The 121,896-nt window shown below is 33.3% G+C and overlaps 2 protein-coding genes and 1 long non-coding RNA gene across 6 annotated transcripts; 2 read left to right on the plus strand and 1 right to left on the minus strand.

The window, feature by feature from the left end:
* The first annotated feature begins 11,992 nt into the window (after positions 1–11,992).
* On the plus strand, positions 11,993–13,682 carry LOC143226419 (uncharacterized). Its single transcript, XR_013014608.1, has 2 exons — positions 11,993–12,571; positions 12,957–13,682. It is a non-coding gene; the product is annotated as an uncharacterized LOC143226419 (long non-coding RNA).
* Positions 13,683–64,228: 50,546 nt separating this feature from the next.
* LOC143226420 (lysosomal cobalamin transporter ABCD4-like) lies at positions 64,229–86,181 on the plus strand. 4 transcript variants are annotated; one of them, XM_076457358.1, is made up of 4 exons: positions 64,229–65,569; positions 72,629–72,974; positions 81,271–81,626; positions 83,713–86,181. In XM_076457358.1, the coding sequence occupies exons 1-4, from the start codon at positions 64,480–64,482 to the stop codon at positions 83,739–83,741; spliced, it is 1,821 nt and encodes a 606-aa protein (XP_076313473.1). In that variant the 5' UTR covers positions 64,229–64,479; the 3' UTR covers positions 83,742–86,181. The 4 variants fall into 4 exon arrangements, with proteins under 4 accessions (XP_076313473.1, XP_076313471.1, XP_076313470.1 ...); XM_076457356.1 differs by having other exon boundaries at positions 84,625–86,181; XM_076457355.1 differs by having other exon boundaries at positions 84,821–86,181.
* Positions 86,182–88,256: 2,075 nt separating this feature from the next.
* Ns1 (Nucleostemin 1) lies at positions 88,257–118,947 on the minus strand. The gene is given in 15 exon segments (XM_076457359.1): positions 88,257–88,396; positions 92,833–92,980; positions 93,144–93,277; positions 93,650–93,786; positions 97,103–97,245; positions 101,151–101,328; positions 102,143–102,230; positions 102,477–102,621; positions 102,935–103,038; positions 107,828–107,963; positions 109,523–109,600; positions 110,378–110,577; positions 112,223–112,277; positions 114,563–114,615; positions 118,866–118,947. Coding segments are annotated over 15 exon segments (1,698 nt in total). The 5' UTR covers positions 118,885–118,947; the 3' UTR covers positions 88,257–88,316.
* Positions 118,948–121,896: the final 2,949 nt, after the last annotated feature.

The raw sequence follows: 121,896 nt of genomic DNA on the forward strand, positions 1-121,896 counted from the left end.
CACAAAGAAGATAAAACTGTATGTATTAATGAGACACACACAAAGAAGATAAAACTGTATGTATTAATGAGACACACCAGAAAAAATACAGTTACGTGTATTACTAAAATATTCACAAAGGCTATAAAGTTATATATGTTAATAAGACACACGCAAAGAAAATAAAGCTGTATGTATTAATAAGACACACGCAAAGAAAATAAAGCTGTAGGTATTAATAAAACACACGTAAAGAAAATAAAGCTTTTTGTATTAATAAAACACACACAAAAGGGAAAGCTTGTGTTAATAAAACACACATAAAGAAGGGAAAGCTGTGTGTTAATAAAACACACACAAAGAAGGGAAAGCTTGTGTTAATAAAACACACACAAAGAAGGGAAAGCTTGTGTTAATAAAACACACACAAAATGTATAGAACTGTATGTATTAATATAACACATACAGCTGTTTTATTAATAAGTACAGATTTATCCACTTTGCGTGTGTTTTATTAATATACAGCTTTATTCTCTTTGTATATGTTTTATTGATATCTACAGCTTTATCTTCTTTGTGTGTGTTTTATTGATACATACAACTTTATTCTCTCTGTATGTGTTTTATTGATACACACAGCTTTATTCTCTTTGTATGTGTTTTATTAGCACATATTCTTTATACATTTTGCGTGTAGTTTATTAACACACAGCTTTATTCCCTTTTTATATGTTTTATTGATACATACTGTTCTATACATTTTGCGTATATTTTATTAACATACAGCTTTATTCTCTTTGTATGTGTTTTATTGATACTTACAGCTTTATCTTCTTTGTGTGTGTTTTATTGATACATACAGCTTTATCTTTTTTATGTGTTATTAATACATACAGCTTTATTCTCTTTGTGTGTGTTTTATTGATACATACAGCTTTATCTTCTTTTTATGTGTTATTAATACATACAGCTTTATTCTCTTTGTGTGTTATTACTACACCCAGCTTTATTTTCTTTGCGTGTGCTTTATTAATACCTACAGCTATATCCTCTTTGCGTGTGTTTTAATAAAACACAGAAGAAAATAAATAAGAGAATAAAGCTGTGTTAATAAAACACACGCAAAGTATATAGAACTGTATATATTAATAAAAGACATACAAAGAAAATAAAGCTGTGTGTTAATAAAACAGAGATGAAGTTTTACGTGTTAATAAAACTCATATACAGGTTGTACAATAAGTAAGACAAATATATGAAGGATAAAGTTATATCTGTTAATAAAATATAAATAAGGAGGTTAAAATTGTGTGTTACGTGTATGATGTATTAAACTGTCTATTCACCACAATGAGCCTCTATTTATATCGGCTCTGAAGTGTGAGTAACATTGACCCTTGTCTTTTTTCCTGCTGAATTAATCACCAGACAAACGGTTTAATATTAAAAATGAAATCCAGCCTATCATTGGGTTAACTCTTATTACTAAGTTATACAGGTTTAATGGAATTCAACCTCTCATGAGTAACCCTGGGCAATGGAAAATCGATAAAACAAGAGTTGGCTTTAACAAGACACAGAGAGAGAGAAAAAAGCTGTATGTATTAATAAGACACACAAAGAGAGGATAAAGCTGTATGTATTAATAAGACACACAGAGAGAGGATAAAGCTGTATGTAGTAATAAGACACACAGAGAGAGGATAAAGCTGTATGTATTAATAAGACACACAGAGAGAGGATAAAGCTGTATGTAGTAATAAAACACACAGAGAGAGAATAAAGCTGTATGTATTAATAAGACACACACAGAGAGGATAAAGCTGTATGTATTAATAAGACACACACAGAGAGAAAAAAGCTGTATGTATTAATAAGACACACAAAGAGAGGATAAAGCTGTATGTATTAATAAGACACACAGAGAGAGGATAAAGCTGTATGTATTAATAAGACACACAGAGAGAGGATAAAGCTAGCTATATGTTTCAGTAAAAGAAAGTTGCACAAAAAGGGAAATATTTGTAGTCTATAAAAAATAAAAAGAATAAATTTGTTTTTGTCAATGAAACACATGTAGGAAAAATAAATGTTTGTATTAATAAGACATATACAAAAAGTTGTTTGTGTCGATAAAATTATTCCAAAGCTTGACATTAATCATTCATACAAATCTACCTTTTTGTAAGATTTTCCCTTAGTCTTTGCACAATTGAAGAGGTTGTAGCTATCCATATTAGGTATACCTCTCCCCCCAAACAAATAAACACGTCATATTAGTTACTGAGACAAGCTCCCTCTAATGTTACTCAAAATTACACTTATCTTTGCAAAACATATACGTAAGAGAGATACGTCTACTTTATTAAATGTATAGAGCGTCAACTCTTTTGACACTTACTTCCGTTGACATAAAAAAAAAGTGTTTCTGGGCAATTTCTTAACCAATATTCTGACACCTTTACGTGTGAATGTTGTTTAAGTCTCTGTCACTAATTACGTGCAAAGTTGACAAATATTAATATTTCGTAACGACGAAAAGTTCAAGCACGTTTCGTGTGTGCGTGCGTGAGCGCCTCGTTCTTTTGTCGAAAATGATGCCATTAAAAATAGACAACACGTGAGTTCTCCAACACTAAAAATATGTAATTAACAATCTTGAATTGTGACTTAGCTATTTCTATTAGACTTTCAATCCCATCTCAGGGTCCTCTTGTGCTAACAATCAATCGGGGTGAGAAACAGCTACAAAGTTTCGTGCTCAAGAAGAGGTTCCTCCTGACAGGTTATGTTCTAAGAAAGTCACGTACGCTCTGCCCAATTGCTGTTATATTAACAACAGTTCGTACAATTGCAGCATATATGGAGTGAACATCAAGTGTCTCTTCTACAAAGTCGCAGCAGAAATCGATTAAGCAGACTTCTGACTTTTGTATTCTGCTAAAGTTGAATCACAGCAGAAGAGCCTTAAGACATAATGCCACGTGGGCAAAATTTGTTTTTTATCCTTAAAACTTTTGAAATTAAGTTTTACGAAAAACTAAAATCAAGACCTTTTTTTTCTGGCTTGTTTTAACATTTTATGCGGACAAGTAGTTGTTCTTTATCAAGCTATTGTCTCTAGTTTTACTTTTATTGAATAAATGATCACGTGCCTTTCTGGAAGTTTCTTGTACTCAACGCTTTAAATAATAAAGCAACAAGACAAGCTCAGGTTTTCTTTATGCTAATAGAGGGCGCTAATATAATAAAATATAACACTTAAGCAAACCTAGCAACCGTATCCTTGCACTTTTTCAGCGTCAGAGGAACCTTGTAACAAATATTTTCTACAACGTGTTGGAGTTTACCCATATTTCAGAGAAACCAAACTAGCTGTACGTTAATTGCCAGGAGAAATCGTGTGACCAATACATGTTGTCCTACATCAGGATGTATCTAAACATCAGAGAACTCTTACAGTCAACCATAAAGTTAATTGTCAGGAGAAGTCGTATAACCAGTACCTGGTGCTCTACATTAGGGTTTATGTACACTTCTTTTCAACAATGTAAACAACTTTAGCTGTATATTATTCAAACGCTAGAGAAATCTTGAAAACGAAATTCAGTGTGATACATCAGATTTACATGTACTTCAGAGTAACCATGTAGTCAACCAATCTACCACCTTACAACCACCACAAAACCAGTGACATTTCTAGCTTTATTTTACGGCTGTAACGTAACACGTTACATCTAAACTTCGAGAATGAAACTCGGTTACAACACTTCAAGTTGCATCTAATTTTGAGTATTCCGTAGTGTCAAAAAGACTTTTTAAATTTATTTTTATGTTTTTATGTTGTTGTTAAGGATTTTTTATAACATTTTTTTAATGGACGACATTATTATGGTACTTCTATTAGACAAAACATGTTTGATAAATTAATCTTTCAATGTGGAAAAAAATTAAAACATTAAATTAACATGTTTTACACTTTTTATTTTAAAGTTTTATGAAATTAAAAAAAATGTAAAATACACTTCACACTCGCTTCATAATTCAAAGAACGAATTACTTAGTTTATAGCCAATTTCGACTTTTACAATATTTATAATGGGAGAGTTGAAAACGTTTTATTAAAACGATTGTAATTGGCCCTGCATGGCCAAGTGCTAAATTAGTGAAGGAAGGCTAGAGCAGACAGCCTTCGTGTAGCTTTGCGCGAAATTCAAAAAACAAACAAACAAACAAACAATAAAGTCATGTCAAACAGCTTGTACAAACAAACAAACTACATTTATCATTGTTTGGTATTCATACGTAGAATGTTGCCAGAACAAACTGATCGCTTTTTCCGAAGCAAAATATTTATATACCGATCATCTATTTCTGTTTAGATCGGGAAATCATAATTTTCAAGACTGGTTTATGACAACAAAAACAAAAACGTTGACAGAAAAAGTTAATAGGTTTATTATTTTTTAAAAAAAATGTTGTTATATGTTGACATTCGCCTAAAGTAACTCAATGGCTATCCGTGCTAGCGTCTACAGTTTTGAAATAACAGGCCAGAAGGAAGGCACATAACCAACGACATCCATCGCCAAATTGTGGGTTACTCTGATCGAATAGTTCGATTTGACTCTCAGTTTTATAACGTATCCATTGCAGTAAACTATTGAACAATGTTGTAGTTATTTTAAACAGAAATATATATTTAAAATGAACAATTCATATGTGTAGGTACACATATGTATAGGTAGACAATTGACTGAAAAAAAGTTAAATAAATTTTATATTAATTAGAAGATTGCCATTCAAAACATTACTTTCAAATTTAAGATGATTGATAAATATTATAAACACTAAGCAATGAGGAAGAAAAACAAGAGGGAATCCTCAACAGCCGCGGCTGTAATTAGATCTAAAATCGGTCAACAGATATACGTTTGTACTTGAAAAAACACCAAAAACCATACAAGTAGGTACAACTTTCAGTTTGAAATAAGTATAAAGTGTATCTTAACATTCAACACACTACAAACAGCAGTAGGAATTTGCCGTCTATCAGGTTTAACCTCTATTCGTTACTCTCACATTTTACATAAAAAGGCAGATGTGAGTGTTCAAGCACATTATGTACCGCACCATTATCATCTTTCACTATTGCATTGGCCCGGCATGGCCAAGCGTGTTAAGGCGTGCGACTCGTAATCTGAGGGTCGCGGGTTCGCATCCCGTCGCGCCAAACATGCTCGCCCTCTCAGCCGTGGGGGCGTTATAATGTGACGGTTAATCCCACTATTCGTTGGTAAAAAAGAGTAGCCCAAGAGTTGGCGGTGGGTGGTGATGACTAGCTGCCTTCCCTCTAGTCTTACACTGCTAAATTTGGGACGACTAGCACAGATAGCCCTCGAGTAGCTTTGTACGAAATTAAAAAAAACCAAAAAAACCACGATTGCAATCAGCTGTGGGATAGCTTTTGCCCATATGCTTCCATTTAAGTTTCTTCGGTTGTGATTTATTTATACAACTTTGTTTTTTAAATATTTTTTGGGGGAAGCCTTTAAAACGAATTGATATAACATTAGGGTTTATATGTATCACTCACCATCTCATGAGAGAAGTTCCCATGTTTGAAAAGATTAAAGTTTTCAGATTAGCGACAGGAGACAGACTAGCAAGAAAGCTGTACAGTCCTTAGAGAAGAATCCCTATCAGTAAATGGCCTTTACAAAAGTAACTCGTAAGCCACAAATCAAAATGTGTATATAAATTTTGTGATAAAGCTTACCGATTTACTAAGGATTCCTTCAATGTTTTCTAGGTTTTCTCTTCCTCCTTCCAATAATAATAATCCTAGGTAATCTAACATTTACGTTATAATTTGTTACTGAAAGGTTTTCACTTCTGTATGTCCATGCACTTGTAAGATTGAAATCGCTGCTTTGATCGTATACTGGTCATACAATGTATGCGATTATCAGAAAATATGTGTAAGCCTAGATATTTCTGTCTTTTACCATACTCGTTTCCAAGATGTGAAAATCTAATGTTCTTCCACGTCGATGGTTAGAAATGTTTATACAAAACGTTAAAAAACGTTACAATGATTCAGTCAGATTTATTTGTAAGCTTCAGCTTGTCCTTGCAGGCAAGTTATCATACATGTTGAAAAAAATATGTGTTAAAAATAAAATAAATGTTTGATTACGTGTATATGTTTGTGTTTTGAAAAACTTACAGACGTAAGTAAGAGACTGGCATATACATTTTGCCTTTGGAGCATGAAAAACTGAAAATTTTAGATATCAATATAATGGTAGAAAGTGCCAAATTTATAATGCAATTAACCTTTCTTTTCCTTTGTCTTAGAAATATCACACAACACTATTCTTTTCATGTTTTGCCACTTAAAATATTTCGCTTTAAGTTTCGCGTAAAGCTACACGAGGTATATTTGCGCTAGTCGTCCCTAATTTAGCAGTGTAAAACTAGATGGAAGACAGCTAGTCATCACCACCTACCGCCATCTCTTGGTCTACTCTTTTACCAACGAACAGTGGGATTGGTTGAAACATTATAACGCCCCCACGGCTGAAAGGACGAGCATGTTTGGCGCGTCGGGGATGCGAACTCGCGACCCTCAGATTACGAGTCGTACGCATTAACACGCTTGGCCATGCCGGGCCTAACGTTTGTATAAATACACTCTTATCAGTCATTTACGGGATCCGGCATGGCCAGATGGGTTAAGGCGTTCGACTACTAATCTGAGCGTTGCGGGTTCGAATCCTCGTAACACCAAATATTCTCGCCCTTTCAGGCGTGGGAGCGTTATAATGTTACGGTCAATACTACTATTCGTTGGTAAAAGAGTAGCTCAAGAGTTTGCAGTGATGACTAGCTGTTTTCCCTCTAGTCTTCCACTGCTAAATTAGAGATGGGCAGCGCAGATCGCCCTCGTGTCGCTTTGCGCGAAATACAAAACAAAACAAACAAACAAGTTCCTTCGATTAATAAATATACCTGTTTCGAAGAAATTTTGTTCAGACATGCGTGAATCATAGAAATGTCTTCTTTCTTTTTACTCTTAATTTACTGTAATTATATTCTTCTGAAAGCAACTGGTCATTGTGTCTAAAACTAAAATTAAGGTTTATCAGATGTTTGAAGGTATTTTATTAGATGGTACTGCAAAATCATTGGTACAAACAACTTTATCGAAAAAAAACAATCTGCACCTTTCACAATTCACAGGGACTTTCAAACGGAACTAAAACGTAGCAAAATCCCTCAGATTTTCAAATGCTTTTTAGCTCAACACATTAATTTCAATTTAAACGATTAATTAATGTGTGCATATTAATATCCTCGTTCTCACATCTACGTCTTTAAGTCAGCTGTAAATCACTTTTTTTTTTTTTGCGAATACGTGATATTTAACTTTTGGTCGTTCTTAGCAATAAGAAAATATAAACTACTTCTTGAAACAACCTGAATATCAAGTGTTGGCACACGTAAAGAGGTTTTTTAGTACCATATTGAAAGAATGGTAGGTGGTTGATCAGTGTATTGGTCGACTACAACTTTCATGCGATGTGATTTTACGGAAAAGTACTGTCAAAAAAAGGAAGGAGACAAGAGTAATTCTAAATACTAAGCCAAAAGTTGTGTAAATTGTTATAGACGGGAAAATAATACAACCAAAAACATATCTCATTTCCAAAGAAAAATTTCGAAAAAGTTTAGAAAAAAAACAACTCTTTCTTAAATAACTTTAAATATTAATCTGATCCTTTCAATAGTATTACCACAAGAAAAATGTATTTAAACCTGTATTTTTGTTTGTGATTTTCGCGCAAGCTACACGAGGGCTATCCGCGCTAGCCGTCCCTAATTTAGCAGTGTGAGACTAGATGGAAGGCAGCTAGTCATCACCTCCCACTGCCAACTCTTGGGCTACTCTTTTACCAACGAATAGTGGGATTGATTGTTACATTATAACGCCCCCACAGTTGAAAAAGCGAGCATGTTTGGTGCGAGGGGAATTCGAACACGTGACCCTCAGATTACGAGTCGAGCGCCTTAACAGCCTTGACGTGCCGGGCCCAGTATTTTTGTAAAATGGTTCCTTTGTATCTAGCACATGAAATAATGAAAGCCCAAAAGAGTCATATTTATAGTATAAGTGTTTCTAAGCACTTTAAAATGCAATAACTTTTAAATAAGTAAAGTTAAAGTCTTGCGGTTAGGTAAATGTTGGTCTTAAAAATGCTGATGTTTTATTCTATATTTTACGTTTTGGCCTGAATCAAGGTACAGAATTTCGTCAAGATAATGGCAGAATGGCAACTGTTTAGCAAAACATACACATTACTCTACAATACGTGGAAATCTTGCCACTATTTTCTCGTGCAGTGCCAAATCAAAAAATATATCTGACTCATGTTATAAGGATAAAAAATGAAGGAGGATAGAACGATATTTACTTTACTGTTAAACATAAAACGTGACACAATCGATGACGGAAGTAGTGAAAAAAACCAAAAATACTAAGGTAAACTATTTCCATTAATTGTGTTTTTTTTCCAAGTGGATAATTCATTGACAGTGCTTGAAACTACAAAAATGTTTATATGTTTCTACAGAAAACTGTGCATTGTAAAACTAGTTTGAAAATGTAGCTTGTCCCATTTTAATTTATGCGGTGGGCGAAGGATGGTCCAGTGATTAGTGTTACGGTCTGTGAATCCGACGTTTTGTGGTTCGCAACCTTTTAACACCGACAAATCAACAACAACAAAAAAAAAGCGCTCTTTACTCTGTAGTCGTGGATGCGTTAATGGTGTGACCGTCAAATATCACTAATCGATTGGAATATGTAGTATAAATTACAGTTGCGCGGAGTTGACTAGCTATCTTACCTCTAGTTTATCACTAAAAAAGTAGGAACAGCTAGCAGGAGTGGCCATCGAATAGTTTCGTTTGTAATTTAAAAAACAACAGCTACTGTTTTTTATATTTTGCACAATATGAATGAGTCCTCGACCACCAAAAATAAATTATAAAAAAATGACATCAAATCAAAGTCGTAAACTCTTGGGAAATTAGACTTTACAATGAAAAAAAAAAGGTTCTGTAGAAAAAGTTATTTAGCCTGTTGGAGATATAATCGGCTTTGTTTGATTCAATGACAACAGCTACGCCTCACATCATCTGTCGAAATTTCTCCATTCAATAAGTTCTTAAAGCTGCAATAGCCTATTTAGAAAAGATTAGCAGTTATTTTATGGGGTTACGAAGTGCTAGCCTGTGTCTCAGTTCTTAGATAAACTTTTTAAATGATGTTTCAGAATTTTCTATTAAACATGATATTCTTGGAGTGTCAATTTATAAAGAGCTGAAACGTTTGTACTTGTTGAAAATATTACAAAAAAGTTTAAAACTACTTTACAAAGTGCAGGGAAATTATGTTAACAAATGTGTCAACATTTCTCTATGAATGAGCTAAAACTCCTTTGGGGACCATATCGCTTTGCAGTAACAGTCCATGAATACTTCAAAGTGCATCCGTTGATCTACTGAGATTTTAGTGGCCATAATAACAGAGTTTCGAAGCTATAATCCATAAAACCTAAGTAAACAATTTTTGTTATCGGACTTTATGTATATCGCTTCTGTATCAAATCAAATGTAATATTTAAATTTCTTGTGGCTGGAATACCCACAGATAACTTTAATTTAGTAATAGAAAAATGTTTCTAGATTACTGTATAGCGTTTGTGCGGCTGTTTAAAAATAACATTTTATTTTGTTCTATAACAGGTGAAAATGTTCTTTATCACTTTCCCAGTAACATGTATATTTAATTAAAATGTGAAACATAAAACTCACATCAGTTATTATTGTCCATTATACTTCTATCTGTACATATATCTGTACAAAAGATACATACAACACAGTTTTACTTTTTACATGCGTCTTTCAAAATACTATATCTTTTAGTCTACTGTAAAATATATCTTACTTTGCCTTAATACAAAGCACGTCATAAAAAAAGTCATAAACTACACCCATTATGTTCAATATATCGAGCGTACAAAGACGTAAACCATTTCTACTTTGTTGAAATGAAACTAGTTTCTGTATCGCATCAACTTTACTAATGTTTTTAATGTATCCAGTGTTAGGAGTGCAGGAACTCTTCTATTGTCTTTAAAGTAGCCAGCGTAAAGAATATATAAACAGTTCCAACTGTACGTTCCAGGCATCTGATATTACGAGTGCACAAATAACATAACTCTTAGAACATGTTCAAGGTATCTTTTAGTACTAGAGCATAAATTACTATTACTGTTTCCAATGATTTAAAAACTATTAGTGCTTAAACTGATACTTCTTTGTTTGATGTATATAATATTAAGAAAGCATTAAATCCATCTAAAGTTAATAGTAAACTTCATGAAATGTCATAATTACATCCGTTTCAAAATTGCCCAACGTGACAAGTCATCAACATATCACCTGTTGTTATTCACGACTATAAGAAAACATAAAACACTGTATGTTTGACAAGTACTTTCAAAGTTACACATCAGTCTGATAGTTCCTATCACGGGTTGTTCAAGTGCTATGACGGTATTTTGATTTCTATTTGAGGTTATTCAAGTGCTATGACAGTCTGATGGATTCTATCCGAAGTTGTTCAGGTGTCATGTCAATCTCGTGATTTATATCCCATCCCGGTTTGTTCAAGTGCTATGACAGCATGTCGGTTTCTAGTTCAGGTTGTTTAAGCGCTATGCCAGTCTGGTGGATTATATCCGAAGTTGTTCAGGTTCCACGTCGGTCTGATGATTTATATCTTAGGTTGTTCAAGTGACATGTTAATCTCATGGTTTCTATCCCAGGTTGCTCAAATTCCACGCCAATATGGTGGTTTCTATTCCAGGTTGTTTAAGAGTCATGTCAGTTTGATAGTTTGTATTCCAGGTTGTTTAAATGACTAACATATAGTCAAGCATCAAATACCAAATATAAAATTATATCCTATGTTGTTAAACATAAGAGATGAATTAGAAAATTAAAAAAAAAAATGTTTAACAGTTTTCAACTACCAAAGCTGTCAAATAATACATCTTACAATTTTTGAACATTTGACAGAATTCTAAATTGTGAATAATCTAAAATGTTGATTATGAGGAAAAAGCCATATTTTAATTCATAATGTCTTAAAATTAATTGTCCTGGGAGAATTGAAGTTTACCGCTTGCTTATTCAGAATTGTAAGTTTTTGAGAAAGATTGGTAAAGTAGAAGGTGATTCGAAAACTGTCGCATACTGTTCGATTTCTCCGTCAACATATCAAGCCTGTTAGTAAGTAAAGCTACTAGAAACATCACCTGTTCTGGACAGTGTTCACTGATATCCGCATTACTCCGTACACTACACATATTTCATTGAAATTAGCGAGTTCGTAAGATAAATATAAGAAATAAATGCAATGGTAGTTTGCGAAAAAACATTATCTATATAAACAGTGTAAAACATTTTATTTTGAAACACCTAAAATTTTTGCCTAAAACTTTATGGCTATCTTTCTATCTATCACTTGAATCTTGTTCTAAAGAGATTTTTATGGCAAGTAGAAACCACCAACGAAGAGCATTTTATGTAAACGTTACCATAGCAACAACTGTTTTAAACAGCCTACTGCTTCTGGATGATGACGTATATCACCATAGCAACAAAACAACTACTTAGGAGTACCAATTTCTCGTGGATGGTATGTTACCATAACGATGAATTTTTCGAAATACTAACTGTTCCTTAGTTACAAAACATCCTGATTACAAGGAACTTTATTTGAATATCAAATTAAACACAAGGTATATGTTTAAATAAATAAAATGATTCACGTAAACTAACCACAAACATACTAACACCTACTCAACTCTACACTGTAGAAGCTGCAACCTAAAAAATCTATGCTGACGTTGCATAAAGCTAGAGATACCGAATTTAAATTTTTCTATTTAAAAAATTGCATATATTCAATATATCTAAAAAGATACGGCATGTTTAACATGTGGTCAGTGTAATCGTGTCAGACTGTCCTTTTTCTTCATAAAGAGCATGAGAGTTTCAAAATGTGTGACGTCATCATTCCCGGAAGTGATGTCACTTATACTAATCGAATTATTTCTCATCTTATTCTTACAGCGATAATTACATAAAATTCTTATAGAATACTATTTATTATGAACGTTATGGAGTGGCCAGAAGCGATATAACGGTACAATAATTATAAAGAAAAGTTCACTGAATAGAATCTAAAAGATTATATTTCCTTTCCGTGATCCACGTAAAGCTTCGTTCTCTTTTACATTATCAGGCTGTTGACGAGTACTGAGAAATACGCAAAATTCAGCAGGCAGTCCTACTAAACATGTAAGAGCATTCTTTTCTACATAGATGAGCTCTGCTTAAAGTAATCTGCATTTGCACATTTCAACAGTGTTAATTGTTGCTAGGAGCAACGTAAACATGTTGAGCACATAATAAATTCCGAGGGTGGCGATTTACCTTTTCTTCTATGAAAACCGTAAGTGGCTTTTTTTTTATTCTAATATTTAAACGTACTAGCGATTTATTTTTAGTGTCTTAATATCTGGCATATCCTAAAGATTACATTATTTCTTTCTGAGTTGCGTTTATCATTTTATAAGTTTTAAACGTTAATTGCTTTTGGAACATTTGTTTCATTCAATAACATAACCAAAAATATGTATTTTCGGGTGAGTGCATGTTTACAAATTCATGTGTATATTTGTTTTAGAAAATTAAAGAAAACGATTTCAAACCGATGAGAAGAATGAGTTACCTTTTCACCAGAAAAATAAATATTTAAAACCACGATATTTAAAACAATCGCTAACTTTCAAGTTGTTTGGATTTTGTGAATGCAATGGACAATTTTTATGTTATAGACTGATCAACAATGGTGGGAAAAAAACTGCCTACCTGAATTTCCACTCTCCGCAGCTCTTTTCTCTCTTATTCATCGAGCAATACCTGCTGCTAGTAAACGTAATCCTCACCCTGTCACATCTCTGTTTACGTCCCACGAGTCACGTGACTAGCATGCTGACACGGCCACCAAGCAACAAGAAATCGATAGCGTAACGAAAGGCGGATGCGACGCTATGAAGAAATATTCCGATTGGCTCACTGTTTTTCAACAACACCGCGAGAAATGGTAACCCAGGAGGACACTAAAAACAAATTACAGCTATACTCGTAAAACAGAAGGATGAACAACTTAGCATAATCTTGATGTTGTATAAAGCATTTTAATAAATAAAAATCACAGCCAAGATGAACTTTCTGTCGATCAAATGTACTAATAAATTTCTTCATTCATAGACGAGGTTTCATTGTAAACTCATACGAACAGTCTTGATGTAAACCCTCTCACTGCGCTTACGTTAAAGGTTTTATACTGAGCATGAATGTTATACAAAAGACGTTATCTAGATGTATAATTAAAGGGTGTATTTTTAGCCTTAAGATTACTAATGGCCATTGTCTTTTTATTTAATTTTTCTACACTGTTTACATTTTGGGTCCATGACTTTGTTGGTCGAATTGACCCTAATAATACTACAAACACTGCTGTTAATCTTTCTGATTACAAATAAAGAAATTGGCTTTAGTCAACTGGTTTTTCGTCATTTCTTTACAATGAAATCTGTAACAGACGAAAACATAAACAATATGATCAAGAATGTGAACTATGACGATGACGAACAATATGAAAACAAATCAGGAATTTGAGGGTTTAAACATTTTCGTGTTTACAGAGACCTTGAACAGTAAATATTTTTGGCATTGTTTTATATATATTTTGTGTAAAATAATATACAAATTTTGAATTTAATATGCTTATCTGATGATTGTATAAATAAGGATATATATATATAGTTTTTTCACAAAATATCATTGAAACTTATATAATTTAGACCAGTATTCTTTGTAGAAAAGATGTTGAGAAAGAAAAAATATACATATAATGAATTTTGAATCTGTTTTAGAGACGCTTTGGACACTGGCTGGTTGCTGAAGTAGCAGGTTATTTCTAGAATAGTATCTCTAATATTGGCCCGGTATGGCCAGGTGGGTTAAGCCTTTCGACTGGTGATCCCAGGGTCGCGGGTTTGAATCTCCGTCGCACCAAACATGCTCGCCCTTTCAGCCGTGGGGTCGTTATTATGTGATGGTCACTCCCACTATTCGTTGGTAAAAGAGTAGATCAAGAGTTAGCGGTGGGTGGTGATGACTAGCTGTCTTCCCTCTGATCTTACACTACTAAATTAGAGACGACTAGCGCAGATAGCCCTTGTTTAGCTTTGCGCGAAATTCACAAACAAACAAACCTAGTAGCTAGGACAGCGGAGCTTCGCTTTTTAAGTCACAGACTTACAGTACACAAATCCAGGATTTCAATACCCGCGGTGGACACAGCAAATAGCTCACCTTGGCAATGTGTAAATCCGTAGACTTACAGCTGTATCACGGAAGACAACTCTCCAAGAAAGAATCAGTAGAGGCGTCATCTCTACTTATCATTTCATTTCACCTGAATTGTAACAAAAGTATTTTAATGTGTGTAATGAAGAACAATGTGTTAGACATTGCTACCATAAGTCATGCTCAGAATAAGATCAATGCGGATTGTGACCCCTTCCCCACACACCATGATACTGCGTTCTCATAGTAAAAATTAATGTATTTGTTGGGAACTTCACGCGAAGCTACACGAGGACTATCCTCGAGCAGTACACAATTTAAGAGTAAAAGACTAGAGAAAAAGCAGATAGTCATCACCACCCACCGCCTACAGCAAAAATAAAAGAACTATACGAAAAGCTCGAAACCATATTACTGCAGGATTCTATCACATTTCAGAAATTAACGTTACGCTTAGTGTTAAAGAAAAAAACATTTTAGCTACAAGCTTCTCCATAACAAGAGATAATAAGTTCCAATAATAATCATTTTTTCCAAAACCAAATGTAAGATCAGGATGGTAAACAAACAACTTAAAGTATTTATCATTTAATACCAATACTGTCACAATCGATCAGGTAGAATCGTGTTAGGCCCAATCGATTCCTGAATTTGTCACAGCGGCTATCAAAATTCGATTTCTGAATTCCTTACAGCAGGTATCGAAATCCTATTGTATTGATGTTATAAGCATCAAGACATACCGCTGAACCACTGAGGGCTAAAGCCTTTAGTAGTGGTTCATATGTTGAGTAAAAGGAAAACAGAACACCATACTGGTGATTTACTTTCTGTCAAGTCTTTGTTCGTTTGTTTGCTTTGAATTTCGTGCAAAGCTACTCGAGGACTATCTGCGCTAGCCGTCCCTAATTTAGCAGTGTAAGACTAGATGGAAGGCAGCTAATCATAATCATCACCACCCACCACCAAATCTTGGGCTACTCTTTTACCAACGAATAGTGGGATTGACCGTCACATTATAATGCCCCCCATAGTTGAAAAAGCGAGCATGTTTACGAATAGTGGGATTGACCGTCAAGTCTGTCACGTAATAAAAGAGAGGTAGTTGATAAAAAAACGTTTACAACAAAGCTCGGCACGGCCAGGTGGGTTAAGGAGTTCGACTCGTAATCTGGAAGCCGCGGGTTCGAATCCCCGTCGCACCAAACATGCTCGCCCTTTCAGCCGTGGGGCGTTATAATGTGACGGTCAATCCCACTATTCGTTGGTAAAAGAATAGCCCAAGAGTTGGCGGTGGGTGGTTATGATTATGATTAGCTGCCTTCCATCTAGTCTTACACTACTAAATTAGGGACGGCTAGCGCAGATAGCTTTCGTGTAGCTTTGCGCAAAATTCAAAAACCATACCATGTTTAAAACAACTGTTTTTTTCCTCATATACTAAACAGTTTTAGAAATGATGCAAGGAGATGTGGAAAGACGTTACAAATCTTGGCCATTTTAGAGTGTTAAGTTTCGATTTATGGTAAATTTAGAGTAGGTGTAGATTATCACACGTACTTAAACTGCACGTGAAACTTATGACTTACAATTATATCTAACTTTCATTGTAGTTCGACTCTCCCGTTTTTGTTTGATTTATCCAGAGTTTACCATGTAATAACTTTAAAGCATTCTTCACAAAGTGGTAGACTTACCTCTGCTCCACCTAGTACTATGCCCGGCATGGCCAAGTGGGTTAAGGCGTTCGACTCGTAATCTAAGAGTCGCGGGTTCGAATCCCGGTCTCACCAAACGTGCTCGCTCTTTCAGCCGTGGGGCGTTATAATGTGTCGGTCAATCCCACTATTCGTTGGTAAAAGATTAGCCCAAGAGTTGGTGGTGCTGACTAGCTGCTTTCCCTCTAGTCTTACACTGCTAAATTAGGGACGGCTAGCACAGATAGCCATCGAGTAGCTTTGTGCAAAATTCAAAACAAACAAACCTAGTAGCAAGGACAGCGGAGCTTCGCTTTTTCTTATCTTAAAATGGAAAGCTTACCTTTGAGAACAATTTTAGTTTTAAGAAACCACGTAATCAAAGTATTCTACAGTTTCTCAATATAATATATACAGAAATATTATCCATATATAATAGCTTAGCTTAAACAATATTGTTTATGTGAAAAAAGTTAACAAATGAACAGTAAATAAGGAGGAAAAAAGGCGCATATTTTACATTTTGTAAAAGATAGTTTACAAACAACAGAAGTATTTTTAAAGTTTCACCATTATTCTCATGGGAAACCGACGTCTTTTTTTCGTTTTCATAGACGCTCTCAACATTATACGCTAGCGGTTCGGTTATGGTTAAGCCTACTTAGAGAGGCATATCTTGCTTCTTGATGGGATTTGTCAGAACTGTCAAAAACACTTTCACGTTCTAATTACTCTGGAGACAAAAGGGAAAAACTACACTTTTAATATGTTCTTATAGAGCCGTGAGCCCAAAAGCAGTATGTGTAAGAAAAAATGATAATCCCTGTGTTATAAGAATCCCAGATAAGCAAAGTTCATTAAAAGCTTACTTTATTACTAGGATGTTTGTGAAATTGATTTTATAGCAAGATAATAAATTTAAATATAAAAATTCAAGGATTTTCTTTTATTCAATTTGCCTCATCTTCACTAACTGAGGGTCACGGGTTCGAATCCCCGTCACACCAAACATACTCATCCTTTCAGCCGTGGGGGCGTTATAATGTGACGATCAATTCCACTATTCGTTAATAAAAGAGTAGCCCAAGAGTTGGCGGTGGGCGGTGATGACTAGCTCCTTTTTTCTAGTCTTACACTGCAAAATTAGATATGGCTAGCGCAGATAGCTCCTGTGTAGCTTTGTGCGAAATTCAAGAAACAAACAAACTTCAGTAATAAGGACATATTTCAAACCTCCACCATAGAATTTTACGAAATGACCAACAGTGCTAACCACGTGGTCAAACTGATTATTGATGTAAGCTGAGCCCAAAGTGTATCTTATTCGTTTTATTTAAATAAAATAAAAGATAAATAGTTCACACACTATTAAAGGTGTGTTTCTAGTTTAACCAATACGTCATGAAAACATGTTTACCAAATTAAAAATCTGGAAATATTCGTACCGCTATGTAAATTACTTTCAACTGTATTACAGAGTGGGTCTAAAGTGAAAATACAGTTGTTTAACGATAAATCTGAAGGTTTACAACTCTAAAACTATAGTTTCGATACCAATGGTAGGCACAGCACAGCTACCATTGTATACCTTTGTGCTTAACATCAAACACAAAATATTACTTGTGTACAACTGTAACTCAACCTAGTCTTTTTTCAAAGCAATCACGATTCCGAAAAGGTTTACCGTATACAGATGTTATTAACTCAAACCCATTTGTACTCACCAATCGGACACAAAATGAGCCCAGTTACTCAGTTTCTAATGGTAATTACTATTTGGCTGATCTTTATATTAAAAGCTTCCTACTATACAGATCATTGCGATATTGATTCGAACGTCATAAGTTTGGTACATGGTTTTATTATAATCGTACAATAACCAAAAGAAAGGGAACATATACACAATGGAATGTTTTGTATTTGTTAGGAACGTCCCCTGCATCTCATAGAGATTACAGTCGTCATAGAAGACACGAGGTTTCCAACTGTGATTATGCTCAGATTAACTAGTACATTTAGCAGATAAAATTTTAATTACTGCCGAGCTGCTGAACATGGTTGTTTGGTTTACAGTTACTTATGTAATTACTCCCATACTGTGGCCTACAGAGCTCGTGTTAGGCCTAGAGACAACCATCAATGTTTTTGTTACCAGCTAACATTTTTCATACTTTGTTTATTTTAGTGGTGTGAAACGTGGTTTGATCTTTTTAAATATACAACAAAACTGTTTAAGGTCAAATAGACCCACTTTCAACCAGAAGATGTGAATTTATGGAAAGTTTATGTGTCTCAGATGACTACTAATCGTCTATCAGCACGTTGTGCCAGTTAAGAATGTAATCAGTTCTTGCTGCGAATAACGTGTAAAATTTGCCAAAATCTATGCATGCAAAACCTCGAAGTAAATTCTCCAACAGTTCCCAGAATATGTTCATATAATGAGGGGTGTTAAAATTAATATGCTAAGGATGTCTTATTAAAAATTAAATTTCTGAGAGCTTCAAGAAAAGACTAGTGTTTTCATTTTTATTCGTGACACACCGAAGCCTACATGTAAGGTCTATTTTATCTTGGCTCTGAATGGAGTTGTATTAATTTAAATCGTCGCGAAGATTTAATTGTATAAGAATATCTCAGGTTTTTCACTCCTTCTTTCTAGGACAACCATGACTAACTAGCTGAACAAGGGCCTTAAAGCACACACAAAACCACAAAATAATAACAAAACGCCACATCAAAAACATTATTGTCAAATAACCAAAATATAACGAAATGAAAGCCTCTCTTTTATTACAATCATGAATCAGTTCTGAATAAAATTTGCATAAAGTTACACAATAGTCTATTAATGTTATGACTACCACTGGTATTTTAGCGTCGTATGCCTACTGACTTACCGTTGAGTCACAGGTGGACTGGTTCGAAATAATGAAAATATAAATGCGGTCACAATAACTCCAAAAGCTACACACTTTATACATTAAAATACAACCTAAACGTGTAACACGAATAAGTAATGGGCTATTTCTTCGTTATTTGTAATAATACATGGCCAAAATGTAATTAGATGGCATTAAAATAATAAAAATCAATACCAAGTAATCAAAATACAAATATCATATAATGAAGTGAGAAACTTAATACAAATCGTACCAATCATATGTTGTGCAAGAAGCCCCATTTTCAGTCAGGTTTAGAGAGTAGGTGTACGAGGGCTGTTCAAAAAATACACGGACTGACGTCATAAAACAAAATGTACTTTATTTAGAAGTTACAGGTCTGGGACCCTTTCAAGGTACTCTCCTCCCCAACGCACACACTTATCCCAACGGTGTTTCCACTTGTTGAAACAGTCCTGGTACGCTTCTTTTGTAATGTCCTCCAGCTCCTTCGTCGCATTTGCCTTAATCTCGGGAATCGTCTCAAATCTTCTTCCTTTCAAGGGTCTTTTGAGTTTGGGGAACAAGAAAACATCGCAAGGAGCAAGGTCAGGTGAGTAGGGGGGTGGGGAAGAACAGTGATCGAGTGTTTGGCCAAAAACGCACGAGTTCTGAGGCACAAATTTCGCAGCAACGCGGTGCATCTTCAATTTTTCGGTCAAAATCTCGTAACAAGATCCAACTGATATCCCAAACTCTTCAGCAAGCTCCCTAACAGTCAGACGTCGATTTGCCCGCACCAGGATGTTGATTTTATCGACGTGTGGGTCGTCAGTTGACGTGGAAGGACGTTCAGGACGCTCATCATCTTCAATGGACTGTCGACCATCCTTAAAACGTTCATGCCACTTGAAACATGCCGTACGCTTCACAGAAACATCACCGTAAGCCGTGTTAAGCATAGCAAAAGTTTCAGTCGCAGATTTTCCAAGTTTAACACAAAATTTCACAGCAAGTCGTTGCTCCTTCAGGTCATTCATTCTGAAATCCGCTAAACGAAAAAATCGCACTTCACTTAAAACCGCGTAGCTAATACACAAATGAAGATATCTGCAATCGGGAAATGGCGTCGTAATCAGCTGATCTGTGCAAACCTAGCGACACCAAGCGGATTCCACTGGAACCAACTGGAGCCGCGCAATTCAAACAGTCCGCGTATTTTTTGAACAGACCTCGTATAGTGGTGGTGATGATGGCTGCTGGAACTAACATTATTGCTCATGCCATGCGATCCGGAGCTGTTCCAGAGTTTGGAAGAGTAGCCATGACTTTATCACTAACTAAAGGGTGTACTTTTTTCTAAGGATGAATGCTTTCGAATTTAATATGAAACTGTTCATCCCTCCAAGTAGAAATTCCGATGACCACTTGGAAAGCCTGGACGTTTTGACCATCACTATAATGCTGGTCCATGACTTACTAGTTTTGGCGCTTGAAGGTAGTCGAAGATCTGGATGATATATTGTTCAATCCTAAAATGTTTCGTTCGTAAAAATAAGCCATTAGTTAGGGACGGGTGCTTCCAGTTGGTTGCTTTTGTAGTAGCAGTTGAAAACTGGGGACTGTAGCAGAAAGCTTTACTAGATTTTCTATAAACAGACAAACAAGCTCCACCAAACGTATAAAATATATTACAATATCGTCACACTGTATTACCATGTGAAACAATTCCAGAGGAGTGTGAACCTTGATATTGTTATTGTCCAACAGACTGGTAAAAACACAATCCAAAATTGGTGGTATTTATGGAAGTGCGAGGTTAATCACAAAGTACTGTTTTAAACTGACCAGTAGTGAATTTGTACAAATAATCGCAGTCTAAAAATGTATCTGAATTTTGACCATTATAGAAATAAAGCTGAAGAAATACAGACATAATATTATGAATATGACAGTGTCACCTGTCTTACATTTTGATACCACCCACTAATGATGTCCTACGTCTTGTGAGAAATATTCCAGACGAAACGTGATTGAATTGATTCTCTGATGTTATCCCCAGTCTGCAGACATTCCAGGTTGCTATCGAAGTTTACGTATCAGTATTAAACTGATATAGTACTTCTGTGGGTTGAAGAGCGCTCAGGTTAGACAAGAAACCGAATATTTTAGCTTTTTCATAGTAGCTTTTTTTGTCGAGTACCCTTGTAAGACAAAACAAGCCCATCCTCTTGGAGGCTTATCGGTAAAGTTGAAAGAGATAACGTTAAAAACTGGGCTTAGATATCTGCGATGGGCAGATCACAGATATTAAATTGTGTAACTTTATGCTTAAAACAAACAAATAAATGTCAAACTAATACTGTTTTCAAAAGATTTTAATTTTGTGTACACAATTTCATTCCCTGTAGTTTTCCGGTGTATTCTCTCTTGTAATCCTTTCCTTATTTCTTTGTTTTAGAAACCCAGATTGTTCGTTTCTTTTGAACCAAACAATAGTATTTGGTGATTTATTATGAGTTGAAGTTGTAAGTCTCTAATATTTTATCCTCAAAAAAACCTTGGATGTCGGATTTTACTGCTAAATTCCACATCCATAACTTCAAACAAATTCTTCAGTAGCACAGCGGGCATGCCTGTGGACTTAAAATGCTAAAATGTGGGTTTCTATACACTTGGTGGGCAGAGCACAGATAGCCCTTTTTGTAATTTTGCTCTTAACTTCAAACAAAGCCTTCTTTCTTTCCACAATTCCAAAGTGGTATTCAACTAACTCCTGTACTTTACCTGGCTCGGCCTACCCAGGTGGGTTAAAGCGTTCGACTCGTAACCCGAGGATCGCGGGTTCGAATCCCTCTCGCACCAAACATGCTCGGCCTTTCATCCGTTGAAGGGTTATAATGTGACAATCAATCTCACTATTCGTTGGTAAAAGAGTAGCCCAAGAGTTAGCGGTGGATGGTGATGACTATCTGTCTTCCCTCTAGTCTTATACTGCTAAATTAAGGACGGCTAGAGCAGATAGCCTTTGCGTAGCTTTGCACAGAATTAAAAAAAACAACAAATATATACTTTACCTTTCTCTATTGTTTCACATAGTTATTCTGACTCCAACTTTGATGTGTGTTTTATTAGAGTAAAGTCACACGGAGCTATCTGCTGTATCTACAGAGGGAAATTGAGGCCCAGATTCTACCGTTGTAAATCTTAAGACTTACCGGTGTCCCAGTGGGGAACATTTTAATGTGACGCTAACGTATTCCACATTTTGAGCACATAATTTCACTATTTTCCTTAATTCCCTTCGTCGTTTATGTAACTGAAACTTCTTTGAGACTTCGTCATACTGATTTGAAAAGACTCTGACTAGTTTAATTCCATAATTTCTGTTTTATGAGCACTTAGTGCACTTAACTTCACATTAACATCATCAGTCTTACTAACTATTCTTTCACAGTAAGTCACTTGAAAGGTAATATCCATATTGTTCTTGCAGACAGTTCCACTTCACAACGGAAAACGTTTTGTTTTCTTTTACTGCTATACCGCTGAAAAGATGAGCATTTCAATTTGTCATTTAAAACTTTCAAGCTAGTTTCTTTCACTCTTTCTGTCAAACCGTTTTATAAAATTATAACACCAGAAGATTTTTAAATTTTTCTTTCGGAATTTACTCCAGACCCATTTGATAACTATTTTTATAAAATCGTTCCTTAAATTTCTAGGTTTGTAAAAACAAAATGAGGACATTATCACCGTTCTCTGTTATCAGCGCCCTCTTGCATATTTATCAAAGAATACAACTATTAGATTTGAATTAATAAAAAAGAAAATAAATTGTTTTTTTTTGTTCTTTTTGCTTTCTTTTTAACAATTCAATTAAACTGGTTGAATAGAGTCAGACATCCAGTGCTGTAATGCACCACACATGGAGAATACCAACGTCTACATTCAGGGAGATCCTAATTGATTTTAGGCTAAGCAATAGGTATCGGGCCGCAAGAACATTCTTGTCACTAATGAAAGATATAGTAAAAAATAGTCAACTCACAGTCTAGAAAATACACCCACGATCTCCTGAAAACTAGCTTCACGAAAGAAAAAAACTGCTTATAATCAAAATAATAAGAGATCTAAGTATATAGAATATCATTCTTATTTTCGTATAAAAGGTAAACTACCAAAATGCTATTTATTTATCAATTTTTCTTTCTTTTTTGATGAAATTTATATAAAATTCTCGTCTGTCATTCAAATTTAATATGATTCGTTTTTCGTTTGGTGTATTGTATGTTTGTTTCTGTCGGATACTTTAGCAAAACTACACTTAGCTGTAGGTACTAACTCTCAATAAACTTGAGTTGGTAGACCAGAAGGAAGACAGATCGTCAACATCACCCACCGCCAACTTTTCGACCATCTAATTAAAGTACAATATTTACTTCTTCTAAAACGTCCACAGGTCTAAGATAGGAACCCGATTTTGCTTAACGGGTGCACAAATCACGAATCCTCAGTTCGAAACAAACCAAACACTCTGTTCCCGGCATGCGTTCCTAAAAGTACTGAAATAATAGCATTTTTAACCTTTGACCGACATAGATCACTAAAATACTGTCATGACATTTATCGCTTTGTCATCATTGACATATTCATTAAAGTTCAGTGATATTTAACAAAAGGAAAATATTAGAATTTAACACTCCTCTCTTTAACGCAGCATGGATATACATCAATCCTCAATAACTATGTGTAAGATTTTATAATAAACAGTTTTGGTGGATGTACTCCTAATTATCAATAACTTATATTACAGAATTACTAGTAGTCCTGATCTCAAGACACCCGTCGTTTGGAAGATGCTTAAAAACTTGTATCTCCGGGTCATTTCAAACTGTTTATAACTTTGCCGTTTTTAAATATTGTGTTCTAATGTGTCACAGTCTCAGCTTTTATTTTTTATTATTGATTATTATATTTCGAAGTGGATAAAGTGGACCTCTTACGGAACCTTCAATATCTTCTTTTGTTTCACTGCTTTCTTTGTTGCCTCATGCTTTCAACAGCTCGTTCTCCTCGGTTATTTATTGAGTCAGCCGTTTTGCTCGACAAGATAAAAGCTTTAACAACGAGCTGTGCCTTCCGTCACTACCACTAAACTGACGTTGTTTGCCGCTGTACGTAAATCTAATTGACTAGTCGACGGTTGGCACAGATAAGGAAAATTAAATTCAGGGATGGTCTACTGATAAAATGTAAAATTGAATGTATATCAATCTCAGTAACTTTATTGTTAAGTCTACAGAACGTGTAAGTACTTCACTATCATATTCGTAGTTCAGAGCATCATTTGCACAGTTTTAAGCAGAAGACGTTTGTTCATATTATAAGTGCTTCCTGGAGAAGGTAATGAATGTTACGTATTAAGTGAAGTGCGTCTATCCACACGAAAATTATATACAACAGTTTGTACTCATATTTAATTGGCAAAAATTAATGTTTAAGTATTCGATTGTAATCATCTTTATTGCTTTCTGATCGACACAAACATAACACTGTTTTTAGTGTTTCTACAAGAAGCATTTTATAGCCATTACAAGAAACATATAAATGATATTTTCAACCCGAACTGCACCTTACGCGCACACGGAAGAAACTGCTTCCTAGTATAAGGACTTACGTATAGACTCCAAGGACTGCAGCACCTCCGTCGATAACGTGTGTTGTTCGTTTTTGTCTATTTTTATAACGTGGCCAAAGTTGGGAGTGCAGAAGACCTATTCAATGAAATCACGTCTCTAGCCTAAGAACCTGGAAACCGCAGTCCAACACACTAATATGCCAGGCTCGCACGAGACACACCCAACAGTTTACAATGTCACTAAACCCAAATACTGGATGTATAATACTGACAAAAAAGTAATGTTAATATAAGAAGAAAGTTTTATTAAAATATTTATATTTACAGAAAACAACTTATCAATACATTTTATTAAGGGTATCATGAATGTATATTCGATCCTACAATACCAGGGAAGTTGTAAATTATATTCACTGAGTTTTTAGTTCTTTATGTTCACAATACAAATCTTATAGCACAACATTTTGTGGAACGCATTTGGTAAGATACAAGCAAAGCAAGTACAAATTATTTCATACGCTTTTCTTGAAGGTATAATATTTATGTTGCACTTGCATTGAACTCCAAGAGTACCTTCTATTCAAGAGTGTCAAAATTTTAATAGTTTTAGAACAGTGTGATTATGCATGAATTTTACATATAAATTTTTTCTACTTTATTATTCGTGTTTTCTACTTTCAAGAAATGTCACGAAAACATGACAATTTATTATGCGTGTTGCCGTTACTAGATATTTTCTGAAGGAAAAGGAAAACTTTTATTTTTGATATATAAACAAACTAAATTTCTGAGTCATTCAGCTCATCAGACAAGCGTACAAACAACCTAAACGTTTGAGTAATTCAGCTCATCAGACTGGTGTATAAACAAACTAAACTTCTGAGTCACTCAGCACGAGACCTGGCATGGCCTAGCGCGTTAAGGCGTGCGCTTCGTAATCTGCGGGTTCGCGCCTAACATGCTCGCACTCCCAACCGTGGGGGCGTTATAATGTGACGGTCAATCCCACTATTCGTTGGTAAAAGAGTAGCCCAAGAGTTGGCGGTGGGTGGTGATGACTAGCTGCTTTCCCTCTAGTCTTATACTACTAAATTAGGGACGGCTAGCACAGATAGCCCTCGAGTACCTTTGTGCGAAATTCCAAAACAAACAAACACTCAGCACGTCAGACCTGTATACAAATAAACTAAACTTCTGAGCCACTCAGCTCATCAGACTGGTGTACAAACAAACTAAACTTCTGAGCCACTTAGCTCATCGGATTGTTGTATAACCAAACGAAACTTCTGATGTATAAATAGACTAAATTTGAGTCACTCAGCAGGCGATGAAAATGTTTTAACTAAATAAACTTCAGAGTCACTTTGCTGGTGAAAATAATGCCTTAACCTGCGGAGTCAGTCTCAACAGACTTATATTTTGATAAACAAAACCATCGAGTCACTCTACTAGTCAAACTCATGCCTTAACCAACTAGACTGCCTAATATCTGTGCTTGTCAAAATTGATGTCTTAACGTTACATATTATAATTTATAAGTCTCAAATTTATGTTATTACGTACGTTGCGTATTACGATTTCAAATGGCCTGAAATTTTAATTTAGAAGTTCATTGAATGTTGATATATATTAAATACATTTACCGACAAGACTGATACACACAATTTTCTATCTTAACACAAATATATTTTAATATGCAAACAGTAATACCATTTATAATAACGGCTATTACAGATACTTACTGTAAACAATTATTCATATACAAAACTTTTACAAACTCACAAATACTGTTCAGTCTTCCATCTGGTCTGGAACTGAATATTTTATTAACGGTCTAGGTCTACGAGGCACAAATTACTATTATGTTCATACGCAGGTACACTTCACTTGACAGGAACGCCAGCTAGCACTACTCTTGTTCGGCCTAATGCGGCTTACAAACTTACTTTTCATAGAGGAAGATAGATGTCCTGGTAGAAATACAAACTTCCGTAGTTAATTCTCTGAAGTTGAACGATTTGTTAAGCGTTCTTATTCAAATATCTGTAGTTTTCCCATTAATAAGCGTCTACCATAATTATAACTTCCGAGGCTTAAAGTATACAGACTGTAGCAGACCAATAATATTTTTTACTGTCTCTTGGTGCGTCGATTTATAGACTTTTAAGCGAGGTTCAAGAAAGTTCAATTGGCAAAAATACTGACGATCAAATATTTGATTCTTACATTAGAGAATTTAGAGGACAGGCTTGACTTGCGCAATACACATTCAACAATACACGTCACACGCATTAAACCGAAATAAACACAGATATTAAAATAAATATATAACACTAAACCACTACACTTAACCCTCTAGACTTCTGCATCACTATAGTGGACAAACTTATTTACTGTCTTAAGTAACTCGACTATTTAGTAGCCCTGCTGGTAAGACTGTTTATAGTAACTAGAGTACTAAATTAGAATGTTGAATTAACTTAGTATACCAGTAAGAAACCATGCTGGTAAGACTGTTATTTATAGTAACTAAATCACTAGGTTAAATTTTTGTATTAACCTACTATACTAGTCAGCTAGTCTGCTGGTAAGACTGTTATTTAAAGTAACTAAACCACTAAGTTAAATTGTTGTATTAACCTACTATACTAGTCAGCTAGTCTGCTGGTAAGACTGTTATTTAAAGTAACTAGATTACGAAGTTAGAATGTTGTATTAACCTACTATATTAATGAGCCACTTTGCTGGTGAGACAGATGTTTTGAATAAGTGCACTACAAGATAGAATGCTGTATTAATCTACCATACTGATGAGTCATACTTTTCTGGTCATACTACCGTCTTAACCAACTAGTGGCGGCTCGGCATGGCCAGGTAGTTAAGGCACTCGACTCGTAATCCGAGAATCGCGGGTTCGAATTCTCATCACATCAAACATGTTCGTCCTCTTAGCCGTGAGGGCGTTATAATGTGACGGTCAATCCCACTATTTGTTATTAAAAGAGTAGCCCAGGAGTAGGCGGTGGGTGGTGATGTCTAGCTGCCTTTCTTCTAGTGTTACCAGTGTAATTAGGAAGGACCAGCGCAGATAGCACTCATGTAGGTTTGCGCGAAATTCAAACGAAACCAAACCGACTAGGATGCTGACGCATACATTTCTGGCCAGCCTAATGTTTTAACCAAGTAGTATACTCTGTCATACTTTTCTGGTCATACTGATGTCTTAATCAACTAGTATACTGAGTCATACTGTCTTAATCAACTAGTATACTGAGTCATACTGTCTTTATCAGTTAATATACCGAGTCATACTTTGCTGGTCAGATTCATATGTTAACAAATGATACTTCCGTGTCTGAGAAGCCGCAACCTTCCGTTTTTATTTTTTTTTTTTTTTGTTTTAAGGGCATCATTTGGCTTACGTCTTACGTTATGAGTAAATAAGTCACCTTGATCAACTAAGTCTCCATGCCACACGTCCATTGTTTTACCTCATTATCTAGGAAGGTCAACTAGAGGTATAGGATTTACGTCATTGGAGAACCATTAGGTAAATAATAACAATGCGAACATAATATAAAAAATAATAGTTTTAGTAAAAAGTGATTTTATTTAATAGTCAATATTGTAGTTTTTACATACAAAAACTAATGTCAATTTTGTAGCTGTAGTTTGTAATTTTGACAAAGCTATTTTCTTCTACCATATTGATTTTTTAGCGATTATCCGCAGGAAAAGCAGCTGGTAAGATCCTATCTACCATTTATGTTGAGGGAACGACTGTCACTCTTATAATGCACCCTCAGCTTAAAGTGCGAAAATTGTTTATTTTTGTCGTCTGGATTGTAACCAGGCTCGTTAGCTCAGAACCCTACCACCGTCCAATCAAGCACCCATTTCATATACTAAAATTTTTTTGTGCAAATATATATATATATAAAGAAATTTATTTTGAGCATTTTTTATATGAAACTTTAATATTGTAGGATGTAAAACAGTTATTGTATCACTTCACGTTTACTGAAAGCAGTGCATACAATGAAAGTAAGTGGAAGGTAGCTGTTACTCATTGAAGAAGTGAAATGAAAGAGAATTTTTGTGGTTTCAACATCTTCAATGAGAAGCTTGATTATGAGAAAGAAAGAAAATATGGAGAAAAGTAAAAAGAGATCAAAACAAGGGACACACCTGAAAGTGTTCTAACAAGGGACACAACTGAAAGTGTTCTAACAAGGGACACACCTGAAAGTGTTCTAAAACAGCCGAAAGTCAAAATGTGCCGTTAAAGCTTTTCTTATACACTTGTAAAAGTCTTGTTTTGCAATGTTATAGTTTTGCAATGGGTGGTAGACATAACGATTTCTGTCTTTTGCACTGTCTAGCAAGTATATCTTAACATGGTTGAAGTGGGTTCGGCGGAAGAATCCTTTAATGTCTTTCGTAATGTGTCTTTATAAATTTATAGACGTTATTACGGTACATTTGAGTTTTGTGAGCCTGAAGAATGCATATTAGCATGATTCCGTTATATTTTCTCTTGCATGTTTAATTGATTACTAAGAGATTCTTCATCGATACTTTGCAAATAATATAATTCCAGATTTCTTTGACATCTTTTCTACGAAACAAAAACCCTGAAAAACGAGTTGTTTTTTCATATCAATCGGAACAGCTAATATTTACAACTAGTAAACGAAGTTAAGTATTACCATTTTATTTTTATGATTCTCAAATGTTCGACTGCGCAGTTAATAAATAATAAACAGATGACTCCTCGAATACGTTTTTACAACGCTAAAATCAGGGATTCGATTCCCCTCGGTGGGCTCAGCAGATAGCTCGATGTGGCTTTGCTCTAAGAAAAGACACACACACACACACACACTTGAATACGTTTTAGTAATAATATAAAATAAGTGCATGAAACTCTTATGAAGCAGAGAATTACAGTTCTCAAGCTAAATAAACAAACAGTTGAAATAAGCAGTCTGGACAGAAACCAGGTGGAGGGCCAGCAGCAGCAGCCATCGCCACAGGGGCTTGGTCTATTTCTTTGAACCGATCAAAGATACAATATTTAACTTGTTATAACGTGACTGCAGCTGACCGTATTCGACATCATCACGTCTCGAATCTCGGACTTTTTTCATCCGTATTCGCACGTCTGACCCTAATGAAACATAAGAACCTCTTACCACTATGTGCACCTTATTTTAATATCATTAAAATTGTGTTCATATATTACAACCTAAATTTTATTCAGAAAACAAAACAAAGCATTTCGTAATGTTTTCGTACTTTTTTACCAGTTGCGTTTTCAAGCTATAAGAAAATTTAAGGTGTTTGGTAAAAATTTCAGTTTAAGTGCCACCTTATGAACATGAACAAAATCAAGTATCGTTCCTTATAAAATTTGTATAACATCTATACACGTGACGTTATCTCATGAAATAATTTCTTTAAATATAATAAGAATGCAACGTAATATTTTTTTGCTGACGAAAAATCAACTTGAAATAAAAATGTATCTCAGAACGACTGGTGTAGGAAGGTCGAAACGTTGTTCATCTTTATCAATAAAAGTGTTAATACCCGAGATTCAATACTTGTTGCAATGTGCGATACTTATAATTGAATAGATATAAAAACTAGAACACAATGAATCATCTCCACTAACTGTGGTAATTGAAGCAACCTCAAACAAATGAAACATACGTGTGGTAATTAGTGTGTAAAGTAACAAAAAATAACGATTTACAAACCCTAATATGCGTGTTGATGAGAATAGCTCGGCACATAGATAAGGGGATAACGGTTAATTTTAACTAAGGCAGTACCCCCAATTCCACAATGTGGAACATCGCTAAATAGATTGTTCCCATGTTGTTCAGAGTAAGCTTGTTGTTGACTAAATTAAATGTCGTTATATTTATTCAGTGCTACTACTATCCATTACATCGACCGTTATAAAACTGTCTCAACACTGCCTAAATCAGTGGTAAAACTGAAATGTTACAGACAGTTGGAGACATCTAAATCATTTTTAGTGAGTGAACGTAAATTTCGTCAATGGGGCTTAAATCAATATTGCGACAACTGTTATGAATGTTGTGAATACACTGGAGAAACAAAAAAAAACAAACAACAAATGTCAGAATTCAAGATCATAAGACTGTAATACCGATCATTCTGCAATACCCCAATACGTCACAGCAGATTATACAGCAAAACCTAATAACAAAAACGAATGTGATACGAACCATACACACGAGAAAAGCAAAAATTAACGATAGATTCCTAAATAAGTGGATAGCTCATCTACTGTTCTAACAAGAAACACACGATCGAATCTTGGCTCTTTTTTTTTTCGTACAGTTGCCCCCCGCTAATATAGCGGTAAGTCTACGGGTTTACAACGCTAAACTTAAGGGTTCGATTCCCCTCGGTGGGCTCAGCAGATAGCCCGATGTGGCTTTGCTATAAGAAAACACACCCGTACAGTATTTCTCACCACCCCTTCTAAAGAAAATAACTTTAAAGCAACCTAATTGTATGATATAAACTAATTAGAAGTTAGTATCAAGTAATAAAAAATTATGTAACTGGTTAGTCATTAGCCTTGGTTGATCGTACACGCTATAACATTGATACTTATATATGTTAGTCTATTTAATCACTAAAAGAGTAACGGAGATCTCTCAGAAGTTGGTGTCTTATTTCCTTGAAGTAAAGCTAAATTAGATTAGTAGCTTTGGTATAGGCACTAGCAAGACTTGCTTTCTGTGTCTTTAAAAAAATGATCAAACCACAAGAATATATTGTGTTAAGTTGCTTTATAAACATTTTCATTTCATAAGCTGTTGTATAACGACAGTCCGAATCTTTACGTTTTACAAAGAAATCACTGAAATATTTTAAATAATTCCACTGCTTGTTTATCGGTACTAACAGACAAAATCCTTTTTCCAAGTTTTTCCTTCAAGCTGTTAACTATGGAATGTTAACTATGTTAACTAAACAAAACCGATAGATAGCAGTAATCAGTGATAAAATATCAAAAATAATATCAAGATAATTTTTTTTTAATTTCGCGCAAAACTACACGAGGGGTATTTGAGCTAGGCGTCCCTAATTTTGTAGTGTAAAACTATAGGGAAGGCAGCTAGTTATCACCACTCACCGCCAACTCTTGGGCTACTCTTTACTAACGAATAGTGGGATTGACCGTCACATTATAACGCCCCCCGGCTGAAAGGGTAGGCAAATTTGGTGTGACAGGAATTACCAGGAGAAAGCTAAGAGAAATATAGTAATTTTCACCTTTATTTTTTTTTCTTTACAATTACAGCGATAGAAGTGAAATGACAAAATGAATAAACAAATTTAAATATTCTAGTTGTAAGCTCCTGGTAATAATAAGCTGTAAACTGTTTGTTTTTGAATTTCGCACAAAGCTACTCGAGGGCTATCTGTGCTAGCTGTCCCTGATTTAGTAGTGTAAGACTAGAGGAAAGGCATCTAGTCATCTTCACCCACCGACAACTCTTGGGCTACTCTTTTACCAACGAATAGTGGAAGTTACCGTCACATTATAACGCTCCCACGCCTGAAAAGGCGAGCATGTTTGGTGTGACGGGGATTCGAACCCGCGACCCTCAGATTACGAGTCGAACGCCTTACCCCATCTGGTCATGCCGGGCCTTTATAAATAAGACGCGTTAAAACTTTCTTGGGTTCCTATTCTATGTCTCACAGAATTAAGCTTATTTCTAAATCAAAATGTTACACACGGAAGTCATCGTTTCTGTCATTCAAACTTCCGTGTTGCATTACGCTTTAAATGTATTTAAAACTGTCGTTGTTAGAAGAATATGCGATCACTAAAGTTTGATTAATAACTAGAGTTTTACTATTATTATTAAATACCATTTTGTAATTAGTTTTATCTTTCACGTTTTGGCTACTAACTTATCTTCTACTGTCTTCACGGAGGTCCTGAGAATGAATGTGTGAGTTGGTGGTAGTGGCTGTCATTCAAGGTGTGAGTTGGTGGTAGTGGCTGTCATTCAAGGTGTGAGTTGGTGGTAGTGGCTGTCATTCAAGGTCAAATCTTCTTTAAAAGGCTATGTATATTCCCCCGTTTAATATTTGAATGTTATCAGAAGCAATATCCAAGTTTTGCTGACTTCTTCGTTACATTGACTAAAGATGGAATAAACTAAATGGATTTAAAAAGGCTCATTTTATCTGTTTATTCATTTTTATTGTTACTTTAAAATCTGAAATATTGAAGTCCACTTTCACAAAAGATGCTGTAAGTGGCATTATCGCTATTCAATAGGTATTAACTGCGATCATGTTGTGTTGGTTTCTAAACAGTTCTTCTGCCTTTATGCTGTTTACTTATCTCGTTTTTGTTTTTAAATCCATCTTCGGCACAGCAGTGCTGTGTACATTTCTTCCTGCTTATTATAGATATTTATATTTATTTTTGTACTTATCAAGTGTTTTGGATATAATATTGTTTAGGATGGTTGTAGCGAAGTGTTTTCCTTCTTAATATGTCCTGTATTACATACTTTGTTCATTTTGAGGACTGGACAGAGAAAGACTGTCTTTACGTTCCTGTAAGCTCAAGTGCTGTATGAGTTATATGTTTTGGTAACCATCACACCTAGGATTGAGAATTCGTCATCTTCTATTCCCATTGTGAATTGCATTTTGGGAACTTTTCTTTTCAGGTGTTTCATGAATTATGGAATACTGTCTGTAGTATGTACGGTCATATTAGAAATGTAACGTGAAATATCGTAATCAAGTTTTGGATCATAGAGATCCTGTTTCCATGCAGAGGTTACTAAGAATCGATGAGAAAGGATGAACAGTTGATAGCATTTAAATTCATGTTGGAAATAAGCCAATCAGTAAAGAAAATTACGAGTTCTATTAATTTAATGATTTTAAATTAGTATGTTCCTATGAGAGTTTTATCATGTTTTATCATGTAGTGTTTCTTAACTAGAATGTATAGAACACTATCAATGGTAGAAGAAAGAACCTTAAGGACTTACGTTATTCCTTGTATTATATATCTGTATACTTACAGTAAATCACCAATTCTCCTCCTTAGGTGATTGTATATGTTATCTTATACGGAATTTTAATCACACTTTACAAGAACACTGTTTTACGTTCTGTGCTTTCCTTGGAACTATCTTCATCATTGATCATTCTGATTGTACTGGCTATGGTTATGAATTATATCCCACATAACATTCTTCATGGTAACAGTCTTTTGCGAAAGATAGCAAGGTTAATCTCAGGTCATATATCTTGACAAATTTTCTACAGACCGCCATTGTTTGTGGATGTCATCAGAGCAAAAGGAATAAAATTCATTGAACTTCATCACAAATCTGACAAGTATGAGGTCGTATAGTATTGCTGTGATTCAGCATCTTTGGCCATTCTTCTCATAAAGAGAAACATTGATTTCAATATGTAACTGATAACTTGTGAAAATATTGCTTATGATCCTTCAAATTATTGCTTATAGTTTTATTAGTGGTAGCAGAAGATGTAGTTAATCATAACGGACTTCAAGTGGGAAGGTTCTTTTTCGTAATCATAGCTTCCGTTTAGACGTTGTGATTTTGGAGTCTATTCCAACCTAAGCACTCTTCTGTAAGAGTTTCTCTGCTTTTACGGAGAATATTGTGGCCTCTTTTCTTTTGGGTCTGCATAGTTTAACAATTTCCGTATACGAGCATCCATCATTCGAAAGGTCTGTGATAAATTTTTAAACCAAAAGCTTATCCGTGGCGATGAAATTTTGCTGTCGAATGGGAAATATGCCATGAATCAAATATTCAATTGCTAAATATGCCAAACAGGGACAGATATAACGGTCAGATAAAGCTGACAGGGCCCCTCTTTAGGTCGGGCCCCTATTTCCTTTCGCTTGATGTATAATATTGTTATGAATAGAGCTTGTCGACCCTCCCCCCCCTCATTTAGGCTTAGTTCCACCCCTGATGCCACAACTCACATTTGCAGCAATTTGTTACTACCTAAACATATCCAGATCGTTCTGATAAAATGTTGTTTTCACCCTGAATAACTAGTTTTTACACTTCCTTTGAAGGGGCATTAAACTGTAATTATTTGTATTACACTTTATTAGACTCTCACTTAATATAGGTTTAGGTCACTTATTGAGCATGAAAAACACCTGGCATGCCACAGACTCCACAAGATGCTGCTTAATGCCTTATTTGATTGTAACCCATTCATCGAAGAGTGTTGCTTGTGATTGTTTCATAATTGCTAAAATGCCAAATTTAGAGGTTACTTTCATCCTATTGACTTCCAATCGTATTAAGTTCCTGTAGCCAAAGAGGTTGAGTGAAGCTACTGCCACGTTCTTGAAAACAAAGTCCAGTTACATTAATTTCTTAGATTATTTCATTATTGCCCTAGAAAGAGTGTGTCAAGCATTGTGAAAATGAAATATTTTGAAGTTGACACAACTGGCAACAGTTTTCAACAGTTTATTTTGTTTTTCACTTGACGTTGTAAATAAAAAAAAAATATAATCCTAAGTAATAATAGTTACTGCACCTTTGCATCATAGTACTGTTTAATAAATTGGCATGGTAAAGTTCTTCATGTGTTTGATATGTTTATAACTGGTTTACTGATTCATTTCATGGGAAGACAGAGACCCCACCAAGAAGTGACACTTGGGGCCAGATCGAAATGCTACCCTTTGCCACTCCCAGGGTGTCTTCGAAATTTAATAGAAATCAATAGAATAATACAGAACACAGAAGTGCTTGGGGAGTAGGACTGATATAAAGGAACTAGACTTTAAAAATCGTCTATGTCACTCTTTGCATGCAAAATTTGGTTGAAGTCAGTTAAGCCTCTTTATTGCAATCCTTATATGGCCGTTAGAATACATATCAAGCTTGGTTGAGATTGTCAACAACTATAGACATGAAAGGCATACATAACAAAGAGCGGCCTTCTCGGGAGTGAATTAAGATAAAATTGAACTTTGACCCCTCTGTGATACTTCTCATGATTCACTAGGATGCATGCAAAGTTTGGTTGAGATTGTAAACTTCAGACGTGTAAGACAGACTCAAAAACAGATACTGACCTTTGGGGATGCCATTGGAATTGGACAATTCCTAATACCATCCCCTCTCTGAAAATTCCCTTGTGCTCTAAAAGTATATGCCAAGTTTGGTTGAAATCATTCAATAATGTGTAGGCGTGAAAATAAATACACACATATTACACTTCTGATTTGTATTTTTAGGTATTTACTTTACCGTCAGTACAGAACAGGTTGAAGCACAACACATCAGACCATCACATGTTTCTCTTCATTCTTGTACACATTTTGTGCTCTAAGCACCACTGAAGTCATACTTTCCTTTTTTCAAAGTAAATGATTTTGTAGCTAATTATTGGATTCCACATAGCGGTTTTTGTTTTGTTTTTCGTATGATGCATTTGAAGATAGCCAACTCATGGCCAGAGTTGAAAGAATCGTTCCGTTGGGCCAAAGTTTGAAGTCTGTTATATTCTAAAAATCTGTATAATTATCTTCTCTATTGGTCAGTTGCCAAACGTTTGCAACTACGTTTTTCGTTGCTGTTTTTTTTGTAAAGGTAGAAATATTTCATGATGTCTTTACCGAAATACCAAGGTAATAAGTATTCATCTGGATTCCCCTCCCTGAGTTCAGATGAACAATTATTAACTAGCCATGTTTGAAGCTAGAAATAATATTGTTCTTATCCAATGTCTTTCAGACTAAATATGATGTTAATATATCCCTATATTTATAAAGAACAACACCTCTCAGGACAAGCCGTTTTTTATAGACAGAAATAAATAAGTTGGCATTTATAAGTTCATAAGAGGATCTTATGAATAGGTCAGTCAGTAGATTATTTTCCGGAGAATATGATCAGGAATTGTTTGGCATATTATAGTTACAGATCATCTGATTGATCAATATATTGGTCTAATTTATATATAGTGGCTTTACAGGTATTTGAATGAATAATAAGTTGGATGAATTTGATGTGTAATGATATAAAACATAAATATTTTGTGAGAAAGATAGATGTATAGATTGGAGACGGCATGAATTAATGTGTATATCTATAGTACCAGTTATACCACACACGCTTTCAAACATTTCATCATAAAGCAAAGAATGAAGTGAGATCTATCATGTATAGTCTGGATGAATATATGCTTGAAACTGCGTGTGTTATGACGAGACCTTGACGATGAAGAAAGTTTGTTGAAATAAATATTCATGAAAGTTTTATAAATAAACTAAATATCATCTACTTATTACTTAAATGAAGTTTATGTGTACGTCTAAGATATATATGTAAGCAAATTCCATTTTTATTGACCGTTCTAAAACTTATTATATAAGATAGATAGCGAGACTCTCATCTGAATTATTCCATTTAAAAACCGCATCTCACTTTCTTGACTTAACCATGAATATGTAGGTGTGAACACACTGCTACAGCCTTCTGAAGCGTATTTAACTATCCTAACTTAAATGAAAATGGGAAGAATTTATCCTTGTTTTACACTTTGATGTTTGACTGCTGTTAGTGTGTAGAAAGGTATCGTTTCGAGACAGCTGGCTGTTCAGTAGGTTTGAATACGTTATTGTTACATGTCAGTTTCTTTGATAGATAGTTTAGGCAGTGTTTATGTTGAGCTGATTGTGAAACGGATGGCAATTGTCTAGTAGGGAAACACTTGTAGAAATGTACTGGTGGCTATACAATATACTTATGCAGATTAACTGTCTTTCCCCTTTCGTCCTCAGCTCAGTTTGTGCAAGGAGATTGACATTACGATGGTTGGATTTTGTATTTTTATTTGTCTTGTGATATTTTTGAGATCTTTTATTCTTATTTTCCGACTGGTCTTCTCGTTTTTCTAATGTATCCCTTGAAGGTTTCATCAGTGAGTTTCTGTTAAGCTTTGACCAAAATAAATCTTATTGTCTTTTGAGATTTCCACTGGACATCTATTTTGAATTTCTTGGCTATACACTTGAATATTCCACTTAAGTTTTGCACGACAGGGAAATAAGTAGTAGTAGTATTGTCTTCCTTGTTGTGATCTGTTTTAGGGAATTGATTCTGTTTAAAACACTATGTGATGTTTTGGGGTTCTGTTTTGGTAGATGTTCCATCGCAGACGTTCACAGCTCTTTTTGTCAGGCATTGGTTATTCCATGTTTTACCGATAGAACTGATAGTGTAATTATCTGTCGATGTTGATAGGTTTTCTGCATGCAGTAGTAGTATTTTTTTTCCTTTCTGTTTGCAGATGATATATCAAGGAGCACTAGGCTGCTTTGTTTCTCTATTTCCATGATGAAATGGATTATTTTATCTATAGGTTTAAGATATCGTAGGAAGACTGATAAAATTTATTACCTTGGACCCAGATAACAAAGATATCATTAACATATCGCCTATAAAAAAAAACTCGGCTTTATATCTTTTATAGCTTCTTTCAAAGTCTTCCATGAAAATGTTTCCTAAAAACTGGAGAGAGTGGTGATGTCATACCTCGACCGTTCATTTCTTCATAGAAAACTTCGTTGTGCTGTAAGTTGACAAAAGGCAAGTAATTGTTAGTTGCATAATGGTGTCTATTTTCATGTCTGTTCTGGGTGTCAAAGAGTTATCATTGAGCAGTCGTTATTTGGGAATGCGGAGGGCTTCTGATATCGAACGTGGATAAAGAGGTTTCGAAAACGACAAAAACACCATAGGATCTGATATGATACCTTATAAGCTGCTACATGAAATATTTTAAATTGTGAACCTGATGTTCAGTATTATTTCGTGGTGCAGATAGACTAGTTATCATGAAGGCCATTAGCTGATGGCAAGGTGAGTTTATTGCACTGACGATAAGTGTTAAGGGTATACATTGAGCTTTTGTATCTTAGATAGTCCATGAAACTGTTAAAGTGGCTGTCTCTGGTTCTCAAGTTCTTGGTCAAATGCTCGTTAATAAAGTTTCGTTTTTTTTTTAGTTTTTTTTTAGGATGTTATTTCAATCCCTTTCTGGCCGTCACAATACATACCAAGTTACACTGAGATCGTCAAAAGCTATAGGCATGAAAATAATACATAACAAAGAGTGGCCGCCTGTGGAGTGAATGGGGTGAAACTGAATGCTGAACCCTCTATGACACTCCTTGCACAGCCCTAAGGATATTTACAGAGTGTGGGTAAGATTGTAAATGATTATAGGTATCAAAGGTAGACACACAGACAAACAGTGGCTCTCTAGATGTAATGGAGGACAGATTAGACCCCAACAAATCTCTCTATCTTTTCTCTAGGGCCATTGGTGATATTTTTTGTACTGGTGTCCGTCAAGTAACTGCTTGATATTGATATCATAATTGTTAACATCCAGGATGAACGTACTGTTTCTCTTGCCTAATGGTAGAATCTTAATTATATTGACCTGTTTTAGACGATTTAGTGCAATACATTCCTATTTAGTAATGTCTGATTTTGGTTTCTTGGCATTCTTGAGAACGGCGCAAGTTTGATTTGAGAAGTTTTGTGCAGGAGGTTTTAAGGTTGTAGTTGTGTCGGCAGTTGGAAGTGTGCAAGATTGTTTTGCAAAATTTATGAATAGTTTAAGAACTTTACATTCTCTATCGCTTAGAGTTCTCGAAATGAAGTTGAGAACTACACTAGTAGTCGAGGGCTCATCTTTTGTGGTTTGGGTTCATTTCTTCTTATTAATGTTTTCCAATTTGTCTGTAACGTTTGGTGTAAGGGTTTGAGCTGTCCAATGTTCTCGCAATCGTTCAAAATGTGTTTTCGTTGCTTCGTGTAGATTGTGCCTTTTCCATCCATTTTCTTTTGTATGTAATCTTAGAAGATGTATATTGGTCTTGTAGAAGATCTTTTAACCTTTTCTCTCTGCTGTAAAAGGAAGCATCTTTGAGTGTGAGAAAGTTAGGAACAGTATTTAAATCTCTGGGGTAGCAGGAAGGTCAGGTAGTTACTGTACTATATAAGTTTGGACAAGTTTTTTCTTGTGGCTATTGATCTTGTTGATAGAAACTAGCCCATAACAGCTCTTTAGGTATTCTTTGATAGATGTTTTAAGCAAGGTATTCATACCGAGTTGATTGAGATATGGGCTGCAACTGCCTATTACAGAAATACTTGTAGGAATATGTCCGTGACAATATACAATCTACTTATGTAGCTCAACTGTAGGAGACAACGTTTAGCTATTAACCTATAAGTAAACAAGACAGCTCGAGGAACTTATGTGTATATTAGGCTCAAAATTGGGTGTGTTCTTACCTCACTAATCCTCCCTGAAGACGCCTCCGCAAAACGTGTTCGGCGACATTAAGTGGTTTGACCTTTCGATCCAAAGATCAGTACGCTAACCATTAGGCCCCAACAAATTTTATTGAAACAGCAACGCCTATTAAAAACATGGCGTCTCCTGGCAGCTTAGCACCAAGTTTGAGGGCCAAAACGCTAAACATCATGTATCAGTACTCGCAGATGACCATTGCATAGCTGTGCATTGAACAACGAAAAATTCAACCTTCGGTGATTCTAAGGTATAACCAACAGGTGCTGTTTCAATAACTGCTTTGCCGAACAAATTACGATCCCCCCCCAAAAAAAAAAATACAAATTTCTTGATTTTCAGCTAATTTTTGTTTGTTTTTGTTTAATTTTGTGCAGAGCTACTCGAGAGCTATCTGTGCTAACTGATCTTAATTTGGAAGTTATGACTAGAGGGAAGGCGATTAACAAGCACCACCACTCACTAGCAACTGTTCAGTTACTCTTTAAAAACGAACAATGAGATTTGTTGTCATATAACACCCACACGGCTAGAAGGGCAATCATGTTTAATAATAGCAATCAATCCCCAATCTCTAAATTGCAAATTTAGCACCCTAACCACCAGGCTTATATTTCTGTCATTTTTCTACTCAAGAAATTCTAACAAAAAGTAAAATGAACACACATTAACCGATATGTGGACCCGCCAGTAACAAACGATATGTAAATAAATCGATAATTTAAGTGTTAAAAAGATCTGTTATTATTGTATGGTAGATTTGGTTCCGATGTTCTGAGGAAACATTACTATTATGAGTTATCGTTTTTTGGCTGCTGGTAATTTAAATGTTAGTCTACGGTTTATTATTTTTCAGCAACTCTGTAAAAGCTTTAGATAATGATGCATTTGGTGAAACACTTTCTTTTGTTCTTTTCTTAAATTTCATACCAAGCTACTCGAGGGTTATCTGCGCTAACCGTCCCTAATTTTGATAGACAAGTGTAAAGGAAGTTGGTCAACATCATACGCCTCCAACTTGTCAACTACTCTAGTCGAATAACAGTATTTGACCATCACTCTTATAACGCGTGGCCCAGCATGGCCACGTGGTTAAGGTACTCGACTCCTAATCCGAAGGTCGCAAATTCGAATCCCCGTCACACCCAACATGCTCGCCCTTTCAGCCGTGGGGCGTTATAATGTGACGATCAATCCCATTATTCGATGGTAAAAGAGTAGCCGAAGAGTTGGCGGTGGGTGGTGATGACTAGCTGCATTTCCTCTAGTCCAGTGGTTCCCAACCTTTTTTATGCCCCGCACCCCTAAAAAATTTTAATGTGTTCTCGCACCCCTCACAGTAATTATTTATTTAAGGATAAAGGTGAAGGTGGCCAAAACAAATGTTATCTCGCACCCCCTGGAACGCCATCTCGCACCCCTGGTTGGGAACCACTGCTCTAGTCTTATACTGTTAAATTAGGGACGGTTAGGGCAGATAGCTCTCGTGTAGCTTTGCTCGAAATTCAAAACAAACCACAAACCTCTTATGACGCGTCGAAGGCCCCTAAAATTGCAAAACATTCACAGTACTAAGTATGTAATGACAATGTACCAAGTGCAATGTGATGATTCAGAAATGTTCTTAAATATTTACTTAAAGAAATCATTATTCTTTTGCCTACGGCGCCAAACGAATTTGCAGAGATACGAGTGAATTATGTTACGATTGGTTCCACAAATCGCTCATTATGTCTCTTAATTACATACATTCCAAGTACTTTCAAATTTGTTGCAGATTTCACAAATATAAATCAACATTTGGGGAATTGATTTTTAAATGGGAGAAAAGTGGAAAATAGTTTCGTTATTTAAAGAATTTTTAATAACATTTATTTTTTATTTAAATAAAGATGTAATTACTTCCTAATTAATCAAACTTGATCTAGCCTCACTTGAAGTAACGAAATAAAATGTATATATAAACATTTATTTTCATTTCTCCAAATTTTAGTTTATATTTCTGAAATCAGCATTAAAACTATATTCATTTATTTGTTTTGTATTTGAACACGGAGCTTGAAACAGAACCTATTACAATTTGAAAATAATATCTCAATTCTAGAACAATTAAAAACATTGATAAAAATGTATCCTTTTACTTGTTTGTAAGTTTAAACGTTTTAGTCTTTTTATTACGTCAAACGTTAACGTTGTCGTAACATATAACCGTGGCCCAGCATGGCCAGGTGGTTAAGGGATCTGACTGGTAATCTGAGGGTCACGGGTTCGAGTCCCCGTCTCACTAAATATGATCGCCCTTTCAGCCATAAGAGTGTTATAATGTGACGGTTGATAAAAGAGTAGCCCAAGATTTGGCGGTGGGTGGTGATGACTAGCTGCCTTCCCTCTAGTCTTGCACTGCAAAATTAGGAACGGCTAGCGCAGATAGCCCTCATGCAGCTGTGAGCGAAATTCAAAATATATAATCATTAGTAAAGTCAGTTCATGGTTTTGAATGTTCAAGCAAACTGCTTTGTCCTACACGTACGAACCCAGAATCCGTAGTGCAACGAACTAGATACAGTGACGGGAGAGCTCACTATAGCTGTAGGGGTAGATTACTGGTTACGATTGTAGAACTCATAGAAGAATTCTAGGTCAGTGACCAAGTTCAGGATCGGTTTGTTTTGTTGTTGTTTATGTTCAGCTACGCGATTTTGTTTTTAGGTGGGAAGTTCATTTAGAGTTATGATTGTGGGTCATTCTTACAAATTTAGATTATCACGAGTTATCGGTTCCAGGTGTACGTATTATTCCTAAAATGGTATCTCTTGTAATTTAAGTCTTTCACACACTATCTTCTCTTTCATGCCATTGTGACGTCATTGATAAGCCTACGTTATTTGTGTCATTAATCATTACAAAAAACTAAAATCCGTTCTTGCGTTTCGTTTCAAACGTTTAAGCATGTATTTCTTATTTAAATATAATCATCATGTATTTTGTTCAGCTATATATATATATATGCGTGCGTGTGTGCACTTTTCACTTTCAGACATTTCTAATAAATTGCGTTCATACTTTACGATAGCATTGAATATCTTTTTATTGTTGTAAAATCACTACCTGAAACAACCAAGTTAGAAATATCACTTTAAAAAATACGTCCACCGAGGGTAACTCACCAGCTAGCCCGATGTGGTTTAGCTGTAAGAAAACACTCACACCCACACTCATTCAATATAATTCAGAAAATCAAATATGGATAAAGAGTAGTCTGTTTGTATCATAATTTAGAAAAACGCGTTACATTTAAAGTATTCCGAATCTGTCAGTGTGTGTAATCTTTAATTATTCTTTTGAGATGAAAAAACATAGCATAAAGATAAGTGAGTTAAAAAAGTAGTACAGTTCAAAATATCGATCTCGCACGACATTTGCCCTTTACTTCATATAAACGGAATTAACATCTACAAACAGTGACGACGGATACACCCTCACGTCATTCTGTTGTGCTGTGACACTAAGAAGCATTTGTAGAGTTTCAATCACACCTACCGAGAGAACTCTGAAATCAAAACCTAAACCTCATTATAGTTTCGTTTACTTTTCTCTTAGGTAAATAGGAACTGAACATTGGTACGAATCTCACTGCACAGCAAAATCAGAGTGCTTCTATCAAGTAGCAATAAAACCAATTTACTTGTTTTTAACACAGCTTTAGGCTAAAACGAGTAAGCCCTAAAACTTCGTTTTTTTCTAATGGCAAGAGTCCAAATTATAGTCTAATTTGATGTTTGGTGCTATTCGATGCTATCAAAGAAGTTGATTTCTTTCCAGTTACCTAAGTAGGTCTATAAACTGATTCTAAGCTTCAATCAACCCCTCCCTTCTTCTGCTTCCCCACGACGTGATTTGTTGTCCTGTCAGAATCTGTCACGTTTCACCTCTTTCGTTATCAAGACTCAGCCCTCCTAACCAACACTTCCGTGTTTTATCATCTTCATATCTATGCTAGTAGTGTGTTTACGTCATAAAGTGGAGAGGACACAAAATCTATCTCGCTGTTCTTGTCTCTCTCCTTCGTAGCAAATAAGGGCTGTCTCTTCATTGTCATCTCTGCTTGTTAAAGTTTTAACTTAATTTGTAATTTTACTCGTACGTAAAACGCAAGGGATTTTAGTTTGATAAATTATATAGCCGTGATCTTAACTTAATTTTTGAAATGACAATATAAAATTAATATTATTTAGATAGCAAGATAGACACCAACAATAAAATCGACTCGCCTTGTTAATATATATGTTCAATGAAGTTATCTTTATACCTCCTGTGTGTTAATTAACCTGGACGGTTAAAAAGAATGTTTTCAGTATGTTTTAAACGTAACCATAACACGTTAACTTAGTCTTTATTTTCTAAACATCTTCTCATTATTGTAACTCGAGATTAACCAGGTTCTATAAAGTCTGTATTTATATAACCATATAAGCAAGATTTCCATTATAGTATGATGTAATAAGAAGAGTGGTAACTGTTTTACAATATATATAATAAGAAGGGTGGTAGTTGTGTTACAATTTATGTAATAAGAATGGTGGTAGTTGTGTTACAATTTATGTAATAAGAATGGTGGTAGTTGTGTTACAATTTATGTAATAAGAATGGTGGTAGTTGTGTTACAATATATATAATAAGAAGAGTGGTAACTGTGTAACAATTTATGTAATAAGAATGGTGGTAGTTGTGTTACAATTTATGTAATAAGAAGGGTGGTAACTGTGTTACAATTTTTTGTAATAAGGAAGGTGGTAGTCGTGTTACAGTTTACTAGTTGGAGTACCCCTACTCCGGATGAAAGTTACATAAATTAATGATTAATGAAAGGTTAGTTTGAGATATGAAGAGTTGTTTTTTATGTATAATTTTTTTAAAATCCCAAAACACCCATTGAAAACAGCAAAACACAAAATGTAAACCGTAAATTTGCACGTATCTCCGCATGGACCGAACAAACTTTTATACCAAATTTGGTGAAGATCCATCAACAGAGGCGAAGTAATAATTTAAAAAAAAACACTCATAAAATCCGCAAAATGCAAAATTAAAAACTTATATGTATTATATGGCATCAGTACATTAGATCCGCATGTACCGTATTAATGACGTCATATCTATGTCCTGAGAATGGAAAAAATAAAATTCTCCGTGACGGGAAACGGTAGCAAAAGGGGAAAATCGTAACCTCTATTGCATATCTACAAGCACACAGAATAAAAATTTCGTGGAGTTTGGGGTTGCACGTCCCATAATAAAGAAGTGTTTTTAGTATAATATAAGCAACATTTCCATTATAGTATGATGTAATAAGAAGGGTGGTAGCGATGTTACAATGTATATTATAGGAATAGTGGTAGCTGCGTTACATTTTCTCGTACATATTACCAAGAACAAGTTTAAGAAACCAAAGTCTTTGTAAAACTATTTTGATCCTCCATTCCTCTTTAACTAATAGTGATTCTATTACATTTTCATCCATAAAAGGCATACGAATATTAAACTAAACTAACCGTCAATTATGTTTCTAAATATAATTGTTAATGACCCTTTTGAATGAATATATTAACATTAAATTTGTTACGTTTTGGTACAACCACGAACTTTAATTTATCGATTAAAATGTTTACTGTGTTTGTATCATCTAAGTTTCTTTTGTTTCAAGTTACAGTATGCCCGCAATGATGATCGAATAATTTTGTTATTTTTCTAAGCCATCCAGCTTTCGAAATATCATACTTCATCAGAACACGGGATAATTTCTGTAGCAGCTAGAAACATATAAAGATTGAGATCATAAACATATTTGTGTAAGTATTCATGATCAAAATAAACCTTCGTTTTTATTAATCACAAAAAAAAAGATTCATAAGATAGGCCTGGCATGGCCAGGTGGATAAGGCACTCGACTTGTAATTCGCGGGTTCGAATCCCGTCTTACACTGCAAAATTATGAGCGGCTAGCACAGATAGCCCTCGTGTAGCTTTGTGCGAAATTAAAAAAAAATACTTATAAGACGGCAAGCTTGCTCTACCACTAAGGCTGGGTGTGGCCTATTGTCTGGAGTGCCCGTAATGTTAAATCGAGGATTATTGATTTGCGTCCCGTTACAATATTTTAGAATATGATTTATATTATAAAATACTCAGCCATTTTAAAAGTTATAAAATCGTTATAATATTTCGGAAGGTGACTTTACATTATAAATTATTTTATTCGTTTTAACTGTTATAAGAGCTTCATAATTTTAGTTGAGCTACGGATCGTTTCTCTACTTTAACTTTGTGTGAAAAATGAAAACTATGTTGTTAATCATGGAAAGATAAAGATGCGGATCTGTTTGTTTTAGTAATAAGTGTAGAATTGACCGTCACATGATAATGTTCTCGTGGTTGAAAAGGAGAGTATGTTCTATGACAGATTTTAATCCCGAGACCCGCATGTGATACGAGGTTTTAGCTATAAAAGACTTAAATTACTATATAAAAATAAAGCGTGTATTCTTAAATTAGAATGATAACAAATAAAGTATATATCATCCATATAAATTAAACTACTCTGATAACAATGAAACTATGCATTAACCACAATACTTGATAACACTGAAACTACATATCAGTCGTAATAAACTTAAAGTAATATGATAACAATCTATTATGATGTAGCGTGGGTTAGTTCTAGTAGACTTGAGCTAGTGTAAGAATAATTAAAATACGTACACTGCATAAATCAAAGAATATTCAAAACGTGTAACACTACAGCCATTACAATGGAAGAAAATCAGTTTTAAAATAACGTTAAACACTATAGTTCGTGTGAATCTGGAATCTGATGATCAGTCACGATTTCAAACAATTAGTCCTCCATCCACCTGGCACAGCTGTAAGCTTTAAAGCTGGAACGATAAAATTTGGGGTTCGATCCCATGATGGATGCAGCACAGACAAACCATTGTGTAGATGTGCACCTAATAACAAACACACAATAATGTTTCACCTGCCTCTTTTTAGTAAAAATTGCGGAATGTTGTTACTTGTTACAATTTATCTCGGACGAGCCTTCGATTTATAATGTAACGTATTACGATATTAAACATCCGGGTCCCCCGCTGGTACAGTAGTAAGTTTACGGATTTACAACGCTAAAATCAGGAGTTCGATTCCCCTCGGTGAACTTAGCAGATAGTCCGATGTAGCTTTGCTACAAGAAAACACACACACTCAGATATCCGGAAATTTTAATTTCTGCTTAGAAGGTAATTGAACGTAGATATGTATTAAATTTATGATTTCCTTATTGCTAACGATCAAAGTTTTATCACTCAAGTAGCCTGAACAGCAACTGCCAAAAGTATAGGATATGAAAATTAGCACAAGAGATCAAGAAGCAATGTAGCTGAGTGTAACACCACATCAGTTTAACATCAATTTAATACCACGAGGTTACAGCAAATCAATGATTTCAAATACTTTGGATGTATTGTCAAAGGAAAGTAGATAGAAAAACTGATATAAAAATACAAAAAAACGAACTATGTAAACTACCAATTAACACCTCACCTGAAACACCCTAATACTCCGGTAAAAACAACAAGTACAAATTAATAAACACCAACGTTGTACCAACCCTGTTACCAGTGTCAAACCTGGAATCTTATTGAAAATCGAGAATGGAAAATAAACACTTGTGAAATGAGATGCTTAAGGAAAGCTGTTAACAAGATCAGAAAAGACAAGATCAGATGTTCAAGAGAAGTTGCTGGAATATCCCCAGTCAGCGAATACAATGAGCAGTAGAGAATTATGTGGTTTGATCACGTTGTGATAATGCAGCCCAACCTACCAGTGGCGCGAGCATATAATATAAAAATAACAGGATTCAAAGTAAGTGGGCGACCCCGGAAATGATGGATGGATGGCGTGACTGAGACACTGAATAAGCATTGCCTAACGTTGACCCAGGCCTCTCACCTTGCTTTGGAACGGCAATTGTATCTTCCCGTTACGTTTAAAATAGATGTAGAAGGACAGAATAAAGTACAGCTGATACAAAAACGTTTCGTCTAACAGCTGTGAGAAAATAAACACTACAGTGTTTATCTTTGGTAAAGGTCCCTAGAATAAAGTCTACCTACCAAATTACAGTTTAAAAGAGTTTATGATTAGTTGCGTTTTTTAAACTTATACAACCTACCCCCTTTAGTTTTACACTTAACAGCAATAACTGCCAATGTTTCAAGGTTTTGTTTGAAACTGGAACGAAGAATATTCGATTAACCAGTGGCTCAGTGTTTAGAATGAAAGCTTATAATATAAAAATTCATGATTAATACATTGCAGATAGACCATTGTGTAGCTTTGCATTAAAAAATAGTAGACCTTTGTATTAGCGGGCTAGACTCTTCCAACAACTAGTTACCCGCAATTTGAATATAATTTTATAATAACTCAATTTTATGGTTTGTTTGGAAGTTCGCACAAAGCTACATGAGTGCTATCTGCGCTTGCTATCCCTAGTTTAGCAGTGAAAGATAAGAGAGGAGGCAACTTTCATCATCACCCACCGCTATCTCTTGAGCTACTTTTTTACTAACGAATAGTGGGATTGGCCGTCACTTTATAATGTCACCACCGCTGAAAGACGTGCATGTTTGGTGAGACGAATTCTCAAACCCGTGGCCTGCAGACTGCGAGTCGAGCACCCTAATCTCTTAGCCACGTCAGTCCTATAACTCAATCCATCGAATAGAAAAACCACGTACTAACCCACAGAATCTGTGATCAAACATAATTTCTTACAGCATACAAACTCATCTTGTAACAACAACACATTTTACCAGCAGTAGGCTTAGCAACTTTCGCTTTGTGTAAATAATGTAGTGATAAATCGACACAAAGTTATTAAAATACATGTGAATAAAGGCCATTAAACACTTGGTAATGAGAAGCTTAGCATTTTAATGGGACGACAAGCATTTTCTGATCCTCGATTAATGTTCGAAGTTAAGATTAACGCCAGATGTGATGACGTTAATTAACAATAGAAATCTGAGGTAGTACAGTAAATCATTAAAACTGGTACCTTTGTACAATTGCTGATACTGTATATATGTTCAACAGTGATTTCGATTTTGGTAACCCCGAGTTATATGTGTATCAGCCAAAACGGTAGAAATAAATGTTGAACACATTTCCATCTGAATGTTTAATATACTCTTTTAATCATAACAGGAGTTGGTTTACCTTAAAAAACGCCCAAAAGAGAAAAGATTAAGTGGATTTCAAAGTAAACAACAAAAACACAAAGCATTAAAACCTGTCTCTCACACAACATACGCACACACCTTTATTTTAATAAAACAGAAGATATTTCTAATGTTGTCTCTACCCAATAAATAACTTACATTAATGACTTCAACTATTCTTTAAATATAATTACATAAACAGTAAAGGACATATTAATGGCCTGAATTGTTTTTAAAGTCTAGCTGCGTACATTGTAAACGATATATTACTGACCTGAAATATTCTTTAAGTCTAACACCATACACAGTAAAGGATATGTTAACGACCTATAATATTATTTGAATATAACACCATAAATGATGAAGGGTATATTACTGACCTGAAATATTCTTTAAGTCTAACACCATACACAGTAAAGGATATGTTAACGACCTGAAATATTATTTGAATATAACACCATAAATAATGAAGGGTGTATTACTGACCTGAAATATTCTTTAAGTCTAACACCATACACAGTAAAGGATATGTTAACGACCTGAAATATTATTTGAATATAACACCATAAATAATGAAGGGTGTATTACTGACCTGAAATATTCTTTAAGTCTAACACCATACACAGTAAAGGTTATGTTAACGACCTATAATATTATTTGAATATAACACCATAAATAATGAAGGGTATATTACTGACCTGAAATATTCTTTAAGTCTAACACCATACACAGTGAATAATATGTTAACGACCTATAATATTATTTGAATATAACACCATAAATAATGAAGGGTATATTACTGACCTGAAATATTATTTAAGTCTAACACCATACATAGTAAAGGATAAGTTAATGACCTAAAGTATTATTTAAAGCAAACTCCATACGCAGTAACGGGTATATTATTGAAGTGAAATTTTTCCTCCTTAGCCTATTCACAATAAAATAGCTGTTTTAATAATCTGGGAATATACTTCCAACATCCTCTACGTAATAAAGAATGTATATTAGCTATAATATACCCTCAAGCAGGCGCCGCGTTGAGGATAGACATCTTTAGGCATTTGTCTACGGCGTCAAATAATCGGGAGCTCCAATACAACTCGTAGTTGGCTCTGCCTCGAGTCAGCTCATTACACAATTATTTTAATGATCTGAAATATGCCTCAGTCTAGCCACTATATAATAAATAATTTATTTTTATGTCATGGACATATTTGCAACATAATTTGTGCATAGTAAATGTTCTATTTTAATAATCTGAAGTATGCTACAATAGCCTAGTCCTCTTTCGCAGTAAGGGATATATTTTAACAATCTGAAGTATACTATACTCTAGTCCTCCTATGCAGTAAGGATCCATTTTAGTAAGCTGAAATTTACTCACGCTAAATAACTATTTTAATCATCTGAAGTATGCTACAATAGCCTAGTCCTTCTTCGCAGTAAAGGATATATTTTAATAAGCTGAAATATACTTCAGCTTAGTCTTCCTACGCAGTAAAAAATATCTTTTAATTGTCTCCCAGTCGATAAGTGGTAAGTTTACGGGCTAATAACTTTAAAATCCAGAGTTGCTAAATACATAGGGTATACAGCGCATCTGGCCCATTGTGTAGCTTTACGGTAAAAGGAAAATAACTGTTTTAATTGTCTAAAAATTATCACAACCAAGCAACCTACACTATCAGAAATCAATTTTAATTGTTTCTTGTGATCTGCTTACCACGGGTATCGAAACACAGTTTCTAGTGTTGTAAGTCCGCAAATATAGTACTTTGCCACTAGGGGGCAGTACCTTAAATAATTTTGTGAACAGTATTTTATCTTTGAAGACTAAGTTGGTTTTTCCACCAGATTTTTTTTTTGATTTAGATTTACTCTCTATCAGAAGCTTATAGCAATCAGTTAGAAAAAAAAACACATGGTTATAACCCTATTTTAACTGTTCTTGTACATTTGTTTCTTTGTTTTTGACACGTAATTATCTGGCAGATCCCGTATAAATTGTATAAAACAGCCACTCTTTTTCAACTTTAAACATTATACAAATATTTTATAAGCACAATAAAATCATTTATGATAAAACATGAATTATTCAATCTAGCCCCCACCCCACCAGTAAATAAGCACTAAGTCTAAAGGTTTATAGTGCTAAAAACCGAATTTCAATAGTTATAGTGGACACAGCACAAATAGCCCATTGTGTAGTTTTGTGTTTAACAAACAAAAAGAAAAACAAAACAAATCTTTCAATGTACATGTTTCTAAGAGAGCGTTTCCTCATCAGGATTCAACCCAAAAACGACTGTTACCTTCCAAAAACTCACGATTCTATATATGCAACTTGTAATATCAAATGTCACGTTTTACCCGAGTTAGGAGTCTACCCTGGAAAAATTTATATTTGTGTTCCCTAGGGTCGCACCATTCTCAACATTAAGCACACACAAAAAAAATTGTATCAGTACTCTCAATTCACTTAATAATCTTAAACGCCTCAATCAGATCCCCTGTAATTCTTCTTTTCTCAAAAGAAAACAATTTCAGAGTTTTTAACCTGTACTCGCAACACAACCTTTCTCCACCAGGTATCATCCTAGTAACTCAGCTCTGAACCCTTTTCAACAATTCAATGTCCTTTCTGAGGTAAGAGCCTCACATGGCCAGGTGGTTAGAGCTCTTGACTCGTAATCTGAGGGTCGCAGGTACGAATCCCCATCACACCAAACACGCTCGCCCTCTCAACCGTGGGGGCGTTATAATATGACGATCAGTATTCCATTATTTGTTGGTAAAAGCGTAGCCCAAGAGTTTGAGGGGAGGTGATGATGAATAGCTACCTTCTCTCTGTTAAACTAGGGGCGGCTAGAGCAGATAATTCTCATGTAGCTATGCGCGAAGTTCAACAAACAAGTATATTCTGAGGGAAGGGGTGCAGAGCCGAGCACAATACCTCAAATGTAAGCCGAACCAGTGACCTATACAATCGAATTATGATCAAACGTTGTAGCTCAAGGCTGGCTGAGCTAGAGTCCTTATTTAAAACTCGCTTTTGCTGGTTATTTTTTTATTTACATCGTTTCTCTGAAGTTGATTTCGCATTCATTATTTAGTTTTAGAGAGCTTCACTGAATATGTAACCAGTCTACAATCTGAAATGCAAATGTTACGTGTCCGTTCAAAGCAGAGTGAGACTGAACTGTTAGTCTTCAAAAATTATATATCTTCCCATTCTTGAAATCGTTGTATAATTTGTAAGGTTGAAATTAATTTGCACAAGCACCGTTTAGCAACACTGAATGGTGATCAAAATACAAATATTGATATTGTACAGTGAAAGGTTTTGTTCAGAAGATTCTAGTCGTTGTTACACCACAACCGCAGAATTAGCAGTTGATGTAACGTAATAACGTAAATTACTTCCATAGAAGACTAGAATAAAATACATTTTCATTCTTTAGCGAGTCACAACTTGTAAGTGACTATCTTGTTTGCTAACAACTAGAAACGTACACGATCAGATGCAGTTTTTAAATTAAAATAAATTGGTTTAACCAAGTACAGCAGCTAAAAGTATTTTTCGTAGAACTAACTGCAGTAGTTGATTGTGTGTTTTCGCATATGCAATAACAATAATGTAAGACAAGACTTTCTTTGTCACGTTTATAGATTTAGTTAAGAAACAACACTGCTTAAGAGCCACTTTTCAACTATTTGTCACTTTCTATATATACACTCTTAGTATCTACACCAGTGGTTTACAAACTTGTTGAGTCAGGGGCTAGAAACAGACTTCTCGTAACCGTTGGGATCTACAAAAAAGTGTAGATTAAAATCGTCCCATAGTTGTTTCATACAATATGGAGATCACATTTAAGAACACACAAATAATGATTACATCAAAGAGTTTGCACTTTATTCTAATAAATGTTATGGTACGTCAACTGTCACAAAGTCAGTGCGATGGATGGTGCTGCATGTCATCTACGAGCTTAGAAATGTCCGGCTTAATGTTTGACGTTGAAAGACGCAAGACTGCTTCCAGATGAGCATCAGTCAGCTGATTGCGAGTGTTGTTTTTATTCAGTTTCATATGCGACAATGACCGGAGCATCTTCCCTCGACTCAGCCAGTCTACTTCCCAGTGATACACAAGGTCATCATAGTCTGAATCAATTTCTTCAAGAAGGCTTCGAAACTGATGGTGATTGAGCCCTCGTAATTTGATGAAATTAATGGTTTTCGTCACTGATGCCACCAGTGCCTAAAAACCAAGTCCTTTACTGCACAGGTTGTGTTGGTGAATAATACAGTGCAACTTCACCAACTGTTTGTTCTGGTTTTCTCGATGCTTCAACAACAGTGCTACCAGCCCGCTACTCTCTCCGGTCATGAATGGTGCTTCATCAGTTGTCACACTTACCAGTTTCGTGAAATCCAATGAAACACTACTACACAGTCGTACTGTCTCCTCGAATAAAGCAGACCCAGTTGTCTGACCCTTCATGGAACCCATGCCGATTAGTTCCTCTGTAATATCAAACGATGATGACACACCACAAACAAACACTAGTAACTGTGCTGTTGAACTGATGTCAGTCGACTCATCTGCTGCCAAAGAGAAGTAGACAAAGTTGGCTGCTTTATTTGTAAGTTGCCTTGCCACGTCTGCTGAGAGGTGTGAAATTCTTCGTTGAACTGTCATACGATTCAAAGCCACCGTTTGTAGCTTGCGAACTGCTTCCAGATACAACGTTTCTGATGCAGTAATCATATATTGCTTGACAAAATCACCATCAGTGAACGGTCGGCCAGATTTCGCTACTATCAACGAAATATCGTAACTGACCTCACATGCTGCACCTAAATCTACTGACTGCTTTGAGCAAACATTCTGCTGGTGATTCAGCGACCGCCGCAGAGATTCAATTCGAGCTGTTCCTTCATCAACGACAACGTTGTGAAAATCTTTATGCTTTGTCTCATAATGGCGCTTTATATTGGATACCTTCGCCACTGCTACTGTCGAATGACACAGCAGACAAATCACGTTCTTCTGTTGTTGAACAGGCCCGGCATGGCCAAGCGTGTTAAGGCGTTCGACTCGTAATCCGAGGGTCGCGGGTTTGAATTCCGGTCGCACCAAACATGCTCGCCCTTTCAGCCGTGGGGCATTATAATGTGACGGTCAATCCCACTATTCGTTGGTAAAAAGTAGCCTAAGAGTTGGTGGTGGGTGGTGATGACTAGCTGCCTTCCCTCCAGTCTTACACTGCTAAATTAGGGACGGCTAGCACAGATAGCCCTCGAGTAGCTTTGTGCGAAATTCAAAAAAACAAACAAACAACAAACTGTTGTTGAACAAAACAGTATTGCGCAGTCCAATCATCATGAAACTGCCGGTTTTCGTCGTCAACTTTTATTTTACGATTAGCTGCTATTTTCGTTACGAAATAATATCAAAATAGGGCTCGTAAGTAAATCTCAAAGAACAATTGGAACGCGTGAGATTTCGTAATTACGGAAATATTACGTCATTGCGCCAATGATTAAATGCCTATGCATTAACGAGATTTGCTTATGAAATTTTCTTTATTGCTCGACACAAATATGGAACCATCCAGTATCTAATCTAATGCATATTCTTCTATAACACTTAATCTTCGCGCAGGCGCGAACTCTAAGCGCGCAAACTCTCAATGTTTGAATTTCCCGTTGGACATCGCGGACCGAAGTTTGTGCACCACTGATCTACACTAATGATGAAAAATGTGTTATTTGGTTCAGATGTTCGCGCAAAACCATATAATGGTTGTCTGTGTGTAGTCGTCTCTAAATTGGAACTCATAGACTAGATAGAAGAAAGATAGCTAGTCAAAAGTACCCAACGCCAAACTGTGGGCTATTTTATTTAAATAGTGGGATTTGACCTTTAATCTTATAACGCATCCATTGCCTCAACGTATGGAGAGCGATTTTACATCAAAAGGACGCGAACCATAAAGCTTAGAATTCGCAGTTTGACACGCTTGCCTAGGAAAACAAAATATATAAAGTCTCAGCCCAGTTGTTGGCACACTGTTCTATATTGATGCCATTATCTACAAGCATGGAGAAATTATTTAGTAATTGTCGAAAAGTAACAGAGAAAGTAGCGTATGGTCGAATAAACATGCACGAGTTGTTATTCCGGTTTGAATAAGTTATTTTGAGCATTTGTTCGTCAAAACACACGCACACACCTGTTTTGTATAAATGGGTCTGCTTTTGATAAACTCTTTATGGAAACAGATCAACGTTTTATTCAGACAATTTCTCTAAACATGCGGTAGATTCATAACTCGTCACTTGCCAAAAGTTATAAGGCGTCAACTTGTTTGTCTGTCCAGAAATGGTATGAAGCAAACAGACATTGCCAGAACAGTTGAGTGCATTCAGTGTACTGTATCCGGTATTCAAAACAACATCGAGCTACAGAAAACATCGTTGTTTCAAGAAAGTCTTCTGGTAAACGTAAAAAAACCACCAGAGATAACCTTGTTTTCATCAGGTTAACATGTCAAGGTTAAAAGAAGTGTTGCGAAATCTTAAGACTGGAATAGCATGAACAAATTTATTTCAGGGTATTCAGAAATACAACGAAAAGAAGACTGACCAAACAAGGTTATTTTGCAAGAAATGTTATCTGTAAATTGATGTTAACCATAATTCACCACCGTCATCGTGTTACTTGGGCATGACAGTATCTCAACTTACAATTAGAAAACCATCGGCAAGTCATGTTTTCAGATAAGTCCTATTTTGGGCTTGTTAAAGCTAATGGTAGGATTCGTGTTCGTCATTTTTCTGGAGAGAATAAGAGGGAAGACTGCCTTTGCCATAGAGAACACAGAGGAGATGATGCAGTAGATGTTGACAATATTTCTGCCATATGTTAGCGCAATGTTTGGCAATAATTTTGTATTCCGCGATGACAATACCATTTCCAACAGTGTTTGTATTGTACAGGATTATCTCGATCAGAAGTATATTACAAAACTGCTATGACCAGCAAAGTCTCCGGGTTGTAATACCATTGCGAACTGTTAGACAGAACTAAGCTGAGTTTCAGCGTCTTCTGGTGACGCGTTTGGATTATATCACAGTGGATTACATCAATAACGTCACCTTGCGGTAGTTATTGGAGTAAGAGAAGGGCCAACCAAGTGCTGAATATGTAATATGAGTTGATATAATGTAGCAGACGCTACTTATAATAATTTGAGGTTTAACTTTGCCATCATATATCTTTTGGTAAGGTTTTGTTATGATAGGTAAAATGCTTAATTACACATCTATCTACAGGTGTCTCATAAAATTGTTTGTTGCTGTAATAAATTATTCATAATGTACGTAGCACCTGTCTCATTATACAGATTGGGTATGCTGATACTATATTTAATATTACATGCATTTATCAGTTTGACAGAGCTAAATGCAAATGTATACCATCTTAATAATAATTTTATTTGATACAAACATTTTGGAGCCCGGCATGGCCAGGTGGTTAAGGCACTTGACTCGTCATCTGAAGATCGAAGGTTCGAATCCCCGTCACACCAATCATGCTCGCCCTTTTAGCCGTGGGTGCGTCATAATGTGACGGTCTTTCCCATATTCGTTGATAAAAGAGTAGCCAAAGAGTTGGCGGTGTATGATGATGACTAGCTGCCTTCCCGCTAGTCTTACACCGCTTAATTAGGGACGGCTAGCGCAGATAACCCTCGAGTAACTTTGCGCAAAATTCAAAACAAAACAAAAAACAAACACATGTAAAGTTATAATACACCAGTATGTGATTCCATTCAGTTTCAAAAATGAAATTAAAGGCAGGTTAGAAAGCCAAAGCCAGCACATTTTCGCTAAAAATTAATTAGATTTTATCGACAATTTGAAATTGTCGTCCAAGTTTCATTTTGTCGTCTGTTTTTACTTATAAACACTTTATAATATCAAAGTACTCAGAGGTAAAATTACGGTCTCGTTTTTACTTTAATTTGGCAAAAACATTCATATTATGAATCAGACCTAAAAAATAGTAAGAAAATGAATACGCTTCTTTGCACTTCTCACCTAGAGTATAAACTGCAATACTGTAGGATATCTCAAAATCGTCATTAGAAACTTTTCTACTCGTTTGGTTTTACAATGTCAGTTTTTCTAATAATTCAGAATTTAACTCCGCAATTTAGACTTTTTATGATATAATACTTTTTCTAACGAAAAATAAACTGAATTCCATAATATGTAATACATTCGTGGAACAACCAGTATAATATATATTTTGTGATAAAGGTTCATTGCTCGACAGAATATTGTACTTTGCTTCTTATTCTTTTATTAAAAATAAAGCATTAAAAAAATACAGAAGAGATTCGATTCTCGTGTTGTTGGCCGATTAGTTTTCTTTCTTTCTTTTTTTTCATCTTAATCTACAATATGCTGAAAAGAGTTAAACTTAAGAGGATCGGTGTGCCCACGTGCCTGGTCAGAAGGTAGATAGATGTATGTGAAAATGAATGTAATCCAATACAACTGAAACTGACGTACGAACTTCAGTAGTCACCTGCTAGGTTATAGTGTCTATTTCAACGCCGGCTTCACATTCAGGACCATGATCACGTGTATCGACAGAGGAGAGCCTAGAAGTCAATGTATTTCTACGTATTCAAAGGTATAAATGTACAGTTCTAAAGAATAAAAAAATCAAATAAAAACATAGTTTTTGGCTGCAGGGAACTTTGGGAGCTTCCATTCACTTAATGGTTGTGATTATAAAGAGCATCCAACTGTGAAATAACCGACCCTGTGCGAGCGAAGCGCCTTGTGGTGAGGGAACGCTCGCGCAATTCGTTTCAAGCTAACTCACCTTGACGATATAAATATACGTATATACACATATAAATCGTAAGATGTCATAGCAACCAACCACCTAAGGCTTTTTGATAGACACCCACACTCATAAAAACTTGATTTTACATTTCAAGTGAAATTATTATAAGATAACATCATATTTTCCTGTGATGGAGAATCTTTCGCTAGCGATGTGGAAAAAAGAAGATAATTCTAAGCACGTAAAAAAAAGGGTTGATGGTTAACAAAAACCTAATTTGTTTTACGTTTTCCAGCCAATAAAGTCAAAATCGGAAAATTCTAAGTGGTCAAAATTTGTAAGAAAAACAGGCAAATGCATTCCAAGTCTCCAAAATTGAATTATCATAAATAACAGAAATATTTCTCAATCTTCTTGGCATAGAAATTAAACCTTGCGGATTACAAAAAATAGTGTAATCTCTATTCCTAAATTATACCAAACCTACCTGTGAACCAGGCCTGAAGTGAGCCACAAACATCTTCGTATTAGTTCCCCAACAAGAGTTAAACAGTAGTGAAATCGGGCAAGAAAATGTTCTTATAATGTATAAAACTAAAAGATTATTAACTCACAAGTTCTACATCGATCTAACTAATTATATATGCCTTCCAATAAATCTCCAACCGATACAGCGGTAAGCCTATAAATTTATGACGCTAAAATCAGCATTTTATCTTCCCCTCGGTGGACTCAGCAGATAGGCCGATGGGGCTTTGTTGCGAAAAAACACACCTCGTCCAATAATAGTTTACAATAACACTAAAGAGTTAAACACAATTTTCGGAGTTGAAATATCAAAACAACTAAAATTTGAATGAAAATGTTTTACGACAAAACTACAAAAAGTTTTTAACAAAAAATATTGATAACCGACACATTCAACAAAATAAGAAGTTTTTACCGCACTTAATAGCTGGTTTATAAAGAAAACACATAAATCTTTATGAATTACGTGTTTTTAAAAATGTGACTTGAAGACTGTTGGCAATATTAAATAAGTAAATGTACTTGCGCCATCTGTTGAACACAATCAATATTTAACTTGCAAAATGTCGTTTGGCTTTTGATTTTGTTTGTTTGGAAATTTCGCACAAAGCTACTCGAGGGCTATCTGTGCTAGCCGTCCCTAATTTAGCAGTGTAAGACTAGAGGGAAGGCAGCTAGTCATCACCACCCACCGCCAACTCTTGGGCTACTCTTTACCAACGAATAGTAGGATTGACCGTAACATTATACACCCCCACGGCTGGGAGGGCGAGCATGTTTAGCGCGACGCGGGAGCAAACCCGCGACCCTCGGATTACGAGTCGCACGCCTTACGCGCTAGGCCGTGCCGGGCCTCTTGGCTTTTTGATAAGTCAAGCAACAGCCAACAATTCACTTGTTTACAAGGTAGCAGCCAAACTGGTTGCACTATCCATTGTTATCAACTTGAAACTTCAACACTTAAAACATTTTAAAATGTAGCACATGAGGCTTTGTAGAAGAAGCGTGTATAATTAGCCATATAAATAACATTTAATACAACATGCACAATTTAGCCTGAAATGTTTCTTTATGATAATGAAGTTATGTGCATTTGGGCTCTTCGAGCCCCCTACCTGTGATAAAGTGTACCTATTTTCTCCCTTTACTTGGGACCTGATCTGTAACACACAAAAAAACCGTTAAAACGTTGAAGCACTTTTGACCGAAATATTTTGACCTGTTCGTAATAGGTTTTAACGTCTTAACTATTCTTACAATAATTTATCCGATTAAGCTCTTCAACTGCAGAATAAATCGATAGAGTAACTTTTGATGAGTCCTCAAGCTGTTCTAAAATTAAACGACATGTCTTTTTACCGAAGTACCAGTACGATTTTTTTTTCAGAGAGAAATTATTAATATTAACGTTCAGTTTCAGAATTCAAACTGTTAAAAAGTAACTTAAGAAATTTAAATTGATTTTTATTGTGGGAAACATAGAGAATTATATAAGATCAAGTAATCTCATCAAACGTCAAGTTTGAAAATCTAAAAGGCTATGTGAAAGAATGTTCTGCTGAAAATGTAAAAATTAATAGTTGAGGTTTCCTTAAATATATTAAAAGTAAGCAAAATGTTAAAATGGAAGTAGGTAGTTTGAGAAATGACGATTATGAAATAGGAGATTATTTTTTGTTTTCAATTTCGCACTACACGAGAGATCTCTGCGCTAGCCGTCCCTAACTTAACAATGTAAGACTAGAAAGAAAGCGGCTAGTCATCACCACCCACGACCAACTCTTGGGATACTCTTTTACCAACGAATAGTGGGATTGACAGTCACAGCATAACTCTCCCACGGCTGAAAAGGTGAGTATGGTTGGTGTGACGGGGGTTCAAACCCTCAACCATCAAATTACGAGTTGAGTGTCTTAATCACCTGGCCATGCTGGGCCTAAATGAATGTAAACATTCTCAAAAGATTTTGACTTATCAGAAATTGCACAACCTGTTTTTTACCAAATAAACACCTTTAATGTTAGCTTCATTACAAGTAACTAATAGATGCGAAGCCTATTCTAAAATGTCGAATGATTTAACCACTTGGTCATGTCAAACCAGGAAATTAATAGTATAAAATAATTATTCATCACAAACTTACTGAAGGTTGTTTCCGTGTAGGTGAAGAAACACCTAAGAACACAAAGAATGGATAAAAAAGCATCTGAATGTAAATGTGATAATTGAAGTTTATTTACAACACATAACGTGAATTAAGAAAAATAGGATGAACTGTTTCGATTGATATATTGACTGATACTCATATATCAATACTGTCTGAAGTTAGTATAAATTGGCTCGGTATGGCCATGTGTTTGGGATTCTTGACTCGTATTTGAGAGCCATGGTTTCAAATCCCTGTCACACCAAACATGCTCGCCCTTTCAGCTATTATTCGTTGGTAAAAGAGTTGTCCAAGAGTTGGCGGTCGGTGACGATCACTAGTCGCCTTCCCTCTAGTCTTACACTGATAAATTAGGAACAGGGCTAGAGCAAACAGCTCTTGTGTAGCTTTGCGCGAAATATAAAAGAAAGACAAGAAGAAAGGCAGCTAGTCATCACTACCCACCGCCAACTCTTGGGCTATTCTTACCAACGAATAGTGGGATTAACCGTAACTTTATAACGCCCCCACGGCTAAAACAGCGAGCATGTTTAATGTGACGCGGATTCGAACCCGCAACCCTCGGTTAATACATGAATAGTTTTCTGAATAAAAAATTCAAATTCATACTCGTATTTAAAAAACAAACAAACATGTTTTGAATGTTATAAAGGAAGCAAATACCAGTTCATCTTACTTCAAAATACACACAAAATTGGAACTTTTTGACAATATATATTCTGTATATTAAATTATTTAAATCACTAAAAAATTTAGTGAAATAAATAATTTATAAATAAGTTAGCATTTCGTAACTATTATATTATAAATTAAAATGTACAATAAACAAATCAAATGTAATAAGAACAAAAGTAATAATTTATAGTTTATTTTCTTGCAATGTTTGGATATTCTTGTTTTTCATGACCTGCACATCGCGCTCGTAGTTGTTTGTTACTTCTCTGATGTCACGTGAAGTGCAGGTGCTTCGGACATTGTATTAAATTATACTGTTATTTTTTTGTGAAGTGAATTTGGGTTCAAAAGATAATAGGAAAAATTGTAACTGAATTATTGAAAGCTTGTTCGTGAAAAACTTTGGTACAAAGAGTTTTATTGATACAAAAAGCGCCACCAGAAATTGTAGACCGATGCGATCTCTAAGCTTGACTATTTGTTTTTAAATTTCACACAAAGCTACTCGAGGGCTATCTGTGCTAGCCGTCGCTAATTTAGCAGTGTAAGACTAGAGGGAAGGCAGCTAGTCATCACCACCCACCGCCAACTCTTGGGCTACTCTTTTACCAACGAATAGTGGGATTGACCATCACATTATAACGCTTGGCCATGTCGGGCCTAAGCTTGACTACAAGAACAAAGCAGTACGTTCGAAAATTCAATGCAAACCAATATGACAAGATATCTTGGTTAACTGTTTGTTCTAACCTGCAGAAGCTTTTCTGCTGCCCGTGTTTAGGCCCGGCATGGCCAGATGGTTAGGGCACTCGACTCATAATCCGAGAATCGCGGGTTCGAATGCTCGTCACACCAAACATGCTCGCCCTTTCAGCCGTGGGGGCGTTATAAAGTGACGGTCAATTCCACTCTTTGTTAGCAAAAGGGTAACCCAAGAGCTGGTGGTGATGACTAGCTGCCTTCCCTCTAGTCTTACACTGCTAAATTAGGGATGGCTAGCGCAGATAGCCCTCATGTAGCTTTGTATCCAATTCAAAAGAGACCAAACTGCCCGTATTTATTATTTAAAATAACATACAGAAAGTAATTTTATGAAATTCTGAATGCAATTTGCGGCCAAATTGAAACTAGATTTCAAAGCTTAAGAAACATAACATTCCTTGTGCTTCTCGACACTAAAAACAAGAATAGAAAAAAAAAATCCGGAATTTGGATTAAAATCATTGCAAGATAATTATAGAGAATGCTTTGATATTCATCGTTTCAAAAGTGAGCTTTCGGTTTTATATGCTGAAGCTGATTTGAAAGGAAAACTGGTAAATGAATTACTTTACTGCTTGCGAAATATCAAGTTAGATGCAGCTCTGCAACAACTTACAAAGTTGTGTGAGTTAATCTTGAGTCTTCCAGCCACCAATGTTTCAGTTGAGCTTTCTTTCTCTCATTTAAAAATAATACAGAGCTATACCAGAAACGCACAACAAGATAGACTTGCAAATTTAAAATTAATAGCGATTAACAAAAAGCTTCAAAAGGAAATAAAGACTGATAGTTTTTATAAAATGTAATAAATTTATTCAATCAAAAGGAAAAGAGGGTGACATTTACACATGAATAAAATAAGTTAACCGAATACTTCTTGTTTTTACCCTTAATTAGAAGTATCTAATCTTGAATATGGTTAATGACTACAAGCAACTTATTTTTTATTGGCGGTTTTGTACATTTATTTTATTTTATAATCTACCTTTTATGCTCGTGTTTCCCCGTTGGAACAAACCACCGCACGCCCCTAACAAGCTATAATTTCATTAAGCCTTTTTAAAAAGCTGGGCAAAAGATGATTTTAAATTTTATTTGTCATTGCATTGAAAATACTCCTACTAGTCGCAGATAAACTTTATTCAATGTCGAAATAAATGACAATAGTAACAGTGCAAAGTATAAAATAGCGTTTGTATGTCGTTAAAGTACAAAGTTACTGCCAAGTGCGAGTACTGAATCCAGCTTTTTAGCGCTGTAAGCCCTCAGATTTATTATTGAACCACCAGAGAAAATGAAATAATGACATTTTCCCCTAAAATAAATAAAAAAGAATAAGTTACATATTGTATGCTTGTAATTTTCATATTTTCACTCATTTCGTCATCATTAATTTTATGAATTACATAGTTATAAGTGTACTGTTATAATTTGGTTTGAATTTCGCGTAAAGCTACACTAGGGCTATCTGCGTTAGCCGTCCCTAATTCAGCAGTGTAAGACAAGAGGGAAGGCAGCTATTTATCACCACCCACCGCCAACTCTTGAGCTACTCTTTTTACCACGGTTGAAAGAGCCTTAACGAGTCGAGTGCCTTAACCACCTGGCCATGCCGAGCCAATATAGTAAACTTTAAAGCTATATTGAAATTTTAACTGTGTCCAAACAAAAGTCTTGCAGTTTGAGAATAAACACTGACACATAATTAGTGATGAACTGCTAATAAAATTTAAAGGCTTGGGTTTACTTAATTTTGTTTTTCCAATTATAAGATGAAACGTCATCTTTTCCGTCACCTAACTCCTAGCAACAAGAAGGACAAGAACGATATTGAGTGCAAATTGTAAAGCTACGTGATAACACAAATTTGTATTTTGACCTCAGGGCGGTGGGTAATAAATTGTTTATTTGATGTTAAATTGTCAGCATGAGATTGAAGTAGTGGAGAACCGAAGTTAATTAAAGTAAATCTACTGGTATTTGTACTAACTATAATCCCTACATTATAGTAAAAGGAAAAAAAAAAAAGTTAAAATACCAGAAGAACGTTTTATGAGGATGGAGCTTTACAGTTTTGACTACCAGTTTTTGCGGCGTCTCTTTAAACTTGCTACGTATTTGTTTCAAACAAAAGTCGTGCATTATTTGTTTTTGGTTTTGCTATTTTTAGCTCTTATAGAAGAGTTTGTTGTTTACCGCGTAGGACTTATTACTAGTGAGTATTACAAAACGCTTGGTGAAAAAGATTGGACGGGGTTTTGGTTACATACAGTTAAAGCTGTTTCACTTATTTTTGCTATTTCATTTATAAAAAGTAGTAGGGAATATACCGCTTCGGTCCTTTACGTGTCGTGGAGACAGTTGTTGACCCAAGAACTTCAGAAATCGTACTTTGCTGGTTTTAACTACTATAAACTAAATGTTGTGGACTGTCATTTAGATAACCCTGACCAAAGAATAACCCAAGATGTTGAGAAAATGTGCAAAGCATTAAGTACAGCAATTCCAACCATCATTATTTCACCATTTACCATTGCATACTATAGTTATGTCTCATATGAAACATCAGGTATCATTGGACCTGGTGGGATTTTTTTGTTCTTTGCCATTGGAACATTAATTAATAAATTTCTTATGTCTCCTGTTGTGAACAAAGTTTTCTTACAGGAGAAGTATGAAGGCTTTTTTCGTTTCAAACATATGCATCTTCGAACTTATGCAGAATCTATTGCTTTCCAAGATGCTAGTCACACAGAACTGTCTCACACTAGTCACAAATTAGCCAAACTGGTTGAAGTTCAGCAGCAATTATTTATCAAACAATATCCTCTGAGTCTGTCAGTCAATCTTTTCAACTATTTGGGTAGTATAATAAGTTTCATGGTTTTAGCTGTACCACTGTTTGCAGGAAAATATGACGCTCTTTCTGGACCTGATCTTAGTGCTTTGATTAGCAAAAATGTTTTTGTTTCCATTTACCTTATTTCTTGTTTTAGTCAATTGGTTGATCTATCTACAGTATTCACAACAATTGCAGGAACAACCCACCGTATAGGTGAATTACATGAATATTTGACAAAATTAAATAATAAAAGGCAAAATGCAGTTAGCCATCTAAAAGCCAATGGTGACATTGACACTGGTATGTAATAATTTAATAATATGTGTTTTGGAATATATGTTGTAATTACATTTAAATTATTAGAAAGTAATTGTAGATTTTGTTTTTTAGAAATTCCAAATTTGTCTTAATGTTAGCATTTGGGAAATAAATGTTACAAAATTGATTTTAGCATAAAAATAAAAAATTATCCTTTGTTATAACTTGTATTCGTACATTGTTAATATTCTGAATTGTAAAGAAAAATCTGTATTTTCAGGAAAATATTACTTTCTTTAAAAATACTGAGTTGATATTTTAAATGCTGTATTATGAAACCTAGTAACTGTATTATAAAGGAACTGGTATAAAGATGAGGATTTGTTTTTTTTCTACTTCAATCATTTTTGAGAAATGTAGTTCACTTGTTGCTCCATGTGTAGTCACTGTGTTCAATATAAGTTTCAGGAACTGAATATTTGAAGGACATTATCATTAAGAAAGTAAATTGTATACTCTGTAGGACTTCTACTGATATAACTAGCTGATGTGACTGACTTGATTTAAAATATGGACAACAATGGATTATTTGTCCCTTCAATAATGTCTTCACACTATCCTCTTATTGATTCCTGTCATAACGTCCTTCATAGTGTTGGTCTTTACTGCTATTGACAGAGAAAAACAAAATTATCAAGAGAAAAAAAAGTTGAGATGACTGTTTATCTCTAAGCAACTGGTTATGAGTAATGTGAGTTTTAAGCATAGTTTGTTAGGTGAAACAGGAATGGAGTGGACTTTATTTGGGAAGTTAGGGACGACATGCACATTTAAGGAAATTAGTAGTGGAGTTGTATTACTTGCTTACAGAATTTGTAGGTTAGTGGAGAAATAGGAGACATTTTCAATGAGTTAGAGGTCATGGAAAAGGAAAAGAGTGAACTATGGGACATGGCTGCAGGATTTAGAGAATGGTTTTGAGCTTTTGCATTTGTGGAATACAGAGGATTTTGACGACTTTCAGGAGAATGGAAGAAGTAATAACAGTGCTAGTGTTGATGGATTTTACCATAAATGGAGACTGGTAAAGAAAATACTTCAGTTTTTGGTTTGTGTGTATGATGAACTTGAGGAGGGAAGGATATTAAAGGGGACAAACATAGATGACAAAGAAGAACAATATCACTGTAAAAGATTCTTTAATATGGCATGTGTATATGATAGTCTGTAGAGTAAATAGTGAGGAAGTTAAATTATGCTATCTAGGGGCAGAGGTGAAAGATTTATATAGAGACAGAGCAAGTGATATAGTAAAATGTGCTAGTAGTAGAGATATAGTATCTGTAGTGTACACAGAGAATGATGTAAGAATGGTATGTTAGAGTAAGTAACTGTGAAGAACAAGGAATTAGTAAGTTAATTTTGAAATCATAAATTAGTGACTGGGGCTGAATACTGGGCTTAGATTAATATGCAAGGAAGAACAGCTCAGGTGATTGTGTTTATGGGATCCATTCATTGGAAAAAGTGGCCTTTTTTGGAATTAATGGTTTATACTTAAATGGAATAGAGGCTGGATTTGAAGGATATTTTGTTTTATTCAATAATTTTAGTTTATTATTCTAACTTAGAGAGGCCCGGCATGGCCAGGTGGGTTAAGGCATTCAACTCGTAATTTAAGGGTCATGGCTTCGAATTCCCATTGCACCAAACATGCTCGCCCTTTTAACTGTGGGGGCATTATAATATGACAGTCAATCCAACTATTCATTGGTAAAAGAGTAGCCGAAAAGTTGGCAGTGGGTGGTGATGACAAGCTGTATTCCCTCTAGTCTTACACTGCTAAATTAGGGTCAGCTAGCACAGATAGCCCTCGTGCAGCTTTGCTCGAAATTCAAAAAACAAAACAAACTATTCTAACTTAGAACTTATTCAGACAACTGGTAGCTTAAAGAATATGGGTTGGGCAGACAATGATTTCCCAATGGTTTTGAAATAGGTTATGATCAGACATGTAAATCACTTGCTTTTTTCTTGTCAAGTCCTTGAATAGTTAGCAGGTGCTGAAAGATTACAAATATGTTAAATATTACTCTTTTTTTCAAGAGAAAGAAATAATTCAAGAAAAAATTATCTTGGTAATTATAAGTGTACTAGTTTTATATAAATGGTGGGAAAAGTATTTTAAAGTCTTATAAAAGATGCTTTGAAAAGTCATTTAACAAATGTTAACAATTTGTTTGGTAGTCAGCATGGTTTCACATAGGAGAAAATATTGCCCTGTTAACCTTTTGATAAATTTGAAGGGGTTACAATTGATGTAAATAAATAGAACAATTGTGGGTGTGTTTTATCTGGATTTTTCTAAGTCATTTGATAAGGTGCAATGGAAAATGCTTGTTAAAAATTTATCTCTAGATGTGAGGATGGGTTGACCCATTGGATAGAAAACTAGCTAGATAAAAGAAAACAAAGGGTTGTTTTTGATAGTTTAGTCAGACTGAATCAATGTTATGAGTAGAATGTTTCGATGCTTAGTGTCAAGACCTTTGTGTTTTTTTTTATTTACATTTATGACATAGATGAAGTAATAGCCATTAGGTTATTTAAATTAGTTTCAGATGTTTCTGAATGTAAGGAGGATGCTACTTTCTTATAAAAGGATTTGAATTATTTGGTGAGTTGGTTGAACAAATGGCAAATGGGTTTTAAATATAATAAATGCAAAATAATGTATGTGGATTATCAATTTTAATTAACCTTAACAGTGTTATAGAAGATAAAGACCTTATTTTGGTTGATAAGTGTCTTAAGCAATCCAAGCAATGTGCCATTGCTAGTGGCAGGGCAAATAGGATTTTAGGCTTTATCTACAAAAATATTGAACACAAGTCCAAAGAAGTTATAATATCATTCTGTAGGTCATTAGTTAGGCTATATTTGGAGTATTGTGTTCAACCTTGGACTTCTTAATTCATAAGGGACATTCAATTTTTGGATAGGTTTAGATAAGGCTTTCTTTAGCTCTTTGGTCATCTTGTTTCTGTAAAGATCAAAGGGAGGAAGTAGTTTTGACTAGGCTTTGCATTGGTCACAGTATTTTAACTCGCCACTTCCTTTTATCTGGTACTGATGCACCAATGTGTAGTCTGTGTGGCCCTCAGGTCACAATCGTACATATATTATTATCATGTCGTCATTACATCCAAGAATGATGATGCCATTTTAAACATATTTTAAAGTAGGTCTGCCCTTGATATTAGCCAATGTCATGGGTGATATTGGCTGCCTCACTCATGTTTTTACATTAAGAGCCATTAGTCTTTTAAACTTAATTTAAGGTTTTTATTGGACTATACACTGTTTTAGCATGATTTCTTTTACACATTTTAATTTTATTTTGATTTGAACCCAGGACTGGAAAGGCCAACTTCAGGTGACTGACAGTAAGTTTGAATGTAATGTTCAGTCTTCCTGGCAGGTCTTAATTTTACATATTTTCACCTTCATTTCCATATACCATTATAGTATACTACATCTTGTTTGGCATAGATAGCCTAGTAGTTTTGTGCCAATAAACATGAAATACCTACCTACCTCTCTTTCAATACTGGTGTTTATGTTTATGAACATGCACTCAGTTAGTCTTTTACCAATATTGACTCTCAGTCTGCTCCCCTTCACTTTTTTTCTCACTTTTTGTAGAGGGTTGACAGTAACCCACAGGGCAGTGATCATTTTCCTCTCATTTTGAGAAAGACTGGACATGGTCAATGCCACCTAACCCATGTGCCCCGGTGGAGGCTTGACCAAGCCAGCTGACTCTCTTTCACTGCTCTCTCAGAACTTGATCCTGCTGCCATCTGTAAGTCATCGATAGATGACTGCATGCCAGCAGTGACTGACTGCATTATCCAGGTAGCTGTTCAATGTATTCCTAAACCCCAACATGATTTTCATGGTATTCTCGTCCATGATGAAACCCTGTATGCTATGTAGCACAGAAGACTCGAAAACATGCCTGGGATACCTTTCATATGTATCCCACACTATCGAACCACATTGCTTTTGAGCAGGCCCGTGCATGTGCTTGACAGTCAAGACAAGAGAGCCAGAAAGAATCTTGGATTAAATTCATAACTAACATCTCTTCTATCATCAGCTCCAAAATCATATGGGACAAGATTTGGAAGGTCAGTGGGCAGTATACTTCTTTCCTCCCTTTCAATCTCTGATGGACAGGAGGTTGCTGATTCCTAGAACATTGCTGATATCCTCAATGAAAGCTTTTGCTGGTTATATAGCACTTATGATTCATCCTCCACCTTTTTAGCCATCAAGACTTGGGCAGAGTGATTGCCTCTTTTCCTTTCAGGCTGATTGTCTATGACAATAATTCACCTTTTTACACTGATGGAACTCAACTGGACCTTCGTCAGTCTGGCAATACATTGGTTGGACCTGATAATATATACTACGAGATGTTGTGTCATCTTCTCTTGCTATTCTTCTGGTTGTTTTTAATCAGATATGGCAGGACGATTCTTTTCCTGATATGGGGTACCAGGCTATTGTCCTACCTTTTTCTAAGCCTGGGAAGGATCCCAAGATTCCTTCAAACTACTATCAAATTGCTTTGATGAGCTGTCACAGTAAGACCATAAAGAAGATGGTTAATTCTCATCTTGTTTTGTTCCTAGAATCAAATGACCTCCTTTCACCCACCCAGTGTGGGTCCCAACAACAACACTCCACTGTGAACCACATGCCTATTGAAATGTCGATCAGAGAAGCCTTTCTCAGGTGACAATTTTTACCTTGAGTAGGCTTACAGTACTACAAGAGGTGTGGCATTTTGCCAGACCTCTATTCACATGGCTTGCATGTTCATTTGCCCATTTTTATTAAAATTTTTTTAATGAGATGGCAATTTCAAGTTCATGTGGGTTCAACACTTTCCCTTTCTTTACTACAGGAACTTAGAGTTCTTCAAGGCTATGTCTTGAGTGCCACAATTTTCAGTATAAAGATTAATGCCATCATTGGATGACTTCTTCATACCATTGCAAACGGGCTCTTTGAGTCAATGACTTCCATGTCTCATATCATTCATCGAACATGAGGTTTATTGAGCAGTAGCTACAGACTGCCTTCAGTCATTTACTGAAATGGAACACAGCAAACAGTTTTACCTTTTCTCTCTCTTAAACCATTTGCATGCACTTTTACCACCAACTGACTATTCACCCTGATCCTGAACTCTGTGTCGGTGAAGTTGTGCTTCCCATGGTTCTTGGGGCTTATCTTTGAGTGTAAGCTGACCTTTATACCACACATCAAGTAGCTATGAGTCAGGTGTACAAGGGCACTTAACATCCTTCGTGTCCTCTTTTTCACCTCTTAGGGAGGAGATTGATAGTCTATACTGAAGATCCATTATGCTCTCATTCGATCAAAACTAGACTATAGGTCTCTGGTCTGTGGCTCTGCCAGGACCTTGTCCTTGAAGACACTGGACCCCATTTATCATTGGGGACTTCAGCTATGCACGGGAGCTTTCTGCACTTTCCCAGTCCAGAGTTTGTACCTAGAGTCTCATGAACCTCCTCTACACCTCTGCCGTTTGCATCTGTCTTTACTGTATGCTTCAAAACTTCAATCCTTACCACAGCATCCCACCTGGGGTTGTTTTCCTTCCTCAGTGGGCCATGCTTTTTCAGATCAGACAGTTTGCCATTGTTTATTTTGGCTTTTGTATCCAGGTGCAATTGAATGAATTGGGTCTCTCCTTGGATGTTATTGCTGTATCCACTAGTCAGCCCATCCCACCATGGCGTATTACCATCCCCAAGTGTGACCTTTCTTTGAGTCTTCTGAAAAAGGCAGATACTCCCAGTTGGAAGTACCATCTTCTATTTGGCAAACATCTTTTGAACCATCCTTTCATTTCCATTTATACAGATGGTTCAAAATCAGGCGACTCTGTGGGCTCTGCCATATTTGTTGTGGTTGGTAGTTGCACATAGAATTCCCTCTACAGTTTCTGTATTCACTACTGTATTGTACACCACTTCTCTTGCCCTGGATCACATAGAAGCTAAGCAGTACTTGAATTTTACTGTTTATACCAACTATTAGCTTTCTACTGGCCCTGGAATTACTTCATGTTAGTCCTCACCCTGTTCCCACCAATATTCAAAACCATCTGATCCATTTATCTTTAACACCTACTTCTATCCAGTTATTCTGGATGCCAGGCCACGTTGGTATTTGTAGAAAAGAGCTTGCTGACACAGCAGCTAGGTTTGTCTGCTCTGGTGCTATCACTGTTGTGCCTGTTCCATACATAGACTATGGTCCTGTATTCAAGGCTCAGCTCCATGACAGTTGCCAATCAACTTGGAATGAGCAACATGATAACAAGCTTTACCAGACAAAACCCTCTATTGGACTTTGGCCGCCTTGTTTCCATAAGGATTCGAAGGAGGAAGTTGTCCTAACTAGACTACGCATTAGTCACAGTTTTTAACTCATCATTTTCTTTTATCTGGGATTGGTGCACAAACGTGTGGTCTGTGTGACATTCAGGTTACAACATTCCACATTTTACTGTTGTACCGTCTTTAAGACTCTGAATGAGGGCACCATTTTAGGCCTGTTTTGTCCACAGGTTTATCCCTGATGCTGGACAGTGTCATTGATGATGGTGACACTGTCCACATTACAAATGTTTTTTAATTTTTTAGGGGCCAGTGGCCATTTTTTACACTATTTAAGCTTTTAATTCAAAAATTGGACTATTTTTTTAACATGATTTCTTTTTACAAATTTTAATAATTCTACTTTAAGTTACTTTTTACCAGTTGTTTTGCACAGATAGCCTAGTTGCTTTGTGCCATAAAATGCCAGCCAACCAACTTATTTCGTTTTCTACAATTTGTACTTGGCTACATAAAAATCACAATTACCAATCAGTTTTATTATATACTTGTGTTCATGAACCTTCTCTTATCTTGTACTTGTCATTTAATTCTTTTCATAATAACTATTCTTTTAGATTTTTTAAAATAATGAAATTTTTTGCTTCATTTATGATTATAGATGATGGAGAAACATTATTCCAGTTATCCAAAGTGTCATACATGCCACCAAATGGGAACACCCCACTTGTTGAACAGTTGACTTTCTCAGTAGTTAAAGGAACAAATATTGTTGTAATGGGTGCAAGTAGCAGTGGAAAAACTTCCCTGTTAAGGGTGCTAAAGAATCTCTGGCCTATTTCTGATGGCTCATTACAATGCATAGTTACTTTTACTCCATCGCAAGTTCTTTTTCTCCCTCAAAAACCTGTTATGACTGATGGATCATTATACCAACAAATAATTTTTCCAGTGGATGGAATTACTCTTTATCAAAGCTCACTTCAGAGAAAACAAGAAGTTGAAAGGTAATATGCTTATATTGATTAAAAAAACATTAAAATATTTATGAAGTTTTTTTTTAAACTCTTAAACTACCTCATATTTAATGTATCCACCACATCTGACGTCAAACCATTCTGAAGATCAACCACCCTATTAGAAAAATATACCTGTCTTAGCTGAAGATGACTCTTACTCTGCCAAAACATATGTTTGTGTCCCTTTTTTTACCATTCTTACCATTAAGTATTAAAAAAAATGATGCATCAACACTGTCAGTTCCTTGAACAATCTTAAGTGCCTCCATCAGATTTGCTTTAACTTCTTCTAACCAGGGAAACAGTTTCGGAGATCTTAACCTATTTTTATATTAAATGCTTTCAATACTAGTTAGAATGCTAGTAGTCTCTCTTTCAGTGTTTTCCAAAAATTCAGTACCCATATTAAGATAAGGAGCATAAGATTGAACATAATACTCTAAATGAGACCTAACTGTTGATATGCATCCCCAGCAACTCTTATAGAATTCACTACCATCAAAAATAACTTTATGTTCAATGATCAAAACTACCTTCAAATAAATGGCCTACATATGGGAAATCCTGTGCCACCAGTTTTGGCAAACACTTTCATGACACAGATTGAATCTCATGCAGTCAATTCAGCCTAACATCCACCACTATACTGGTACAGGTATGTTGGTGATACAGTTGCTAGTTTCACATCTACAGAATACACAATTAGTTTTTCCAATCACTTTAACTTTATAAATCCCAACATTAAGTTCACCTGTGAACAGGAAAAAAAACAAACTAACCAAATAGCATTTCTCAACCTCATGATAAGAAGAATCAATACACAATTCAAAACAGAAATTCACAGAAAAATCGCCCATAATGAACTATACATTCCTTGGGACTCAGCACATGAAACAAAACAAAAGCTCAACATGTTAAAAAACCAAATAAACATGGGGACAAAGCTGTGCTCACCCCATAAAATTACTGATAAAATCAACAAAATAAAACAACACTTAATCAATGTCAACAAATTTCTTCCAAAACTGTTGAAAAAATTATATGCACACACCTCAATCAACCACAAACAAATGATAATAAATCCCAAGATACAACAAACTACAAAACCTTCAACTACTGCATATCATATGTTCCCAACATAAAACACAACATTCCAGTAAACACCAAATTTATTCAGAAGCAAGGTATAAGACTAAAGTCCATACTATGTAAAAACTACACTGAAAAACACAACACTAACATTATATATATAAAATACAATGCAACAATTGCCACAACTTCTATGTTGGAGAAAGAAGCACAAAAATGAAAACCAAATTTAAAAAAACAAACACAAAACACCTCAACACATTTTTGAACACTGCTGGTTAAATAAACACAACATAACCATAGAAAACACCCAGATACTAAAAGCAGGAAAATAAAATATAAACAAACATAAAATCAAAGAAGCCCTACTTATACAACAACTAAAACCAAAATTAAACCAATATAAAGGAATGCTTTTATACCTTTACCAATTAATAACCTAACATCTAACTATAACTTCCCCCTACAATCTCATACCAGCTTACACTATTGTCCCTAAGACCTGCCTGGCAATGGTTAGTTGCAAACTCTCTCCTTGTTAACCTGAAGATGACCTAAGAAGGTTGAAACATTGTTCTCTACTTTATAAGTAAGTGTTTAGTATTTATACCAGTTATCCTAAGATACATTTTTACTTCAATTGGGTTTCTGGTCATCATGAATAACTTGTTCTGTACAGTGAAAGTATAACCTATCAATATTTCTGTATATATAACCCCAAATCCTATTTGCCTTATTATTATTAGCAATATCACACTGTTTGTATGACTTCAGAAACACCAAGTTCTTTTTCTTCCATAATACTGTTAAGGTTATTCCCATCAAAATTATGCCCACAATTCAAACTGTAACCCATTTGTATTACTTTGCACATGTTATAATTAAAAGCCATATGCTAAATATTTACTAAATTTACCAAATATTCTAAATTATTTTGTAAAGCAACAACATCCAAAAACCTTACCATCATCTGTAAACTTAAATCATTGAAGTAAGTAAAAAAAAAAAAGTAATTTTCTTAATGCTGAGTTCTGAGGTATCTCATTTGTATCATGACCTCAATTTAACCAAAATCTATAAAAACAAAAAACTGTGCTCTCTTCTGTTCAGTCAATTTTCAATTCAGTTAACTAATTTATCCCCCACATCTAGACATATTTTTTTTAGTAAGCTTCTTGTATAGCACTTCATAAAATGCTTTTATAAAATCCAGATACATCTAATCAATATTATTTCTGTTATCCAAATAATGGTAACCTCTAAAAAGTGTTAAAAGAATTGATATAAGTTTTTAATCTAGTGAAACCATTGGGCTATTCAAAAAAAAAATTATATTTTGTTAAAATACTTTGCAAAACATCTTTTATTATGACTTTGAAAAATATTTTCCCACCATTGATGTAGGATTAATAAGCATATAATTATTCAGACAGGTTTTATCTCTCTTAAAAAGTGGAGTACCATTAGCCAACTACCAATCTCTGGCACTTCCCCAACATTCAAGAACTTAGAAAAAAAACATTAGCAAGTGTTTCATATGCCCAGTACTTAATCTCCTGCAAAACCCTTGAAGAAGTACTTTTGTGGTGCATGAATCATATCATTCCTTAAATTTACCACTTTTTTCTTAACAGGCTCATAATTATTATAATAATTTTGCTCAGTCATGTTTCTATCTGACAACTGTTAAGGAAGAAGAATATTCCTTAAATATTCAGTGGCCTGGCATGGTCAGGTGGATAAGGCACTTGACTCGTGATCTGAGAGTCATGGGTTCAAATCCCTGTCAAAAATGCATTTAAAAAAAAGGATCCACATTTGATTAGTATTTCCAATTAATGCAGTTGCAAATTCACAATAGATTATTTTGTTGCAACCCTTAAAACATGTTTATTTACATTTGTAACCAACTTGTTTTCTGCATGTAGTTTACTATGGTCTTCACTCTGTTTAGTCCTAGGTTAAAAATTATCTTACAGCTGAGTTAATAGTCCTTGAAAACAAGCCAGCTGATACCCTACTTAAAGTAAAGCATTCATTAAATAATCTTTTTCCCGTCACTTTAATTTTACAAATATAACCAGCCAATCTGCTTGTCCTTACATATTAACCTAAGCCTAGTATCTCATCTTTACACTTATATCATGTCAGTATACCTGACAGAGTTAAACTGTAGCTATTAACTAGTTCTTTGGTCATTCTACTCTGCATCATAAACCATATGTGCAAAAGAAAGATGGAATCATTGCTAGCATCTCTTTCTATGTCAGTTATTCCATTCACCTCTGGCCCTGGATTGCACAATCTAATTATTTTCTTCCTATTTACCCTACAGACTATTCTTTCCACATATTATACCAAAGAATCACTTCTAACTATAATCTTGAGTTTTTCCCTTCTATCCTTATCCGGCCCCCTTTGTTTTTCTTCATACCCTAGATCTTCAAGGGCACAAGCTAAAGACTGAAATCTGTTACTTAATAGAATCTGCATATTACAGTTAACTTCATTACTACTAGCTTCTCTTTTTCTGTCTAACCTTTTTACTGTATCAGGGTTTTGTTCCTCTTTTACAAAATGTATTTGTGTGTGTTTGTGTTATCCTGCTCTAAATAGCCTTGAAATGTTTACTATTTTAAATTAATTTTAATAAACTTTGTAATTGTTGGGAGTAAACCGATATTTGACTTCAAATGTGAAATATCAAAAACATTTATCATCAAGATCAATAAATATTGACATAAAAATAACTAAAAATAACTTTCTACTCTTGAACCCCTGATTGTAAACCTGTATAGACCGCACCTCTTTGTTATTATTTTTTGTCTATTTAGTCTTACCAAGCTGCATTATATCCCTTATAAACACCTATTTCATCACATCTTTTGAAAAGTCTCTTCAAGTAATTTATAACTTTGAATTTTCAAAACCTTTCTGTCATTATTTGCCAAATCTAACCAAGTTTCAATAATTCCCATTATTTCATAGTCTTCCATTTCATCTAGAACAATGGACTCATCCATTTTGTTTTTAAAACAATTAGCATTTAAATAATAGCAGCTAAGCTGTTTCATGAATCTGCTATGATAAGCTTTAAATTTGACAAATGTATCTTTCAAAGTATTGTTTAATTTGGTATGTTATAAATTACCTGTTTCTAGTCTTCTCTTTGGCTTGACTATCCTATGGATTTATTTATCCCATTTCCTAAGCATCTTTGCCATTCTACAAGTTTAATAAAGCTTGGTGATTATATTGATTACATTACTTAATGTCATGTAAAATTTGGTAAACTTTTAATAAATCCTATAAACCTGTTGTATACAAGAAACCTGATTTTTTGATAAAGTATTTTTATTGAAAAACAAACTGTAAATTTACAAGCCTTCTGAGTCAGTTTGAGTGAAAACTAATATTTGTATTAAGGATAATAATACTTCCTTTCATATTATAGTTTTCATATTTAATTTGTATATCTTATAAGATCTTCTGATCTTCAGATTTGTGTTTGGTAAAAGTTTTTATATTTTATCTCTTATTTATCGTAACACTAACTGATAATCATTGATATTTAAAGTTGGAAAGTATAAAAAAGTCAAAAATGTATTATTTTTCAAGAATGATAACAGACTAACAAAGAATTTCAGTTGTTTATCCTAAACAACCTCAAGCTGGCAAGAATTCCAAATTGGTTTTCTGAAAATTAGGAATAGAGATTTCAGTTATCTGAATCAACAATATTTTTTTATTGCTGTTCCTGCATACCTAGATCTCAAGAGATCATTTAGAACCTCCTTTAAAGTGACTTGTTCATTTAAGTTTTTTTAATCTGGCATAGTAGTTATAAATTTTTACATTTTAGTGATTTTAGTAAAAAATTGTATAACAATGAATAAAAAATATACTTACAAAATCAAGAAATATTGCACTTGCTTTAGCCTTGAGGCCTTTTGAATTGTTGCCTCATTTAATAAGCCTTTTTTTGTCTTAATTAGTTGAACAATCTGAAACCTTTGTAAGAGAAAAGAAAAACAATCTATTATGAAAAGTCACAGTTCCATCAAATTGTGACTTTGAGAGGTACATGTTAAGAATTAATTCAAATATTTTCTTTTGAAATTAAGAAAGTTAACTTGGATAATATAAAAATTTAAAGTATAAACTGTTTTAATGTGATGCCAATTAGCATACAATAATAATAAAGTATTTTATTATTTTTGATTAATTTAAGATTGTTTAACCTAATCTGTTAGTGTCAAAACTTTTGAAAACAATCAATTGATAGAAATTAATTAATCCTATTATCACTTTTTTATTATTATTATTCCAACTATTCAATTCTCCTGTGAGAATAATCTATTAGTTGACTGAAATTGATTAAAGATCCCCACAGTTAACTGATTATGAAACTCCACTAAATGCCCACCTTTATAAAGTTTAAGTTATATTTAGTGAATATCTTTAGAACTTCTACAAACATTGTACTGCCTAACCTGCTTCATTAAAGCCCATCTTTTGTGTATAATTCATTCACACCTTGAAAACCTGTCTCACCAGCTGTAAACACATGTGAAAATCTTTCACATCCTTGGATCCTGCTAAGTAATTCCTGGTTGTAACCAGAGGGAGTTCTCACAAAAGGTTCATTTGTCTATTTCTATCCTTAAATCTCTCAAAAATTTCTTTATACTTTTTAATTAGCTGTTCTGGTTTAGTTTTTTAAACAGCCTTTACACCTCCATGCACAAAAAAAAAAAAATGAATATGCCTAAACTAAACTGTCAACATGCTTTATAATATTCTGTAACTTACTAACTGGCAAGTTAATTCTAGCCTTGTTGTATTTATATTTTCTATTGTAAGTAACTTAATGAAAGAGTTCTCCATGTAAGCCCCTTGATCATTTCATTTCTTAGTGCAACCAGCCAAAGATTCAGAGCTATTAGAAAATGGTGCTTGAATACTATCTGAACTTACCCCTGTAGCAATAACTTATTTATTACTTTACACCCTGCATACTTAGAACTTTCTTTCAAGCCCTCCTTTAAAGCAACTTTCACTCCTTTTCTGTCTTGCTGGTATGAGTTTTTCTCCTTATCTCCTATTTCTCTTCCCTTCCCTCGACACTAATAGAACAATGTTTCTTAAAGTTATCTCTAACTTATCCTTATGTGTATTGTCTTTCCTAGCAACTTGAAAGTTTCATACAAGCCTCCAATTCTCAAACATAATCCAGTTATGGCACCTATAAATTCCACCACATTTATCTCTGAATTTGCCTATACAGTAAGATTAACATAATGTTTGAAAATTTCTGAAAAATATCAACAGTTATTTTGTGACCTTGTTTCAGTATGTTAAGAGCAATGTCCTTTACTGGTTGTATAAACATCATTTAGAGATATGTGGAATGAGAATGACCAGTCAATTGGTAGTAATCAGTAGTAATTACAAAGTTTCATTTTAAGCAGAAATCCTTTCATTTTAGTCAATCTAGTTCTTGTGTCCCTTTATTCCCTTAACTTAAAATAAACAAATATATGTTAAGCACTGTTCTGTAATATCATATCTTGTTTGAAACTCTAACAAAGTGGACTTACCAGGTAAATCTCAAATCTGTATTCAGTTCACCTGGATATTTCACATTACCAGCAAAATAATGTACTTAATATAACACTTTTTTTTTAGTTGCCATTTGTTAATGAAATCCCTAATGTTTTATTTTATAAAAGATATTTAAAACAGCTTTAAAATTTTTTACAAGATTAAGGATATGTAATTTTGGTGGTGTTATTTTCAAGAGGATAATTGCTAACTTTTGCATCTTGTGGTAAGAAGTATGAAAATTAGGCTGTTTTGTCTGAACAGGTAGACAGTGATATAACAATCAAGTTTTAAAATTGGGTAGAAAGTAAAATTTAATAAATGGTAGTTAGTAATAAGGTTTCTTTCAATAACTATATATTTTTGATGTTCAAGGTAACCCCAGTGGTCAATGTAATACATAAACTAATTTTATGTGTATTTATTGCAAAATCTCAGAAAGGTACATAGGCTTTAGGATTAGTTCTTTAAGGTAAAACTGATCTGGATGGTGAATATTTAAGGTGACATTAAGTGCAAAATGTTTCTCTTCACTGCCCCACACTTTAATAAAGAGTAAGTTCCAAACTATAGTATTAACACTGCTAACAAAAAGATCTTAGCATTCATAATGTTTTGGTTGTTTATTGCTATATGACTAGTCTTGAAACCTTATTTTGAATAAATGTCAAGGTTAAGGTTATTCCAAAAGGTCATTGTCATTGGCTTCCTGCAACTATAGTTGCTTCCAATTTTACATTGAAAAATGAGATGCCCTCCCCCCCAAAAAAAAAACAAAGTGATTTGTGGTAGCTATAGATCAAACATGGATTTTAATTTTAAGAGAAATTATCATGTAGCAAGTACATCAAAGCCTGGTGATTAAATACAAAATAAATCATTAAACTACATAGTATTTGTTGAATTGAGTAATTTATAGATTATCAAACTAATTTTATTGAAAAAATCAAAATTATGTCCCCAACTTTGGTGGGAATGGGACATGTGCAGCAATTTTGTTTTTTGTTAAGGAAATTTATTAATTAGGAAACTGTTTCATGCTCATTTTTTTTTAAACAATTAATTCATCAAATTATTTGTGAGACTGTGACTTTTGTGGTCACATGATTCCTAATAACATGCAAGTTACAAAAAATTTTAAGCCATATATGTTATCAAAATGGCAGTCTTACACGTATCTACTGGAATTCTCTATGTATTTTTACTTACAAAACATATTAGCTCAACTATTATTTTTGGTTAGTTCTTTATAGAGTATTTTAACAAACAGATCCATTAAATGGCTTAATGTTATGCAATCCTGAAATCCGTTCTGTATTGAATTGTATATAGAAGGAAAATTTAAATCTGAACTTTAAAACAATACAGTTTAGAACAAGGTCATTTAGGTAACTAGAATATGATCAATTTTATATTTTAGATATTATCCAACCACCTGTAATTTTATTATAATTTCTGTTGTTAAACTGCTTTCAAACTTACTTAGTAGTATGCATGAGGTTTATCAAACTGAAACATTTAATTAATAACATTACATTATGAAAATATTTAGTAAGTTTCTTCTAAAATTGTTTGTTTGTGTGGTTTGTAGATATCTTGCCTTGACTGATCTAAACCACATTTTGGATCGTGCTAAAGGGCTAGACACATCTGTTGATTGGAACTGGGAAGACGTTCTGTCTCCTGGAGAAATGCAGAGACTTTCTTTTGTACGACTGTTTTATCACTGTCCTCAGCTAGCTGTCCTGGATGAAGCTACAAGTGCAGTGGGTCAGGAAATGGAAGAGGTGTTGTACAGACAGTGTAGTAACCTTGGAATTACTCTTCTTAGTGTTGGTCACCGACAAACCTTAACCAAGTATCATGACAAGCTTTTGTGGTTTGATGGAAAAGGAGGATGGAAATTTCAAGATTTGCGATTAAATAAAGAGAGTGATACTGCACCAGGTAAAAGCACATAAGTTTTAGTGTAAGTCGTCTATTTGACTCATGATAAGATATACTCCTAAATTAAGTTACTGCAAAAATACTCAACATTTTTATGTAAGACACATCTGAAGGAAATTTCATTCATGTACATTTTAATCTTTAGATTATTTTTGATATCTTTTTCCTGTTATCAAAGCATTGAAAAACAAATACTTTTTATAAACAAAATTCACCTTTATGGTAAATATATTGATAATAAGTAATGGAGATGTATGAGCGTGATTTAAATCTGGTTTTTTTGAGTATATTCAAGATAAATTATTCAAGATCATATCAGAGATCTTCAGTTGAAAATTCATGAAACATATATGTCACCAAACACTGCTCCTCAACAACATTTGAAATTGTTTCTTATATTTTTATGTTGTTATTTTACATACTGTATTAGCTTAAAAGTGTAGGAAAATGAAAGGTATTAATATTGACAGTAAGTGCATAGTAGCAGAATGAAACTGCCTGTCATAAACCAACTCGATATTTGTGTTAGGATTCTTTACAACCCTATTCAATTGGTTGCAGTTACGAAGTAATTGAAAAAAAACAAAAAAAAACAATTTGGCTCTATAGAAGCATCATTTATGTTGGTGCATTGCTTAAGAGAATTGTGTAAAAATTATGCCTTAATGGTGAGCATTCTAAAGCAAACATAAGTTTGCCTTAGAATTAGCATTTTTCTGTGCCAAATATAAATGTTAACATAAAATGTGTGTATTTTAAAATTACAAATTAATTATCTTGTGAAATAAAAATATATATTTATATAAAAAAACAAAAAACATTACAGCTGTTTACTAGTTATTGCACTGAGTCAAAACAAAATTATTGGCCATTAGAGAGGTGCTTTAAAATGTACCTTAACATCATAATTCTCACAAGTTTGAACTGTACTACCTTACATATTATTACTGTTGTGGAATTTATGTCAACAATAGTCTCACGTTAAACTAATACTTTGACAGGTATAATATTAATCAAGTTCTTAGCATTACATAGATTTATTTGTTCTAATTATTAGTAGTTTCACACTGTTTGCACATAAATTTGAATTTTGTAGTTACTGAGAACAAAATGGATGGTTACCAAATTTTGTAGGTTTGAGTTATTTAACCTGTGGTTCAAAGTACCTGATATATCTAGGAGCATATATAAAACATGCTAAGAAAATGAAACTAATCATTTTTGTATCCATATCTGTACATGTATGTGTTGTGGTAAGTTTTTATTGCATAGTTTGTAAAATCAAATGGCACTGGATTTTGATGTATAAAGTATTTATGCCAAATTTAAACATCTAAATCTTCCAAAGTAATTATTTATATATAAAATTTCAGAAATGTGGGAAACCTTACAGGGCATTGTGTTAATAAATTGGATAAAATTAGGGACACTTCATATTATGGTACCATAAAATGTTCAGTTTGTTGACATGTGAGAATTTGAATCTTTTAGTCAGTGCTAAATTGCTCAATTTTGTAGCTTATTTAATGAATAGGTTAATTAATCATGACATTACTATGTGGACTAATCGTGTTCTGTTTGGATGAGAGTCAATAATCAATATCTATGTATTTTGTAATAAACCATTAGAAACCAGTCAGAAATATTCCATTAATTGTAGTCAGAATACATGTAGGTGTTGTGAAAATAAGTTATGTTGTGAATAGTTGAATTCTGTAATATTAAAGCCAGGATGCTTTGAATAATCACTGTCACATCCAAGCATAATAAGAAAATGTAAATATATACAGATTCTGCTGGATAAAAATTAGTTTTTAACCCCTTTTTGTGATGATTAATAATTTCACTTATAATTTATCTTTATATAAATTAATGGATTTAAATATATTTTACTTTTTCATATTTTGGCAAAAAGGAAGTATGCAGATTTTGTTGTTTCAGTTAGTAATACTTACTGTTCTTGTCAAACAAATTAGTACTACTACCAGATGTTAAATACTTGTTTATTTGAAAACAAATACCTCCAGAATTGGAGTTGGAAATGTCACTCTTTATAAACAGCTCTTATTAAATATTTTATTAGCAGATTTTCCATTCGATTTGTTACTTGGATAAGAATCATAACTTATTCTGTTTGAAATATTGGAGGACTCATTTCTATTATCACAGTTTTATATACAGAGTAGAACTTCTTTCTAAATGTATATGGAACAGGTTAAATGGTTTTAAATGTTAGATTATAAAGTTGGAATGACACAAAGCTGAAAACAAGTCCAACTCATCAAATAATATAGACAAAGTTAGCTAATGTTTCTAGTGTAGGAAGTTTAGAAGGAAAAAATGTACAAGATTACCTTTCTTGAAGTTTTTATTACTTATGTTAGATTGCTGATTCAGACCTTGCATACTTTTTTTTTCTACAGTGAAATTTATAGTTTTATTATTATCGTGGCACTACTAAATAGATAATGTTTGTTATTTCTGAACTATTTGTGTGCAATACTGCCAAAAGAAATAGCTTCTTGAATGAGAAAATCCTTAACAAAATGTTTATTACTTATTTCAAATAACCTGTGCAATTTTATAAGGACAAACAGAAGGTGTGGGAAATCATTGTTACAAATGAAACTAGCTTTTAACCCTCATACACACGGTGGGGGTCAAAAATGGGCCCACTTGTGTTTAAGTTGTTACAGAAATATCAAAGGTGTGACTTTCGGGCCTAAAAATATACCTAATTTAATCTATACTAATAACATACTATACTAATACGTTTAACATGTATTTTTGCAAATGGGGTATTACACCCCTTGTCTAATGTCGAAATTCACGTTTTCCACATTGGGGGTCATTTTTCACCCCCGTTTAAAAAACTCAATTACATTTCTGGTAAACAATCAAATAATATATTGATATGAAATTTTGTGTTCTAGAACATTCTAGAACACTCTATAAATGTTCTCAAGCATTCTAGAATATTCTTATCTACATTGCATAGAGAGCCCCCAATCGATGATGAATCAGGAAAACCTGAAATAATATCATGCTATAACTCCACCAAAGGAGGAGTCAATACACTAGACCAGATAGTTAGATTCTTTTCCACAAAAAGAAAGACCAGAAGGTGGCCAATGGCACTATTTTATAACATTCTTGATGCTGCCGCATACAATGCTTACCTTCTCTATCGCCAGCGCCATCAAGAATTCGCATCAAAGTACCAAAAAAGAGCAAGACGTGAATTTCTGAAGTTGCTTACTGATGAATTACTGCCTGAAGAAGATACAAATGAAGTGATCCCTCCAAAAAGACAAAAAGTTGCTGAAGAGAACGTTAGGAAATGGTGTCAAATATGCGCACATGATTCAAGGAAAAAAACTTCTTCCAAGTAAAATGGCTTGCAATGACCATAAAGTTACCCAGAGTGTATGCATAAATTGTATAGAATAAATATTTTGTCCAAATTTATACTTTGCTTATATGAAAATAAATTTTTTTTTAATATTTTTGGTGGGGGTCAAAAATGACCCCCAGTGTGGGCAACGTAATTTTTTTGAGTGTGTGTACTAGGGTTAAATGTGTTTATGCAAAACTGATAAATTAGCAGATGTACAAATTATAACTGAAACATCTTCTGTGAAGAGGTTTCATAAATATTGTTTTTTGTCATTTTTTGAAACTGCTGTATTGGCTTGATTATAGGATAATCTCAGATAGGCGACCTTTATTTTCAGAAACCATGAGAAAAAGAAAGAAAAATCGAGTGTCATGATGTTAACATCCTTTTTTTTTTTGGTCAGCAAAATCAATACTCTAACTGAACAATCTCAAGGTGGATTAGTTTTAAGAATTAGCAGTGACTTTGAGTCAACATCTAGCTAAGGTAGTTTTTAAATATTATGTAAGTAAATGTATGATTTGTTTGCTTCTGTATTAGACATCACTGACATAGCTAGGCTGTTTTTCTCAGATGGATTTAAGTTTTATAAATAGTTCATACTTTAGTTTGGGCTTTTGAAAAGTGTAGGTCAATAATATAACCAAGGGTTACAGAGAAATATTTGTTTATATGCAATGAAAGAAAGAGTAATTAATATTTGTAACCATCCTACAATTCTGCATTCATAAGATAAACAATTACCATGTTACAAACATTGTAGCTACATCTTCAGTTGGTTTGACAATCGTAAATTTAATATTTTTTATCACTGATAGTTAGACCTGTTGGGAAAAACTGTTCTTTAGAAAGATCTCTAGTTTAACTAATAAATGCTAATGACCTATGTTTCCATGACAGAATATTTTCATGTGTAACAATATTATCAAATAGTATGGAATTTAATTTTTATGTATAAAAAGTGAAAAATATTTAAGTATATTCTGTTCAATAGATAGTTTCACTATTAAATGTGGATCTTGATAATTAAAAAAATATTATTACAAGGCCTTAGAATAAAAATTGTACTCCCTGATGTTTTAAGAACCTAAAAAAGTTATTGGATGTACCAGTCTTTGTTGTTTTTTAATTAAAGCTATTGGAATAAGCCTACAGAAATGTTTAATTTTCTTAGTGACTCCATTCTCCTACCTTTTCCAATGGTTTATTTCAAAACATATTTTACTCACATTAAGTTTTATACAGCTTTGTTGTAAGGTAGCCATACTTAACGTGAAAGCTTTTGTCTATGCAGTTTAAATGTGAATGTTTAGTAAGGAATATTAAAGTTGTTAGGAAAATCATTTTGTTTCCATATATAATACTTGATAATTTCTCGTTATACTTTTGTAGTAGGAGTACTTAGCAAAAATGGTCATTATTTAGATTAAAAAAAATGATGCAAAAATTGTGTGATTTGCACGTCCTAGTATCCTCCATTATCTGCTGGAATCTCTTCGGGCAGGACCCAACAATCCCTCATATCATGCTTATTTTAAATACTGTTTTGACAAAGTTTAAATTAATAAAACTGTTTCAATTCCAAACAAGATATTTTACTGGGTCATACTGAATGGTAATAAGCACAGCTTGTCCAAATGAACAATTATGTTTTAACATCATTTAATACATGATATCTTACTGTACCTTATTTGGAAATTCCTAGTAACAAATGATCCAAACAGTCAAGAATATTCTAGTAAATACATTTATTTATTAACTCTGAAACAGAATTTTATACACTTTAATTTATATAGGTGAATTTTCAGATGTTCAATTAATCATCAACTGCACACCAGGAAAACCCCTGGTTATAAAGAAACTCGTCCAGTTAATATTTATTCAGGCATGTTGTAGAGATTTTAAAAGTCATTTTATGAATACTCTGTTCAGTTTAATCATAAAAGCCTACAGTAAATGAATATACAATGAAGGTTAATTCTATGAAGTTTTTCCAACCACATTATCAGAAATGTGAGTATGTTAGATTGTACTGTGCTAATATGGTCTAGTACCTCACAAACTAGTGTTAGGCTAAATGTTTTCAGATATCAGATATAAACAATAAAAGCAAATAATAAATCATGATGACTATACATCTGTTTATCTTCATAAAAGAGGATTAAATAATGTTTACAGATCTTTTGAAAAATAAGTTTGATTTTTTGTCAATGACAGTTGGGAAAAAATATCCTTAAGCTTCTAGATACGTTTTACCCTTATGTAAAAAAGTCATTGGGCAAAATTTAGTAATTTTAAGTTTTCTTGAGATTTCAGAAGAATCAGTTAACATTCTTTACTAGTAACATGCTATTTTTATATTTGTAAACTTTTCCAAAATGAATGAAACACTTTCTAGCCTATAGTTTAGTAACTTGGAAATATCAGCATTGAATTACCTCTGCACAGAGTCAGTCTACTCCACTGACACTAATATTATGTTCAGAAGCAACACAATACAGTTAAAACCTCTCAAGCCTCACTTCTTTGACACCAAACTGAATAATGCAAGGTATTTTAGTAAATAATGTAGTTAAAACTGAAGAATCTTAGTCTGAAGCCATATAGAATCTCACTACTCAGTATAAATACAAAACAAAAAGCAAAGACAATCTAAGGTGAAAATAAACTTAAATTTAATGTGATTAGATGATCCTATGTGCTTTGAACTGTGAAAAATGATTAATTTATTTACAAGATTTTTCATTAAATACAATAAAAGCTCCAGTTAACTTACAAAATTGTAGAACTAGTATCCAAAATATTGTTTTAAGGTTCAACAACCCCATATAGGAAGTGTGTATATTTACAGTAACACATTTAGATATTAAAATACGAGACCAAGTTAGTAACATTTGTATCAGCTCATATATTAAAAGCTTTTAGTAAAGATGTATTGAACTAGATGCCTAATTGTCATGGTATGCTGAATATTTTAGTATCAAGTATAAAAGCTCAGGACAGTAGGGAAAAAATAAAGCTGCCTATTTTACTGCACCAGGATATAATAAAAAATAAATTATCAATCTTCCACAAATAAGTTATATTTAAATATTTCAAATAAAAGAAGTTAATGTTTTATAACTCGGAGATCTGTAAACAGTTTGTCTGAGGTAAACAATGATATTTTGTAGTAATATGTGAACGCATGTAGAAAGAAGTTGGGTTTGGCAATAAACATGGACAGAAAAGGCTTTACTTCTCAATTTTAATGAGTTCCTTTGAAACATTTATACAAGAAACTTTACGTGAAATCAGTTAAAGTTGTAATCTTCCATACTATTCAAACTCAGAGCATTTTCCATCGACAATGAAAGTTTAGTTGCAACTTTTTCTGAAAAGAAAAAAAGCATAGGAACATGCACACATACACATCAACATGAAAAGTTTTATCTAAAAGCTAAAACTTTCATTAAAACTTTTTTACAGAAAAGAAAATAATTTAGCAGACCACATTTATCAATAGTTTTCAAATTGGCTGATAACAAAACAAAATACATTTATCCTCATCCTAGCCACTTTAGTCATACTGCAAAATTATATTTAGCATTATGTTAGTTTGAGGTGCTAGATATACAGTAATTATATTTAAAGATTAATGCAAACTACATATAAACTGACAAAAATCTAACTTGTACAAGTTATGTTACTTTTAACCTTTAGGACTAATTTGTATTCAATCCACTATTTTTATCATTTAGAAAACAAATAATTTATGTCCAAGTTTAGCTGAAGCACAAACGTAATTCCAACATGAGAACTATGAAAAATTTGTTGACAAGTAATATTTTAAGAATTCAGATTTTCAAAGCTGACTATCAGGTTTGTCTGTTCAAAAGCAAAGTCACATTTGGCTTTCTGCTGTGTGCAATAGGGGGAGCCAAACTGGGATTTTAGTGTTGTAAATTGATAGACTTGCAGCTACACAATAAAGTATTTGTAATCTGTCCACCAAAGAAAAATGAACTCTGAATTTCAGCATATTAAATGTGTAGGCTTTATAAAATTTTAATAAAATGAACATGAACTTTTATTTAGCACACCAATTATGTTTTTCAGTATAGGCTATAAAAAAAAGTGATTGAATGCTACTTCAAAAATTCTTTCTTAACCAAACATGGAAAAATCTGCCAGAATATTATGTTTTTATTACTTGATGCAATCTTCTAAAATTTCAATTTTCACTATATTCCAATATGTTTATTTCATGTAGGCAATGGAACCCACTATAGCAGCACTTGAACTTATCTAACAGTTGCTCTATTCTGAATGTCAAATATTATTGTTTGAATTTCTTAATTTATGAAATGTTAAGTTTAAAATTAATGTTTTATCAACCTGAAAAATGTATATGATAGACACTCACTCTGCTTACAGAATTAGATCTTTCATGAATCTGCCTATAAAATTTCCACATACCACTAGCCTTGAGTTATATTATACCTAAAAATCATGTGCTTAATTAACATGAACTGCACTAATGCATGATGACATCATAATATGATGATCCCCATCCACCAATAGGAGGGTAATACAGGGTGTTTGGAAAGTCACTGTGCACTTATATATTTATTAACAGACAAAACTGCACAGTGATTTTCCTAACACCCTGTATAACCTCCTTGCACTTGAAATAACTTCAGTCTTACAAAATGCACCAGAAAGGGGAAGGCATGTGAAATAATATATTGGAATTACACTTTCAGATAATGAAAATGTCAACTTTCAAAACAATACTTCACCTCCACATATAAAATAGCTACAGTCCTACAATGAAATAGTGGAGGAGGTGGTGCAAACATTAAACCCAGATGAGCTCCCTGAAGGTACCTTATGGCAGGGGCTTCATAGGGACACCTATGGGAGATCACATCTCATCTTGACAAGGATATACTCTTCACCTGGAAGGAAAATAGAGGCATAAATAGCCCCAAGTGTTGCAGGGATGGGCAGAATGTTTGCATGACCAACTAAGCAAGCATCAGCACACAAGTGGTCAGTGAACAAAGTATAGTGTGGTGAGGATGCAATTAGACCATACTGTGTGTGTGTCTCACCTCAACTCAACTGGATAGACTCTTGCAGCAGGAGGGCACACTAGCTGTTCAAGGGGTGACCCACATTAGTTTCATTACCTCCCTACTACCAACTAGTGCTGTGCACAATTAGTGAGGATATCTTCAAAATCCATCACTTGTCACATAGTTTTGCCTAGAAGAGGTGCATGTGTTTGCAAGCCTGAATGAATGAGTGGTTCAAGAGAAGCCAGAGATTTCAAAAGCAAAAGAACTTTATGTGCAGGGTCTGAGAGAGAAGCACAAACCTAAGTGGCAAGACATTCCATTGTTAATAATAAGTGGAGAATGGAAAGGAATAACATGCTCATATGTACTAAATATAGAAAAAATGTAAGAAAAGACTAAGAAAGGCTTGGAAAGCTAGCCCAGCTGAGCACCCCCCCCCCTCCTGCAGTAGAAGCAGGTGCAAGAGAAGGAGTCCACTCAAAAAGGGGTGTAGAGAAGCTAACCATCCATTTAATAATGGAATCTCAGCTCCAATACATGAACAAGATGGGTGAATGCCACCATCACTTGAAAAAAAAAACCATTAGGAACAAACACAAAGCCAAAATGTAAAATACATAACTGGAAGACCTAATTCTGATGGATGAAATAAAGAAATTTGTGGGGAAGGGGTCAAAATGTGTAAAAAGGTGTCCAAAACCCCAAACTTGGCCTTCTACAGTTCAGATAAACAGAACCATCACAGAGAAAAGAAACCCTTTATATGGAAATGAGGAATAATAAAAAACTGGTTGATAGATGACAGGTCAATAACCAGATGCCAGTCTCCAATCTTCTTGGGGACCAGAAGAAAACATACAAGATTAAATGGCATTCGTGGCCATGACTCTCAAGACCACATCTCTGAGACACTTGAAATAATGGGAAAGACAAGGAACAGAAAAGTGAAAGATGAGGAGACAAAGAAACATGGAGAGAGAAACTGTGGGTTTGAACTTAAAGAATTCACCTCTCAGAAAAATGGAGTCCAAAGGCTTGTGAAGAGAGACAAATGGGCCACCATAGGGCCAGACCTGACAGGGTAGTCACTAATGAGACAAATGATGACCCTAACTTTAGGAAGTGGGATGACAGATAGTAAAAGAATATGGGGAATCTGGAAAGGGAAGGTGAGATATGGATTAAGCAGGCCAAGAAAAAGGAACAAAATGAAGAAGTTGAGAAAGATAAGAAACCAATGTAAACACTAAGAACTGAATAAGAAATACAGACCAATATGGCAAAAACAACTCTCCAGAAAATGCCTCCACATCACAACGAAGTGTCTCAAACACAAGATCATGTGACGAGAGATAACATAGGAGGATGGATAAGAAAAAGGTGCAAAAATAGAGCACTAGAAAAAGAAACAAAAGGGATCCACCTTTCAGACAGGTAAGAGAAATTCCAGTAGCTACAGTGGACAAAGGTTTTATGTTAGGAACATTGTCACTATCAAAGGAGAAAATGGAAATTACTATCACTTGAGAATGCTTAATGAGTAAACAATATTTTAAGTATACTAATAAAAGAAATAAGCAAAACTTTAAAGGAAATTTGCAAATCTCACATAAATGATTAATTGTTTGAAAAGCATGTCTGTTTCAGACAATGTAAAGGACAAGAAGGAAGTTATTTTAATCACAAGTGCTTAAAGGAGTTACTGAACAAGAAGGTTCTATCACCTTCCATTTGGTTGAGAGCTATTACTGCATGTTGATTTCATTATTTGCAAATGCAGTTCATGTTAAACATGTGCAAGGGACCTAGCTATTCTGTATGCAGTGGTGAGATAACTTCTTTTAAGTACAAGTTCATCATCATGTATTTTACATAAATGTTAATGTACATGAAAATAATATCTATCACTTACTGTATTTTCTGCCTAATAAGCCAAATTTCTGGCCCTAAATTTTGGACCTGATTTTTGGGGGTCGGCTTATTGGCCGATCACTCCTTTCGGAAATTTTTTCTTCTTAGGAAATGTTTTTCTTTTGAAAATTACCATAGGCGGTAATTTTGTCCCATCAGCAAAGCATGTTAAGACTACAGTGAAACGTTGTTTCTGGAATTTCATTGGTTACCTAATTACAGTGAGTGGAGCCAATAACGAATGACATATCGATTCCATCTCTGTCTCAATACAACACGTTCTGCTTTACTACAGAACGCCAATGATCACACACAACATGCATGCTGACGCTGAAACGAGACTAAGAAATCATTTTGAAGAAACTTGTCACTTCTTAAAATGGCTTTCGCTTATTGGTGGTAATAAGCAAAAACCCTCATTTTCAGACCTGAAAATTGGCCTCGGCTTATTCGGCGATTCGACTTATTAACCGGAAAATACGGTATTTTTTCTGCTACAAACATGAACAGGTATATCAAGAATTTTCCAAGAGCAAAACCAAAAGCAGAAAAGTTTATTTAAATTGTAAATTAACATTTTTCACATCATGTATCTATGACACTGTTAAAACTTAGTTCAAAATTAAAAAACTAACCTTTTGGTTTATTTATTGAGCAACTGAAACTTTATTATCATGTTGGAACCAGGCAAAAGGTAAATGTAAGAAATATTTTTGTTTTAATATAATTTCAATTATGGAACTAAAATACTGTTCACAGTTGAAAAAATAACTAGACAGATACTGGAAGCTAGAAATTAGTAAAACATTCAGATTTACAATGTTAAACATCTTACCACTTTTTTTCAGTTTCTTCTTCATTTTTTTAAAGGCTAATTTTTTTTCTTTATTCATCTGTAGCAAGTCTGGTAATTTTTGAGATGCTTCTTTTGAGGATTTTTGCTTCTTTTTTGGTAAATCAATAGTGACTGCCTCACTCAGCTGCTAATACAATAAATAAGGTTTTATTATTGAAAAACTGAGAAACAATGTTGAATAAAATATAATAATTATATTATTTTACATATACATGAAGTGACATTCAAATATTCTTATACAAATATATTTCATTGTAAAGAACTACTATAAAATGCAAACTAGCACATACCTCACTCCTTGTTGTCTCCACTTCCATATTAATTGAAACACCATCCTGTCCATCTTCATTCTCTTCCATCACAGCTTCTGTAAGTCCTGTTGATTCTACCAAGATTGCATCACTTGGCAAAACAAGTGGCATACCTAAATAAATTGTGTAAAAAATAAGAAATGAAATTATCTGACGTAAAACTTAAAATTTATTTTCAAAACTTAATATTTTATATTAGTATAATGCATAAACAAGTCACAAATGCAAACAAACAAAAACGTACTTACAAAAAATTTACAGAATATTCACTTGTGAAATTGGAGGGACAAAACATTCATTTGTGTTATCATTCATCCATAGTAAAATAGAGAAGTCAAAAGTAAATACAATACCACAAAAGACTGCCTTTAAAATTCAAGTGACAGATATTTAGTTTATCAGTATCACTTGAAATTAGTGATTTGTCATAAAATCCTTAAAAAACATTTAATATCCAACAGTTTCTTAATATTGTATTAACACACCATTTAGTTCTTTCTCTTCTTCACTTCCCAATGAATCAATATCAAAAGCTTTCCCCATTTCAGCTACTAACTGAGCACTGAGATGTGTTGGAAGTGTTTGGGACTCTGGAGGGTGAGTATAGTATTTGATCTTGCCACTGAAAGAAGTAAAAAAAATATCTAAACTTTTAACATGAAACATTTTAATATGTACAATACAAAACCTTACAAATTTCATCACATTGGATAAAATATGCAGACACTAATTTAATGAAATTATAAATTGTATTATTACATACAAAATTTTGACCTCATTATAGGTAGAGAATAAAGGCCATGTCATTGCATTTGTTGACTTGAATTCAAAAGTTTATTGAACTGCTATCTTATGAATGTATGTCAATAAGTTTGGTATCAAATCGTAATTCTAATTCTAATTTAGTATAAAATTAGTTAATTTCTTAATTTAAAAGTAAATATTAAAATAATACACTTAAATATTGATTTTTTGTGATGTTAAAATACTTAGTTTTGTACAAATTAGGAACTCCAGTTATCAATATTGACAAGCTAGAATATGAAATAAGAACCTCACATCTTCATCTTGCTGAGATGTGGCTTATGTACTGAATCAAACATAGTGATCCCATTAAACTCTTCCCATTTTTGGAAACACTCCCTTATACACACTTACTTCAATATATGACATGTGAATAACCAATTGACAGCTTAACAATGTCCCTTTAATGGGTTTCTTTTAGCCACTTTAATGTGTTAGAAGCCATTTCATTCTTTAAAACCAAGATTTAAAGAAGGTAGGTTGTGTGTTTCGTCTGCTCAACATTTCACATTTTTTGTAGACCTAAATATAGCTTAGTTATTAAGCTTAATAAATTATTGTGGAATTCTATGGTATTAATATAGTAATTCATGATTTTATAATTTTTCAACTGTATATATAAAACCTAAAAAAAAAATTTGTTTCATATCCTTCATGTGCAAAACTTTAAAAGGCTTAGAAACCTACATCAAGCAGCAATTGAGTTCAAAGTTCATAGCTAGAAGAAATATTGTTTACTTCTTTATTTAGTCCTCTATATTTGAAAAATAATAAGTTTAATAACTTATTTATAAATAACAATAACCTATATACATATATAATGAATAATAAAAAGGAAATGTAGCTGGATATTACAAAATACTGGTCAACTAAAACACAGCCAAGACAGGGTCATTTTGTTATTATCTCCAGATCAGTTTTGTATTATTGAATATGATAACATGAGTGTTCATGTACTGCATCAATGCAAGTTCTTTAATGTTAATCAGGAATGATTGGAAGATCAACATAATAAAATATACATATAATATTATGAGACTTAAACAATTTAGACTAAACATTTGTACTTTCATTTTATAATCTGTAGTCATTCTAGAACGAAAAAAAGCAACTTATATTTATTTCCTAATTTTTTCATAATGGTTGAGAGGTCAGTTAAATAAGAAAAAATATAGTGTTACTGAAAACTGACATATGAAATATATTTAGAGGGTTTTAGAGATTACACAATTAATATTTGAGATTTTGGGGAAGAAAAACAATTTTTAATCGTAACATGAAAATTACTTCGTAAGTGCAAAAGAAATGAAAAAATATTATGACAGTCAATATTCACTACATGACACTTAAAAACTATAAATAACTCACATTACTACTGGCTGTATGTGAATTAAAAATGATATAGTTTTATATTTATACATACAGAATTATAGTACAAGAATGTACTTACAAGAATCTATATAAAATCTCAAATGAAAAGGCAAAGTAAAATGCCCAAGAAAAAATAACACTTAAGCAATATTTGTTATCCAATCAAAATTAAGAAGATGCCAGGCACAACATCAAACTGCAGTTCCAACATACATTGATGAAAGGATTTTAGCTGTACTGGATAAGTTTAATAAGTATAAAAAATAACTTATGTATTTTGTTTTAGTAGAATTTGAAGAAGCATAGACACAGTAGGTTTGAGAACTTTAATGGACTGTAATTGCCTGAAGAAGGCCTTCATATAGAAGCTGAAATATCACCTCAAATTCTTTCAACAGGTGACTGCAATCCATTAAAGTTCTTAAACCAACTCACAGATGTGTAGTAAGAACCTTAATTTTACAAACCATGAAATAACTTGTGGGTTGTTGAAGTTGGCAAGTTGTATTTAGTGAAATCTCATTGTAAAATTATATTGAATTACATTAACAGTGAAGGGTTGTATATATATTTGTTTACATGTATTGTATGTCACTGATCTTAGAAGTTAAATAACTAGAAATGGAAACAAGTTAACAAGTTTCATAAATACATTTTACCTACAGCCTATTCATCATACACATAAAACTCTAGTATATAAAAACCACACAAGTTATCAAAATGAAATTAAAAACCATGACAAAACATGTAGCTTGTGTTACTTTTAACAGCCTATTTACTTTATACAGTTTTGACAATTAACTTAAACATTTCATTTATTCTCTAACCCAACTTGTAGTGAGAGGATTAACATATTGAGAATTTTTATAAACAAATTTTATGGTTATTTTAAATACAAAACAAAAAAGTCATTTTCTGGTCAAGATATTTTGTTGTTCTTGTTTTACAGTGTAAGAAACATTAGTACAATTGAAGAGAAGCATGCATTAAAAAATAAATCAAAAACCAAAAGTATTTTGTATCTTACTGTTGTGATATGTAAGTTGTCATGAAAATGATTTTTAAATTGAAAACTGTAGATAAGAAAAATATGAATCAAGAACATTTATTATTAAAACAGTGGAAACTTGGTAAAATATATTAAAATAAGTACGGAAAAGATGTTTCACATTCAAGACTATTAAAAATCATTTTGCAAACAGTAGTAAATATGTTACATTTGTGTTTAGTAATGAATGCACCAGTTTATAGCTAGCCTATCACAGTTTGTTCTTTGCATAATCGGCTCATATAGAAACTCACATTACTTACAAGTTTCCTGAAGATCCCATGTTCTAATATCTTATACATAAATTATAAAATAAAAAATTAATATATTATTTAATGAGAATGATCAGGCATAACAGGAATATAACATAAAAACAAAATCTTCTTTATCAGATGCATCTCCTGGTTAGTGTCTGTAACAAAAATATTATCTAAGAATGCTTCCAAAAACAAGATATGGTATTAACATTGTTTATAAAATATAGAAAAACAACATCTGATTAAAGTATAAACATCATTGTGATCAAGAAACATATTGTACTTAAGTATTGAAAACTAGCACTTTGAGAAACACTAAATGAATTACTCTGATGGAATTTGAGGAATAAAAAAAAAGTATTACTGATCGTTCAATATTAGCATAACTAATTTTGATGTCAAAAAAAGGAGATTGAACAGATTTAATTATACAGAATTATAAAAAGATAATTTCCTACATATTCCAGTCTGTTAGCAGTTTTCTAGCAGCTGCTTCAATGTCTGCAACTCCGCCTTTTTTCAGGCGACCCATTCTCTTGGCAAGTAAACCCAGAAACTCGTGATGGCCAGAGTATTCAGGAAGTCTGTAGTACAGCATGAGCTGTAAAGAATAAAACTATTTAATATCTTAAGCACATTTTTGTAACCTTTTTCAGTTAAAATTTTAGTTTTTAAAGCTAAATAATCTTTCTAAGTACTAGAAATACTTGAAAAAAGCAAACTTGAAAATAATAGATGCATTTTGTTTGTCATGTTTTTATAATAATATAATACATAGATTAATTTTGTATTTGCTTCTACCATTTTAACTACCTTTAACAACATAAACAAAAAAATGTGTAATTCTTCAAAATAACTAAAGCACAATTATATCTATAAGGGTGAGAACAGAAAAGTTAGCAAATACTGAAAAATTCCAAGCATTAACATACAAATCTTTTTTCTCAAACTCTGCCAGCAAACATATATGATCATTACTGATAGTAAACTGCATTAAAAATGACTCAAAACAAAAGGAAAAAATGACAGGTGAGCATAATTTAAAAATTAGTCTTTCTTGTATTTTTAGTTACATTTTGAAAAATACTGTTATACAAATGTATTTTATACACAAGTGTACAAGCAAACAGAAATAAACTGAAAACCACAATGCACCGAGTCACAAAATTCTTTACCAAGATAAATTTAAGTACATGTGTACCTTCTGACCAACCAAAAGAAAACAAATTAATACATACAATCTATGTTAATAAAACACCTATGCACCAACTAATATTATACTCATGTTCACCTTTCCTAATGTTATTGACCTTCAAACACTTTCAGGTGTAGAACTCTGTATAGTTCTTGTCATGTAAGTTTGGTTAAATTCATCCATCCAGTCGTGAGATATTTTGTTCACCATATCATAAGGGACAGACAAATTTACAGAACAAACCAGTATGTCCACTCTGCTTTACAAACCACATAAGTACTTCAGTTTTTATAAAATTCAATTTTAATTGTAACTGAAGCTGGGTAATTAATGCAATTTGAGAATCTGCTAATCATCTGGCTTATTAAATACAGGCTTGACATCGACATTTTGATTAATTTTGTAACCTTAATGTAACCATGAAACTATACATACTGTAACTTTGAATGCACTAACTGTATCTTCATGAAATTTAGAAAACATTATAAGTTTGCTATAGGCATAAAATTAGATATTTAATAAAGAATATTTACTAAATATTTGTCTGTGTATTAATGAAGCCTTTACTAAGTCAGTTTTAACATTATAATTCCATATTTCATTTGTATAATCCCTGGAATCTTCAAATTAAGTAGAGAATTTTTCTATAATCCTTTTATTTTTTCTCTATCCTACCAATAATAATTGTAAAATTATCAACATACAGTTCAAAGTTGACAAGTATGAAATAAAATCAAAGATATTTTTATTGATTTTAATAGGAAATTATAATTATTAATTTAAACAGCTTCTAATCTTTTCATATTCATTTACTTTTATGATTTCATCATACTTTGAACCTTCCTTCATTACATAAAATACTCCAGTGGAAGTGTTTATGGTAAACACTTGGATCATGTTACATCATATGACATTTTAAACTGCATGAACTGCACAAGATGAGCGATCAAACTTTTTTTATTAAATGAATTTTAATTTATATTTTGTTAGCTAACCTAATGTCAGAAAGAATTATAGATATGTTTCAAAATTCAGAGAAATGGAAGGGCTTCAGTGAAGCAGCAAGATAGAGCATTCAAATTTCACATCATGAGTTGTCATTACCTATAGTATCTCTAATTAATTGCATACTCTGAAATACATAAAAAGGTGTAAAGAAAATTTACAATAAGAAATTCAGAGCATAAATTTTCCATGACATAGAGAAGTGAAGATTAAGAATTTATTTAAATGTTTCGTTTGGAATAATAAATTAATATTTAGATATACAATTTCTGAATTGTGTTTCAATACCAATCTTATTGACACACATTGATAAGAAAATAGTTTAATTAAATGTTCAAGGTCATTCTGTAAAATGAGCCATGACATACATTTTGACCTCCTTTGTATGCATAAGGTTAACTGAATACAGTCAACCAACTTCTTATTTTAAAGTGAGACTTGGACTGTTCAAATAATGAAAAATGGTAATAACTGAAAAACCTTAATTTTAATTAGTCAAATATTTTCATGACATTATTCAATTTAACCATGATGCTGATTAACCAATTATTTAACACAACACTCATCAAAAGTTATAGATTATTGATTTGACTGAGATAACTGGCCAGCTCTAATTATAATGCAGTATTAATCTTTATATGTGAATAATCCAGTCATATATAAAGCTAGTAAAAAAAATAAAACAATAATAAATGAAAGAGGTTACAAGGCAAAAAAAAAAGAATGATCAAGGCACAACAGATACAACACCTGTTAAATACACAGATTAATTCAATCTAGTAAGGTTCTTGTGTAAATTTAAAAACAAACTTAGAAATACTGAATGTAAAACAATCAAGGTTCAATTGATTCTGTCCAGCTAAGATCTACTCAAAAAGATTTCTACACAAATTTCACTTATTTTTATAATAATAAATGATAAAAAATACAGCAGTATGATACATGTAACATCTGTAAAGTACTCGAAAAATATAAATATTCACAGATTAGTTGTTTTTTTCTTTTCTAATGGTTGAAAAAATAATCTGTTCTAGATTGTCTCTCAGTCAACATTTTTTCAACTATCATATTCTGAACAAGATAAATACTACTTCAAAAATATATGTAAACTGTGCAGACATACAATTACCATTTTGTAGGCTTTAATACAAAAATCTAAATACTGGTTTGATCTCAAATGGAAGGTTTAAGTTGATTTAAGTGTGGAATTTTGTTTTATTTATTAAAATGCTTTAAGCTTGAATATTTTCTTTTATATTCATGATATAAAAAAAAAGATGTTTTATATAATACATACAAAAGTTTCACAAATAAAGGATAATAAGAAAGCTTCCTGCTTTCTAAACAGTTGGTAAAAACTATCTGATGTGGTGCATGAAAAGCCAGGTGCCCATTTCAAAATAAGCTGTTTAAATGTTTCAATTATCCCAATAATATTAATAACACACACACTAAGCTTTTTCTTTCTAACTGCTAGTTTGAAGTTTAATAATGAAAAGTTAGCATTACTACATTTGTATATTTGAAGTTATAACAAATTACAATATTTAAAAATTGCAAAAAAATGTAAAATTACTCATAATAGAACTATCTCTGATAATACACACATTACTACCACTCAGCTACAATGTCATACCTGTTCTTTGTTTGCCCTATCTCTGATAACACACATTAATACCACTCAGCTACAATGTCACACCTGTTCTTTGTTTGCCCTATCTCTGATAACACACATTAATACCACTCAGCTACAATGTCACACCTGTTCTTTGTTTGCCCTATCTCTAATAACACACATTACTACCACTCAGCTACAATGTCACACCTGTTCTTTGTTTGCCCTATCTCTAATAATACACACATTACTACCACTCAGCTACAATGTCACACCTGTTCTTTGTTTGCCCTATCTCTAATAATACACACATTACTACCACTCAGCTACAATGTCACACCTGTTCTTTGTTTGCCCTATCTCTAATAATACACACATTACTACCACTCAGCTACAATGTCACACCTGTTCTTTGTTTGCCCTATCTCTAATAATACACACATTACTACCACTCAGCTACAATGTCACACCTGTTCTTTGTTTGCCCTATCTCTAATAATACACACATTACTACCACTCAGCTACAATGTCACACCTGTTCTTTGTTTGCCCTATCTCTGATAATACACACACTATTTTGCCCTATCTCTGATAACACACATTAATACCACTCAGCTATAATGTCATACTTGTTCTTTGTTTGCCCTATATCTGATAATACACACGTTACTATCACTCAGCTATGTCATACCTGTTCTTTGTTTGCCCTCTGTAAAATAGCCTCTACTGGTGCTACAGGATCTTTCAAAGTTTCTACTTTGACTGCATTTCACAACGCAACTGTTGTAGCAGATGCCCCTTTTGCAAACACAACACCAGGGCTATCTAGCAACTTGATGTGTTTATCAAGCTGAATTTCCTGCATTCCTCTGTATACAAAAATATATACATAATAATACACCAAGAAATTCTAAAAGGAATGAACTATCTAAAATTCAATCACCAAAAAAATCAATATTAAAGAATACCTATCAATATCCAGACAGCTTTATAAAAAAAAAAAAACCTCAGAGAGAAAATAAATTTATGGTACTACTCACTATTCTGATATGCAACAGTATTTTTTGGTGTAACATTTTTTGCAATTCTTCTGTTGGTTTCTTGCACTTTACAACTCCAACTTCCTCATTAGTTTAGGAGCACTTGCACTCACTTAACATTATCTAACCCAGATGCCAGATTTTTCAGTTATTTTACTCATCTGCTATTCAAAGTTTAAAAGCTTAGAAGTTAATTTTACACTTTCATTTCAATTTCCAAAAAAGCAAAATTAACTTAACTTTGATTTCTCTTTATCTACATTTTACCATTTCCTTCTGATCTGAAATTTCTTGAAGCCGGAATCAGAATTATCTAGTCTATTAGTATAGAGTTAAGCAACCATTCTGTGCTAAAAGGTTCTTCATTGTACAGAAGTGGATGAAGTCTTCAGAAACTGACACATTTGTTACATTTATTAAAGGTATATTTTTGAATGATACGTTCATTTTTAAGCAGTTTCTTGTTATAGTTCCAGGACTAATTATTTCAAAACAAAGCTCATTAACTAAACTTCTGATAAAACCACTGTAATTTTGACTGGCTAACTCAACCTGCTGTTCTTCCAAAATTACCTCACTGCACATAAAGCATTACAGTGTATAACAAAAAAAGATCATACTACTAATTTTCAGTACAACATACTTGGTAACACCTGGGGTAGCTCCTACTGTACACACTTTACTTCTCTTGAGACTGTTGATTATGCTGCTCTTACCAACATTTGGAAATCCTAAAATAGTCACAGGTGCTTATGTTCCATTCTTAACGTGTGAAAATGTCATATATATATAGCAAAATAAATAAACACTTATACAAAATTCAATTGGTTTGTATACATATGTTTAAACAGACTACTCAATATTATCTGCAAAGTTTTGACAGTATCAGAAATTACATAAAATATTTTCAGTAACAGTATGTTGTATAATTTACAATGTGAAAACAACTTGATAAAGGATTTTATAGGTATACCAACCTACAACACCAACTGTTATGGATGTTTTTATTTCTTGATTCCGACAGTAGTTACCCAGAACTTTCATGAGTATATTTGCACCAAGACAGCGACTAGAAGTGATTAAAGTGCTGCTACTGTGCAATACTGCTACCTTACTGTGGGCCTGTAAAAAAACACATACTGCATTTAATTCATACAAATGACAACCTAACAAAATATTTTGTGCAAAATATATTTAGTTATTTTTGTACAGAAATTAGGAATAAGTTAAATATTACAGGAAAAATCCATTTAAGATAACATATTTCTTCCTATATGGTTGATAAAATATAAGTATTATAGCGTAAAAAATTTAAAGGCTCTAGCAATGAGGAAAAATGTTATACGTTTCACTAACAAGTTTTTTTACATTAATTCTCTGATTTTCACATTTTGTACTTTGAAATTAGTTTTTTTTGGCAAAACTTTATACTCACCAAATTATCTTGTTGAATTTGAGTTGAGGCTTTAAAAGCAACAGTGGGAAATTCATTGCGTAAATAGCTTAGCCATTTCAAAAGGTTGTCTTTCGGAATCAAATCTGCAAGTTTGAAAATAAAAATTTTTTATCAAAAGTTCTAGTTTACTGCAGTAAGCCACTCACCTGCACACAAAGTATTGTAAATGAACAGAAAAGATGGTACAATACATTTTCCACACTATTATAAATGCTCATATTTTATTTTGCAGATGACTGAATAAATTGATAACAGAGATTTATGAAACCTAATCTTAAAAAAAAAAAAATCCATGGTTAAAGAAAGAGCACTTCCTAATAGTCATGATATAAAAATAGCATAACTGGCCATACATAGCCTTTATGCTATAATACTTAACATGTGCAGATGTGTACATTTTACACTTGGCCTGTTACAAGCGGGTTAAGGATCAGTTTAAACATCTTGTTTAAACTTGAACTGTTAATGCTGTATTTGTATCTTCACAAAATCTGGTAGAAGTTTAGTAGTGATTCCAAGTATTTTGTACCCAACAATTCAGATGTTTTAATGAAGAATTTTTACTAAAGATTTGTTTGTGAAAATAAGAATCTGTTTCATTACTAATCTGAGCGTGAAGTAATTTTCATGTTATAAAGAAAAACTAATCTTCATCCCCAAAATATCAAATATTATTTGTGTAATCTTTTAACACTTCCTCAATACATTTCAAATGTTTGCTTTCAGTAAAATTTTCTATTTTCTGTTATTTTCTCTACCCCAAAAATAGGAGTCTTGTCAATTTGACTGACCTCATAACCACAATAAAAATTAGAAAATAAATATTTTAGAATAACTACAAAATACAACAGGAAAACAGAACTGTTTAGTCTAAATAGCCAAAATCTCACAACATTATACATTTATATATATTTATTATTTTTATTACATTGATCTTCCAGTTGTGCCACTGATGTTACTGTATCCAATAATATCAAACTGACCTTTAGTCTTTACAAAGTGACCTGTCTTGACTGTGTTTTAGTGGACTAGTATTTTGTAAAATACAGTCACATGTCAAGCATACCCACTGCTAACAGGTGCATAAAATCAAGCATACAGCCATGCAATCTCCACAGACAAACACTGGCAGTAAAATGGGACGTACTGAAGAGCTCAGTGACTTTCAACGTAACACTATCGTAAGATGTCACCTTTCCAATAAGTCAGTTTGTCAAATTTCTGCACTGCTAGAGTTGCCCAAGTCAACTGTAAGTACTGTTATTGTGAAGTGGAAATATTTTGTAGAAACATTAGCTCAGCCACAAAGTGGAAGGCCACACAAGCTCACAGAATGGGACTGCTGAGTGCTGAAGCACATAGTGCATAAAAATCGCCTGTCCACAGCAACACTCACTACTGAGTTCCAAATGCCTCTGAAAGCAATGTCAGCACAAGAACTATTAATCGGGAGCTTTATGAAATGGGTTCCATGACCAAGCAAGCAGCACCCAAACCTACGATCAACACGTGCAATGACAAGCATCAGATGGAGTAGCGTAAAGCACGCCCCCATTGGACTCTGGAGCAATGGAAACACGTTCTCTGAAGCCATGAATCATGCTTTACTATATGGCAGTCTGACAGACAAATCTGGGTTTGGTGGATGCCAGGAGAATGCTATCTGCTTGAATGCATAGTGCCAACTGTAAAGTTTTGTGGAGGAGGAATAATGGTCTGGGGCTGTTTTTTCATGGTTTGAGCTAGACTTTTTAGTTACAGTGAAGGGAAATCTTAATGCTACAGCATATGATGACATTCTAGAGAATTCTGCGTTTCCAACTTTGCAGCAACAATTTGGGGAAGGCCTTTCTTGTTTCAGAATGACAATGCCCCAAGCACAAAGCAAGGTCCACAAAGACATGGTTTGCCAAGGTTGGTGTGGAAGAACTTGACAAGCCTGCACAGAGCCCTGATCTCAACTCCATGGAACACCTTTAGGATGAATTGGAATGTCAAGTGCAAGCCAAGTCTTCTTACCCAACATCAGTATCTAACCTCACTGATGCTCTTGTGACTGAATAGGAGCAAATCCCTGCATCCATATTCCAAAATCTAGTAAAAAGCCTTCGCAGAAGAGCAGAGGTTGTTATAGCAGTAAAGGGGTGGGGACCAACTTCATATTAATGCCCATAGTTTTAAAATGAGATGTTCAACAAGCACACATAGGTGTGATGGTCGGGTGTTCACATACTTTTGGCCATGTAATGCATATGTATACAGATTATTACTATTTACAAACAAGCTCTTAAACTTATTTTTCTTAAAATATAGAATATTAAGTGACGAAGTAAAGCAAACAATTATCTCTTTCTGTTATCATCTCGATTGCTGCTTCTCATAGCTTGTTAAGCTTTAAGAAATTTCATAAGTGGAGTATGTAAGAAAAAATAATTTTTTATAGGTTTTATATATACATTTGAAGAACAAATAAATAATAATAAATTACTATATAGTACCATGAAATTCCATTATAATTTATCAAGTTTAGTAATTAAACTGTAATTGAGTCTATATAATATCTGAAAATTTAAGCAGATTCAGGAAATAATCTACATTCTTGAAGTCTCGTTTCAAAAGAATGAGCTAGTGTCCTAACACATGAAAATGACTGAACTGGTTTGATTCAGTAAATAAGCGATATCGTAGCAAACAGAAAAAATAGGAAGTTCTTATTTTATATTCCACCTTGTTCTTGTTAATATTAGTAATTTGAGTTCCTAATTCATGAGAAAATACAGACTTTGTATTTTCCCATTACAACCATCTAATCAGAACCAGTGCTGCATTCAACATACCATGTGACATACAAAATTCAACATAAATGTTTTTTTAATATTTACTTTTAAATTAAGAAACCTAATATTGTATAATACTAAAATTTAAATTATAATCTACAATTTAATACCAAACTTCCTGACATATATTCATAAAATAGTGGTTCAATAAAATTTTGAACAAAAGTCAAGAGATAAGATTACATGGCCTTTGACCCATAGTAACAGTTAATTATATATACAGTCACTATAATATTTTCTTCTATGGTTTAACATAGTTGAAACCACCAGTCAGTACAAAATTACAAGATATCAACCATTTTGTTTTTTAGCTTATTAGCCAATAATACAGATCACAAAATCAAGCAAAAGAAATTTTGGCCAATTCTAAGGACTTTGAGTCTAGCTTTCAAAAACAACATCTTTCTTTCAAATGACTACAACTCAATATGGCCAGGTGGGTTAAGGTATTCGACTCGTAATCTGAGGGTCACAGGTTAGAATCCCCATCACACCAAACATGTTTGCCCTTTCAGCCATTGGGGTGTTATAATGTGCAGTCAGTTCCACTATTCATTTGTAAAAGAGTAGCCCAAAAGTTGGCAGTGGGTGGTGATGACTAGCTGCCTTCCCTCTAGTCTTAACGCTGCTAAATTAGGGATAGCTAGCACAGATAGCCCTCACGTAGCTTTGCGCGAAATTCCAAACAAACAAACAAAAGGCTACTCAAAACACTTTGCCTAGAAGACTATTAATTATTCATGCCATTAACAGCCAAACCTTCCAACTCATTTTTTTAGTAAGAATTAAACATCAAGTTGTCAGAAAAGAATTCTAAAACCTGCACTTAAAACTTAAATGTATGAAGAATGTTATTAAAGAAGACAAAAAGTTCATTCCAATTGAAATGTTTTACGTCTTATGACAAATTCTATAAACCAGTGTGGTTGTTCACAAGTGATTTATTTTTTCATTGTTTTTAGTTCACATACTTTTCCAAAAAATTTTAGTTAAAACACAACATACAACAGAGAAACAAATGCTGTCCACCCTATGATAATTCAAAACACAAACAATGTACAAACAGTTTTTTTATACTAATTACCAAGTCTTGAGCTTGTGTTATCCTTCTGTGATATTGCAGGAATACTATAAAAATCACAAGAATCATCTTCACACCTTTAATAGCATACTTTTATAGAATTAGTCAAGTCTACAGAAACTTGAAAGAAAGCTTATTATACATCATACTTCCATATGTAGTTAATAAATATGTAGTCAGAGTATGGAAAATGAGCCGAGACAATGTGTATAAATAATATGAAATTTCAAAAGGATTTGAGCATGATGAAATATCTACTTGTACATGCTACTCAATTTTTAACATTAGATGAACTCACTCAAAAAAACAATCTGTTCTAGAGCAACACATAGGTACAGAAACCAATTTTTCTAGCATGCTTCTGCATTTTCTCATGAATATTCGCATACAAAAAAAAAAAACTATCACTAAAGAGACTTAAATTTCTCCACTGGAAAACCATAATATATTTTATTTTATATACCAAAGAACAGACCATGTTTTGCTAATCTTGTATTTATATTATATTGAAATTTCAGAAAATCAGACTTTCAACCAATGTCCTGATAAATTTGTTGAAAGAAAACAACAAAAAATTCTTACTGATATTTTCCATTTACTAATCTAAATTTAGACATATTTTGTAATAACTTAACAATGTGTTTCTGTGATAACAACTCTAATTTCTGTTTGAGACAACAATTAATACAGATCTTTGATAAATATTACATGATCAATTTATTTATGTGATTAATTTCCTTATGGATAATATTTTTTTTAAAATTGACACATCAAAAGTTCTCAAATATCAAAAAATTATGTAATTCTCTTATAAACAAAATACCAAATGTTAGTTTTCTAGGACATAGCCTTCCCATTGGAATTAAAGTTCTCTGTATGCAATTCAGTAGATCTCACTGAAATAAGATTTATAAAAAATATTTGTGTAATGTTCCATTACTTAAGTTAGCTTACCTATTTTGTTGAGAACAAGGACAAGACGCTTATTAGGCCCAGAATTGATCACAGCCTGCTCAACTTGAGGACAACGACAACCAAGTGGATCTCTTGCATCTAATACCTCCAAAACAACATCTGCTCGTTCCACAACCTAAGTGTAATGTTTAAAAAATTGTTTTAGAACTTACTTATAAATATTGAGAAGAAAAATGACTAAAAAAAATAAACACTAAACTTCATATTTATTTTATCACTCAGCCAATCATGTATCTTCAGTAACTTTTTGTTTTTACTTTTAAAAATTAGAAACATGATTGGTATGAAACATAAATTTTCATTACTTCATAGATAAGAAAAAAATCGGCTGAATGGCACTAACAACCTTAAATCCCTAGATGTAGAGTACGTCTCACATCCATAAGACTTTTATTTCAATATAATATAAAATAATCTTATGATGATTGCATTTGTTTCTTTTGTTGAATTAAGTGCAATGCTAATTGAGGACTATCTACACGAGTCATCCCTAATTTGAAGTAACAGACTACAGCAAAGCCAGCTAGTCAACACCACCAAATCTTTGGCTACTCTTAGCAAATAAATATTGGTATTGACAATCATATTATAGCACACCTATAGCTGAAACTGTTTCAAGTGACATTGAAGATTTGAAACAAAAACAATTTACACTTTACACTGAGATTAAGTTTTCACCTTCAATTAATATCAGAATGATATCCTATAATGAACAATCATTTGTGATCAACACAATAATGGTACAAACAACTAACTTATACAGTGAACACACATTTCTACACACTTCATTTTAGTTCATGATGTTTAATAAAAAACAACAACCCTAAAACAGCATGTTTCATTTGTACTAAAAAAAATGAATAGGTAAACTAGAAATACAAATTCTAGCTATGCAATACAACAAGAAACTGGCAATGAAATATTTTATGAAAAATATACTTTACAATTGATACCAGTAAGTGTACAAAAACAAAAGTACAAGCTGCGGCTAAACAATGTTACAAGAAATTTACAATGAACTTTCTTCCAGAAAAACCAAGTTACAACCAAGAATACTAATTGTACTAAACTAAAAATATAAACTTTGGTTAAACAATACAACATGGAACCAACAATGAACTCTCTTCTATAAAAAACACAGTTTACTGTCAAGAACATTCACTTTACAAATACAAAACTGACTGAAAATGGTTCACAATTATTTAAAAGTATTAGTAAAAAACCAACACATTTAAGACAACTAGCTCTAGCATATTTTCAAAAAATGCTATTATATTTTTGGTTTTTAGCTGCATTTATTACAAGATATTAATATCAAAATGTATCCCACAAATTAAAACCTCCATTTTAGGCATATTGCAAACTACTCAAACTCTTAATATCCATCCATGTTTCACAAGAATGATCAGATTCAAAATACACCATTTTATTGAAACAACTTCACACACTTTCATTATCATTTATTATTAAAAGCTAATTAATACAACAAATACTTATAAAAAACACAACTAACTGTCTGAAAAATACATATTGATCATTTAATGTATTTTTCTTGACAAAACATGATGGAAATTTCTATTTATGTACATGTCTTACTAATTACTGCAGTTTTTTTTAGGCTAATAATAGCAATACAATAACACATTATCAACATATTTAAAGCTCAGTTATTACCATTTTAAACTCCTTATGATACACTCTCAAGGAAGAATCAGCTTGGACGTTATCATAACCAGCTGCATCTGTAGCTTCCTGTAACAATTCATTAACATACTTTCATATTAAAATATAAAATTAATTTTCTCAATGCAAATTATACCAAAATTATTCAATATCAGATTATAACTTTTCATTCTAGAACAATACAAGACTACATTTAATGTTTAAGCAATTTCTTTACTTTAATCTTTTAACTCCTTTAAAGTATGGCTATTATTTTTTTATAAAGGATATCAAGTTTTTTATACACACATATCAGGTTACAAACAATATATTATCATGGAAAGAAAAATGTAATGTTAGTTATTACATAATAAGTACTACGAAAATACAAGCACTGTCATAATTAATAACTTAATTGCAATGCAGTGGGTGTTGCTATTCTCCTTTCTCCTTTCTATAAGATGACATTTAAAAGAAAATAGCTGAAATTGCTATGAGCAAGAAACATTCCTCATAGGTTTTATTTCTAACAAACTATTCAATTAATTTGAAAGAAACTGCATGTCTACATTTATATAACAAAAATATCCCAAATCAGGTAAAGATAAGTGTTATATTTAACTTGAAAATAAACTACTGACCTCAGAAGTACTTAAAATAGAGGCATCCATAAATATATATATATGTAAACATTATATTAGTAACTAAATAAAACTTTCCCAAACAGTACATGCATATTTGGTATCATGTGAAATAGTGGCATACAAGAAGGTAGCCCTAACATACTATTTATGATTCAAAGGAATTACTTTTCATTTTTGTTTGTAAAGAGCAATATCCTTAAACAATGGAAAACTTAGATCATACCTTTGTATCAAATTGTAAACCTCTTTTCTCAGCATCTTGTTGGAGTTCTGAAAGTCCACGTTTTTCCATCAGTAACTTATTTCGTTCCTCTTGCTGCCTCTTTTTTATTTCTTCTGCTCGTCTTTTCCTTTCTTCAGCTTCTCGTAGAATCTCCTCTTTGAAAGGTAGACTATTTGGAACACCAGGATCTTTCTTTTTAACTGTATTAATAATTAGATATAGATTTTATTAATATGCATTCAATATTAGTAATCAGCCAGTGAAAATATGAACATCATATTTTTTTAACAAAAAAACCCTACCCTAACTTTCAGTCCCAGTACACTAAAGTTCAGTCTTTTTCATACTTCTTGACAACATTATTTTATTAAATGCTTCTACAACATTCTAATACTATATGTGTTTTTCAATGTTTCTTTCATTATCTATTGTTATTAGGGGACACAAAGTGAAACTCTTGACTCACAAATCTTTTGACATTCTTTGAAAAGGTTACTGCTTATGTAGATAAATTACTTCAATTTGCAGATAACATTAAAGTCTTCGGTGTTGCTATCTGTAAAGGAGATGCTGTCGATTTATAAAAGGGATTTAGATCATTCAGCAAGTTTAGCAAATAAATAGCAGATGGATTTTAATTATAATAAATGCAAAATAATGCATGTGGGTTATCATAATTTGAATCATAACTTAGATGGAAATATCCTTAACAGTGTTTTGAATGAAAAAATCTTGATAAAATAGTTGATCATTCTCAAACTATCCAAGAAGTGTGCTGTTGCTAGTGGTAGGACATAGAATTTTAGGTTGTATCTACAGAAATATTAAATACAAATTTAAATAAGTTATAATTTCATTGTACAGATCAGTAGTTCGGCCATATTTGAAATATCATGTTCGGTCTTGGGCTCCTTACCTTAGGAAAGACATCAAATTGTTTGAATGAATTCAGATGAGAGTTACTAAAATGATGTCTGGGATAGAGGGAGTTGTCATAAGAGGAGAGCTTGAAATCTCTCAAATAGTTTTCTCTTGAAAAAAAAAGTTGGTGGGATCTGATTGAGGTGTTTAAGATTGTGAAGGAAATTGATATTGTTGATGCACCACCTTTTTCATATTTAACAGTGAGAACAGCAAAGCTATAAAACACAAAAATATAAATTTTTGGCAAGGTAGGAGTCCTCTTCAGTTAAGACAGTTTCATTATTCTAGGAGGGTGGTTTGTTTGTTTTGTTTAATTTCGTGCAAAGCTACTCAAGTTTATCTGTGCTAGGCTTCCCTAATTTAGCAGTGTAAGACTAGAGGGAAGGCAGCTAGTCATCACCACCCACCTCGAAATCTTGGGCTACTCTTTTACCAACGAATAGTGGGATTGACCGTTACATTATAACACCCCCACGGTTGAAAGGGTGAGCATGTTTGGTGCCACCAGGATTCAAACCCACAACCCTCAGATTAAGAGTCGAAAGCCTTAACCCACCTGGCCATGCTGGGCCACAGCAGGGTGGTTGGCCTTCAGATGTTGTAGAGGCAGTAAATTTAAGTGAGCTTAAAGTTTGGGAACTATTTTACTCTAATTTCTACTTGTGTCTGTAGAACAACTCTTCAAGAAATCATAAGAAAAATACCCGAGTGATAAAACGAAATTATGTTGGGAAAGTGACTGATGTATTTACTGTAAATATTAGGCATAGTAAAATTACAGTTGGTGTTAAGACAGCTTAGGAACAACAAACTGATAACTATTTGCAGTTGATAAAAAATTTGAGTTAGTAATAGATTTAATTATTATGTGTATGTTATATTAACGGATCCATAATGCTTAGTAAAGTTAAATGTACTGACATTTATGTGGGTTTTTTTTTGCTTCTTTTCTTGCTTTCCGATGATGTTCTCTCACCTGTTTATAATAAAAAAAATTAAAATTATAAATCTAATTCCAGCATTATCAATGTACACTGACTGTTCCAATTTTAAACATTTCCTTAGGTCTTTTATATACAAAAACAATTCTGTCTTTCAACAATATTACAAAATACAGTTATGATTCAGCTAATCTCTGAAACAATCATATCAAAAGTTGCAATATTTTTGGATATTTTACTTATTCCATTTACAATCTATTAAAACACTTTCATTTTCTGAGACTGACATTTACTACCTCACAATCAAAAAAATAATAATACAGTGAAAATATTAAAAGTAAAATTATTAGGAGACTTAACCTTATTTTTATTACACTGAAAAATAATAAAAATGAGATGTTTTGAAATTTAATAATGTAATAAACATTTCAACTTATAAAATAAAATGCAAGAGTTTTTAGTTGCATAAATTTTGAAATCCTTATGTGATAATCAGATGTGTACAGCTGCAGCACAGTGAATGAAGACATTTAAATGATAAACCTATGTTTTAAAATTTGATACATATCTAACTTAACAAATTAAACTATATTTAATCCATTAAGGACTAGCACAATACCACATCATCAAGATGATTAATACTAACAGAACAAACAAACTAAAAGTTAATATTTTCTAGAAAATGATTTTCTTCATGATACAGCAACTATACCCATCAGGTCACCTGATGTGGGTACAAAATACTGGTTACAATATATTCATAATTGTAAACTATAAAACAGTGTTGACACTAGTGTATTTGTGCTTATAACAAGAGCATCTACTTGATAATGAATGAAGTTATAAGAAAGTTATACCTAGCTCATTCAAACAATTAAATGCATAGTTCAAGCAATATTATAAAAATATTTCAATGACTATAGTTGTATGTATGAAATATTATTTGGCAACACATACATTTACAAAATTTGAAATCCTCAGGGGCACATACAGGGATGTTTCACAAGTAAGAAACTTAAATCTTACATAAATTTAGCCAAACCACTAAACTAAATAGAGTTCAGAGTAATTTAACAATCAGATGCAAGTAGCTTGTGTCATGAGCTTACACAGTCAGTAAAAGTAGCAGAAATGTCCACCCTCTGCTAGTTCCTCTGAAACGCTATTGAGCCAAAAGACAGGCCTACAGTCGTTTTTGGAAATGTCCGACAGTTCTACAACAATGTTCTCACAACTGACATTCAATAATACTCATCATCCGTAAGTGGATTTTATTGAAATTTTAATTTAAAAATGAGCTAGTGTCACATCATAGAGTAGACTTTACATTTATTTGTACATGCATTTATCAATGAAAGTGCCTTTCTTTTCTGTTGCAACACTTATAAAATTTCACTAAAGAAAATCAAATAATTTCTCAAGTTTGTTTATTGATAGTTTTATATATGACACTTTTTTTTGCAATTTTTATTGGCAAAATCTGAAACACATCATTTTTGTGGAAATTTCAATTGTTTTATTTATTGCTCACCTATAAAAATACTGCCTAATTATGATTGATAATGATCTGCGTAGTAGTTTCCAAGATCCGAATTTTGGATGCATATATCCAAAGTTCCATTATAACAACATTATAGCCCTTTCATCAAGATTATATTTTCTTGTGAAATTTATGTATTTTTGTCACTTGAAAAGTGATATTTTGAATAAAATTATTAATATAAACCTGTAATTTCACTGCTGACAATGAAGTACAGTTGGTTAAAACATGAATACAAAATATAAGGAAGCTGCTATTTAAAAGAAAAATAAATCTAAACAATATTAAAACATCCTTCAACTTTCTTTTTTACATGGATGTTAATCAATTACCTGAATAGACATTTAAAATAAAAATTACTCTAGTTTCTACTGCAGTAGAGAAAAACAAACATTTCTAATTTTTTGTTTTAATGTCTACTGAAGTCATTCAATGGCCAATACTGTTTACTCAACAAAAACTCAGATCCTTCCATCTTGAAATGAGGAAGGACCAAGTCTTAGTTCACCGTTAACAATCTTTCATCTCTTTTCAAACAATAAATAAAAGCCTGAAAATGTTTTGTATATTGTTGTTAACATGCTTGGACAAAAAAAACAAACGTTTCTCAAAACAAAGTAACATAAATGTGAAGAAAAGAAAAGGAATTTCAGTAATGTAACAGAGTAACAACTATCATAGAGAAAGCTACTATATCCAACCAGTATGACCCAGGAATTTAAAATAATGTCTTCTAAATAGTTCATCTAATAGCTTTCTAAATTGTGTTAAAATGCAAACCTTCTTTGCAATTTTGTACTTCTTGTGGCAAGTCATTCTTTTGCTTTTCTTTCCTGGTAAAGAAAAAAATTTACATTTTAGTGATATTTTCTAATGAAAACTATTACCATAAAAATTACAGTGAATAAGTTATATTACTTGAGATATAAAATCAACCAAAACATAATTAACAAGTATTATCAAAATGACATTTTACACATACTATTAATAGTTTTCTGGGTTTTCTCCCTCCCTCCCTTCTCTTTTCATTCTACATTGTATTAGATTTGTATAATAACTTAATAAATATAGTCAGTTACCTGTTTGCATCAAATTGTCATGAATTGTCAATTTCTCATAATTACACATAAGTCAATTAATGTCACAAAAATAATAAATTATCAAAATTGGTGTTTCGGATTGTTACTGTTTTTGAACACTGGAAGCAACTGAAAAATTGAGTTATGATGTTAATTCATCAAAAATAATAATATAAAAGTTGTTCAGCTTAAATTATTGTCAAAACTCATAAAACTTATCAATTACTCCAAATTAGTGTTTTAAATTATTACTGTTTTTTAGTATTCCAACTATACAAATCTCATGTGAAAATAACTGAATAATGAACATAATAAATTAATGAAACTGACAATTAATAGATTAGAAAACTCCATTAATGACCCAGATATACATGATATATACATTTTTGTTTCCTGTAATACTAAAATGATTGAAAATGTAGATAGGTAGGTAATTTTTTAAAAAACTAATTGGCAAAATAAATTTTTGGAAATACTAGTCCCATTACCACCTATAAATAACACATTAAAACATGAACACAATTACTATCCACATTTATTCTATGAAGAAAATTCAAGAAATTCCAAATTCTTCAGCAGCAAACACTTGCTGATCCATATCAACCTTAATTAATGATGTTGAATTGACTGTTCCCAACAATATTACAGTCTGTTCTTCCATTTCAGTTCATTTGTCAAGCACAGCTACAAGTACTTCCCTCTCACGGATAAGTTTCCACTTGGAATTAATTTGTTTCTGATCCTGAGCCTCAATCCATGTGTACATTTTTTGGAAGTCAGATATACTGAACAAATATGTTCACCATATTGTTAATGTATGATTGTCAGTAGCATATTCTTCCCTGTTAAGTCATGTGTTTTATTACTTTTAGCCTGGAAAAGTGATACTGTGAAACTTTATCTACTATACTGTCAAACATCAATGCATTGGTCAATCAGCATTGAACTGTTAATCTGTAATTAAGTGATGCTCTCTTGCATTGTTTTAAGACTACAAGAATTTCTAATAAAAATTTTTGAAGTTGGAAATTTTGTTCGGTAGGTCAGTATATCAGCAGAAACTGATGAAAATTAGAATTTCTCAGGTCAAAATGTTAAATTTCTTGTGTCAGCCCCCAGTTTCAGACAGGCAGTTGGATTACAGCAAACAGATATTTTAAGCCTGGCCTTAGAAGTTCTTCTACAGTCATCTCATGAGAATAATTGATTAATCACTATTTTTATTTTTTTATCCATCTTGTGAGGTCAGCCTGCTAGTACAACACATTTGAATAATAAACCCAACAAGTAATCAACTAGTATATTCCACTTATTGCCCAACACTAACTACTTACTTTGTATTACATCCTTTGTAAAGACAAGCAACATCAACCCATTTCCAAGTTTCCAGTACATGGACTTTCAAGGACTTATGAAAAAAAACCCAAAAAAACAACCAGCTCATATATTTAATAATTAATATTTTTCAAAACCCATTGTCTCTAGTACATTCCTTGACCAATTATTGAAAAAAAAAAACCCATCTTGAACCATTTCAAGAAACCTTTTAGCCTTTCATGGTTTGAACCTAACACTTTCCAATCTGCATGCCTGAAATTAAAATCACCCATAATTATGACCTCGTTAACAGTTGAAATCTTAATCACATTTTAAAGTTCCTCATTAATTTCATCATCATCATTTAGTGGTCTGCAACAGATTTTCATTAAAAAACCTTTTTTTTCTTTATATCCATTAATAAAAACTTAAATGAATTCAACTTCCTTTGATATCCTCAACTTACAGGATGTAACTTACATTTTAAAAAAGCTACTTCTCCTCCTTTCCTCAGTACTCTATTCCTATTAAATAACTTAACTTATATTTCAAAGAAATTTCTGTCATCAAAACCATCTACAAGTAAAAGTTCACCAAATTACCACATTTCTTGTGAATTTGGACACAAAAGTACTGACGAAACAGAAAAACACCAACAAAAGTCATAGTTGAAGAATATAAAAAAAAAACTGAAAAAGCCAATCAATTTAGAGAAAATGACCATTCATTAAAACAGAATAATACTAAAATAATGGGATAAACAATAAAAGAAGACTTTTATATCTAACTGATAACACTCAGTAAGCCCTGTAAAACTTGAATACTCCTCTTAAAACCACTAAAATAATTATCCTACCAAAAGAAACTCCTATTCACAGATAGCACACCAATATTTCAAACAAGAATATACAGGATCAAAACCCTGCATTTAGCAACACATACATTCCTTCTTTCAACATTGTAACAGATTAGCAGCCAAGATATACAAGTTAATTAGTCATCATCAACTAGTAATGAGAAACTAACTAACAAGTACACAAGTTTTTTTTGTATAGAGTACTAACCAGGACAATAACAAGCATCTCAGAATTTTCATTTAAAATTAGCAAACAACATAATAGAGCATACCACATATTTTTACACATTATCAATGCAACTATCTAGTATTAGAAGTATTACTTAATAACAATATTAAAAATGCAACAATAACTCACAAGTGATTAATTCAATATTACTACATAGTACTACTACTATTACTATATGTATGATGGAGGTAAATAGGGTTGCCACTAACCAATTCCTTTTATGGATTTGGTGGATGCCAAAAGCTAATTCCATTTCCTGTTTTCTATGTAGGTCTAATAATTTGCATTGTTATCACAATACAATGAGATACCTTATGTAAAACATTTTTTTGTCTAGCTAAAGACTATTATTGTAATGCAACCACTTCTCTAATTTAAGCAATACTACTGCTCTCAGGTTTTTATAGAGCCAGGTTATTTACAGCAGGAATCTAGTTGTTGGCAATAAATGGACAGAAAACAATTCACTCATTTTAAAATAACATATTTAAAACAAGCATAATGTGCAAAAAACATTGTTATACTATTGGTTACCACTATTAAATCAAATTATTTCCTCTCCTCTGTTATCACAGCATCACTATCAGCAATAAATTCATGTCACCCTGTGGGTTACCAGTTATATTCAGGTTTAAAATAATTATCTTTGTGTCAAAAGTACATGCAGAATAGTACAATTACTTCAGAACACCTTTTGAAAAATTGTTACCCTCCATCTCTGTTATTACAAAAGTGTGAAACCCATTATGCAGTCTAACTTGACTGTTGCTTTCACTGACACAATACTGTTCCTATCTTTATTTGCATGTATTTATAACACACAACAGAAATTTAAAATATCTAGTCTTCTAGTGACAACATTATACACAAGGAGAAAGACTTATTGAACAAGATAGCATCAATAATATTACAAAACCCAAGTGCAACAATTAAACTACATATACCAGGTACAACTTCTACAAAATTACATCACAAAACTAGTACTAAATATCTCTAAAAATAATTAACTTTTAACACTCGTGTTATTAAAATCAAATAAGCATGAAATATTAACTCACTAAATAAACTAAATTATAAATAGCTTACACTAAATAGTCTTGTGTATCCAATAGATATTAATATTAGGGCAAAACTGCTAACACAGCAGCTATATATCTGTTGCACCTATATGTGCAACTTTGAATATGTTTTTATTATAAATGATTGTTTTATTACATTAGTCCTGTGATTCACTCTTCGAAGTATGGTGATTAACAGTTCCTTGTCAGAGAGTGTGGGCTGCATTGCAAAGTCGTAGCCCCTAAATATTACGCTTGAAAAACAGTCACTAATACAACATAATGTTACAACCAAAGTCAACATAACTCAGTAATACATTATACACTTATTAAAAATAAGTTACATTTTTAAGTATGGCTTATTTTCATGATTTTGTGAAGCGCTCACTTAAACTCTTACTCCAAAAAAAAGTGGTTCACAGTATTACAACAATAATGCTGTAAAAACACCTATAAACTGGAAACTAGCCTTAATGACAAGACAATTTTAATTTGCAATTAAGGAAATAAGGTGTAAATGTCATATCCACTGATTAATACTTACGTAGAAATTTCTTCGCCATGTTTAAATACACGTGCGAAGACAGTTACTGCCACCTGTTGCTGTAACTAGTATAAATGAAAAATTTGTTGTATATTTCATATTGTATACAAAAGTCAGAACCTTAAAACAAATTGATGAGCTAATTCAATAATGTCATTATTGACGATAAATTAGCAAAGAGAATTAACTTTCTCCCATCTTCCCTTTAGAAATAATTAAATTTAAACTTACGGTTGTACTTAAGATGTGTCTTAGCCTTTTAAACAAAATAACTGAAAAATATAGATTTAGGGGAAAATATAAATTTGCATCGAGTTGTCAGTGTAATTGAGCTTCGAAAACAATATTTAAGTTTACCATGTTATATTTTTCTATCCTATACTCAGATGCAAAGCGTAGCCAGGTAAGCGTATTTCAACTTCATTAACACCTTTATTCTCATGCGATTCTAGTACATGTTTAACATCAGAAGAAATAAAATTTTCAAGCTAAGTTATAATAGTGGTTGTGTTCTGAGAAGAAAGAGAACTATTTCCCTGATTGTAGATCGTTTCATTTCCATAGTAATTGTGTCCTCCTGATACAATCTCGAAAGTTCTGTAGTACTGGGCTGCTCGACATGTTTTCCACTTCTTTTAATTAATTCAAAATTAAGTTTGCTAAATTTATTTTTTGTTTTACTGTCATAGAGTCGGTAGACTCTACATATACGGATGGCCAAGATACTCAATAGACACTAAAAAAATCAATAATGCCAGAGAGTTTTACTTTAATGATTATGTCTGCCACTTACTTTCATTTTTTAAAGAAACAAACAAACTCCAAAACAAAGCAAAAACCACCGCTAAGATACCAAACTAGGAAGTGGCCAACCCACCAAAGTGTAATCTTTCTTTTTATTTTTTAATCGAGATAACACTGCAACTGTTTTGTCATTAGCGTTAAGTTAAACCTAAATCCATTCTGTGTATTTTTTTTGGCAGTGCACAATATCATCGTTTAGTAGTAATAACTAGTATAATTTTACAAAAATTATAATTCTAGTGTAAACGATGCTATCATTACCCCAGAAGTTAGTTGTTGTTGTTTTTTTTACAGAAATTCGGTATTACTTTAAAAATCTTTTGTAGAGGGTGAAACAAGATTTATCAGCCAATAATAGATGAACATAAAATAACTGCAACATGTACAATACTCTATTCTTTGTATACTATACAATCAGTGTCTTTACGTAGCCAACCCCTATATTACGTACGAAATGAAGGAGTAAAAGAACCAATACGCGTGACATAAAATTTTATGACACACATTCATATAATACACTGACTTCCAGTCAGAAGACAAAAATGTTATAAAAGAAATAATAAAAAAACATTTTGTAAATGTGAAATAATGTAGGGAAGGCAATTCCAAAAAGAATGCAAACAACAATGTAGAGACGAAAAAGCTATAGATAAATTATTCTTTCATAACTTTGAATATGAAAATTTAATGTTACACTATAAAATGTATACATGACTTTAATATTATTGCAGTTGGAATATACATACTTCTGTTTGTTTGTATGCAGCTGTTTATTATAATATCATGATCGTGTCAAGGTAGTCACCAATGTAATGTAACTAAAACCCTTGGACTTCCGTACACAAGGAAAGTCAAGTTGAGCCTTTATTATTACAGCCCACTACAGGTTATCACCACGAGGTCTGTCGAATTGACAGACCTTGTGACAATTTTGCACTGGTGCATTTTGCAGTGTAACTTTAAATTTTAATATTAAAAGTCATTTAGGTACAATCTCTGTACAGCTGAATCGTCCATACATTATTTATTACATTATATTTAAGCACATCCATCACTATATCATTTCATACTTACAAAATAATATTTTATTGCTTGTGATATTTAAAAATAGCCTGATGGTAATGATACTCGACTCGCAATCTATTAATCGCAAGTTCAAATCCCATCATCGAATTTGCTCGACCTTTTAGATATGAGGAAATTATAATGTAATGGTCAATCTCACTTTTGTTAGCAAAAGAATAACCCAAGATTTGGTGATGGTGTTGATGAGCAATCTTTTCTTTAATCTATCACTTTTAAATTACAAATGACTAGTGCAAATGGTCCTCGGCTATCTTTGTGCGAAATTCGAAAAACAAACAATTCCTAAAATTTGTTAAGGCACTCGACTCGTTATCCTAGGGTCGCGGATTCGAATCCCCGTCGCACCAAACATGCTTGCCCTTTGAGTCGTCGGGGCGTTATAATGTGAAGGTCAATCCCTCTATTCTTTGGTAAAAAGAGTAGCCCAACAGTTGGCAGTGAGTGGTGATGACTAGTTGCCTTTCCTGTAGTCTTACACCGCTAAACTAGGTACGGCTAACGCAAATAGTCCTTGTGTAGTTTTGCGCGAAATTCAAAACAAACAAACCAAACCTAAAATTGGAGTATAGTATTGATTAAGAACGTTTCTAACTTTAACTTTCTGAAAGAGCTAATTGGGCCGAGTAGAGACTAGGTGCCTTTTTTCCTATTTTTTTTACAGAAGTTCATAATATCTCAGTGATAAGTCTCTAGAATTATAAGGGTTTCAAAACCACTTATAAGCACAGCACAAACAGCAGTATAAGTTTATACTTAATAATTAAAAAAGTAAACTTTTACAGAAATAACAATGTGCTTTATAATAAAAAGTTGTTGTGAGTGAACTCTCCCATTATCTTTGCTGCCTATTGAACAACTAATTTATGAGACACCAGTCACCGTTTTATTGTATCAAAAACTTGAGCCAAGAACTGACTTACTGTATTACATTTTGAATCAGAGACTTTCTCTATTTGCGATTCTTTAAATTTCATATGCTAGCCAAAGTTATGGAGGAGGGGAAAACCTTACCAACAAGAGCCTATTGTTCATTAAAATATTTGGTATTTATGCTAGTGACACATCTTTTTAGTTTTTATGCACACATTTAAACACACACTAGTTTGCCCTACATTGTACAATATTGCTTTGTTGTTTTTTG

The sequence above is a fragment of the Tachypleus tridentatus genome, chromosome 9 (assembly GCF_004210375.1).
Source record: "Tachypleus tridentatus isolate NWPU-2018 chromosome 9, ASM421037v1, whole genome shotgun sequence".
In the NCBI taxonomy this organism is placed as follows: domain Eukaryota; kingdom Metazoa; phylum Arthropoda; class Merostomata; order Xiphosura; family Limulidae; genus Tachypleus; species Tachypleus tridentatus.

Coding starts and splice junctions, on each gene's coding strand:
- LOC143226420 (XM_076457355.1), top strand. CDS start 64,480: ATGAGGATGGAGCTTTACAGTTTTGACTACCAGTTTTTGCGGCGTCTC. Junction 72,975..81,270: donor AGAAAACAAGAAGTTGAAAG/GTAATATGCTTA, acceptor TGTGGTTTGTAG/ATATCTTGCCTTGACTGATC. Junction 81,627..84,820: donor AGAGAGTGATACTGCACCAG/GTAAAAGCACAT, acceptor CTCTATCGCCAG/CGCCATCAAGAATTCGCATC.